The following is a 144,179-nucleotide window of genomic DNA, read 5'->3' as shown; positions in this document are numbered from 1 at the left end:
CATTTCTCCTCTAGCGTTTCTAGAATCGACGCCGTGGTCGCCAATTGCCTGTTCACCAGCCTGCCTTTTCCCCACTTTTGCATTGAAGTCACCCATTACTACTGTATACCGAGATTGCACTTTCCTCATCGCTAATTCAACATCTTCATAAAACTGACCTACTTCCTCATCGTCGTGTCTGGATGTTGGGGCGTAGGCTTGTATACTATCTTTAATCTATACCTCTTATTAAGTTTCATTATGACTACTGCTACCCTCTCACTAATGCTGTAGAATTCGTCAATGTTGCCCGCTATGTCCTTATAGATTAAATCCTACCCTGTATTGCTTCTTATCTGGGGGACCTCTATAGCATAGCAGAGGACATGGCCGTTATTCAGCAATGTATAAACTTCACCAGTTCTTGTAATCTCACTAAGGCCGATGATATCCCAAACAATGTCTGATAGTTCCTCAAAGAGTCCTGCTACGCTAGCCTCACTCGACAGAGTTCGGCTGTTAAAGGTTTTCAGGGTCAGTTTCCATTGGCGGTCTGACCAGACCTAGAGCTTCTTAGCACCCTCTGCTGCGTTGCAGGTCTGACCGCCGCCTTGGTCAGGTGCTCCGCAGCTGCTGGGGACTGAGGGCCATGGGTTTATTGATGGAATCATTTGGGAGTTAGGGTACGAATACTGCACCAAGGAGGCCAATTCCTGTTCTGGTGAGGGAGTGTCTTTGTTCAAGCTTAGTGGGCGTTCCTAATTTGGTTGTATCTGGATTAGTATAACCCCACTCGCTCTTGGCACCTTTTGCCGGTATCAGGCGTCACTCCAAGCCTGCAGATGTAGTGCACTGGAGGAGGTTCAGCCTTTCTGCAGCTTTGGACAGCAGTTATACTAGAGCTAATGAGAAGGAGAAAATGGGGGGGGGGGAATAACTGACCCCGTAGTTTTTCTGGGAATGCTGCGGGCCTAAACGCTATAGGGAGTTGGGAATTGTATGCCTCACTTAACCTACAGTAGGGCCTTCTTCGATCAGTCAGACGTGGTTTGAACATTTCGTGCTTGTAATAAATTAACGGATTTGCTACCGCCGCGGTCGCAATACAATTCTCGAGAGTACAAACGAAAATAAGCACCAAAGAATAACTGCAGATGAAGACGAAAGGAATTGACGCATATACGATCGTTCTGAAGTGCTGAAAATCTGCGTGTTAACTTTACAGCTAGGTGTTGTTGCTACTTGCTTTCCCTTATTCTTTGCGTGAATACTGTGAACAAAAACCTTCCCGTCATTTTTCTCTGTTCCCTTTGTGCGGAAATTTCACATCCTCAAAGAAAGCCCGTATTGGCAGCGCGTCTCGTAAGTTGCTGTGGATAAGTTCTTGAACAATTGTAGTGTTATGAAGTATGTATAGTACCAACATGCATTCGCGTATTAGGTATTATTATTATTAATTATCTATTAGCGTATTATTAAGAGCGGGTCAGTGTGCGAGTAACGAGAAGACAGGAGTTGAAAGAATGACTTGAGTACCGTACTAGCGTAACAGCAATACGTCGGGTAATTTTGAAGGAGTTAAGATGGCGACGTGGAGTCTGGGGGCAATGGATAGGCTGCGGATTGGTCTTTGAAGGAACGTTCTCCTCAGTAGTTCGGCGTAGGAATCGCCGCGGTGGCATATAGAAGTGGCGCGATCCTGTGTGGTCGAGGTGCCGAAAAAGGTATCCTGGCGTCAAGTACTTTGGAATGTGTCGGTGTGGGTCTTTATAAGAAAAAAAAAACTAAAAAAAATTACCAGGAGGAAAGGAAAAAAAATCATGAGACATTTCACTCTGTGAAGGAGGATGACCCGCGAAGCTGCTTAGTATACGACACGGAGGTGACAGAATTTTGAACACAGGCACGGACTCATTTAGCGTGATCTTTATATACATTCGCGTGGCCGACGGGACCGCTGCTCCGAGGGGCCGGAGGAAACTAGACTCGCGGGAAGTTTCGACGGGACCGTCACCACGGGAGAGCAGAAGGAAACGAGATGCGCAAGCGCTTGGAACGCCGACAAAGAGAGGGCGGTACGAACATAAACATGGCCGACACGGGTGAAAGTGCAGCATCTGTTCTTATCTGTTTAATATCTGATACGGGTTGTATTTGGGCCCCAGATGTTAAACTTATTTTCTTATTAAAATTATGTAATTCTTTCTCCTCAGAACCTAAATAAAGTTCGCAATTACTCACTTTTGCAAGTTGGCGGTGTGCTTGAAGCCTGCTTCACCTACTCCGCGAGTCGGCCCGGTATTGCGCTATCTTCGGGATCGGCCCACGGTTTTTGGTCAAGAGGCATCGATCCGCTGGAAACTAGGCATATACAGCTTCGCTGTTAATAAAAAGAACCAAAAAAAAAACCAGGAAGAACAAATAGGAGGGTGGCAGCAGAAAAACGGGAGGGGGAAGGCGTACATGGGAAAGGGGTCGTATGGTTGATATATGCGTAAAAGCGTGGAAGAGAATAATTGAGTGTTAGGGAAGAGGCAGGGAAGAACTGGAAATGGAGGAAAGGGTGAGATTGATAATCGAGGTTAGCTGGTGGCATAACGTGTTTTGTGCCTTTGTTAATGATATGAGAGTTTTCGGTTCAAGTTACAGCTTTTAGCGATTCTAAGTTGCCACTGGCCAAATTGATCCCCGTCGGCTGCAGGCATTTAAACTTGTGCATGAGGTATATGATCCTGTATATTTCCTCTCGCAAGGTGAACGGAAATTTGTTTTTAGTATATAGAACCTTGCTTTATAGAATATATGGTCTTGTTCATTGAAGTGGCTGGATCGACTGCTTTAGGTAAGTTGTGTTTTGTGTCTGCGCGATGGCCGTTGAGTCTTGTATGAATTTGTTGTCCAGTCTCACCTTTGTGTTGTTTGTTACAAGCGGCACATTCTAGACAGTAAACTATGTTGCTTGATGTGCAGGTAAAACTCGAAGTTACCTTGTGAAGGTAATTCGACGCTGTACTTTTTACTGTAGTAGTAGATTGAATATGTTTGCATGTAGAGAACCTGGGGCGGCCACAGGGACCGGATGTTGTATTCGTCTTTGTCTTTAGCTTGGCATGTACAAGAATGTCCTTGAAGTTATTGTTTCATCTGTAGGCTGCTCTGGACGGGTCGTGAAAGATCTTATTATGTTTCTGGTTGCTGGTGAGAATTGGGTAGTATTTACTGAGGATGTTGTTTACGTTTGAGAGTGCGTTTGAGAATTTAGCAGTAAGCAGAGGTGTTGTTTTTGCGATCTTAGGGCGAGGTTTGAGGACCTCGGCTTGATCAAGTTTAGTTACATCGGTGCAGGTTTTTTGAAGGGCAGTGTTTGGGTGGTTCCTGTTTGATAGGGTTCCTTTAAAATGATCGAGCCTCTCTGTGTAGTCATGGTTTTCAACGCAAATGCGACGTAGTCGTGTGGGTTGACCTTTAAAGATGCCTTGTTTGCAATGTCTTGGATGGTGACTTGATTATTCAAGGTGTTATTGTTTATCAAAAGGTTTCCTATAGAACGTTGTCTTTAGTGTACCATTGTCAAATATACAGGGTGTTCAAAACTAAGCTTTATGGTTTTCTTAAATTTAGGCACTGGGAAGCACGCGAAGACCACCTGTGCAAATAAGTTATGTAGCAAGGGGGACGCAAAGTGAGATGATAATTATCGCTGTCGGCAGCCCAATTAACTTAATTTGTATAATTAACTTTTTGTTGACTGCAGTAAGTGATTATTTTGTATTGAAAGGTTAGAGGCAATCGTGTTTCTACACAATATCAGTTGGAAGAATTCTTCTAGCGTGTCTGTGCTCCGAGATATCCGACTCCAAATTTTAATAGTCGTTCGCATGATTATACGCATGCAAGAAAGTTAGGATCGGCGCAAAGCTCCTCCCTGACGTGGTTCGGCTGTTGCGTGCGGCGTTTAGTCTGACAACGGGGCGGAGGCATTGGCAAAGATGATAACTGTCCGCCTTCCCCTCTCGGCTGGCGAAATAAAAAATCGAATAACCCGGAACCACTGTCGTAACACGCGACCAACGCAGCGTGTAACGATGGCCGCAGCTGCCATGCCGAGATAATGGCACGAGCGGAGAAGCCGGAGGGCAATGCGCGTGCGTAATGGTGACTAGACGAGCGGGCATGGTCCTTGGCTGGGCAACGCAAATAAAGTGACTGCTGATTTCCAAGTATTGTAACTTTTATTGAAATCAAGAGCAACAACTGCACGGCACACCGCGCTGTCATATCTTGATTTCACCAGCCGAGAAGGGAAGGGGGACAGTTATCATCTTTGCCTATGCCTCCGCCCTGTTGTCAGACTGAACGCCGCACGCGACAGCCGCGTCACATCAGGTAGGAGCTTTGCGCCGATCCTCACTCTCTTGCATGCGTAATCATGCGAATGACAATTAAAATTTGGAGTCGGATATCTCAGAGCACAGACAGGCCAGACGAATTCTTCCAACTGATACGTAGAAACACGACTGTCTCTAACTTTTCAATACAAACGTACCCACTTACTGCAGTCAACAAAAAGGTAATTATTCAATTTTAGTTAATTGGGCTGCTTACAGCGATAATTATCATCTCACTTTGTGTCCCCTGGGCCACGTAAACTATTTGCACAGGTGGTCTTCGCGTGCCTCCCAGTGCCTAATTTTAGGAACACCATAAAGCTTAGTTTTGAGCACCCGGTAAATTGTTGCGTACAGAAAGTTTATGCGCTAGATTCCGACGTGAATTTTATTGTTGGGTGATAATAATTTAGGAATGTTGCTGATTTATCTAGACTTTCCTGACCATGTCCCCATATTATAAATATGTCGTCTATGTATCGTAGGTATTTGTGGGGCTTGTCTGTGCAGTGATATAGGAAACTTGTTTCTAGAGTCTCCATAAATATGTTAGCGTATGTTGGCGGAAAAGGTGTACCCATGCTTGTCCCATGTATTTGTAGGTAGTAATTTTCCTCAAATTCGAAGTAATTATATGTTAGAACTAATTCAAGAAGAGACAAGTAGACTTAAATAGAGTGTTGTGCATTGTGCTTAAACAGCGTTTCTTTTATCGCAGATATCAGTGATCGGAATGTAGGGCCATTACGTCTAGTGTTGCGAGAAGTGTGTTTTGCGGTAGTATGCCTTTAGTATTAACGTCCTCCATAATTCTCAGTAAAGGGGGGGGGGGGGGTATCTTGTACAAATAACGGAAGTGTTTTGGAAAAGTCACCAAGGAAGGGGTTAAGAAATGTAGAGGCTCTCTGTCGGGGTGGTGTTGTTTGATACTGTCGGACGCCCTGGGATATTAGCGGTGTATAGTTCAGTGAGTGGTGTGTTTTGCTGGGCCATTTGGTGCATGGTGAACGTATAAGGGGTTCCAGCAAGTACGGACGCGAGCACAAGTAAGAACAAGCGGACAGGACAGCTCTGGGCAGGATAACAGCGTTGTCCCGTCCCGCGTTATTCATTGGCTCGTTTCACATTTCGCTGCCTGTGTTCCTGAGGTGACTGTTGCAGTTGCTTTTTCGGGATGACACGGTCAGAAGAGTCGGCGGATGTGGTGTCTGAAGTATATTTAACGAGTGTTTTTTTCTATATTTGTCCTTAATAAAGCATTTGATATATTGGGAAACTAGCTGTATCCCTCTACGGTTTACGTGGAAGCCGTCATAAGCTAGGTGCTCGTGCGGTGCTTCGTGTATTTCTGCGTGGTGCATGGTGTCAACGTTCTTGTAGAAGTGCCATAAGTCGAAGATTAACGAGTTGAGCTTGTTGGTCTCCTCATTGTGTTTTATGAGTGCGTTAGTTTGGTAAATTAGGAGGCGGTGTTTGTTTTGTAAGCAGCTTGTATTGTGCGTATTACGTCGTTATAGACTCGATCGTTTCCGTGACGTTCTGTGTGTTGAGGTTGTTAGTGTCTAGATTAATAATGAAGTGGTGTGGTGGGTCCACTGGCGTATCACAAACTAGTGGGAGAATATCTGATGTTTGCTTCCCGCTCATACGTCTTATTTACGGCAGGTGTGGGCCTGGTGGGAAGTGTTCCTTCAGGTGCCTGTACTGGCATCCTCCAAGGATTGGTACATGGGCAAATGATAACAAGGAACAGTAATATGTAAAAGTGCAAGTTCTTTTGCTTGCCGTTTCGCAGTGGCCTCAAGTAATTTTGCATGCTCTGTGCTTCTCCCAACGTAGTAATTTGTAAATGCGGGTGCCCTGGAGCTCACTGTCAACAGATATGTACAGTCAGTATTGACCTGGAGCACTGGTGGTTCGCATTGGCCCACGCAGAAAAAAAAAATAAACGACGATATATACGTGATATTTCAAGAGAGAGCTGCTGCGAAGAGTTGTAAAGACTGACAATAAAATAGATTCCTTCTTTTCGTGGCGCAGTGATGACTCTGAGACAACGGACCTCTATATTTTCACTCTTCACATGAATCTCCCACATCTCATTATTTTTTTTATTCGGGGTACTAGCTCGATTTAACTCATCCCGGTAACACCACCACTGGCAGCGAGTACAATCACCGCATGACTCAAGGTGCAAGGTTGCTTACCATTCCTGGACATGTACATTAAACGTATAGCGACTGTTCGCTCTGCTTATTTTCGCAAAAGCCAGTCCTCAGATATAGCTAGGTCTAATTCGGGATTGTCAAAAGGAAAATAACTTCGAACTGCCTTCTAGCTGGCGTGCAAATATCCTGCGAGCAACAGCTAACCTGCAGTGTGAAACACTAAGTTAATCGACTGCGCAGCGCCAGGTTCCCAGTAAAAGCAATATTGGCTGTTGCTGAGATCGTCATTAGATAGCGAAACACCACCACCAAGACAACACCAGGTGCGCCCTGTGTCTCTACCTTGCACGCACAGCTTGTCCCACCGCCTCAAGAAGGCAGCTGAAAAGTGTGGCATTTGTACATTTTCTTTCAGTGCTGCAAAAGCTATTAATAATGTGCAACATGGGTGACGATGTGCAAGGACTAAAGTCTGCGAAAGAAAATGCGCGCTGTGCGTTTTGTTGATTCTCATGTGGCTATAATTTGATTCCACTGTCATCTACACCGGCCTAATGGGCCGCTTTTTGGATGATCGTTTGAGAGAACACCAGGCAGCACGCAGTGCTTTAGCGGCTGTTAGCCGTCTCTTTTATCACGCACGCATGCACGTGGTACGTTGTGCCAATGATTTCGCTTTTCATCAGCAAGTGCGGGTGGGCATGCACACCAGTAGGCTGGTGCGCAGACATTTGCTTCATGCATAACGTTTGCTTTTGTTTAAATGTGCGTCTGGCTCATGTGCAAGCTTCGCTGCGAGTACTCAACGCTTCTTCTGTCTTGTGGTCGTCCATGCTACACTTTCTAGATTGCAAAGGGCGGGCTGTTTGTCCGCGTGCAATTCTTAACGAAATTCAAAGCGCTAAACTTCGATACACGACAATATATCCGTGTTATATTCTGCCTAGACCTGAAACTTCACATTACGCACGTAGCATCGAAGTAAACAGAGACGTACATTAAGGAAACTGTATGCATTAAGGCACTCAGCGTTTATTGCCGGACCACTCAAGATGGCGACTCGATTCTGAACGTCTAATCTTCGAGAGTCTTTTGACCAAGGGCCCATCAAGAGTTAGTCTAATCCCGGCTCAGGTTAACATGTAAAATTAAATGGGAGAAAGTTTCGATTTCTATGACGTTCATTGGCAATATTGGCTGTTCATTCCCTCGTATTCGAGTAAATTTGTCCCTGTCAATCTAGCTTCTCTGCGTCAGAAGCAGTAGCGTGGTAAAGCTAACTTTTCCGTACACGGAACACGACAAAAGCCGTTGTTTTGTTTCTGAGTTTCTCGAAGTAAATGTTTCTATCTAAAGCAACGAGTTTAACGTGTTCATTTGTTGTGAGCACACTTTCTCAGTATCTGTCTCAGCACATGAATGTTTCACACATGTGCATTCATTGCAGTTATTATGATGTTTGTGGAAGTTCAAAGCATGGAAAGGGATAGTTATCTAACGCTTTCCACTCAAAAAGTACAAGCCAAATTCTCAATCAATGTAAAACCATTTTCATGGGTGGCGTCAAAATAATTTTCGGGTATCTTGCAAAGAAGTTAAGAAAGTCCCCTTTATTATTTTGTGACGAGGTTTTCTTTAGTTTTTTTTCTGCTCCTCCTCTTCCTCTTGCCTTCTTCTTCTTCTTCCCGTTCAGATAGCCGCAACATTTGAACATCGAAAACAAAAGTTCCTTGAATATGAGCATTGCAGAAAACTGTTACCATGACCGTTCCCATGTGTGCAGCATGGGGATACAAGGTGTGCTGGGAAGCCCTATACATATAGCAGAATATGTGGTCTAAAGCATAACCTGTTCCGAAATAATGGATGTATTTAACTGCGCTTCATATGCTTAAAAGTTAAGCCTAGGCTATCTCATTATATTTGCGACATAAGCCAGTGTCACCTCAACTACTGGGCCTACGCTAAGTTTACTGCACACTGCCAGGGTGACGCGTATTTGTACACCGCCGCCTTCTGATATGTGCTCGCTCCGTAGCGCGCCGGTAGCAACGTCGTTGCTTGCGGGCCTATACACAGCTTGACTTGATTTGCTCAGCGCGCCGACAGGACTGTCCCTACCGACGAAACAAAACTTGCGGTGCCGCAGTTGCAGGATCCGCGGAGTGCCGCGTGCAAGCTGAGAAAGGGGGGCGGGCAGCATATGAGGCGCGCGCGGCCGCACGGAGCTGTTCTCGGCGCGTGTCTGCCTCACTCGATCGATTGTCGGCAGTCCGACTGCTGTGCATATTCTCCGAGTTGCGCACAGTATTTTTAGTGGCAAGGAGCTAAGCGTGCGCCGCGTCAAAGCAAGAGTTTGCCTCCTTGCAAGAAGAGCGGCCGTCAAAGGCGCCGCCAATCGCCGGGCCGCCCGCGGGGCCACGCACTTCGGTGGCGCCGCCACTTGGCGAAAAGGCGCCGGCTAGCCCTAGATAGTGCGAGAGATGCCAGCTCTGCCACGGTCGGGCATGGAAGCGAGCCGAGGAGGCGTTGGCTCCGCGTAAGCGAGCGGAAGTCAATATGACGCCGACGTGATAGCTGCTCGAAATAAGCTGCAGCCGGCGCTCGAAGAATGGCCAGCGTCCAGCGAGATCACTGGTCTTTCGTCGTGCTTCAGTTTCTGCTGCTATCGCTGCTCATTTGCAGGCACGGGGCCTTCGCGGACCGGAACAAGTACTGTGAGTAGCACGCTCGGTTATGGAACCCCTTCTTGCGCCTAGTCCTGTGTGTCCGCGCGCGCGCTCTCTCTTGCCGCCGTGAAGCGCGCCGCCGGGACAATGCATGCGTGCGCACGATACGTGAATGGTATACGAGCGATGGGCGTGCACGCCGTGTCTCTTGGCCGCGGACGCCGCCGACGCGGCGCGCTGCGAGTCACCCCCAACGCAGCCCTAAATAAGGGGGACGCGGGCTGCACGGGAAAGAGGGAGTTCCGTGCCCTGCCCGTGCCGGCTCGTGCGTGCACCGCACGGCGCGACCCGTACAAGTATACGCGGACATTTCAGCCCCTTGCGAGGCGAGAATCGAGGTTCGCTCGCGGGTGAGCACGATCCGAACTCTCGCCCCGCAGCTAACTGGGCGTGGGATGAATCCCAAGAAAGCAGGCCTTATAGGTACACGCACTGCGTTCAGTTGACGTTCCCTGTATTTGTTCGCAGTACAGCCAGCCACAGAAGTCTTCGTGGTGTACGCTTACGGGTGTTGGTTTTCCTTTGGTGTGAATTGAGCACCGACAATTGGCCACAAACGTCAAATAAAACGAGGATTGCGTATTCAAACGCACGCGAGGCATTGTAATATGTGGTGCGCTTGAGAAGGCAAGGACGTTCGTGCAAAGTGTGTGCGTAAGAAGCGCATTTACGTTTATCGCGTGTATGTGTATATATGCATGTACGTGACACGAATATGCATCCTTACTTATTTCATTTGCGCTGAATCTTAAACAAAGATATTGTGCAGACAATTACTTCAACCATGCATGCCGAAGAAAAGTTATTTTACGTGGCGACTTTGTGAACATATATATATATATATATATATATATATATATATATATATATACACACACACACACACAAGCTCTAAGCGAAATGATAATTTAGACAGTTTCAATGAACTATAGCTACTTAATTTTCTCGAGTCTTTTCCTGGAATTGATTGTGAGCTCAAACATCAATTATCAGTGTGAAGGAAATTCACAGGAGTGTTCTAAGGTTACAATGGAGAGACCTCTTTAAAGTATAAGTTCCATCGCCTGCAAAAGAAGCATGTGCTGGCTATATTTTTCTGCATTATCGAAAGGAAGTAGAATTTTCCTGAATATTTACCTGCATGAATTTAATCCTGGATCCTATTTCTTGCCATTCGCAGTTCACATCTCATCATTGTGCATGGGAGAGCGACACTACCCTCAGTACAAGAAGATTGACGGCGCTGTGCTGACATCTGAAAGCGAAAACAACCTGGAGTGCGCCGTCACCTTCCAGACTGATTCAATCTTGCAACGCTTCATGCTTCGCTTTGAAAGGCTGGCCTTGGACTGCCACGATCATCTAGTCATTTTTGATGGTGCCCATGCTATAGGAAATCACAAGGTGCTAATAATAATGTGCACTTACAGGTATTGTAATCTGAACTGCTGCGCCAAGAACCAATATCAGAAACCGCAGGAAACACTCCGTTTTGCCATCTCCACGTGACGCGCACTACTGGTGTGGCATCTATGAGCAGTGTGTGTGTGTGTGTGTGTGTAAATGTAACACAGGGTGTCATATGCAAACACCATGTTGCTCTTTGAACTACATGACCATCTTCCCGCAAAAAGAAATATAGACAGAATGTCTTCGTCTGATACGTCAGAACAGAAAATCAGTGTCCTTGCCACTTCTCTTAGATAATTTTCGGTCCGCAGAGGAATTATTACTGCGTAAGCAATAATAATTTTAAGAAAGCCCAATATACCAAAGGCCATTGTTTGCAAGCTGGCTTCACTGCAATATGAGAATAGTTGCAGTGAAGCCGGACCAAACATGTTTAAAATATTAAATTATGGGGTTTTACGTACCAAAACCACGATTTGATTATGAGGCACGCAATATTGGGGGACTCCAGAATAATTTGGACCACCTGGGGTTCTTCATCATGCACCTAAACCTAAGTACATAGGTGTTTTCGCCCCCATCGAAATGCGGCCGCCGTGGCCGGGATTCTATTCCGTGACCTCATGCTTAGCAACCCAACACTGAAGCCATCAAGCAACCACGGCGGGGCAGACCGAACATGTGAGGAAGCATAAAAAAAAGACAATGTTAAAAGTAGGTGCTGCATCAAGAAAATGATGAGATGCTTACATTCTTAATTTTCAATTGCAGGCATCGAATCACAATGTCCTATTGTGCTGTAAATATCCAACTTTTAGAGAATTACTATTAGCTGGTTAAATGCTTAATTATACACTAATTGTCTAGTGCTTATATATAATCACTTTTTGCTCGTGACACCTATGCCTGAACTGTGCAGTCAATTAAACATTGACATTCTACTGCTACAAGGTGGTCAATACATAAATAAAGAAGATGAAGGAAAGGACAACACATGATAAAATTTCTCCCTATAGCTGTTCAATATGTCAGCCTACTTTAGGCAACTTAGTATGTGCTAATTATTTAACTCTACTTTTGGATCTTGTTATTAAATGAGTCTTGAGCACCGCTGCATCCAATTCAAGAAATGGAAGGTTTATTATAGTTGAAAAACAAAACCTTTCATTATGTTAGCTACTCTAAAGAATATAATCCAGCTGTATCTTGTGTAAATTGGTGCTGTATGGTCAATATCCTAAATTAGATATCTTGCATTCAATATATTTTGAATGAGCTGAAAAACTATGGATGGCTAAGACTTTTCCTTACAAAAACATGTAAAATACAAAAACATCTCTGTATGTCATGTTAAGGACACAGTCTAATGCATGAGGTGAAGTAATAAGAATTGCTCAATTACCATGATTACAATAAGCCAGGTATGATAGCATTTAAGAGCTCATTTCTGTTGCACACTCACTCATGATTCTTGATGGAACAACACATGCAAAACATTCAATAACCTTTAGCCAAAAACAATTGAGATTACTGAATACTTGAATATTGAATTGTCTGTGCTGAGCTTTCTCGTGACTTCTTTTTCTTTTTCTTTTGAACTCATGTGCACTGCTTTACTTTCATTGAAGCACTTGAAGAAGACTTTCACTTTTAAAAAGAAGTAACTTATTTCATGTTATTGCTCTCCACGACATAGAGCACACTAACTCCACACTGAATTTCTATTTGCCAGAAGTTCAGTTGAAGATAAGGCTGTTCTATCACAACAGTGTGATAAAGCTTTTTGTCTACAACACAACTAGAAGGAGGGGAAAAGTGCTGTTTTTCACTGAGCTGGTAATATTTATGCTTCGCCCCTGATATCCTTCGTGGCCGCAGGTGGATCTTTCATGTCGGAGCACACGCTCGGATGTGGGAACAATCTTCACTCAGGGGAACTACGTGACCCTCAAATATACCACAGACAGCTGGAGCCCACAAGGAAATGGCTTCAAGCTAATAATCACTGCCTACAAGGACAGCTCACTTCCTGGTGAGACATTATAGAATAGGACAGGCAGCAGTGCTTTAAAGAAGTAGGATTTATAGGTGTATTGACAAGTTCTTAGTGAAGTAAAATGAAATGTTTTTCACCATGCAATGTAATAACCTCTTATTGTTCCACTGACTGACACTTAAAACACTACAATGTGCTTGCATGTAATGCAGTGCTTCAATGGAACAGCACTTCAACACTTCAATGCAGCATCTAGTGTTCATGAAAGCCCCATTATGTATCATAATTGGTTGATTCCAAGTAATTTTAGACAGCGGATATTTTTAGTTTCAGATATGGGGCAAGTGGGATTCTTATAATGTGCGAAAAAAATGCTTCTAACATGTAATATCATGACGTTCACCCAGAATTGCTGCCTAGACATTGAAAAACCATGTGTTATCTCAAATTTTATTCTTGCTCATACAATGACATGTCACTTTTTATGCACTTATATAAATCATTATGATGCCCTTAAAATAGCATTTTCAATAGTTCTCATTATTTGCATTTCAGATCTCAAGCATGACCTGAAGTGCCGGGATTTTGAGTGCCGCAACACTTTTTGCATCTCAAGCAACTTGACATGTGATGGTGTAAACCACTGTGGAGACAACAGTGATGAGACAAGCCATGCTTTATGCATAGGTGAGAAAGGTTCAAGCTGGTGCTCTGCAAAACTGGGTCATTTTAGTCGAGTATTTATGTATGCCGAGTTTAACAATATTTAAAAACAATCACTAATGCACTCACTGTATACGATGAGATCAGCCTCGGTATATCCAAGATAAAACTATGCAGCTTGTACACACAGCTCGAATGTTGGGGCTGGCAAAAAATTACACAAAACCAGGGATTGTATTAATGGCTTTTTTTACCCGTCTAAGTCCTGTTCGACATATTTTGGGTCTACGTTAGTACTGACTTGTTACATGCGATACTTTAAGCTTACCATTCGCATTTTAGAAATAGCAGTTTGATTAATTCACATGTCCTCATTAAAAAACACCAACATTAACCTGGGTGCAAGCTCATGATCATGTAACTTGGAAACTTTATTCAGGTTTGAGAAATCTTCCTTTACGGAGCCTTTAATAGTAGTTGTGAGACATGCGGATAGGTAACACTGGTTGCGAAGTACCATACTGGCAGATGGACATTCATTACAGAACCACTTCTCCAAAGCATAACCATTGCCAAATCTGGCATATTGTAATCCTGAATTCCTGCTTTCTATATGCTACACTAAAGATTGGGCGCAGAAAACTTATCTTTGATGTACCAAATTACTGGCTTGCAGTATAGTTATCTTTAGTCTTTTGTTTCAACATGGAGTCCTAATCCTTGTCGTTTAGTGCTGTTATCAAATTTCAGAGTAATATACTCATGGTCTCAATATTCCACACTGGTCCAGTGCAATATGTCATTTCTATACTAAAAGTTGCAAGCCTGCCAAAGGGATACACATATATAGTTAGTCTTACATTTTAGAAATGAGGAGCAAGGCTGCTGAAACAAAATTCAACAGTGAGAGCTAAAATCAGTACCACAGAGGACTGTATTCTGATGGACAACAAATTTAATCTATGAAGACAAGAGCATACACATTAAATGGCAAGTATAGAGAGAAATAGAAGGGAGGAGGAAAGGCAGGGAGGGTAGCCAGACTTTGTCCAGTTTACTAGCCTACACTTGATGAGGGGATGGTGGAGTGAAAGAAAGATAGAAAGAAGACGCAAGTCTTGATCGCTTTGTCACATGCCCTAAGCCAGGCGCAGCATATCTAAAGTCAGGCACTCAAGTCTGTCACCTTCAGGTACTGTAGACGAACTCGAATGGCTTTCCGGGCTGATGAGCTATGAGGTCAGGCTTACCTTTGATTCTGTAAATGGTCTATCGTCCAGTCTCAAGGCACAAACGGCAAGTAGAAGAGTATGTTTATAATACCGTGATGCCACTCTGTATATTTATCAGACAGACAGCTATTCCCAGTCAAAAAAGTAACATTGAGTGCAGTTGTATTTTTGAATGGGACCCAACTGGTTCCAATCGGACATCATATAGGAGGGCCACATTCCAATTGGGCTCCATGCAAAGTTCAGTTGGTCCAAATTGGCCATCATGAGAAGTCTAGTTGGTTCCAGATGGACATCACTGGAGCTTGGTATGCCATTTGGTCCTAGCTGGACCCAATTGGAAATCATGAGTAACCTCGTGAAACAACAAAATAGTTGATAATAATAATAGCAGAATTATAATGTTAGTTTTCAAGCAAAAGGTCTTTGTATATTGGTGCGATCAGTGGAGAGAAGCATTTAGCTTTCTGTCAAATTAAATATTTATCTCGAAATGTTACCAATTTCTCATGAACCACTGGTACCGCTTGGTCAACCAAATAATGCTTATATGTATATATAGCATCTGACACCTATCTCTCATGTAGTGAGGTGGTGAATTTTGGTTATGTCAGTGAAGAGAATTGCTGTAGTGTGTTCATGGATGAGTATGCTTTTTGAAACGAGTTCCAAGTATATCGGTGTCATGCTAAGTAAGGTGAGGGCCCATCTGTTTTTTCCCTTTCTTTTGTTTTTCATGTTGGTACCAACGAGTCTGATTCAGAGACCAATTGGGTCCAATTGTGCTCAAAAATCCAGTTGGACGTGTTGATTTTTCCAATGGCTGTCCCAAAACACAATTGGAAATATCCAATTGGTTCCAACCAAAAATTTCGAATTGGTTTGAGCATTTTTTTACTGCGTTTCCTGGGCAGGGTTATGGGCTCTGAAGACACATATTCTTATGGAATTACTTGCGACCATATCTTTTTACATGAAATACATTGCCACCAAATTTTTTGGCAGGAAAACTTAGTCAAATATTGCAGTTTACATAGAAACAATTTTTCCATCTACATCAAGGCTTTAGTGAGCTTTTCTTTCTTTTGTTCATAAAAAGTTTACATGGTTTGTGTGCTATGAAGTGCGTACGCATGGTGCACTATCCATTGACTGCTGCGCATAATTGTCTTATAGGCAGACCATACTGTCTAGAAAACAGGCTGCATTAATGCATTTCCTTGCAGACGATATGGCCAGCAGCCAGATTCTGGGCCTTGGCGTGAGTGTTTTTGTGACACTGGCCCTGGTGGTGATAGTGGTGTGCCTGGTGCTGTGCGTGGGTGCCCTGTGCCTGTGCCAGCGGCTGCAGCAGCAACAGCAGCAGCGCCAAGCAGCCGCCGGAGCGATGACTCTGCCAGGGAGCCATCCCACTGCCCTGCAGGCCAACCACAGCGCCTTCCCCAGTAAGCGTGTAATGACGCTTTCCTGGCTTCCCCCCTGTCTGCTCTGCTGCACTGCCCTGCCTGCTTGTCGGAGAGGATGCATCTGCTCCCAGTGGTCATGCACTGCTCTGCACTAAGCTGTGCCTCTGCCCGGCCCAGAGGCCCAGTTTGTGCACAGCATACGTTAACACTGATGCTGACAGGACCAATAAGCTAGTGCCTTGCTGTATGCCTATTTGTGCTCTTACTTGTTTAAGCAGACATACAAAGGTGAGAGTATGCATAATCAAAGCATATTTTTTAGCCAGAAAAACAAAGGTGCTAGTGAAAAATTTGACAAGGCTCTGGCACCTCGTCACATTTCATAAGAATTGATGCAATGGCAGTGCTTTGCAGTACAGTGATTCAGTGTGCCCTTATCAGACTAGTTAAAAGAACACTAATAAAGTAGCAATGCACGACTCTTTCTGCAAGCTTGTTGCATGTTCTTTTTGCATGGATAAAAGAAAGCATGTCAGATGCATCCTTGGTCCCACTCCTTTGTCTCCTGTCTGTTTCTGAAAACTGCACTGACGGCAGCATGTTGTGCCTAACATTATTACTGCGCACTGAAGGAATACAAATGTAGTCCTTGCTTTCTACACCTCTCAACAGTGTAAATATATGTGCACTTGCCCCATAACTTGGCACATCGATATATACCCACAAATAACATTTCAACACAAGGGCTCCAAGAGTGCTTGATGGCTTAGGGGGAGTCAAGGTGCAATAGACACTTTCCTACCAATGTACTGTTGAACTATGATGTTTGCATCTGCAAACATTCTCGAGTATGGAAGAAAAACCATGGCCTCCTGCTCCACTACATTTGATGCAACTGTTTCAGAAGCAACTCTGTAGTGCTTCAGGAATAAAGTTTAACTAGAAGTATGCTAATAACAATTTTTGAAATAGAATAAAGTACGAATTGAATAATGACGATGCCAAATTTAATATGAACTTAATAATGATGATACTGTGTCAAATACAAACTGAGCAGTGATAGCACTGAATTGAATACAAATTAGTTTCTGAATAATTCAGAAAAAGTTACTCAAAACAATCCAGACCATTTAATTAGTATTATAACTTATCTGGCTACCATTATATGTCTAGTACAATAATTTGCAACTTGGGAAGTTATTAAAAAATTGAAATTTTGATAATGAATATCTTTATTCAAGCACTCAATCAAACACTAGCAGCTATTCAATTTAAGTGCCAAATCAGCAAGACTTTCGGCTCGCTGCTTGAAATTTTTTTAAAGCTCACACCCACCTTCTAATAATATTTGACAAAGAAAAAATGGGAGTCATAGATATTGAGGTGGTGAAATGCTTTTGTACTGAAAAGATGAGCTTTTTAGGCATTTTACAGAAGTAGAATGACTATGCAACTGCACAATGCAAAAATTTTTTATGGCACACAGGCAAAGTATCAGCTTCTCTTTTCTCTAGTGATTGACTGTGAGCCAAACTTCACAGGTAATTTCATGGTGATAGTTGAAACCTGGCAGAACAATAAAATAAGAATGCATAATATTTAGCCATTAGGTAAAGTCAGAATTATGTGCATATTCAGGAATTACCACAGTAGCTGGTTATGTGATTTATAGTACTATAGCTCCTTTTAAGTCATAATTGTAAGATCAGAAATCACTAGTGCTTTTCCATTAAATTAACTTGAAATTCTTTAGGAATTAAGGGTCAATGCAAATCATTGTCCTTGTTAGAAATGTCCTGTTTCAGCAAAGGGTATCTTTTGTGTGAGGACTGTTTGTGATGTCTTCAAAGGACATCACACAGCTTTCAACAATATTGAATTAGCTCTGTCTTTGAAAAGCACATCTTTTCTTTTCACATTTTGGACCAGCTTTTGAGGGTACATGCATTATATTGGGACGTAGATAAAGATTAGGCAAAATGTTACGCTGCTGATGCTGCTCATATTTATTCAGTGCAGTTTTTATGTCTTGGATTCACATCCTGAGGCATACATTAATTGAGCCAGATTAACGTGCACATTTTAATTCAATTAGGTGGGGTTTATTGGTTCTTTTCAGGGTTAAATTTCTATAAAAGGCTATTTTATTCTATGCTTTTTCATGACAGCTTGTCACACACACAGTAGAGAACATTAGAGAACTCTTAAGCTAATCTTAGTTAGGCTCAACAAAAGATTCGTTAAACAAATATATGATACTTATTAGGGAATTATACTACTAAAAAATAATAAACCAACCTCATCAACAACAGCCCTTGGAAACAATTTTTTTCTCTTTATCGGGCAAGCACAGATTTGCTGGTGGGAAAGAGCAATGGTAGAAGCTCGGAAGTGCAGCATGAGAATGGGTATGCAGATTAATGTCCCCACATAAAACCATGAAATATGCATTGCTTAATGGAGCTTATTCTGATGAAAGCTTCCAACCCACAGGGTACCTGTCTGAGGATAGCTTGTCTCTGCACAGTGCCACCGGAGCGATAGGGCAAGCCTTGTTCTATCTTGCATGCAGTGCACTTGCTTCACAAGCCCTCACGGGACCTTTGAAACAAGTTCAGTGCTTCAAAAGACTCTTTGGGCATTGTGGCGCTGGGCAGAGACAAGCCTTTGGGCGGGGGGTTTGCTAAGGGCATTGACCCCCGAGGGGTGGTGTGTGTGACCCAGGTCACCAGCCTGGAAGCGGAGGTGTTTACGGGGGCACTGCCGAACGCCTTTGCGAGAAGCCTCCCCCATATCCTGGAAACAGCTACCCCCCAGCGGCCGGCATCACATTTCACGTTCCCCAGGAGAGCCTCTACTACCCAGCCACAAAGTGACCAGGCCCGCAACGGCTCCAACTGGCTCGTCTGAGCAGGGCCTCCAGCGCAACCTGTCCGCGTGTCGAGAGCAGTTCTCCTCGCCGAGGCCACTGGATGCTGTTCCTCCTGTTTCTCCGGGCGGTGTCTCCCCAACTAGCATGTTTCGCCAGGGGTCCCTGTCATCACAGCCTGACCTGTTGGCTGTCACACGTGGGGGTGAGGCCCCACAACACACCTGGGCCAACACGCTGCCCAGGGGTCGGCCTGATGTACTGGGCCCCAGCTTTGCCATCGAGCATGTTGAGACACCTCCTCTGCCATGGGACATGCATAATGGCACACTTTCCATGCTACGAGGAAAAGGCTCCGAGCTTCCTCCAGACTCTGTGCAAGTACGGCACCACAGTGTTGTCTCCGCTCAGCCCACTGGCTGGGAACAAACTTGGCTTTGAGCCAAGGTGCTAGTTGTAACTAAGAAGGGTGAGTGACACTTTCATCACCCCCACAATGAGAAAATTTGTTCCTGAGCAGATGGCCAATAGGGATAATGTCAAATTTGCATGGATTGAGGCAGCTGTAGTTTATATTCAGTTTACATGAGTAGATGCTTCGTTGCACTCATTGTGCAGAATGTGGTAACTTGCATTATTGGTAATGGTAATACGTGCTCTGAAAGCTGTCTTCTGAGGAGCAAGTAAGTGAACTTGGAAAAGTAAAAAGAAATGAAGTGATTTAGGAGTCACTATTCTTTTTTCATCTTTAATTGTGCCATTAAGAGATCTTGGAGAAACAACCTTAACTAATTATAGGTTTACAGTAAATTACAATAAATATTTACTTTGCATTACCAATCATTATTTATTATTTTTTATTTATATTTTGTGCAAATATATATTTATTTCATAAATGCATATTTATATTATGTAAAAATGTATAAACGAAGCTTGAAGAACATGATAGCTTCTGTATACTTTTTTTAAAGCTGTGGCATCTTCTGTTACAATAGCTGTTAGCTAAACAGTATGTCATTATGTGTAAATATGTGCTGCTTGATATGAACCAAAGTGATGGATTGTATTACAGCGTATTGTGATGTAACAGCCACCAGAGTCTTGTTTATGGAACACTCTGGTAGGATACAAGTGTCCTCTAGTGATGCAAATGTATCAGCATGGTAGTATTTCATTGCAGTTGTTGAGAAGTTTGACATCGGAATGGCAACAGAAACATGCCACCTCTGGTGCTGTTGATGGTCAGCTGCCAGCAGCTTACCCAACTTATGTGAAAATTTCTGGAAAAAAACATGTAGTTAATTACAAAATACATGTCCCGTGAACCTCAGTGGTACAGCTACAGCTAGGCAGCATAATATTCAAGGATGGAGCCTACTTTTATAGTTGCAGCTGATGGTTAAGGAAAAAAATTTTTACAAAGCTTGAAAACGCTGTGTGTTCTGGGTTCCATGAAATGTCTGCAAGGCAACCAGTCATAAAAGCTTACGCCAGGTGCCAACTCATAAGACATGGTAGCAAACAATTTTAACAAGGTCAGCATTACTAACCACGAAGTACAGGCTGTCATGCTAGCATGATAGATCATTAAGCAAGTGTTTACAGTTTTTAACATTCCAAGTAAAAAAAAAGTAATAATAAAGAATTGAAATATTTTTTCAGGGAGACAAAGCTGGACTTACAGCATTTGTCCAAAGCCTTCCCTTGTCCAACTGGTTCCAATTGGAAATCTTTGTACACCCAGCTGGTATTAAGACAGTTTCAACCGGACACCATTATGGTACTAATTGGCATTAAGACAGTCCCAATTGTACATCACTATGGGTCTAGATGGTGTCAAGACAGCTCCAATAGGGCATTCATTGGGTGTCATTACATAATTTTAGCCAAAGGGTCCAAGTTCCAAGTTCATCAATTAGTTCACTATCCATGTTCAAGGCTCAAGAACTAAGTTCATGGATATCTCATTCAAGTGTTCAGAGGCACCAATTGGAATCTGTGAATACCAATTGGTCTTAATGGGAGTCTGAATGCCATTTGGTTTGATTACATTCTAATGCATGTTTATATTGAAGTTTTGTTTAAAGGATCCCTGAACCACCCCTCGGGCTTGGTGAAATAACATAGTCTGCGGGTAGCATATGCTGCTGGGAACATTTCAGCCAAGTTTTGCTGTCATATGCGGTGCGTGGAGCTCGCAAGCGGATTGCGAAGTCTCCATTCTCTCAAACGCTCTTTTCAACAGAAGGCCCTGTCCTTACTCTCTTCTGGATGCTTTATTTCGTCGATTTAGTTCGTCATTTCCTTAGGCAGCTCCTACTGGCTGATAGCTGACATCAAGCTGCGTTGACTACATGGTGTAGATACCGCGGCTGCCATGGGGTGCCGCCACGAGTCCATTGGCTAAGCGCACTGCGACTCGCTGAGGATAACCGCATTTGGCTTATGTTTAGCGTGTCGTCGGCACCAAAGGCGGAAGTCATGGCGTCTATGTTAACATCCAAAATAAAATTTGAACTGCGCGCCACGGTGACATTTAGAAGGCGGAGCATTGTGGGCACGCCCCACTGTGCCCTAGCAGTGCAAGGCATTGAAGAAGGAGCGGGAGCACAGCGGAGGCCGTGCTTGATTGCCAGTAATTTCGGTTCTGCTGAACGTATTGAAGTACTTCTTGCTGCAAAGTATTTCTGAAATAGCCTATTTTCACTTCAAATGCCTTTCTCCACATTGATAAAAACTGGTTCAGGGCCCCTTTAAAGCTCATTATTTATATTAAATTAAATTTGTAAAAGAAAGTAATGAAATGAAGTTTAGCTGTTGCAGTGATACCATAAACCAATACATTTTACTCAGTTTTAGGAAGATAACTGTGCTAGTTTATCAGTTTTACTAGCATATAGAAATACACACAGGATCAGTTTAATTTTCTAAGTTTAGGCTTCACAAGCATTGTTTAAAAGGAAAAGCACTGCATTCAAGTTTTGAATAAGGCAATGGTTAAAAATAAAGGAGACACAGCACAATTGTTTCTTCTTTCGTTCTTTAATTTGTACAATGAGAACACAGCTCACTTGTATTTCATAGCAAACACCTCAAGTTTTTATTCCTGGCAGCTGGCTATCTGAGGCCACTGAAGAACAATGAGTACAATTTAGTCTGAGCTTCAATAACTCTGCATCACTAGTATTGGTGGAAAAAGCATTGGCTGTGTATATATATAATGTATGTGTGCATGCTTGTGTAAAACTGATCCTAACGTAGATCTGTACTGATATATACATATTTTATTAACACATATAATTTTCCTGTCGCAAACTTGAGTCATTTTTTTTACGAAAAAAAAAAGCTGAACATTTCAATTAGGCCAACGTGTTTTATGCTGCATGCCAGTATATTGTAGGCACACATATATTAAAAAAGAGCGAACTGCTCGTCAGTTGCATGCATGTGCGTGACAGTTGTTCACAAATAAAATTACACTGTGGGAGCGCACATACCTGATCTCATATAATGGTGCCAGGGGATCATAGTGCCAGCTCATGGACGTGCGTGTCAACTCTATCTGTTACAACACTTCATTCTCACTTTGGAGGCTTCATGTTAAATGGAGTCATCTCTATGGGAATCAAGCTTTTGAAGATTAGATTACTTGCATGCATTTTTGAGAATTTTCATATCTGAGTATCTTGAGGAATTTGGCCAGCATAAGGGGGTGTGTTTTTACCACTGTTTTTGGACTGTTTCTGACAATGTTTTTTTACAACTTTGTCTAGCCTTAGAACACTTTTTATATGTGATGTGAACTCTTGATAAGAAGAACAGCCTGTTTTTTGGCAGTGAAATGCCATTAGGCTGTCATGTATGATGGAGGCAAGAGTCAGAGAAAGGTCTCGGACAATGCTTTTTTTATGATGCTGAAGCACTCTTACGCACTTACTTTGTGGTACGAGATGTGCTGGTGTTTTTTATTTTTGCCACTGCGTATGGATGATTTCTTTTACAAGAGCTGCACAGGAAAAGGTGATCGTATTATTCACATTTTGCAAAGCCTAATGTGCATATGTTGGCTAATGTTTTTGTTAACATTTCCATTTTCTATACAGTTGCTTGCATTTCTTGCTCTTTTTCATCATTAATGCAAATGTCTAATTATGTGTGCAGTCCTGTTCTCTTTAAATCATCCATGGCACTCAAATTTCACTTCCACACTTTGCCCAGCTAATTTATTAATGACATATCACAGCCCATTTGCGATACAGTGACGTTTGGCAATATGTAATGTCATTATTACATAGAACAGCAATATAGTACTTTATGTAGACAGCTTGATGTGCAATGCTGTGATGAACTTGTTTTTGTTTTTTCATTTTTGCATGGCCTGATATATATGATGCACATAGTGAGTGTACAAGGCCGTGCAGTTAGCATACCCACGTAGCCTTATTACTGATAAGAAAAATGAGCCATTGTCATTAGGTCAAGTTATCAACATCTATCACTAAAAAGAGAACAATTATGTCTATTATGAACGCTAAAAATGAAAAGAGGATCACTGAAGGATTGTGGCATGTCAGTTCCACATGAAAGGAACTACCTGATCAAGAAGAGTACTCTTAAGCTGAATTATTTTAATTGCTGACACCTTGATACAAGACCTAGATAAAAGTGAGCCAGTTGAGGCTGCAACAGAAGGGTTAAATGAACTATCTATTAACAACAGCTAAAAAATTGCAGTAAGTTGGGTTAGACAATTAATCTACTTGAACACAGTGCACAAATGTGTGAATGAAACGGAGTTAGTATCACTATAAAGAGAGCATATTGGTGTGCTTCTGGGGTACCAAGTTAATGGTTGAATGGCATCATGAAAATTTATTTGCATTTTAATGAAATGAAGAGAATGGTCAAGACAAATAAATTAATGTTGTTTAGCATGAAGCCTACAATGTTTCATCTCTTAAATGTAAAACAGGTGTGTCATAAGTGTGGGTCAATGCTTAATTCCCAAAAGACATTGTTTTGTGTTGAAATGTTCTTTGGCCTTTATAATGCTGTGTTTTTCAGCAAAAATCAAACTGACCTTGCTATTTAACAAGTTTACTGATTGGTGACAGCAATCAACCATCATGATAGGAAAATTATACTGCTTCCAAACTTTCTGGAATGTTGGTAGCTCATTCTTGGGTAATCAGGCTCAACTGTATGAGGGTGTATTTATTTTCTTGAAATGCGGTACCCTGAAGACTGCTAGCTTCCCTTCATTTTGGAGACATTAGTTTTATATTATGCTAATAACACCTGGCCTATCATATACAGACTTTGGTTATGCAGTCACCTTTATTGCACAACCATGATGTGACTGACATTTGACACTTGAGTTTCCACGGACCAAGCTAGTATGCGCAAAAACACTGCAGGCATGATGGCCAGCATGCACACTGAAATTGACCTCCTGGGAAGCTTTGTGCATATCATGTTGTTTTTTTATGAGAGTTGTTTCGTGTGCCTGCGTGGGGCCTTGTGTGCACACTGTAGAACTGTCGTGTTATGTCGGTTGAAAGAATCAGGGCTCTAAAAGAATAAAATGACCAATTGGAAGTTGACTGTGATCTCACAACTTCATTCAGATTCAACATTGTTCATTTGTTCTGAACTACAGATGAAAATGACACCATTCCTGCTCTACATAACTACAAGCAGAGAGAGAGTGATTGAAAAGTTGGAGTCTACAAACATCACATTCATCTGCAGTATTGGAACAATGTACTGCTTTTGCACAGAAAAGTAATAGTGCAGACACGTGGAGTTTTTTTTTCTATCTTGACTACTGCAAACTTCTTTTTATTCCTATGGATCCAGTTATCTCCACTTGATAGAATAATTTAGAAGTTATATGTGTAACGACAGCCAATCCAGAATTCTATATGTTAAATAATAAATCATGGTTTGCATGCAGCTTATCAAGAATGGTAGAGTGTTTGCATTCTATGCAGGTACACAAAGACAGAATATAGAACAGTCATGATGCCTATGTCTGTCAAACCAGATGTGGCCTTTGTCACTGTATGTATAATAGTTAACGGACGCAGCTGATGGAAAGCAGAAATAGAAAATAAACCATCCCAACTACAGAAGTCAGCAATCACAGGTACGGTAAATCTGCAGCTGTGTGCTGCTGTAAAAAATTTTCTTACCGGCTGCTGTTAGCTATACAACATAAAATTTGTATATTCACTCTTCACAGCCATATCCTTAATTTAAACCACTACCTTCGAGAACAGCTATGACAGTTAGTGAAACCTACTAAATTCATATGGTTTGCCTGCCCTTGCTATGCATTATTTGAAAAAAAAAAGGGGGGGGGGATCTTCCACTCTGTCAATTGATACTGATGAGGTATGCTACCAGCGGAAATACTTTTGTTTGCTCGCTCAAAGAGTGTATTCGTTGCTGTAGTAAACCTGAAAACAGAGCAAATGCAGCTGAACTCTAGCACACCTACCGTGAAAGGAACAGGCAACAAAAGAATGCAGTACCAAATGAAAGCTATGAGTCAAAGAGAAAAAGGAGAAAATATTGATCCCATGAAACAGGCTTCTGGATAATTCTGTGTGTTAGCAGACAGTAAACTTTTTCAATTGAATGTTCTGTCATTCATGCAAAAAGTTTAATCAGTGATCTTTAATTGCTGTTTTTTACAACTTCACCTACACTATGTCAAGTAAGCTTAACGGAAGTTATGTGACTTAAGTTGTCCATGTCTGGGGCATACATGAATGAGAAATGTAGGTTCAGTGACGCCCATCGGAAGAGGAGAGGTTCTCCTCTCAGTCAGATTTTTGAGACCTCAGTGCAGCCCTAGTGGGGCCACTCGCACAGGTACGGCTTTGACGGCGGCTTCCTGAGACAGCGTCCGATCTTCTCACATCCAGGAGGCGCCCAGTGCTGAAAGGGGCATGCGAGAACGGGTGAGCTCGCTTGTCTGCTGCAGAAATAAGTGCGAATAATTGAAAAAAAAAATTATATATACAATTGAGAAAATAATATAAACGGGAGAGTGGGATCATCGAGCAAGTAAAGCCCTGTTTCGAGAGACGGCAGCGTTAACGGCGTGTGTTTTCTAGAACATGATTGGAGCCGCCGGCCATTTATCGGCCATTTACACCGAGTTAGTATAACTAGTTAGTTATGCTAACTCTATGTATACGAATGAGCCATCCGAAGCACATACCTCGCTACTTGTACTCGTTCCGATTCCCTACACAGTGTCCCTACACAGCAAGTGGTCTGCACACTCTGTCATTGACCTGTTATGTTCCCAGCTCGTACAAATTTCAAGGCAAGGAACAGTAGATCTTTTCCCATTAGCCGAAGCACTCTCAACTCACAAATGACGAGAGTTATCGCGTTCACGCGCTCTTTCAATTTTAAACGCAAAAAAATAAGATACAAAAAGGTCGCGCACTCTGTACATAGATAGGCACGATCGCGCTTGTCGATTTGCAGAGTCCTGATGATGCCGTTACGCATCAGCTAACCGCAATTTCTCGAGCCTGCAGGTGTGCTCGCCAATAATCCGCATTTTCACCGAAAAGGTGGCTTCACTGCACGCAGATACAATATGATGGAAAGCTTCAGATGTTGCGACTGTGGAGTTGTAGTAACTCGACTGAAAACTCTGCATAAGAAATGTGATTTGGACCGCAGCTTCAAGATGTTGCAGGGATCCCGGGTTTTTACAGTAACCCAAAGCAGATTTTTCTTATTTATTTTTCTCATCGAACGTAGCGAAGGCAATGTTATGCCAAGGTTTAGAAAATGTTCCTCGACAAATTTTATTTTCGCACACAAAATCCTAAGCGGAATTACAAAAGAATGAACTCTTCATGTACCGCTCTTCTTATCAGCTAACTTCTCCTCTTAATCTTAAAGCGTTGTGCCGTCCATTGCAGCCAATATGGAGTATTACGTCCTAAAGCTTGTGGGGATGCGCGACTCTCACGCGTCTCCTGATATGTTTTCTCGCATAGCTCCCGTCTCCTGTAATCCGGCTTCACCGCGTGACTTTGCTGCGGCGGTCGGTATGCTTGCAAGGTAGTACGAAAGATGGCGCGAGTGTTGCTCTGCTAACGGCGGGGTTACTTGGGCGCCATAAAGGAGAAGGCTCTTCCTCTTTGGCTCGGGCTCGGAAAGCGGCGCGGACGCTCTGCGCGTGCGTCGATTCATGCTTCTGCGAGACCGTCTCGCGAGGCCTACCCCGGAATGGACGAACACGATCGTTCGAACGCGTCACCGTTCGCGTGAACGTACGCGCGAATGACCAGGCATTGGTGTCCAGCATGGGGCGAACATATTCGCTCGTTATCCAGTCGCGGTGAGTCGGACTTCCGCGATTTGTCGGGCGCCCATCGGCATGTTTTGTGGATAGCGATTCGGCTATCAGACATTAGTCTATGAGAGGAGCAATAAATGCCCTTGTGATTGTTTGCACTACTGTGTTGTCGTTCCTTTGTCCCAAGAGCACGGGTGAGAACCCCACAAGCTGCACAATAGAATACGATGAACTCTATAATAATGGAGGGCTTGACTAGTGAAAGCTTGTCTGCGTGGGGTTCTGTGACTCGTAGTTAAATACAAATACACGCGTGTCTTTTTATTTATTTTTTTTTTGCATTCCAACTCCACGCTGCCGCCGAAGAAAATCTAACCTCGCGCTCAGCCGGCGAACGCAAAAAAAAAGAAGGAAGAAAAGAAAGCACTTGCGATAATTCATTTATTGATTTATTCCGTTTTTGCTCCTGTAATAATAGCGATTTATAGTAAATGAAATAGGCAGGCACGTTGGACTGATTGAGAATATCTTCGGCGCCATTCACAGAAGGCCGAGATGACCACCCACCGTTATATGGAGTAGAGATAATGCCGTCATTCATGCAGTCATGCGGTGCAACCTGTGTGCAGGGAAAAAAGAGTGAAACTGAAAAAAAGAATGCGGGGGAATTAAGGACTGGAGGCAAAGTCTACTGCGAGAAATGCGCAACTCTGTTCTCGCAACTTGCCATGCAGGCCTGTACGAGTACATCCGTGAAATCACGTGCCGGTGCCCATGTTGCCTTTCACGCTAGCAATCCAAGACGGTGGGTTGTTCCATATGGTGGATGGTTGCCTCAGCATGCTGTGGAAAGCGGTGAAGACATGTGTCAAACGCGGTGACGTCCAATTGAGCGTATAGTGACATCGTAGTAGGAGCAGCGCATCCGCCCTGTTATCTCGGTGGATATATAGCAGTTGCGCTGCTAACCAGGGGGTCCCAGGTTCAGTTCCTGGCCGGGGTGGCCGCATTTTCGATGCCACCAGTTATATGCAAAAACGCTCGTGTATTCTGACAACCCCAGGTAGTCAGAATTAATGCAGAATTAATTAAAGTGGATTAACCAGTTGGACTTGTTGGTTGCGTGTGTGTACTGTGTGTGCCTCCTTTGTCTCCGTCGGTTCCCGCGCTGTAGCCTTCTATTATTTAAAGCTCGTAGTTTCCTGGGTGTATTTTCGTCACGTGCCAGAGTCTACTGGTAAGAGGCAGTCTACTTCCGATCATGCGCCATAAACGGGCAGGCCACTTCTACTCGCGCTCGTCGCAACGCAACGAAGACGGCCGCTGCACGTGGATCAAGCGCGATGATGCTGGCACCGGGACGACCTCCAATAGCAGGGGGAGTGCCACAAAGCGAGAGGCGCGAGTAGCTGCGGCTTTACCAATGCAGCAGCGCATGCTGAGAGCTTATGTGATCTAGAATATACTTCGAACCAGCTTATCTCTTGTAAAATGGCGAAAACGCTCTCCGGAGATCCGTGCTCCAGACAAGTGTGGCCGAGGCTGTAAAAATTTAAGGGTTTGCGACTTGTCCATCGAGCATTGTTTGTTTCACTGACTTCCGCGTTTCAGCTTACTCACCATGACAGCAGCGTCGCACCAGTCTAGCTGCGGTTTGCCAGGAACCAACGATGCTTTGTGCTCGTAGTAAATGCTGAGAATGGATGCCATGCTTTCGCGATATTCAGTGCTTTTCGGCCTGCAACAGCAAGTAAAACCACGACAGTCGTTTTAATGCGTCAATTTTTTTTTTTTTTTGTCTGGGTTGCCACGCGGTATAACGCCGGAACGAAATTAAATTTAACGTGAAGGGTCCGTTTCGTGCAGATACTGTAACAGCGATTTACTAAATGTATTGTCTACAGGTATGAGCCATCCTTCAGGTTGGCCACTCCTCAAATTCACACCCGTAAGTATACTATCGCGGACTCTATTTGTCTCGGGACACATCCAAAGTAGATGGTGGGCGTCTGCTTCCGACGCAGAAGCGGAACACTTTGGACATCGTCTTCATGCGGTTGGCCCCAGGTGCAAGTGATGGTTGGTGTAATATTTGTTATAAATAGATTTTTTTCTCTTTCGTTCAGCGCCTCTGATTTAAAGGATCAATGTCCACACCCGCCACCATAGTCTCATTACGTATACACGCCGTCGGCCACGAAACACACCTGTAATTTAACTGACCCAGCGTGACCATAACTGATGTGGGTAGCTATGGCAGTGTCGTATTTATGGCGTTACCCTCCTTTAAGTGTTACAACATCTTCACAAAGTTTTTAGTTCGCTACGGCCACTATTGCATGGGGGATACACACATTTGTACAAAAATCTATAAGGCAAAGGCCGGGTCATCCACCCTCGTGGCTCAACGATGGTTGCCAACTGGCCGGTCTTGCACAGGCACAGTCATTCTTTCTCTCGTGATGCCGACGCCGTTTGCCGGTTTTTCAGTTATCGCTAAATGGGCACATTATTGGGGGTGATAATTTTAAAGTTTTACAGAATTAAAAAAAAAACATGATATGCTGCGGATAACATAACCCTAGTCCTTGAATTGGATTATTCAGTGAGGCGGACATTACTTGCACGAGAAATAGAAACACATATTCAACTAATTAACGAAATGACGCTAATTATCTTTTGAACTAATTGCTTTAGGACAAATATTGCAACTTACGAATTGTAGCAGGTGACTTTGCAAGGCGTATCCACTTCGAATGAATTTCCAGAATGATACCAGTTTGGAGACATGCATGCGTCATCAAACTCGACGTAAAAATGCACTGTTGCATTTACATTTTTAACGAAACACTCTTTGATGCATTAAAGCACAAAAGTAACTGGAACGCCCATGTATTTTGTCCCACACTTTGGGAAATAATATCTCAAAGTGGTGCCATCCTGGAAATTCATTTCAAGTGAACACATCTTGCAAACTCACCGGCTACATGTATTTCGTAAACTGCAACATGTACGTGCCGTAAAGTGATTAATTGAGGAGGTAATTTGTGAATATCTGATAATTAGTTGACTATCTGTTTCGATTTCTCGTGCTAGTAATGTTTGATTATTCGAATAATACAGCTCAGTGACAAGAATAATGGTATCCGCCATCGGCGATTTTTTTAAAAATCCGTAAAACTACAAAGTGATCGTCCCGTATAAGTCGCATCGCAAGCGATTTTGCGAGCGTTCATAAGGAGCAGACAAATGAATGACTGCCCTATAGCGGAGTCATTCCTAACTTCTTAAATTTTTCAGCGTCGTGTTATCTGAGGTTGGCTACCCGCCGTGGTTGCTCAGTGGATATGATGTGCTGCAAAGCACAAGGTCGCGGGATCAAATCCCGGCCACGGCGGCCGCACTTCGGTGGGGGCGAAATGCGAAAACACCCGTGTACTTAGATTTAAGTGCACGTTAAAGAACCCCAGGTGGTCGAAATTTCTGGAGTCCTCCACTACGGCTTGCCTCATAATCAGAAAGTGGAATTGGCGCGTAAAACCCCGTAATTTTAAATTATCTGAGGTTGACTGAACTGTCCATCCTTTGGCTTTATATTTTTTTCTTCATGAACTTTCTCATTAAGTCCAAACGCGTCTTTTGCTTCTCTGCAATTAGTTCCATCTTACTGCGCTTGCGTAGGGAAACTGCTACTAGAACAAGGACGGACACAGAGGAACGAGACTAAACAGGTGAAGCACTCGGACGTTTATTTAAAAACAAATGACGAAAGAAAAGCGAAAACGAAGGGAAAAAAAAGTCATAAACGTGGACCACGTGCCTTCAATTGCCGCTCAGAAGATCCATTTCGTGCCTTGTCAAGCTGGTCGAATTGCTTGAATGCTGGCGCACTCGCGTGCTGTTCCAGATAACATGGCGTACGCTTCCAAAACGTCTATGTTTTTATCCACGACCTTGCTAGAATTGATGTGTCAGCGAAAATTGACTTGCACTTTCAACTGACTTGTACGCCCTTGCACGAGGCCGCATACGTACTATACAAGCGGGCTCGAGGAACGGTGGTTCTCACGTACAAATTGTAGCAGTTGTAGCGTGGCTTTTGTTTCAGAGCTGCTGGTGCCATCTCGATTTGTTACTTCTATAACAGCAGTTGTGAACTCGAAAGTTCGCCCATCGTGTTCGTGCGTGGGTAACGCTTTAGCTCAAACCGGCGTACACAACGAGCAGGAAGACCTTGAGATGGAACCAAATATCCTGCTACATCAGGTCTATATGGTTTTCACCACTACGCCACGGCCGCACTGTGTCGCTTGCTTGCAGGAAGCACACCTCGGAACACAAAACCGTGAGACCCCGTCAGAAAGAATGGCGCACAGCAAAGACCGCCGATGTACACAACCCACCCGCGGTGTGATCCATTGTCGTATACCTAGGACGATGACGGCTATAGTGCACGCACACTTGTCGTGCAATTCCATGCTCAGGTTGTCCTTGAATGCCAACCAGCAAGCCAGCTGTGCTATCCAAACAATAAATCGGGAGAGTTTTGCGTACCGACTCTAAATATAGGCTCCCATTCAGTAACCATCTATGTATTGGACAAAATATAGTGTATGTAGTCGTTAGCGCTCAGCTGCATCCTAGTTTATCTTAGCATGAAAAGAGATGGCAATTAATTATTATCATTTGTTACTGGTGTGTGTAGCTCTTTCGATGCAAAAAAAATGCATTCATATCATCCGTCTGATTATTCCAGGGGAATCGGATAAATTTATTAGGTCATTCAGGTAAGTCAGAAACAAAAGTGGACGTATCGATCTTTGCGGAACACCTTGCGCTAGCATTACTTCGGATGATGATGTTCCATTACTTGCCCATTTATTTAAAAAAAGAAAAGAAAAACCCCATTCACGACACTTATGGGGCGTCCATCTGAAATCAGTAGATCTCCAACAGATTTCCAACAGATCTCCTGTTCGCCACCGTAGTTTTGTAGTGATGTTTAGGCGATTTAAGTATGTGCCGCGGATGAAGTGTTTTCACATGGTATCCCTCCGCATACGCACTTGATTGGGTACTTCTCTCCGGGATCCCTTCCGAGGTGGAAGAGAACCGGCGACGCCGTGTGGTTGAGCTGCTCGTGGGAGGTCACCTCGTCGACCACCACCCCGGGGCAGAAGTCGATGCCCTGCACGTAACGGGCCGGCGTGCGCCGCGCGTTATTCGGCACGCGTATCGTGATGTGCAGCGGTGCGAACGCTGTGAACACCGTGCGGGCACTTTATGTTCCACACGTCGTCCTCCAGTCGGACAAGGTGACGAAGATGAGAGGAGAATGCCAAACTATACACTCGCCATGTTACAGAAGCCTTAGAAACTCTTAGAATTAGCGTACGCCAAGCGCCCCTAAGCGTTTCCATAAACCTAAACTCCCCTTGGAGTGTTTTCTACTTTCCCGTTCCTTTGCACGCGCAGTCAATAGCGTCCCCTAACTTCGAGTACCCTGTATCGAAAGCTCCCCATTGACAACGTGATAAGCTCCCGCCGCAGCTCTCCCTGGCTTCGGTCTTCCTACGTGTTTCTTTGTTTCTATGCGTGGACAAAAGACCTGTATGGCCTTACGAAGGCACAAACGCGCGCACACAATTCTGAAATCGGTTTATCGTACTGCCACTGCTTCCAAACTTTCCATACAAACAACCGTCCTCAAGGCTCTAATAAAATGTTAGTTAATGAATTTTCGTTAATTTGTCTTTAGAAACTCAGGTTATTAGAGGCAAAGTATGTCCGCCTCACCGACGAAAGCCTCTGCAAGGATGCCACTTTCGCTACGCTCGTAGTTCCTTTATAAAAAAATCCGTATAACTTAACAAAAAAACGCACTATGTTAATTGCACTATGTATAAGTAAGTTTACGTCATTCATTACACTACATTTGCCATTTGTATGTATTGACAGTCTTTTTTTATGCACTATAGGCTTGTATACAGACAATTCGGTTTCGTTAATTTTATTTTTCTGTGTTGTATTTTCGTGATTGTGTTTGTTTCTTCTAGTTAGCTTACTCTTCTTTAATACATCCCCGCATTGTTATTATTAACCGAGGGCCCCGTTGCAGTCTTTGACTTTGGGACCCTCGTCTGTATATTGTCTCTTACCAATTCATTGTATTTAAAGAATAATAAACTGAAACTGACTTCACAGACGTCAAGTATTTTCCTTGTTCGTACAAAAATTAATTCTAATTTGTTTGCAAATAATTCATTAGCGGCTGGAAATCGCACCAAAACATCAAATTTTGCCGCCGAGCATCAATAAGAATAATGCACAACATCCCACGTGATGCCTATCATCATTATTTTTTTTTGTGAGCCAATTAAAAAGCTCTTCTCTCTCTCTCTCTCTCTCTCTCTCTCTCTCTCTCTCGCGCGCGCGCGCGCGCGCGGATCGTGGGGTGCAAGGTGGGTTGCATGTGACTGTGTGCAGCCTGCTGAGTCCTTTTTATGCCACTCTTACAAATTGAATTTACGACACGTTACACATGATTACATATGCTCACAAATTCCCGCGTAGCGAGCGCCCGGAATTGTTTTGAGCGCGGCATCAATAATTCGCGTAGCTCTTCGACCGCGAACACTGAAATGTCGCACATAACTGGGATCCCTTGCACGGGTGACAGCGTGTTATCTATGTGCTCACGAGTGATCCTGCACTCGTCGCGTTCATTGCGTACCTACCTGCTTGAACTCCTCCAAAGAATTAGTCCAGGTCCAGAAGTGCGCCTTGTAGAGGCCGTTGCGCACCGCCATCAGCTCGTTGCCGCGGTAGTAAAACACTGGTCTGCGTGAGGGCTACAATTACACGCTGTGGAGAAGGTGCCCTTTGCAACGGTGTAATCGTATAAGAATTTCAAAATTTGAAACCGTGCGAAACAAAAAATCACACGACGGTTACGCGTGTTTACCACGAATGTTTAAGCGTTAGCTGTTGTGCGGGCTATAGGCGTTTTCGGTCCCGATCTCGAGCTCGTCGAATCGCTCGGTGGTCTGGAGGTCCTGCTTCCCCCAGTGTAAATTTCCTCCAGCGAAATTTCAGTGCAAATGTCTCATAGCGTTCCGGTTTAACCTCCTGCGCTCCTCTCCGAAACTCGAGTGCTCGCCGCCTGTCCAAGCATGCGCTATTGCAGCCGGACGCGCAGCAGCATGCCGAGCGAGCCACCACCGTCGGCGCTCTCGCCAAAAGATAAAGACGGAGTGATGTTAAGCACCACATGGCTAACGTGACGCGACGGCAAGCGCCCGCACCGCCACCGACTCGCGAAGGGAAAGGCGAGTGATTTGCGCCACGTGATCAATCTCTCCTCTCTCACTGGTGAGGTCGCATGCAGCATCGCATGCGCATCCACTAATAGGAACACCTGGCGCGATGCCAAGTTCTGCGCTGCGGACGGTGCGGCGACACGAAACCGCTGAATGAGCTAAGCTAACGCTTTAAAATAATGTGGTCACCTTAGCGTGATGTCCTCTTCGCAAGCCGGTTGTAACGCATCATTTGAAGGAGCACCTATGGCCAAGAAATGTGTATTCAACATATTTGCAACCTGCTAAGCCAATAAGTCGTCTCTTCAAAAGAAGTTTTTTTTTTGTGAACAATTCTTGTTGACTATCTTATGACAGTAGCCATATCAAACGAAGCTTTCCCATTACGGTAAAAACTTTTGCATATAACACGTACCCTTGTTTTGTCTATTTCATTTGTTATGCACTTCTTAAGCAATATAACAATGCTTTAATTTTCGCACTTTAAAAAGGTTCGGAAAAGCTCATTGAAAATTTAATATTTTCGTGTCAATCAAAATGTAAGCATTAGCGGAAGCACACGCGCCACCACGTGCGCTTCCACCAATGAGAGAGGAGGGTGGAGGCCTGAGAGGTGAGAGAGCAGGTCTGCGGACAATGGCAACAACACGAAACTGAGGAACGAGCTAAGGAAAGCGAATGCTTTAAAATAGTTGGACCTTAGGAAAGGTAGCATTTCTAGTATCACGTGTGGCGATCACAAACCAGTTATATCGCATGTGGTAGAATACGTACAAGCAGCTTGTTTCATTGCATATTTTTTTAATTTAATTTAGAAATTGGCATTATCGCCCGAAAGGCGAAGTACTGGCAGCGATAGCAAGGTATTAGACAAATTCACGAAGTGAGGTTCGTAGTTTTATCGGCCGTATAAAGTGCAGTAAACTTTTACTTATTAATTAGATTAAGCATGGTATCGCGCGTACACATGCATGCATGAACACATCGCACTTGAACACTCGCTGTCACAATGCTGGCGTCATGAAGAGCCCCGGCAGCGAATAGGGAACGCTTCGTGTTGCCTCTCGCTTCAACGTGTCTCCGAAACTTAAAACTACGTGACCTCCAACTCTGGGCGCGCGGCAAGACAGCGCGCGTGAAGCAACTAGCCATCTCGGCTCTCTCACTATTTGCAACCGCCGCAGATAAGATAGTGTGCGCGGACAGTCATGCGTAGCAACGGCTGGGTTAGAGGAGGAGACGCGCGCCCTACCGCCCCCATCCTCTAGCGCGCGCTTGGTCACATTGCCGCTCGCTCAACTCACCCCCTTCCCCCTTGCACATGTTTTAAAACGTGACGTTCAACATGGGCGCGCGGTATGACAGCGCGTATCAAGCGGCCATCCCTCTCGCCTCACCCTGGCACACTTCCCCACGCACCCATAACATGCGGCGCCCGAGGCGTGAGCTTATCGAACTTGCACTTTACGCGAAACCTCACGGCGACGACGACGGCTAAAATTCGCTTGGAGTGTCCATATAATAACTATCACAATAAAAAAGGTAGCGCAGAGGCTCCGAGGCTGCGCAGGGGGTGACGGCTAAGTTTGAAGTTCTGGATTCATTTTGATCCACCAGGCGCCGGGTGCTTAAACGCGCGCCAACATTTCAATGCACCAGCGGTTTTTTTCATTCTGCATGCAGCCACCACGCCGTACAGTGCATTGCTCAGCAGCGTAACGTCATATCCGTTGCTGCAGACGGAGCCAATATATTTTCCGATATCCTAACGCTCAAGCGTGTCGGCCTCCGCGACAGCCATATGGGCGCTTTAACGCACGCGCCAGACATGTTCAGTCGGAGACCTCCTTGTGTAGAGCGCGGAAAAGGCAGCCGCCAGTGCGCTCCGCAGCCAGCCAGCGACGTCTAACGGTAGTGGCTGGGCCCGAGATTATATGCGTCGGCCGCGAGTGCCCCGGCACTTCTTATCTCGAGCCCAGCAGCTATCGTTAGACGTCGCTGGCTGCCTCCGGAGAGGCTCGGCGGCCGCCGTTCCCGCGCTCTACACAAAGGTGACGCCGACTGTACTTGCAGGGAACATGCAGCTTCAGTTCGCTCGTGCCTTCATCTACATAGTGCACTATGGGCACTATGGGATGTATTGTATATACCTGTTGGGCTGAAAGTGCGTGCCATCCAACGACGATTCCGCGAGCAGCAGGTGTGTCAGGCTGGAGCCGTCTAGGACCAGAGACGGGGGCAACGCCACACCGGCAAGCTCACACAGCGTCGGCAGAACGTCAAGCACTGTGGCCGCTACTCCGCTGACCTGCTGCAGGTCACATCATGGACTTACCGCTGTCGTCGACTGTACCCGAAGTGGCACAGCGGGTTGCTTTCCCAACTTTGCACCTTCGGATAGATCTGACTTGTACAACTGCCATACAGTGCCGTGTGAAAAGCGTAGTCAACGAAACCTCATGACATCAGATTTACGGCACGCAACAAGCCATTATTGTTCAGCAGTGTAACTAAGTAAGGAAGTGTCTAGGTAAAAGCATGAAGCATTGTCAGTATACGGTGTTACTTCTTTAAATTCAAACACTTTTACAGCGAAGCTGTATATGGCTAGGTTTCCGTGAATTTTTGTTCTCCGTGAACAAAAACTGTCATCATCAATGGCTCATACCCCTGTAAGCATTCATACTCCCGTAAGCGAGCAAAAAATGCAATGACTCATAGCCCCGTAAGGCAGAGGCTACACGCGTACAGCAGAGTGATGCGAGCAGTGCTTAAATTCTTTCTAATCACGCGTACAACATACAGAGTAGCATGTCGACAACTATCATCATCAATGGCTTATACACCCGTGAGCAATGGCCCATATCCCCGTAAGCAAGAAAAAAAATGCACTGACTCATAGACCCGTAAGGTTCGCGACTACTCACTTTGTGTGAATTAGCTGCGATGACACTACCCCTGTTGTCATTGTCGGTGATTTCAATGTGGATGTATCGGCACCAGACGTGTCAGGCCGATTTCTCTAACCTCCTGCGTCGGCAAGGTCATGGAGCGGCAAGGTCATGGACCTCAACAAGCTCAACGGGGACCTCGAAGACAACGTGATTTACTCGTACAACATGATCGGCTTCCGCGCCGGACTCTCGACGCAGGATGCCATGAAACTAATCAAGCATCAGATCGTGGATGGCCGTTCCAGAGACGTCAAGACTCTGCTCGGTCTGAACCTCGAGAAGCTTTCGACAACGTGCTCCACACCTTCATCGTCAAGACCATTTCAGACCTGGGTCTCGGTTACAGATTCCACAGCTACGTCAGCTCTTTTCTAACGAACAGGAAGGCCAAGCTTCGCATTGGATACATCCGCTCCGAAGATGTGCCCCTCGGAAGGCGGGGCACTCCTCAGGGCGCCGTCATCTCCCACACACTGTTTAACATCCGTATGATTGGTCTTTCCGAGAGGTTGGCACGCGTTGAGGACGTCAAGCGCACCATCTACGCCGACGACATCACCATCTGGTGCTCCGGCGGCTGCAAGGGCAGAGTCGAAGAAGCCATGCAGGAGGCGATCAACGCGATCGAGGAGTATCTCTGCCCCACCGGGCTTCGATGCTCCCCCGCAAAGTCGGAGCTTCTGCTTTACAGAAAAGAGAAGGGAGGCAGACCCAAAGAGTGGAAGCCAGTCTCCGAAAGCAGCATCAGTTTTCGCACTTGTGACGGCCCGGGGGGGGTGAGGGGGGGTGATACCAAGGGTCGACGTTATTCGGGTCCTGGGCATGTTTGTCGAATTCAACGGCGGGAACGGAAGAGCTCTCCGCAAGATAATCGCAAAGACGGGCAACGGTTTCCGCCTCGTTCGCAGAATCGTAAGCCGGCACCGAGGTATGAAAGAAAACAATCTTCTTAGGCTGATCAATGCCTTCGTACTATGCCACTTCACGTATACGATTTCTATGTACAACTGGCTCAGAGCGGAGCGAGACAAGCTCAACGCTTTCATCCGCAAAGTAGTCAAGAGGGCTCTCGGGCTACCCATCGGGACCCATACCGAGGATCTCCTCAAGCTGGGGGGGGGGGGGGCATAACACCGCCGACGAGATTGCCGAAGCCCAAGAACGCGCGAAACTCTCTCGCCTGACCACCACAGCGGCAGGTAAACGCATTCTCGAAGAGCTGGGTTACAACCCTGCGGAATTCCCGATGGTCAGTACCCCGATCCCTAGGTGCATTCGAGACAAGTTCGTAGTGGCCCATGTGCCCCGAAACGTCTATCCCGTCCACAACGAGGGCAGACGCAAGGCCAGAGCAGCAGCCATCCTCAAACAGATCAAGCAACAAGACATTAGAGCAAGCTTCGTCGACGCCGCGGAGTACAGCGATTGGAAGACCTTTGTTATCGTTGTGGTCGACTCCAGCGGCAAGATTTCCTATAGCGCCTCAATTCGCACTTCAAACCCCGGAGTCGCCGAGCAAGCCGCCATCACCCTCGCCCTGCTAGATGGTTGTGGGTCCGCGATCTATAGCGATTCCAAAACGGCAGTTAGGGCTTTTCGGAAGGGTTGCATCGCCAAGCAAGCTGCTCGTCGTCTTAGCGGCTCGAGTCCATATGCTCTCACGCATCATTCGATTCACTGGTTTCCCGCTCACGTAGAGCCGGTCGAGGGTGCTCCCCCGAACCTCAATGAGTCTGCTCACGACGCTGCGCGTGACCTCACCAACCACGCTTCCTCTATAAGGAGCGCCGACTCCCCTCATCCCTACGACCACAGGGACGCTCCTGCTCGTCACAACGAGGTTATGAGATTCTTCTACATTTCTAGAAGGGTCTTTCCACCCCAAGTTGAATAGGGCGAAAGCCGTTTCGCTTAGACTTCTACAGACCGGCACTTAACCGTGTCTGTCCGTTCTCCACGAGGCTTACACCGACGTATGTCGCGACGACGCCTGCCCGTCCTGCGGACAGACCTCCACTCTAGCACACATGCTCTGGGAGTGCGGGTCGAGATACCTCAAGTTCATAAAAAAAAAAGTGGGACTCGCTTCTGCGTAGCCCCGCTCTAGACAAGCACATTTTGGCTGTCCGGCGCGCCCACAACCGGGTCAGTGGGCTTGACCTGCCGGTCCTGACGTGGGATTAGTCGGGTGCGCGACGAGTTCGCGTCCTCGCCGGACCTGCAATAAAGTTTCTTCACTCACTCATTCGCTCGGTACAGATGGTTAACTAGCGAATCTTAAACGTGCGGCCCCGGTGTTTATCACTGGGTAAATCCCGACAGTTCATTAAAGTATTTCGCAGTTATTGGTTACGTCTTTGTGTTCCTTAATTAATTGATTAAGTGGCACGAGCGCGTTCGCGCGCTAGCGCCAAGGAGCTAGCTGGGGAAGAAAACTTCGCTGAAGCCAATGCTGATGCTTACAGTCTTTTTTTTTTTTTACACGCGGACATGATAGTGAGGAAAGTAGCCCTTAACAGCTTCGCTGTAATATGGGCTCGAATGTCAAATGTATTCCCTAAATTCCCACATAGCCACATCGCCGTATGGCGTTGTGCCCTTAATAATAATAATATATGGGGTTTTACGTGCCAAAACCACTTCCTGATTATGAGGCACGCCGTAGTGGAGGACTCCGGAAATTTAGACCACCTGGGGTTCTTTAACGTGCACCTAAATCTAAGTACACGGGTGTTTTCGCATTTCGCCTCCATCGAAATGCGGCCGCCGTGGCCGGGATTCGATCCCGCGAACTCGTGCTCAGCAGCCTAACACCATAGCCACTGAGCAACCACGGCGGGTGGCGTTTTGCCCTTGTCGAAAACTGCTATTCTGTGTACTGGATCTGGCCACAGTGTTGAAAAGCGCGATGTGCAATCATACAACAAGCTTCAACAAAATTGATGAACCAGATATTCATATAAACAAACAAAGAAAGAAAATACCGTAAGTTTGGCGTGAAAATTTATCCGTCGAAAACAGCCTTAGTGAAAGTTCTTCTAGAAAAATTAATCCACCGGAAAAAAATATAATTTACGGATTAAAGTAAATACCGAAAAAAAATACGTTGGAAAAGTACGTGCCCCCGAGTTCCGGGCAAATAAAAGTTGAAAGCGCTGAAGCCTAGGTATCAATCAATTTAAATGCTTACTTCAGTGCGACACCTGAGGCGCACTCAATTTCATTCGTCACCATGGGTTCAGGCAGTGCAGAGCCATCAGCAGGTCTTTCGCTGCACTTTTCACTGACTCGACGCGCCCATCCGCGAGCAGCAAGCAGAGAAGCTCACCTTTCCCGCCGGAATGGTGCCGGGCCACCAGGCGATAGCGGGCTCCCGCAGGCCCCCTTCGAAAGTTGTCTGCTTGCCGCACAGAAAAGGCCCGTTGCTGCCTCCTGCATGAAGAGAGAGGCCGTCCAGTGGGTGTCGACATTTAAGAGGCACACGCGATCATGAACGTCTTTATAGTCCTTGCGATTCAACAATCTGCTTGTAACCCTCTGAGAATATAGCGTCCGGCTTATTGAACCATTCTGCAGAAAGGTGTCGTTTTCTTCGAACGGCAAGTATACAGGGTGTCCCAGCTAACTTTAGCCAGGGTTTAAAGATATGCGAATGCTACGTAGCTGGACAGGACCAAAGTAATGCTGTTTGCCGTCGCTTGGAGATACTCATTTTTTTTCCTTCCGCCTAATTAGATAGTGAGTATTCATTGATTAAATAATCAACTTCTCAAATATTATAATGAGATTAGAAGTGTCAATGAGAAAATTCTACAGCGACATAAAACACTCCCGATACAACTTTCAGTTGCTCGATACGTGATACGTAAAAATTATTTTCCGAGCGTTGCACACAAAATTCCCGCGCGACTGGCCGCTCGAGGCACTTTGCATGTATTCGCCGGTTACTTTCACGCTTGGAAAATAAATGACGAGACTTAGTTTCGGAACGACCCTCGTAGAAACACCTTCAAGTCGATCTCAACATACAAAGTAGGCACTCGGATGATGAGACCTTTTCAAGCGGATAGGCTTTTAATTATCCTAAGGACATTTTTATTGAATTTTCCTTCCCTGCCATCAGATGAAAGCTGAAAAATAGGCAATAATTTTTTTTATGCTTGAGACTGCCTGTTAATGTCCAGGATGCTCTCTTTTGCAACTTCTTAGATTAAAATGTTTGTTGTGAATAATAAACTATTTCGTTAAGAGTGTGAACGCGCACGCAACAAAAAGCCTTAGTCAATTTCCCAGTATTCATTCAATGAAAATGTAGCACGGCTATACTGTCACGTTGTACTGACGTAACGAAAGAGTTACAAAAGAATGTGTCACAAATCGAACTCATTATTAGGTGAGCTTGCGCTGGAAAAGAAGCAACACTCAAAACACAACGATGGCTGCGCGCCAAGTCGTCCGTCGTCGGAGTCTCATCTACGGGTCATTTGGCATCCGCCAATAAGACTTGAATCATCGTTAATTGCAGCGCACTCGCTGGCGCTCGCGTGTGATCGAGAATGTACGCCAGTATTCGCTCCACGCGTGCAATCTGATTAGATAACACTCTTTATTGAATCGGTAACAATAGTCTGGAAATTTCAAATACATGCAGGCGCGTCTTGAGCCAAGCTATAGCTTTGTAACCGTGGTTAACGCTAAAGATAGCTTTAAAAAAAAAGAAGGAAAACGAACTGTCGTACAGTCGCTTTAAATATTAGCTGAAACATGGTGGCGCGTGGTAGAGGGGACCCCCAAGACTGGCACAGTGGCGATGACATGCCAAGAAATTGAAGAGCTAAACACTTTCAGATTACTGGTATTTATTAAATCAGTATTTCGTGTGTCAATGTAGCCGTGCAGTCTAGGGGCCGTTTCCACCACGGGCTCTATGTCGGAGCTCATAATTCACATGACTGCACTTGTTTCAGCATTAAGTGTCACAAAATCGTGGTACTTTCTTTCGTTGGGCCTTAATATTATACAGCCAAAATATATGCCCCGAAGCACCCATTCTAAAATTTCAGTACTTTTCGTTCGAACGCGCATGTCCGCGCTGCCCCACCTGTAACAAAGTACTGAAAGATGTACCCAATGCTTTCCTCCAGGCAGCTGCTTTCATTCCTGATGACGCAAGGAAACCGATCCTGATGCCATCAACGCTCAGAAAACAAATCGGGGGCGAGCAAAATGTTCTCGCACACCTTGTGTGATATACAGTATAGCACAGAGGTGTTTTTTGTATAATGCAAGAGAGTCCATTGTAAAGGCCTAAGTGCACGGATAGGCACATGCGTTAAAGTTTGTGAACTTCATTTGCCTCAACAAAACGCGTCCAAGCGTTCGCACCTGCTTCATGAGAAGGGTATTGCACCATGAATATTCCTGTTTGCGTTCTTAACAGTGTGAAATTAAGAAAAACAGACCGACGTAAATCTTACTCACATTTTTGTTATCATTCGAGTGTTCAGGTGGTAACCTGTGGAAACTGAGTAAGTTGAGAAGTGTGCTTGTTTAACGAAGCAAAGTTAATTAACTTTTAAATAGTTGATTTTGGTTGGCTAAAGCAAATGAGTAGTTTGGAGCACATCCTCAAAATGATCTAGCTGAGCAAGGAAATTTTTGTTAACCATGCTCCTGGAAGAGTCATGCAAAGAAATATTGTGCAGTTAAACGCACACCGCTGGGAAAGAAAACTCCACTCAACCTTGACAATAAAAGTATCTCTCTCTCTCTCTCTCTCTCTCTCTCTCTCTGAAAGCGTGACTGACGCGGAAAAATATTGTCGGTAACGTCGATCTGACCGCGGCCAGCCTTTTCTCATATTGTCCTCAATGGCATGGTTCTGTGAGCATGTTCCTTGCGGCCAGTCCGCTTTCAATTGTCATTCACGTTTTTTTTTTTTTTTTAAAGCAAGCAGTTTAAAGTTGTAATGTCAATATAGCAGCAAACGTAAGTCTCCGAAACCTCGATTGGCCGTATACATATAGAAGCGATGCACGGCACAATGATGGTGCAGATTTAGCGCGTCACTGGCCGCAAGATAGATAGAACAACTTTATTGAAGAATAAAACGCTCAATGGTTGGAGCCCCTAGACAAGGGCCCCACTGGCTTCCGCACGCCGTTTCGCTTGTCGGATGATGGCCCTTTGGACCTCTTCCTGTGAGCTGGACAGCGCCGCCTCCCATTGTGTATGATCCGTAATTTCTGTGTTTGTCTTTTGTGTATATGCCGTGCATGCCCATGAGATGTGGTCTAAGGTTGGCGTGGCTCCGCACCATGGGCATGTGTCCGCATATCTTTCAGGGTGAATTTTATGGAGAATGTGCAGGTTGTTATATGTATACGTTTGCAGCTTTCTCCATATAACCTGTTCTTCCTTACTGAGGTTTTTGTCTGGGGGTGGTAGTTTCATTCTATTTCCTCTGTGGTAGTTTAAAATTGCAGAGTAGTTCTGGTCAATCGGGATCAGGTCTTCAGAGGTGTCCTGTGAGCACCCGTGGTGTGTAGCATGCGCACGAGCTACTCTGTCAGCCTCTTCGTTTCCCTTGATTCCCTCATGACTGGGTACCCATATAAGGTGAAATCTGGCTCGGGGTTTTATATCTCGTAGAATCCTATAGGCTGCGGTGCATACTCGTCCCCTGAGGTAGCTTCTGCATGCCGCTTGAGAGTCTGATAGGATGGTTATTTGTTGTTGGTTTGGTTCCGTCGCTTTGATAGCAAGGGCTATTGCGATTTCTTCTGCTTCCACGATAGTGGTGTTGCGAGTGGAGGCGCTAATGATTTCTCTGCCCAAATAGTCAGTGACAGCAGCTACCGTTCTTTTCTGCCTCCCTGGGTATCTTGCCGCGTCCACGAAGCGGGAGTTTGGTTTGTCGCCGTGCGTTTTCTCAATGTATGCAGCTCTGGCTTCTCTTCTGCCTGCATGTAGAGTTGGGTCCATATTTCTGGGTATTGGCGCCACTTTGATGCTGTTTCTGATTATTGTGGGGATGGGTTTAGCTTGGTTGTGTTTTTCTAGGAACTCGTGATACCCGAGTCTGCCAAGGAGTTTCCTACCCGTGGTCGTTTGTGCGAGTCTGTTTCTTTGAGTTATCAGTTGAGCTTCTGCCAGTTCTTCGAATGTATTATGAATTCCAAGAGACATGAGTTTTTCGGTTGAGGCGCATTGCGGAATTTGTAGGGCGATCTTGTATGCTTTCCGTAAGCACGAATTGATCGCATCCCTCTCTGTTTTCGTTAGCTCGTAATACGGCAAGCTGTAAATGAAGCGGCTAACCACCAGACTTCTGATTAGGTGAAGGGTGTCTGATTCCTTCATCCCCGTCCTTTTAGTGGCTACCCGCTTTATCATTCTTGAGACTTGTTGTGTTGCCGTCTTGATGAGGTTAAGCCCGTGTTGGCAGTGTTGATTTGATTGTAGCCACATGCCCAGTACCCGGATTGTGGTCTTCTCAGGTATTGCATCATTGCCAAGTCTGATTTCCAGTTTAAGGGCAGGGTCCGTCGGGACGTTACGATTCCCTTTCCCTCTCCAGACTCGTATAATCTCAGATTTCTCTGACGCGCATTGCAGCCCTCTGGCTCGCACGTATGTCTCGATTTCACAGGCAGCTGCTTGTAATCGTTCTTCTTTTTCACGTAGCGACCCGGTGACACACCAGACTGTAATATCATCCGCATATAGGGCGTGCTGGATACCCGGGATGGCTTGTAGTTTCCTTGCAAGGCCTATCATCGCCACGTTAAATAGCGTTGGCGAGATCACTGCGCCATGGGGAGTGCCCTTGTTGGGTGCCTTGAAGGTCTTCATTTCTACTGCGCCAAATTTAATCTCAGCGGTTCGTTGGTTCAAAAAGCTGCGAACATAGTTGTATATCCGCTCTCCGCAGTTTGTTTCAGCCAGGCCATCGAGTATTCCTTGATGGCTTACGTTATCAAAAGCGCCCTTTATGTCGATGGCAATGACAACGTGTTCGCTTGATCTTGGTATATTTGTTAGGACTTCTTCCTTCAACTGTAGGAGGATGTCTTGAGTTGAGAGCTTGGGTCTGAATCCAAACATAGTGTCTGGAATGATTTCATTGTCCTCCAAGTAGTTTTGTAATCTAGAATTCACAATTCTTTCAAATAGTTTCCCCAGGCAGGAAGTTAGGGAGATTGGTCGAAGGTTACTAATTGCTAATTTCTTGCCAGGCTTGGGAATTAAAACTATTTGAGCGTGCTTCCACTCCCTTGGAATAGTACCCTGTTGCCAATGTTCATTAATAAAGGTAGTATATGCCTGTAAAGCCTCATCGCTTAGGTTTCTAATCATGGAGTTAGTTATCCGGTCTTTGCCTGCCGCTGTGTTTCGGGTCATTTTCGCCATGGCAGCTCTAACTTCTTCGATGGAGATGGGTTCATCGAGTTCAGGGTGAGGCGCTCCCCCGTATTTCCTCTCACAGGGTGCGGGAGATGGGTCTGTTCCGAAGCACTTGTTATATAATTCTTCTTTGAGTTCTTGTTCCGTCCCTGGGTACGTATGGATTAGCCGTTCCACCGCTTTACAGCCCTCGTTCTTGGTTTTGGTTGGTTCCATAATTGCTCTTAGTATGCGCCAAGTTTTTGCGGTACTCAGTGTGCCATTAAGGGAGTCACAGAAGCGTTTCCAATTGGACGTAGCTAGTTGCGTTGCGTACTCCTCCGCTTTGCGGGTGATTTCTGCAATGCGTACTTTTAGCTTCCGGTTCTGTGACTGTCGCTTCATTCTTTTTGTTAGTCCTCTGCGTGCCTCCCAGAGATGCAGTAAGTGAGGGTCTATCTCAGGTATATCACATGTGCGGGCTAGTTTTTTTGTGACTTTATCCTTTTGTGTTCTTAAATTTTCACACCATTTACTTAAATCATCGATTGTGTTGCTTTGTTGGCTTTGCATCCGGCGGTATTTCACCCAGTCGGTAATTTTGGCTATTCCTATGTGTCGTTTGATTTTCCCAGTCCGAATTGTGGTGCTGATGATGTAATGGTCGCTGCCTAAATCGTGTAGGGTGTTTATCCATTGCGCATCTTCACAATTCTGCACTATCGTGAGGTCAGGGCTGGTGTCCATGCTCACACTGTTGCCCTGTCTAGTGGGCACTGCAGGATCCGTTATAATTGTCATGTCGAGTTGTTCCGTTTGTTCTAGAATGTTTCTGCCCTTAGCGTCCTGTTTTGGGTATCCCCAACTAGGATCTTTGGCGTTGAAATCACCTACTATTACGAGTGGTCTTCCCTGTACCAGGCGGGCAGTTTCCTGGAGGAGGCTGTCAAACTTTGTATTTCTCTGGCTTGGTGGACTGTAAATGTTTAGTATAAAGGCACTCTTTTTGTTCAGGCCTTTATATATGATTTCTATTAATAAATGCTTAATATCCGTGTCAGTAAAAGGATCATGTTTGATTGCGGTGATCGATTTCGCTATCAAAGTAGCTATTGCTTTCTCCGAATCCGGGTGTGTGTACACCTCGTATCCCTGAAGGTTTGGAGGGGATCCGACTTCCTGAAGGGCTATGACAGCTGGTGGCTCACTCTGTGAGCTTACCAGCTGTGTCAAAAGTCCCCTTTTCCGTCGGTATCCACGACAGTTCCACTGCCAGATTTCGGAATATTCCGTAATAGTTGGTTGATGTTTAGGCATGGTTGCTTTCCTGTGCAATGGCTACTAGCCCTGGTCTGGCGTATGGCTTCTCGGCTCTCGCTCTAATGTTAGCTCCGGTAATTTGCTTACGCACCGTTTTCATGATTTCAATTTGCAGAGCCTGGAGTTTTTTGTCGGACTTCACTTCAAACTCAGACATTTGTTGCGTTAGTTGTTGTGTTATTTGGGCTGACACCTGTTGGGTTATCTGTTCTGCGAATGATGGTAACAGTTGTTGGAAAGTCTCTTGGATTCGTGTCTGGAGTGTTTCGACCGACTGTAATCTAGGGCGCTTTTGGGGTGCTGGTACAGCTTGCCCCGAAGCTTGCTCTGACTGGTCCGGTTTAGCCTGTGTGTTCTGTTGCTGCGACTGCATTTGCTTTAGTATCGCATTCTCACGCTCTAGGTCGCCTAAGCGAACTCTCATGAGTTCTAGCTCTCGTTCTAGGCGCGTTATCTGTGCAGTTGTTTGAGGTGTGGGTTGGGAGGCTATTGCTGACCAGCTCACCTTGTTTTTGTCGCCTTCATTCTTCGGACATTGTTTCTTGTTCTTCTGATGGTTGGTGCTTTGCTTCTCCTCTTGTTTTCTGCCCTGAGAGTTGGATCGGCCTCGGGAGGTCGACCTGGTACGCGAGCGGGATCTCTCCCGCGAGTCAGAGTTCTCTCGATCCGAACTGAGCCACCTCTTCTTGGGGGTCCCTGTCACGTGGGTACGTTGTCTCATGCGCTGTCTTCCCCTTTGCGGGACGCGCTTCAGTTTTTTGGTGCACTCTTGTGCCGCTGTAGGATGAGCTCCCCCGCACAGGGCACACTTGGGTTCACACTCATGGTCCGCTGGTGGGTCGCGGAGGCCACATTTCGCACAAGCCTTGACAGTTGGTGTTGGACAGACATCAGTCCTATGTCCTTGATTTTGGCATATCTTGCAGTATTGTCGAGTGGGTTGGTAGGGTATACATGGCGTCTCGCCACCGTAGTAATATACGTAGCGAGGCACGATGGGGCCATCGAACGTCAGCACTGCCGTCCTCGATTTGCCAAGCATACGGGCGTAGAGTATTCGTACCCCTTGCGTCCGCACTCTTAGGTTGTGTATGAGTTCGTCTTCTGTAGTGCCAGGCTCCAGTGCCAGCAAGATTAACTGCAGAGCTGCATCTCACGGGGCCATGCTAGTCGTGATAGTGCCATCGTGACGAAATCCATGGCGGCGATGACGTCACAGGCGCTTCTTTTTCGTGTGTGTGCGTGCGCGTCGGTTTCGCTTTCAGGAAGAGATAATGCTATAAATACAGTGTCATTTATTATTGTCTCGTGGATTCAAATGTTGGTTCGAATAAAGTCTACATCCCGTTTATCTCCGAGAGTAGGTGCAAGCAGGGAAATGCTATTCGCACAAACACACGCATACACACACACGCACACTCACGCACACACATGCATGCATGCCTGAAACACCCACAGAAACGTTCGCGCACGTACACATTCACACGCACGCACACAAACGCACAAGAGCTGCACATAAATTCACACACGCATGCACTCATACACTAACATGCACGTACGCACGCACACGCACGTAAATGCATGCATGCAAACACGAACCCGGGCTCACACACGTACGCACGCTCAAGACGTGCACGCGCACATACACTCCCTCTCCCTCCCTGCTGCCTCTCAAAGACCTGTGCGTGTGAACAGACTAGTGCTTCTACGCCAGCTGTAAGAAATATATATCTTACAGTTGGCGTAGGAAAGCTAGTGTAAGAGTGGGTGTCTATCAGGCTGGACGAAAGACTGCTTTAACGCAGCACCAATGTTCCGACTAAGTGCCGTAAATGCATATGCTGCCAGTTGGAACTTGTTGATACTGGGCCGACATTTCGAAATATAATTTTCTAAAAAAATTTGCCCATTCACTTAACGCTTGTGCATTGCCGTGAAGTTCCACAGAATGGCGAAGGGGCAATGTCCAGAATTCGTGCGTATGTACATGTACCACGTCGCTGCCGATGCGCAATGACGGAAAGTGGTTTATAGCTAATGTATACTGCTAGTATGGACGCAACGTCTTCATACCCTGGACGCCCACTCTTCGTGCTACTCGATGTGCGCGCAGTGTAATAATAGCAGGCGATGTAGATTCTGCGCGCTGCGTATTTTATTTAACTGATACTCGCCTTGTGTTTTGCTGACCAACGCCGCTCCGTTGTCAGAGGTGAAGAAGACAAAAGTGTTGTTTACTGCCCCTGTGCGACGAAGAGCGTCCAATATGACGCCCACACCATGGTCGAGCTCCATCACGGCGTCTCCGTAGCTGTGATCGAAAAAGATAAAAGAAAGGAAAAATAAACAAATGAATAAAAGAAAAATGAAGTGTTAGTAGAACTCGTCTCACGATTACTCTCGATTAATGCGATTAGCAATCAAGCAATGTAGCCATCCGCTATATAATGATAAAGACACATCTTGGTGGACGACACTCTGACAACTTTATCGACTTGAGGATTCCGTCTCCCCATGCATCGCTTCGGTACTGTCCCCTATATGGCGCATAGTAGGGAACGGTGTGCCGAGAAATAGGACACGTCCTACTTCTCTTGAATCTTTGAGAGGTCTGATGCACACCATAGACATTCGCAGACACTACATGAAGCACCAAACTCGTCGTCAATGAAGTTGTCCGTCGCTGTGTAAAGCGCTGGGCTTGGCGGGTTGCGACCCGTCGTTCATTCTGTGCTCGGCTCTCCTGTCGAAGAGATTCGCGTATTGCGCTAAGCATTGACGCTCTGTTTCGCTCTTGTGCTGGAGGACGGCTTCGCGGTTTGCAGCGCCGCGTGGGCGCTCAACCTGCCGCATTTGGTGTAATCACCTCCTCTGTTGAGCGGCTTATCGACGATGAGCTGCCGCGGCACGACGCAATTTCCTCTCTTCGACCTCTAGAGACGTTCTTTCCTAGGTGGAATTGCATTTTAAAGGATCTGTGCCGGGCAGGTGGAAAACAAAGTCCCTCAGAAAGAAGTGTCAAGGTACTTGGAAACGTCAACCTACCTGAAGATGTTGGCCGTTTGCTAGAAAAAGGCCCAAAGTTTTTTGTCCCTTCCCGTGTCCCTGCTCATGAATTGGTTGCAATGAATACATGGGTGACTGCTAAAGCGAAGCAAGAAGACCGCGAACGTTGCCTACTTGAAGGCGTGGAGTGCTTGGAAAAGACTGCACCCAAAGGAACTGACCGCCGAGTGCATGACCGTGTTCGTAATGCGGTGTCTTTTTTGAAGGTCAATAATTTGTGCCTTTTGCAGGCTGATAAGGAAGGTGGGTTTATAGTGGTTGAAAAGGGCGTTTTTAATGAAAAAGCGCTGCAGGCGGTGTCAAAGAATTTTGTTCCCGTTAAGAAACGCAAGGTCATAGTAAAAATTAAGTTTATATAATTTTGCAACAAACTGAAACTGACGTCGCTCCCTAAAGCTATAGAAAAAAGTAGAGGCAAATGTTTTACACCATTTTTTTTACTGCAAAGACGCATAAACCGGATATACCTTTCAGAACCATTATCAGTGAGCCTGGTTGCTGGCAGCATCATCGTAAGCTATTTTTTTTTTCAGAAGAAATTAAAATTGCTAGCGATGAATGACCCTTTCCGGACTAAGAAATCGGATGAAGTGGTGCAGTTTCTCCATGAGAATGAAGATGTTGGTTATGCTTTTTCGGTTGATATAGAATATTTATTGTATTCAGTGCCACAGCGTGAACTTTTGTCTTCTGTTACTTCTTGCATTGAGGGAAACGGTGCGATTGCGTTCCAGAATGATGTGGGACTGTCAGTGAGAAATTTCTTAGGTCTTTTGGGATATTACCTCACGGTAACGTTTATTGTTTTTAATGACCAACCTTTTTTACAAAGCAAAAATTAATGGCATTTGTGTTGGGGTCATGTGTTGCTCCAGTTCTCTGTGTTATTTTTTAGCTAGTTTAGAACGGTCTTAAGACTACGTTTTTAACGAGAGGTCTATTTTAAGAGTTTTTAGGTATGGTGATGATTTTTAGTCTTTTTAATGCATGACTCATCCTACCGGGATACGGTTAATAAGGTCTTAACTGATTTGAAGCAACACGGACAAGGACTTGTTTTTACTCACGAGCTACCTCATAATAATATTTTGCAGTTTTTGGACCTTAGGCTCGAGGTATGTGATAGACATGTGTGTCGAGCTTACCAACCACGTGCACAAAATGAGTTCTTGGCGTTGAAGTCGGCTCATTCCAAAGTTTTAAAACGAGGAATTGCGTCCTCTTGTATGGAATCGGCTCTCAAAAAATCGTGTGCGCATAAAATGCAGCATAGCTTCGATGATCAGGTGCGCCGACTTTTGGCAGCAGGTTACGTCGCTCCTGACTGCAGTTCCCGAGGCCCTGATTCGAAAAAAAAAAAAAAACGAAAAGACGACGAGCGTTTAACGTGAAACGTTCAGACCTGTGGTGGTGCCTTATCTTCATAAGGTCACTCATCAACTCAAGAGAGTTGCTAGCAGGCATGGTGTCCCCCTGGCGTTTTCTGCGCCGAACAAGCTTGCTAAGTTGTGCTCCCGTACTTGCGGTGAAAGCGACCTAGGTTGCCAAATCAAGCACGGGATATCCTACGTCCCATGTTCCACCGGTGTGGTTTATGCTTTCGCGCTCTCGTGTGGAAAGACTTACATCGGGCAGACAGGGCGGTGTATCAATGAGCGACTTAGGGAACATGAGCAAAAAATAAATAATAATGCAGACAAAGGGGCACACCTTGTTGCCCCTCTTAATTCTTGCTGCAATTGTATACCGCGATTTGATGAGACGTCGATTCTCGGCAGAAGCACAAATGAACATGCGCGGCTGGCCTTGGAGGCTTTCCACATAAAGGAAAAAGCAGACGACTGTATCAGTCATACCTCCCTGTCTCTGCACTCAGCCAAATATAATTTCCCGGGCGCACGTCTTTGGTAACTGGCTTTAGTGTGTCATGAATTTCTGTGTCCTTCGTTGTGCACGCATGCGTGGTCGAGTGGTGTAGGGTATCTATGTGCGTTGTCGTAAAGAAGAATAAATCAGTTGTTAGTCAGCGCCAGTGCTTGTCTCGTCTCTTCTTTGTGGGTTATCCTGGGTCTTGTGCTGAATTTTTCACCTTCGAAATACCATGTACCAACTAGCCCCAACCGAAGTTTTATTGTAGGTGGCGCAATGCCACTAGTGTAAGCTGTTTTATATAATGGTGAGCGAGGTCGTTTAGAGCATAACGTGCTGCACGGGGATTGGTTCGCAGCGCGCGTGCGTGTGTGGAATTGGGGTTTAGCATTTTTTCAGTTATTTTTCGGGCCTTTTTTTATTGTCAGCTAGAAGAACGCGGTGTTCTCACTTTTATCAGTGAATTGACGGCACGCGGCTTGACTGGCGTACCAAGCATCTCAAAGCGTTGCTTGCACTATTAAAAATTATGGGGTTTTACGTGCCAAAACTACTTTCTGATTATGAGGCACTCCTTAGTGGGGGACTCCGGAAATTTCGACCACCTGGGGTTCCTTAAGGTGCACCTAAATCTAAGTACACGGGTGTTTTCGCCCCCATCGAAATGCGGCCGCCGTGGCCGGGATTCGATCCCGCGACCTCGTGCTCAGCAGCCTAACACCATAGCCACTGAGCAACCACGGCAGGTACTTGCACTATTGAAGCTTGGCGTTGTGCATGGAACATCCAGGCGGGCATCCATAGTCCAACTGGTAGAGCATTGCGCTGCTGTGCTGAGGAAACCGGGTTCGAAATCAACCGTCAGAGTTGTGTTTTTAAGTCATGCGATAGCGGTTAGATAGCAGCACACCAAAGTGGGGTTAGTAGGCTAAGAATGCTAATCGTATTAATATTATAGAGTAGTCCCGCGCCACGCGCGTGGTCATTGGAAGCGCTCGTCAGGAGCTAGTCTGGATAAAGTATTTCTTGTCGGGCTGTAGTTGGTGAAACAGCGCTCAGAAGAGGGGCACAAATTGACATATCATACACACAGAGAAGAACGGACGAGCGCCATAGATTATAGAAGGGAGACTCAAATTGCCACATAATTACACGGAGAAGGACAGACAATATGACCGAGCCTGGATATATTATATACGTATATACTTGAAGCGGCTACCGATCTGCTTTGCTGCACTGTATCGTGTAATGGCGCTTATTATCCCCGAGATCTTTGAGTGGCTCCCTCTCGCGTGTGACGTCAGTGGGGAACTCCGCGCGTGCGTTAGCTATACATGGTTCGCTACATGAACGCAACGCGTTCTACTCCGGGCGGCCGCGCGCGCCCTGCCCGGCCGCTGTGTCTTGCGTGAAAGCCATCTGCGACGGCAACAGAGTCCGCGCTGCGCTGTGTTTTTGCGGCCTGTTCATGCGAGAGGCAGCACCGCGGTGAATTCGCTCGCTGCTGCTGCCGCGTTTCTCCACTGCAGCGCTTTGACGGCTAGGTTTCGCGGTCATTGAGTGAGATGCGTTCATCTTTGCTTGTGTGCGCGTGAAGCCATGCTTGTTAATTTAGTTAGTATTCCTATGTTTACATGTTTGTATGGCCGATAAAACTACTATTGTTAATTCGTACAGCTTTCCACTATTTTGTTATCGCAATTGATGCTTCGCCTTTCGGGCGAAACTGCGATTTTTGTTTGTTTGTTTGTTTACGATAAACTGCAGCACTTGGCCTTCAGCTACTGTGCATGCGCTGTAACACTGTGTTTGGCTGCGCAGCGCGTGCTGTGTGCTCGGCCGCCTGCTCCGTTGGCCGCAGACATTCCCATTTTGTTGCTGCCCGGCGTGTCAAGCACATCACGCAAGACTTTCGATGTCATTCTGAGGAAACTACGTGGTCACTGCGGAGCGTCAGCTCATATGCGCTGCTTTAGCGGCATTGGAACGAAATGCGACCTGGAACGTCTGATACAAGGGCGGACAAAATTACTTGGGGAAAACAAAGTAATGCAGTCAAAGAAATAAATTATGGGGTATTACGTGTCAGAAATCTGATTATGAGGCACACAGTAGTAGGGGAATTCCGGTTCGATCTTGACCACCTGGAGTTCTTTAACGTGCACATAAATCTAAGTACACGGGCGGTTTTGTATATTACCCCCGTTTAAACGCGGCCGCCGTGGCCGGGATTAGATCCCGCGACCTCGTGCTTAGCAGCCCAACACCATAGCCACTATAAGCAACCACGGCGGGTTTATGTAGTCTTGCGCTGCAGTGCCGACCTCCGCAAGATAATTTTGTTTAAACTTGGTTACTTCCGCCGTTACAAAGTTCGCGTCTGCATGTTTGTCGGCTCAGGGTAGCCCTTTCTTTCTTTGCTCCTGCCACGGGTAGCGAGCACATTTCACGGGTGTTGATGAGAATTAGTGCTATTGCGTAACAAAAACAAGCGGCGACCTTTGCTTAGACCACCGTTTTCAAAGTATTTTGTTATATATAAACGCGTCATACGTATTTAGAACCAGCACAAGAAAATTAGCAAGCTTAGGTTTGCTGGTACTTGGCCGAACAAGTAGCTGGAGCGCTAAACAAACACCACATTAACACACACTAAACACACACGCCAAGGCACAATTAAATGTTCACAGGCTTTGCGGTGTTTTGTTTCTCTTTATAACATAATAGTTTTATAACGCTGATAAAGTTATGCTTTAGGAGTCGTTGTCGGTAGTCTGAAAGTGCGTTGAACAGAAATAGTCTTATGCTAACCTAAACAAACAATCTTTTTGCGCCAGAAAGTCGTCGATTTATTCGCAAAAAAAAAAAATGAAGGATTGTGTAAAGCATGCTTGACGATTGCGAAACATGATAGACAGTGGTGCATTTAATGTTCGGGATAAACCGCTCGTAAGTAAAATTATGATATTTTTCTTGTAAGAAAAAGTTCGGTGTCTGCAACACCAAGTGACTAGAATTTTGTGCGAAATCTAAAATTTGCATTTAATGCCGCTTAAACGACGCGAAACTTTGCGAATGAGTCCGGGCTTCAATTTTTCAAATGTGCATATAGGCTCTCATTTACTCCCTCGGTGTGTTTTATGACTGAGTCACGAATTTTCTGACTGTATACCTGCCCGCGCGGGCTGTGGTTATATGAAAAAAAAAGTAATAGAAAAGTTAAATTCTGCGATTTTATGCAACGAAACCACCGTATAATTATTATACTATTATTATTATAGTATTATTAGGCGCGCCGTAGTGTAGAACTGCGGATTAATTTCGACCACCTGGGTTTCTTTACCGTGCATGTAAATCTAACTATACACGAACGCTTTTTCGCATTTCGCCCCCATTGAAATGCGGCCAGGGTCGAACCAGCGACCTCGAACTTGGCAGCACAATGACATAGTCACTGAATTGACACAACGGATGGTTACATAAAATATACATTAAACATATAACGTTTATTGTCCTCCTAAGGTTGGCATTTATAAATCTAACACTAGCAAAAAAAAAAGAAAAAGAAAATGCAGATAGTAATAGGAGAGCGCCGTGCTAAGCGAGCACGCACTCAGAGCGCGAGCAAACGCGTTAAAATGAAGCTATTTTAGCGGGACGACAAAGGCGACTAGTTCTGTCGCGTTTGCTTTCGATTACTGTTCTCGTCTTCTTCGCGCTGCTTCGAGTTTTAATTATTTAGTAGTCAGTGGGACACCACCGTGCGCGCATCCAACAAAAACTGCACGATGCGCGCGGTCCACTCGATCTTCTTTAATGTATCCCTGCAACAAGGAAAACGATGGCGAATATTTGCAAACAACTGAACGAATTAAACGCCCTGCGAGCGGCTTCCGGCTGCACGAAATCTTAAGCCGACTTAAGAGGACATTAGCGAAAGAAGTGCCTAATACACAACCGTCGTTTAAGCTTGCCTATTTTGCTTCCTTGTACCACGCGGAAAAGTCTTTCAGAGTGCCTCGGCGGTGTGAGCGGGTGAAAGTACAGAGGGACAAATAATCCGGCATGTGATTCTCATTTCATTTCTATGGTGTCACCGTTTCTAGTGAGTCTCTTCCACTCATCCCTGTAGGCATCCACTCCTTCTTCACCTTTCTTGGCTCATATGGTTTCAACGCCACACCGGCGCGACCATTCTCCTTTCTTTCTTTCCTTCAACACTTACGGTCCTCTCTGACTGCGCCCTCTGAACTCCTCGGACGAGTAGACGGGCGCGTGAGTAGCGTCGGGCGCCCAGTACAGGAAGAAGGGCTGGCGCTGCGCTGCCTGCTTCTCGATGAACTGCACCGCCTCCTGCGGAGAAAGCATAAATGCTTACGGCGCAGATGCCTCGTGAGTGATCAAAAAACGGGAAACTCTTTTTTTTTCCTTTTCATAGAAATAATAATAATAATAATAATAATAATAATAATAATAATAGAAAGGTTAACATACTTCCGCCGAGCTAGGTAACCACACTTTTCCTTCCTCTGGTAACCTCTTCCACATTCCAGATCCCATCCGCGGGATGTTTTGCGGCTTCCGCCAGAGGAAAAGCAGCAGAGAACACTTGCCTCAGCAGAATGCATTGACCGACTATAGTTTGTGTGTATTCATAATAAACCGTACAGGATGGCCCAAGAAAGAGGCAGAAGAAGGCACTACTCTCAACTGACCAACTGATCAGCACTCATTTCAATTTCGGGAAAATTACGTCTCGAGTAGGGAGCCCATTCAGAGAGAAAATGCCTACCTTGATGTACAACTGGGTCAGGTTCGACGTAAGTGTTGTCAGGTTTATCGCCAAGTCCTCATAGTACCTGCAGTAGAATGAAGGACGACAAAAAATGTCGGTAACCGCGAAAGTCGCAGGCGCGCAACGTATTTTGACGAGGTGGGCATTATTGCGTTTCTAGGGAATTCTCTGGCATTTTTTCAAGACATCCTTTGCTCGATAAATCGCCGAGTGCAAATAGTAGGGGCCTCAAACTTGTGGCAGGTATCGCGCTTCATACAATGATACAAACCTTCCTCGCTAAGTTGTACAGTGGCGTGACAAGGGGTTGGAGGAGGAGTCGGTAAAGTTTCACGAAGATTGACAAGCAAGTGGCGTAGATACAGGTGGTGGTCAAAACCAAAGGCCAGGGGCCGAATTCACAAAGCTTTTCGTTCGTAAGTGCTCCTATGCCATTGGCCGGCCGCCTTCGTTAATAATATGTCTGGCATCAGGATTGGCTGGTTTTTTTCTCTGACCATCAGTTTTAGCCGCGAGGCGCATGTTTGAGGCCCTCACGTATAGTGCTGTGGTGGTCGCAGCTTCGCGGTCACTCCCGCAGGTTTCACCCGCGGCAAGGGCTTCAGGTAGTGTGCGTTCAGCATGCGTGCTCTGGCTAGTGCCACCGGCCACTATTCTAAGCCATTCCTTGGAATAGAAAAGAACCCAGCTATGCAGATCCCAGAATTAAGGTACGACGGCTGCCACTTACTGCGCGTTTCCTCGTGCCGCTGAACGATCAAAGCACACTCACTGTGCGTCATGTACTTAAGTGCATATAAGCTTTTTTTTTTCTTTTTTTTTTTGAGCGATCTTTAATGAAAGTGAATAACCGCACTCATAATAATGCGTCGTGTAGCAGCAAGATTTCCATAAAAGGAGCAAGCAATGCAAAAGTCAATTGATAAAGTATACGCACCCTCGCAATATGTAGTTTCTCGTCGTACTAACACAGCCAGAAAAAAGCAGCATAGTTCCAGGCGGCCATAAGGTGAAAATCACTTCGAACGCCTTCGGAAGGCATGCACTGCTTGGGGGAATTGGTCTTTTCTTTCTCTTCCTATCGCATACGCAAAGAAGGCAGCTGACTTCCATGCGAATGTAACTCGAAATCGAGTTTAGTTCATTTCATGCTCCGATTTCGCCAAGAAAGTGACGAAATTTAGCGTCAGTGTTATGGGCAAGCCACTTACACGCCCTTATGTACGGACCTTGTCACCTTCAGTATCTATCTATCTATCTATCTATCTATCTATCTATCTATCTATCTATCTATCTATCTATCTATCTATCTATCTATCTATCTATCTATCTATCTATCTATCTATCTATCTATCTATCTATCTATCTATCTATCTATCTGTCTGTCTGTCTGTCTGTCTGTCTGTCTGTCTATCTATCTATCTATCTATCTATCTATCTATCTATCTATCTATCTATCTATCTATCTATCTATCTATCTATCTATCTATCTATCTTTTCGGTTGTACCCATCATAAGGTGTCGCACCTTTCTTCATTCACATTTTTCTCTATCTGTAATGACAAACTGAATACGTGCCAATCAGCGACAACTATGAGCAATAACCAGCAATGCAGTCGCCACTGATTTCATTCACAACCATAACCGTTGAGTACCAAGACTGCATGTACATACCTGCCGATCATGTGATCATTGCGGAAAAAGGCGATGTTCGGCCTGTGGACGTTGTCGTATGGGCCGAAGTGGCAGTTTGACGAACCAATCCACTCGTGGAAGCCGTGTCTCAGGGGTAGATACTGCTCCTGGTGGCCAAGGTGCCTGCGTGGATGGGTGCGTGCGACACTGGAAGGTCTCCCAGGCATCGGCGCTTTGCATTGCAGCATTTACATGACATCACGCCTGCGCAACTCGAGCGTTGTCTACCATATATGAAAAAAAGACATGGTTGAGTTCGGAGCAGAAGGCACTGAAACTACCAAGTTGCTAGTATTATTTCTTCTTCAGCACGAGCCGGTCATCCTAAGACAGATGACCTGTTGCCAGGTCTATACAGTGTGTATGCATATTTTCACGTGTATTTGTTTATCTTTTCCCTCTGTGACCGCTTTTTACCAGCTAACGAGTGGTAAACGTTATTGCTTGGCGCAGGGCGCCTGCGTGTATCGCAGCATTCCCGATTCTTGTAGCCGACTTTACCTGTTGTCTTCGTTGTCATCGAACCATTTGTAATCAGATCCCTTGTGTGACGCAAATAGTGTTGCGCATTCTAGAACTTGTGCCCGCACCAGCGATTACGCTGGAACCGTCCATCAGTCAAGCATAAATAGCCAACGCGCCTGACCCGTAAATCAGATTCCGACGATCGACGAGCGTGCTCGCCGCTACCATTGTTCTGAGTGTTACTTGTTTTGCTGGGCACAACTTGCGGTGTGCTACTGTGGTTGTTCACCGTCACTACAACGTGACTTTATACAGGGTGTTTCAGCGAACACTTTCAAAATTTTTTAAAGATTGCCTGTGGCAGATAGCTCAATTTTAGTTTATGAGCCGGTCTACTCGAAGCGGCGGACACTAATTGTGCAAAAATTGAAATGTAAAATCAACGAATTAACAAGAATTCACTAATTAATTTTATGGCTAATTACCTTGTGACCCTTATTGCAATTTACAAATTATAGCTGTGGACTTGGCAAGGCGGATCCACTTGGAACGAATTCTCAGGACGACACCAGTTTCGAGATATAAATTCCCGAAGTTTGCAGAGAAATGCATTGGCGTTCCAGTTATTTGTATGCTTCAGTGCATGAGACGACGTTTTGTTAACAAATTAACTGGAGCGCCAATGCATTTCTCCGCAAAGTTCGGGAATTTATATCTCGAAATTGGTGTCACCTTGAAAATTCGTTCCGAATGGATTCGCCTTGCGAACCCCACGGCTAGAATTTGTAAATTGCGATATGGGCCATAATGTAATTAGTTAAAACGTAATAAGTGATTTTTTATCAGTTAATCGGTTTTGCGTTTCAATTTTTTGTGCAAGTAGTGTCCGCCGCTTCGAGTAAACCGGCTCATGAACTAGAACTGTGATGTCTGCCACAGGCAACTTTTGAAGATTTTTGAAAGTGTTCGCTGAAACACCCTGTGTATGTATGTATGTATGTATGTATGTATGTATGTATATATATATATATATATATATATATATATAAACATCGACTTAAGTGTTCGTGGTTGCTTTTACACGTGAGCCAGTGCTTCATCCGACTTTACTAATAAATTCCGGTTTCAAAGTTACTTAATATGTACATATTACTTCGAACACTTTTTTAAGCCTACAGAATGTACTGGTAATTAAGTCACTGCAGATGTATTCTTTTGCACGAAAATGTCTCGCACGAATATTTTGCGAGAAAACGCAGCAATTCATTCACTCATTAAACTAATTGCAACAATTAATTTGTGAATTATAAGTTTTACGGCACATGTTAATATATCCGATGTTGAAGGCAATCATAAAATAAAATTCCGTGTTTCTATGCAGTTCAAGACGATCCATTTGGTTGGTGAATAACTGCCGTTAAATTATTCGTTCAAGTGAATTCACCACGCACGAGGGACCGCGAAGCCCGGCTTGCGGTCCAACCCCCATCCCCTCCCCTGGCGCAGTAGGATGGAGTAAAACGATGCTACGTCATACGGCGCGATAAAGTGGCTCACCTTGGCCCTTCTGCTGAAGCGGATATGTGGATTGTCATACGGGAGCGGCGCAAATTGTCAATCGGCATCACGTCGTGGAAAGAGCTGGAAGTGCGATGGCAGCTTCATGTTATACGCCACCCTTCTACGTCATGGGAGGTTGAACCGCGAACGTGCGTGCGTGATCAGGCGAACTGAACGAATAATTTCACAGCAGTTATTTCGATTAACATGGTCATTTTGAAATGCAGAAACGCGGAGCTATACTTTTATGATGATTATCCCTTCAGTTTTCCAATATAAACATGCACCATAAAGTTCGCAAAATAAAAAAGTTACTTGATGTTATTAGTTCCAAGAAGGGAGATTGAATTGCATTGGTTTCTCTTGAAATTGATGTCCGCCTGTGTAGGTAATTGCTCCGCTATGATGCAATTTGACTAAATTGTGTAGGCTTTTTTTTTCTTTAACGTACGAAGAAAAAAGGAAAAGATTGCAGATCCCACGCACTGTGGGAATCGACGTCATGCGATCTTGCAGGCACCAGGCTATTCAACATTGTTTAGGGTTCCGCAAAGCGGCCAACTAATGTGTTTGCGCAAATCGAGCGGTTGTGTGTGCGTGTGGGCTGCGAGCGTGCGCGTACGGGACGACAGCAGCACGCCGGGACGGCGACCACGTCGAAGGCGATCCTATATGGCAGGGAGGGCATTGCTACGCCGGCTGTTCAGTGCGAGCTTGCGACACGACGATTGTTGGGCTCCACATGCGTAGTGGACGAGCGGAATCGAGAGAAACACCGATTGTGACGTCATCAGGAACTATGTGTTATACGATCGTACGTACTTATGGCGATGTCATGTGGTGGATGTTAAAACGGCAATGACATGAGAACTCCGGCGAAGAAATGTTAAAACATGATTAACTTGGGCGATCGTGAAGTTTGTACAACGTAGTAATTTCTACGTAGCGTAAACTGCTACGAGGGAAGTTATGGGGAAGGTGGGGGCCGGTCCTGGAGATAGTGCAGTCTAACACGGCTCCTCGAAGCGCGAGCTACGTAAAAGTGTTTTACTGAACATTACCTTATTTCAGTCCAGCTACGTGGCATATGAATATTTGTAATGTTTGGCTCAAGTTACGTGGGACACCCTTTATATTTGCTCATCTGTGAGAAAAGGGTTCCCACTTTCACCCCCTAATTAATTCGCTCTTTAACCTTTGAGTCTCAGCGTCATTTCGCAGAATACGGTGACGGGCTTTGACTAGGGCACTTCATCAGTCAAAGTCCTAGCTTACGCGGACGATGCCGCGTTTGTATGTTCAAATAAGGAAAGTGTAGAAGAAGTAATGTGCCTAACTCAACCGCATTGTTCAGCCACTAGTACCAAGTATGATAAGTCCCGAGGATTCTGTTTTGGTCAGTGGGCAGTAACTCCGTCACAGTTAGTGCTATTTGCTTGAATACTGATGCTGTGTGTTACCTTGGTGTACCCCTTGATCAATGTCGTAACAGTCCCTCGCATTGGCATAAGTGCGGTACAAAACTTCGGCATGCAGCTGAGGCCTGCGGTGGAAAAGAATTGCCCATTTTGCACGATTAACAGTCTGCATTACGTTTTTTTTTTTTTTTTGCTACCAAATTGATTTATGTGCTTCAGGTCCTCCGCTGTGCGCGAAAGAATATTCAACTATTCCACAGGATCTTCGCCTGCTGTGTCTTGCGCTGTGGATGGGAGCCAATACGACGCGATAACTAGTTTATTCCGCTTGAAAGGGGTGGTGTTGGCCTTGCACATTTGTTTATATGGCAGTTAGTCTCGCGTTTTTTTTTTTTTTAAACTTCCGCGATGTTACACATCCATTTCAGCGCGAGACACTCCAGCGCCGTATCTCACTTCATTTGCCTTCTCTTGTTTTGTACTATAGATACTTTGTAAAAAATTGTTCTCTGTATGGTTTCCCAAAGGAAATAGTTGATGCTGTTTTATTTTTTAAGACTAGATTTTCAACAGCCTGTTTATTTAGCTCAAGTCGTAAGACGTTGATTAGGGATGGTATTGGCGCGTACTTTCCCATACCAGTATACCGTTCTACGATTGGTGATCATCAATTGTCTGATGTGTCGAATCGCATTAAGAAAAATGTGTCTTTCTCCGGAAGTAAAGTCTTTTTTTTTTTTTTAGACTTCATACGTCGACGCTTCCTGTGAAGGCATGGCAGAAGACTACGGAATTCGTTGTTCTCTGGGACACGAATTGTAGATTGTTTAAAAGGGCAGAAACCATTAATCATTGCTTCATTGATTGTTGTGACGCGGTATGTTTGAGGGATGTTCTACAGCAAACGTTGAAGACAGAAGTTAATCCTATCGCTATCAGATACCTTGATTTGACGAAAAACAAAACTTTGAATTTGATCTAATTTTTCTTACTAGATTGCATCGCCTCTGGAAAGCAATAATGATAGAGAGACATGCCGAGCCACCTCGAGCAACAAAGAACATCATCCATGAAAAAAATAATTAAAGTACAAGGCATATACGAGCGTTCTAGTGAATCTCTTGACTCGTTTCACCTCGTTGATTTGTGTTTAAATTTGCCTAACTCTTGACTTGTGGTGTGTTCAGTGTAAGTGCAACAGTTTTGTTTCCCTGTAATAAAGAAAAAGGTGCGCTCGTAGTCTAGTAGGTAGGGCACCAGGCTGCTGTGCACTACGGCAGAGGTTCGATTCCACCGTCAGACACATTATTTTCTATTTGTTAAAGCGAGGCGAGACAGGAACCTACCTACCGCGAAGTGTCGAGAATTGAGGCAAAGACTGATTCGCGTTAAAACGTACTGCAGAGGTCTTACACCTTTGGTTCTCAGAACCGCACGAAATCGCCGTCTAAGCGCGAGTAACGTATCGCCTGGTGTGCCTCCCAATAGCGGACTTGAGGACACGCACCTCCAACCCACCGCACCCCAAATAATTAGTTGGAAAAGTCCAAAATGGCATTTTTTTTCTCGGCAGTCCCCTCAGTGTTGCCTTGAACCCGAGCACAACGGAAAAGCGGCGAGGACTATACTGACAACATTGCGCCTTCAAAGCAGGGGGCCGAATTCACAAAGCTGTACGTTCGTAAGTGTTGTTTGCCATTCGGCCTTCATTATTAGTATGTCCGGAAAGAGGATTCGCTGGAAGCTGTTCGTACGAACAGTTTTAGTGCAATAACTTTTTTTCGTTAATAACGTCCCAGATGAGCATGAGCTCTGAACGTGGTGAGACACAGTTTTCGAATCATTCATGGGCGTTAGAGCACCCTTGCCTGCATGGTGCATCATTGTGCACCAGTCACCGGTACATGTGAGTCCTTGCTTAAGCGCCTCTTTGTCGAAAACCTTCGGCAGGAGATAGGTCCACTATTCGGAACGTCGGCAGTCTTGTCTGCGGCACGTGAACTATGGTCGCGACCACGGTGTGTGCATGTATGTGTGTGCACGTGCGTGCACGGCTATGCGTTCGTGTACGGCAACGCACGCGGCCATCCTCCGCAAGGGACTCGCACCATTTGCCGACGATCTTGTTGCGGTAGCCGGCCTCGGCCAAGAGCTCGGGGATAAGCACTTCGTTGTCCTGGATGCCGCCCATGATTTCCTGGGGCGTGTAGCCTGCGTACGCACACGGGGGAATTCGCGCATCAGCATGCGTGCGCGTTTCACCTTCGCCGCATGTCCGTACCGTTTCTTGAGTGGTTGTTGGTCGTGTAGAAGCCGTTCCTGATGGGCAGTCGGCCCGTGAGCAGCGCCGCCCGGGCTGCACGAGAAAAAAAAAAAAATCGGCAGAGACACTTAAGACTGCTTACGTTCGGGAATGCGAAAGCATCATAGTCCTTCTAGGGATTTTTTCGTTTGTTTGTTTTTGTCTGCGCATGCCTTGTCCGCGCAAGCTGACGCTCGCCCGCGTTTTAATTGCGCCTCGGTAACGCCAAATTAAAACGCGCCAAACGTCACAACGCGCTCACTTGCCCGCGAGGAGTCCATAATTTAAAGGCTGGCTCGGCGGCGTTCACTTGCATATCAATTGTTTTTATTTTGTACATTCATTTTATACAATCATGACGTGGCGTCTCATCCTAACCATTGGTTGTGCCGCCACGTGCCCAACGACGCACACACCGCACGTTTATAGTCAGCCAGGTGTCTGTGACGCGGCGTGCGCAATGACGCATGCACTATAGACACACATTTAGTCAACCAGAACGGTGGAGGCGCCGTGGCGTAGGGTAAGCGTGCTAGTCTTTCGCACCGGGCGCACGGGTTCGATAACCACCCCGACCGAAGTTTGCCTAATATTATTTTTAAAGGCATTAGTTTAATTTGTTTACAGGAACCTCCCTGAGAAATTTGACCCCAGTCCGAGTACTTGTTTATGTCTTTTTCACGAGATCGCGGGATCGAATCCCGGCCACGGCGGCCGCATTTCGATGGGGGCGAAATGCGAAAACACCCGTGTACTTAGATATTTAGGTGCACGTTAAAGAACACCAGGTGGTCGAAATTTCCAGAGTCCTCCACTACGGCGTGCCTCATAATCAGAAAGTGTTTTTGGCACGTAAAACCATATAATTTGATTTATTTTCTTTTTACTCTTTGCCGTCGGTCATTTTTGGTACCATCATTCAGTCACGCCGCCGACTGGGGGATATAATGCTTTCGCATTAAAAAGCGTCGTTAACGTGTCGACGTCGTGTGCTCAAGCGTTCCCACTGGCAGACGAACGTCATTGCTAACGCGTTCAGACGAGTAGGAAAATCGCCCGTTTGCCTCTATAGGCGCTGCGAGTTTGTCGGAATAAGAACGAATAAAAGGATCTGGCATGGCATGGACCACGTCCTTTTTTTTCGTGAATTATTAAGCCCTCACGTAACGTAATCATTTCTACGCATATAGTGCAAGCCATATCACTAAATACAAGCATTTATGTTCCGACGTACCATTGCGTTTTATGACTTTGCTGTTTCTTGAGTACGGTGTCCATAACGTTACTTGTGACATCGTGTGTGCGATGAGCGGTGTCACGTGGCTTTTCAACGTCTGGGCAATTGTTATCCTCCCTGACACACGATATCTCAGGATATTCTTAAGAAAGATAATGCTACCCAAGGACAAAAATACTTTCATGTTGTACGTTTCCTGCCGTCACAGCATGCCGGATATGTGTTTTGAAGCCTCGCACTCGGGAGATAAAGCCTTACCAAATTTTATCTGCTGGGGCATATATCTATGCCTCAAAATACGTAATAGTTCTGCGTCGCAGATGGTTAGCGCCAAAGGCACTTTCGAGAGAATGTGCGGCGCCGCTAAAGATGCGCCCCACTATCGCAGTGGAGGCAATACCTAGCTTTAGGTAAGTGGTTCTTTGTCGTCGATATAGTCACGTGACGCATTCATTCGGCTTGACATCTTGATGTCATTATTCTGCCACTGTGCCAGCGTTACAATCTAGGTGCGGGTACTGAAGTTTACATTAGACTATTCTACCTTTGTTGCAATTTTAAGTGACAGCAGCAATAAAGCAATGTATTCTGTTCTTATTATTATTTGAATTGTAGCTGTGGGAAAACTACGTTATTAACAAGAACTCAAAACTTGCACATTCATTTGTATGGGTCTGGTTTCTGTCTATCTTATTTTTCTCCGCTTTCGTGCCGCAGCGTTGTTTCCAGGGTACTAATAAAACATTCCACAATTTAAAACACATAAATAAAGGTGACGTGCGTTACTTATGACGACAGTGTATACCACTGACAGGGCGAGCACAGTGGATTGGCCGTGTAGAAGTCAGTCAGCAGCGCCCCTTCGGTCGCCATCTTGTCCAGGTTGGGAGTCTCTTTTGCCGGGTTGCCTAAGATGCCGAGATCTCCCCAGCCCATCTAAGGGGAGAGAGATAATGGCGGAAGCTGGAGAGGTTAGTCTGGTCGCAAGTTGCTCCAGACAAGAAATTAATCACGTGTGTCACACAACACCACAAGCGCCTTCGTCGAGCGCCCATGGACGAGCGGGCCGAATACATCCCGCCGCTCATGCAGGGCGGGCATCACGACACATTTTTGCAGAAACCTGCGCAGTCTGCCTGTGATTTCCCGTCAGTGTTGTGGACACATGGTTCATGGTGTCGGTGGCGAACGTGGTGCATGTCTACCTGAACCCATGCTGCTGCGAGCACACTAGGGAGTACGAGCACAAGTACGAGCAACGGGTTATTGAAGTCAGGCGGCCGTGCTTACGGAACCAAACCTGTGACACCATATATATAGCTATGGTAGGAGAGTATTCGAAATTTTGAATACGAATCGAATAACATGTGCTATTTTATTCGTATTCGATTCGAGTAGTCACTATTAGAAGTTGTAGAATATTGGTTCGGGTCGAATACTGTAAGGCACAACAACAGTTATTGCAGTCCGCCGGGAGTAATACTGATGCGAGTGGAGACTCTTCCGAATGCTGCTCCTGCAGGAGGACCGCTATTCGTCCATGCAGTTACTGAGCAAGTACGCGAGGGAGATCATTCATGCACAATACTTTACAGTCATTTAATAAGCATGGCTCGTCTATAGGCAGCCCGTTTTCTTGATTTAGGCAAGCAAGTTATTTAGTCAATCTCACATTTGCATTCCTTTAAAACGACGTGCGGTGCTACATAGTATTGCGTTTAGCTCCTTCAACAAGCACTACACTTTACTACCTGCATCTCATGACGTTACACTAAGTTTTTGCTTCATTACAATCATTGTCATCATGACCCTGGATACGATAACAGTTTTCGTTTCTATCTCATTTACAAGCTTCTCAGTTGAACTGACATTCAATTATAAACGGCATTATATCTATCAAATACCGTAAATAAGCCTTTTGTTGCTGAACAGACCCACGCACCAAGCCTTTATAATATTTCATTCGATACGATACTCGAAGGTCCTTTCTGTCTAGGATTCGCCCAGTCGATTCGATTAAAAAATTTCGCTTTTCGAACACCCCTATTTAAAACATTTAGGCGCGCATCTGCCATAAACCAAACTGTAAGACGCGTTAAAGGCCCACGGATTTTCATTAACTCATTATGTTTGTTTGTTTTTTAATCGCCTGCCCATATAAGTCTGGAGACGCGTGTATAGCGCAGCACAAGCAGCGCGCACCACTGACACCCATCACGGTGAGAAGTAACTCACGCACGGTGACTCGTCTCAGCTTTTCCCCGTCGTGGCTACGGAGTAGCGTGTGTCTCTCAATTACTCTGTTTTATACGTAATCTCATTTCTGTCCAAATTACTCTTCCACGTTTTTCTGTTGTTGTTTTTTCTTATTCCAGAATGGACCGAATCTGTTACAGCTCGGCCAGCGCAGGGTCTTGTTCCGTAACTCTCAACTATATATATATATATATATATATATATATATATAGAGAGAGAGAGAGAGAGAGAGAGAGACATACGCACACTCAACCATGCCCTTGCGCAAAACACGTTAAAATGCAACAAACGCCCCTCTGGGGCTATTATAGCTTTGGCCACTGCAAAGTGCGCGCTGAACAACACACGAACACGTGTTACTTCCCTCGAGCAAGTACGCAATGCAACTCGCCGTGTCTATCATATATTGGAGGCCAATAACAGTAGATTTATTACGAAACTGACTCACGTCGTCCATGAGCATTATAATGAAGTTGGGCCTCGCAGCAGCGTCCACATGGGAGAAAGCAGTTGCCGCAAACAGCGTTGCACAAACCACAAAATGTGCCAACATCGCGCTCGCTGTTGTGCTTAATCAAGCAGCGCGTTGCATTCAAATGTCCGCTGTCCGTCGCCAACACGTCGTCGGGAGCCCGCGCGGCACTCGGTCGATTGACTTCTGCTCGCGAGACTCGAGTGCCTTGGAGGAGTCCGCCGATCGGTCCTATCTCGCAGCTCGCTAGACTGATTAGCAATCTATGCTCTTGGCGTGCGCGTAAGAGTTTCTAGCCACGCTCATTTCACCTGCGACAGAAGGACGTTGGCATGCTATACGTAGGCTTTCTTTTTATCGGGAGGAATAGCTGCAAGGCATATGTAGTAAAAAAACATAAAATAAACGCATGCAGCCTTTTATGATGTAGGTGCTGCATCAGTGAGTTAGCGCATTTTATTGTCCTTTATCCAGCGGGTAAAGTATTCTGGAACATTCGGCTTTAGTTCAGCCTCCCTGGGCATCTTGTGCTAATATCCTTAGTACGAGGGCACAGCCACGAAAGGTAGCGAATGTCCGCCGCAGACACAGGTATACCGGGCTCAATTTGGACAAGTTGCACGGTTGTCACTTGCAGATCTTCCGGCGCAGGCGACAGCAGGTGTCGGGCCACCCCAGCCCGAAGCCTCCAAGGACAAACTTTCTCCACCCGGGAGAGATTGCGGGTAAGGAAGCAGACACACGGTGATATAAGTGCACGTGTATGACCCTCGCAAGAGGCCGAGCACCAGGCCATGGGGGCATCTCTACTCATTAAAAAAAAAAAACGGTGAGATTCCGGCGGCACCGGGATTTGAACTCAGTACCTATGCGTATGTGGCGGATCTTGTACCGTAGGCCACCACTGCGTTTTTTTTTTTTTTTTATTCAGCGCAATCAGCACATGAATCACGTTTCTGGAACTACTGGCACCATCTCGCTACAGCTTTGTGAGAGAAACAGAACCTTGTGCCGTCTCATACGCTGACTGAAGTGGCGGGTATACAAGCAAACGTGAAACACGCAGGCAAACAAACTTACAAACAACTAAATAAATAAGTGCCTATCGCCATTAATGAAGGGTGTTCGAATGCTGAAATTTATTAAGTGAAGACGAATATTGGGGGGAGAAAGTACGATCTTCTAATATCGAATGGAATAAAAAATATTTTCGAACTTCTAAAGAAAGTGAAATATAAAGTTTCCACGTCGCCCGTTTGGTTAAAAAGATATATTTAGACTTTTTGATACATGCACGTAATGCCGTTCTCAAAAGGACGTCCGTTCAGCCGACATTGGTCCTCCTCCATCGAGGCTCCAATAAGTGCGCTTTTCCCTGATATTCAAACGGAAACGAATATTCAACAATTTCGAGAAGTCAATGCTCGAATCGAATTCGAATAGAACAGCCAGGGCTGTGGGAAATTTCGTATTCGAAATTTCGCGCCTGTACCCCGGCATCAGTATGTCAGTGGATTGGAAGCCCCCTTTCAGCCACGTGCTAGGGAACCTCCTTCTGAATAAATACCCTAGGCTCGTCTTTATTTACGAGTAAATAAAGATTGTGATAAAAATAAAAGTGTCACGCCACAAATTTCAAACTATTTTTTTTTTCCTATACGGTCGTTATGGCTCAGTAAACGTTCTGGAAACTCTTCACTCTTCGGCTCCTTTTAAAGCACGCTGCAGTCCATCTTTACCGATAAAAAGATCAATTAACTAGCGCGCGCAGACACTGTCAAAATCAGTGACGTCACGGCGAGCTGGTGCGGGAACCTCAAGACGGTGTGGCCACTCGTCTTTCGTTTTTAATGGGAATAGCATTGTTGGCATTTCCAGAGCTGTTTTCTTCGCGGCTGTCTGCCAATCCCCGCCAAAAATGCGGGCCGCTCGCGTGGCCATGTGCCACTTCGCACGTGCCGGTGTCCAGTGAACTTCTCTGACGCCAACTCGCCTCACTACGGACGATTTTAACCGATTGCCGAGAAGCGACCTTGGGCCACGGCGTGTGCACAGGCTTCCTGGTGGCGTCGGCAGGAGGCGCCGCGTGTCCAGAGAGAACCGCGAGAGAGGAGAGCGGCCGCGTTGCACGCCTCATCGATGACGCGTTTCAGGAATTCGCATGCTTGGATTGTCATCGTGGATGAGTTCTAGTCGAATTTTCCCGCCTTTTCTGGCTCGCTAGCCCTCCTATCGCCGCAAGAGTGGCCTTTCCTGTTTGTAGAAGGCTGGTCTAATAATAGAGCTCAAATTATTTTGCCTTTGGTGCCCCTTTAACCAGGAAATAATAATTTAATCTGCCTCACTCGAGATAACAAATACGTACGTGCCAAAAAGTGAGATATTCTTATTGAATTGCCGGAAATCACTCAGTTGAAGTTACCTGCCTAGGGTGTTGGCTCATGATCTGGTGCCAGTGAGGCACAAGAGTGGCCCTCCTGCAGAAGAAGCGTTAGGAGCAGTCCACTCGAATCGGTCCTTTTTCCCTGAGGCTACATTAAGCATTTTTATCCGTGATGTTCGAACAGAAGCGAATATTCGACAATTTCGAGCAGTGAATGCTCGAATCGAAGGCGAATCGAATAGCCAAGACTATTCGATTCGTATTCCAAATTTCAAATATTCGCATACCTTACCATAATTAAATAAGTGAATTAGCATTAGAGAAACAGCGAAGAACGTCGACGGCGGGCAAAAGAAGTAAGCTAACCAAGTCGCCATCTGATATGTTTTCTCTCGCTTAATTTTCTTATATTACTATATCGTTGAATACTGCGTATACTGAAGGGAAATAACAGAAAACTATGTAGTGATCCATTTCGTACACACACACACACACACACACACACACACACACACACACGTATGTATGTATGTATGTATGTATGTATGTATGTATGTATGTATGTATGTATGTATTGTAAGCATTATTCATACGCTTCATCATCTCATCTGTACATACTCATCATCGCTGTTTTGGGCCTGTGTCTGTGTCGTGGGGTTCGCGCTCAACAGAATAAAGAGTCTGACAGCCTAAACGTTGTCTCACGCCATATATATATATATATATATATATATATATATATATATATATATATATATATATATATATATATATATATATATATATATATATATTGTCATTTAACAGCTAAATGTATACAACAATCTCAGAGACTATGCTGTATATAGTAGTCGCATTTTGCTTCTGTTCGACCACTAATATCGAGCTATGTTCATTTGAAAGTAGAGCAGCAATTGGGGCCAGTTGGTTATACAATTTCTTGGAAAAACGTACCTGTTATGCATAGGAACAGAATTGGACCAAACACACACCTGAGAGGGCTCTGTGTGGTGTGTGCTTTGTCCTGCTCAAGAAAACGTTCGTTCACGCTCAGGTAAGAACAAACAACCAGTTAAGAGAGAGGGATGTAGCCGTCCTTTCCCGCTTTCTTTTTATTCGGGTCTCCGGACACCTCCTCACGGGAGAGCACATAGTCAGTACAGCCACGAGCAGCGATACGGTCTCGATCGTGGCACTGGCAGGCACCGGTCGATCTTCTCGCAGCCAGGAGGAGCCCACTGCTGCAGAGAGAAAACGCGGGGAGGAGCAGACGATGTGGGCGGGTAGAGGGCTACACGCGAGCTCGGGAGCCGAGCACGCACCTACCATGGCAGCATCGTCGCACCAGTCCAGCTGCGGCTTGCCCGGGACCAAGCTGCGCCTGTGCTTGTGATAGATCGCAAGTATAGGCCCGATTTTCTCGCCGTACTCTGACGAATGGGGGCTGGAAAGAAAGGAGAAAAGCGCCCCTGAAACATGCGCGTCGCGGCCGCCAGTACACACGTCATTGGGGATGACTGCGCAATAATTATGGCTGGCGCCATGGCTCTCTCTTTTATTTGTCTCTCTCGTCCATGGAGGAAGGAAAACGACTAGGAGGGAGCATGACGCCAGGCAACTAGCCTCGGCAAATCAACACCCTCTGACGCCGCCCGTCCTCTCAAGGCTCTCAAAGGTTGCCGAACCTTTGCTTGGTTCTTGGTACACCTTTTATTGACGCCCTCGTCGCGATCTGCGTACTTCAACCGCTCTCCGCTTTGCTCTCCCAATCGCGAGCTTGGCGGCTAGAAACTGCCGCTTGCCTAGCACGTGGCGGTGGTCTATATCACATGAGCCTTTCTTTCATAAATATTTTTTTATAATGACTAGGCTTCAAAATTATCGTCTTTCTTCCTCCATGTTATCGTTAGGGTAGATTAACATTATACTTAGGACATCTTGGACAGATTCATAGCGCTCCGGCTGAGCTACGCAGTCGCGAAAGCAGTATATATACGAGCGGTAGTGACAAAATACGCGCGTTCCGGTAGCGATAATCATTATACTTAGTTTTGTTTTGCGTCCCGCTCAGCCTCTTAACAAAGCATTACTATTGCCTCGCACAAGTGAAGAGCTGCCGGAACTTAGTCGACCAGTCGAATATACCTCAAGACGACACGAGGCATTTGCAGTCAGGCGTGGCGCGTCCGGCAAGTCGACCGACGGAAATGGCGACAAACGAGCAGCGGCGCCCAGCCCGGCGTTCGCGCTTTCGTCGCGTCCTGCTCGGCCATGGGAACGCCGAACCACCTGCGCACCGTCATGGCTGAGAGCGCAAACATGCCGCGCGTTGTCTACACAGGCGGTGATACAGCGGGCCAGATTCAGCACATGCGACGTCCGCCACACCTCGCCTTTCCGCATCTTTTCGGATACACCTGCGGCGACTCGAGACAACGTGCCCGCGGGGAATTTCATCCTCGTGGACGCTGTTGCGCGCATCTTGGCGCAAATGCGCGCACGAAAGATTATCGGCAAGCGAGGTGACAAAGAGCGAGATCTCCGGCGCCCAATCGCAGTGGCCGGGTGGACGCCGCGCACCACCTCCGTGTGGCCGACAAGGGGCCAATCGATCGCCGTCGCGTTCCGTGGCTGCGGCCAGGCCCGGCAGACTGCGGGAGACCGCGGGGGCGATGGAAGTGGGGGAGGGGGGGGGGGACTGCTGATTCCAGCGTTCTGCGAGTGTGCGCCGATTCGAAACGAGGCAAATTGCCGCGTGCACTGCTTAACAGAAGCGACATTACTCGAGCCACGGCGTGGTGCACACCTTCAAAAAATGTGCGAATCGATCTGAAATTGACCCGCTCATCAGTGGCAGTCATTCATCCCTGTTTTAAAGGAACAATAAGTGCGAACGCTAAATGACTTTTCCACCGACAGGACACTTGCTTTATGGGATGTTGCGAGCAGCTGCAGAAGGCTGGTCCCTTGCAGTATAGCGCTTTTGAGAATGCTCCCGCATGCTCGCAGCATTCCAACGCAGAATGTTTTGATGACCAGGCGGTTACCATGAAGAAGGTCTGTAGATATTTTCTTTGACTCTATCAATGAAACCTGACTTACCGTTGTGTTAAGCACTCGGACACTTGTGTGTAGTAGGCCGCAAGACTTGGTGTCCTCGAATACCTATGTTCAAGCCCTATTGCAACGGCCGACAGCGCTTCTTGCGACACATGTCGCACACCATCGCAATAGTATTTCTAATGCTGAATCAGTATAACACGCTCTCATTCTAAGCGTACGTACCCCATTGTAAGCGTGCACGGTGGAAAGCGCCGAAGTGGCCATGACTCTTCCTTAATGTGCACCGAACTAAGATGTTTGCAGCGCAAGTAGCACACAGAGACGAAGAAAGAGTAGCTTTCCCATGCGCTACGAACATCTTCTCAGTATAATGGCATACCGACAAGCTCAAATGATCACGGTGGTGCGCCGAAATTTCTGAACACAGTCCGCCCCCATTGGAATGCGACCTCTGCGGCCGCGGGAATACCCAACCAGTGGCACGAGTATCTCGACTTAGCGTTGTCTTCTCTGTGAAACTAAAGACTAAGCGCCCACTGCCCCCGACCCGCAGCTGTGCACGTACGGTATGGGGAACTTCTCTCCCGGGTCCAAGCCTAGGTGGAAGAGCACCGGCTGCTGCGTGTAATTCAGCTGCTCGTGGCTCGTCACGCCGTCCACACTCTGTCCCGGGCAAAAGTCGAGGCCCTGAAATGCCGACATATGGGTGGCGCTATATATGTATATATATATATATATATATATATATATATATATATATATATATATATATATATATATATATATATATAGTCTGTGCCCTCGTTAAATGTCTGTGCCCTCGTGCACGAGGAGCCAGACATTTGTGCGCAATCGTACTACTAATTAATACTGTGCATCGACGAGCCAAATAAGGAATCAGCGTAATTGTAAAAGCAGAGCTCGGTAAAATCGGTTATGCCGGGTGCTAACTCGCGGAAAACATGGCATCGGGAGTAAATCGCCACTGCCAGAAGAGAACCTACCCGCTGAAATTCCTCCCGGAATTCTGTCCAGCACCAAAAGTGCGCCTTGTACAGGCCGCTCCGAATCGCCATCAACTCGTTGCCACGGTAGTAGAAGATGGGCCTGCGCACACATAGCGGGTGCAACCTCATTTCGGGAAGAAGTGCGAATCCTATTCGTTTGTGGAAGTTGCACCTCCCGGTGGTTGTTGTAGCCTGTCTCACGTGTGGCTCTCCTACCCACGACCGCGGATTGGCCAAAAAATGGGTGGATTATTCCAAATTATTATGGAGCATAAATTTCCGAATATCTATGGAATTAGCATTGAATAGCGTAGAATTACCTGTTAAAATAACATCAGGAAAGTCATATGGAATGAGTAATAATTAATTTAAAAGTACAAAAGAAACTGAATTTATCAGGGCATTCGTTTAGATTCCCGGTGGTGATCAGTGGAAGGACTCGGCTTTTTCTTCCTCTTCTGTATACCTATCCAGATTTAGTCACTGGTCTGTGCTAAAGCAACCCTTTAGCTTCGTACTGCTGTATTCGTTCGGCTTTTTCTCAAACTTACATTTTGCCTACCCCATTAACAGGCACCTCCGCTATCTTTATTTTTTAATTTTTTTGAAGCAAACAAGACGACGTCAGTGCCACCCAGTAAAACAAGCCGAGCGCTATATGAAGACGGAACAGACGCTCTCAGTCATTGTCATCACAGGTAGAAGATGAAAACTTAATTGAGGATCGCCTCCTTAACCGGGAAGGCGACGTGCTGGAACACGAAGAATGACACGCCAGTTCTATCCAGTACACAGATGTTGAGCGAGCGTTAGCCAATCACGACAGCTGCTGGCGCGATCACGCCCTCCAGGATCAGTACTCTCCACTGGTGTATCATCGGCAGTGCGGCTGAGATGCAGAATCCTGGACAGCCAATCTGATGGTCGTAAACGCGAATCCTCGCGGCACAATGATAACCGTTCCTTCTTTTTAATTCTCTCGCATATTTTCTCGCAAGGGAATTTCGAGCCACAAATCATTTTCTTTCAATTTCATTTTAGCTTTAGAGCTCTTCGCTCACGCCCTTTCATGACTAAGTAGAGTTGACATCCGTAGCATCGGCAAGGATTAGCGTATCCTGCCCTTCAATTCGAGCGCGTTCAAAAGTCATCAAATGTGCCAATAAAATTATGCAAAAAAAAATCCCTTGTGTCGAACTTGAATTACCCGCACAGAATAATTTTAACTAGGGAGAATCGCCGGCAGTTCTATACTTTAAAGGACCTACCACTGCAGGCTCTCCTTCCCTTCTCTTCTTTCCTGATTTCTTTTTCTTTCTTTTTTTCCCACCCGCGTTCCTCCTCAATACTCTCTTTGACCACGAGACACTTCAGCTACTAGTACGAGAGCGGTAGTTACGAAACAGCGACTATACCCATGCCCACCTTTATTATACGAGGTGTTCTATTTTATGGGTAACACAATTTTTACAGGTCGCCCGTGACAGGTAGCACAATTCTAATTCTTGAGCTAGATTACTCCCAGAGACATTATTTACGGGAAAAAAGTGAATGTCTGACTAATCAACGAAGCTTTGTCAATTAACTTTTAAACTAATTGCTTCGCGCCACGTACTGTTATTTACTAATTGTAGCAAGTAACATTTAAAGTCATATCCTATTGAAACGAATTCTGAAGATGACGCAAGTTTCGAGATATGCGTTCTCAAAGTTTCCGACGGAATGCATAGGTGTTCCAGTAACTTTCGAGCTTCCATATGCATTAAAGACGTTTTGTTAAAAAAGAAAACTAAATGGAACAACAAAAGTTAAATTATGAGGTTTTACGTGCCAAAACCACTTTCTCATTATGAGGCACGCCGTAGTAGGGGACTCCGGAAATTTGGACCACCTGGGGTTTCTTTAACGTGCACCTAAATCTAAGTACACGGCTGTTTTCGCATTTCCCCCCATCGAAATGCGGCCGCCGTGGCCGGGATTTCATCCCACGACCTCCATTCTTAGCAGCCCAGCACCATAGCCACTAAGCAAGTAAGTGGAACAACACTGCTCTTTTGCGGAAAATTTGACTGCACTTAACTCAAAACTGGTGCTAGTTTCGAAATTCGTTCTATGTGAATGCGCCTTGCGAAATCACTGGCTCCAAGACGTGTATTGCATTGTGCGCGCTATGTATTAGCTTAAAAGCTAAATAGTGAACGTTTATTAATTAGTAAATAATGCGTATTGATTTCCAGTGTAAGTAATCTACACTGAAAATTAATACGCATTCGAGCGTTCCAGCTCAATGAATAGATTTGTGCTAAGTTCCACAGGCAATTTTTTAAAATTCTGTTAACGTTAAAATAGAACACCCGGTATGTCTTTCATACTGACCCCACTGAGAAAACTTGACTTGTGTGCGCCTGCTTCCTTCCTTCCATGTCCTTGTCTGTTTAGTGCTTTACTTACATATTTTCAAAGCGCTCCGTCCGTGGGATACCCAAATGAAGCCTCAATATTTTTCATTCTCTTTATTTCACCACATCAGCATACAGCCGGATGTCCCAGCTAACTTTAGCCAGAGTTTAAAATTATTCGAATGCCACGCAGCTGGACAGAACCAAAGTACTGTTGTTTGCCGTCGCTTGTAGATACTCAGATTATTCTTTTCATTCCACGTAATTAGATAATTAGTCTTGATTAATTCATCAACTTCTCCAATCTTATAATTAGATGATAACTGTCGATGAGAAAATTGTAGAGCGAAATGAAAGACTCCCGATGCAGCTTTCTGTTGCTCAATACGTGCTACATAAGAGTGCTTTTTTGAGCGTGAAAAAAGGCCGTGAATGCACGCAAAATAGCCGCACGACTGGCCGCGCGAGGCATTTTGCGTGCGTTCGCGGGCTTCTTTCACGCTCGGAAAAAGCCCTCTTAGGTAGCACGTATTGAGCAACAGAAAGCTGCATCGCGAGTCTTTCATTTCGCTCTACAATTTTCTCATCGACAGTTATCATCTAATTATAAGATTGGAGAAGTTGATGAATTAATAAAGACTAATTATCTAATTACGTGGAATGAAAAGAATAATCTGAGTATCTACAAGCGACGGCAAACAACAGTACTTTGCGTGGCCCTGGAATAAATTTATCTTCTATATGATCCGTTATGCGAAAGATGGGATCAATCGTTAAATTTGTTAAAGTGCGTATGTGGTGACTATATTGAAATATGTCGGATATAAATCCTGTTAACAGGTGGCACACATCAAGAATGTCCGTTTTTATAGCTTCAAGTTTAATAAATGTTTTGGATGTGTGCGCATTGTATGGTAGAATTGAACGCGACACATTTTTTGTAATGCGACCAATTTGTTCGATGGCCTCTTAGTGCCAGTAGTGCAAAACAAGAAGCCGTAATGCGACTGAGGGGAGGAAGCAGCATCGTACAGTGCGTAGGCTTTCGCGGCTATATGGTAGTATATGCGCTGACCCTCCCGCTTCAGATACTGACTGAGATACGTATAAGCGTTCTCACTGCGATTATGTTGTGTTATTATCCCTACCTGAATTTATTTTGCCGCACACACAATGAAAAAGCTCGCTCTAGAGGCTCGGAGTTTTAGTTTCCAGACGAGGCAAATGTGGTTCGAATTATGACTGAACGTCATCACGTCTTCTGCTTGCGTCTTTTATCATTCCTTGGGTATTTTCCGACAATAATGAATTAAACTTTGATTCATCGCTACAGGCGTCTGAGGATGAAAAAAAAAAAGGTAAAGGAATATCCCGATGCACATTATTTGCGCGCAAATATGTTAAACATAAAGAATGAATTGACCTTTCCACGTGACGTCATTTGTTGGCTTTTCGCCCGCTATACTGACGTCAAAAAGACGAGAAATTGCATCCATCACACAAGCGACCGCCGCAAATGCACAATATCCGCCGTTGGCGTCATAAATACGGCTGATGTTCATGGTATTTTTGTTACGTGCCTGCCTTCACGCACATAACATTATTCGGCGATTTGCTACACGCAGAACGACTAGCACAGTGTCATGGACAAATTGTTTTGCACTTCCTACGGACATGTATACTCCTGAAATGCGCATCCAAATGGATATAATTCTGATCGGGCTCATTACTTATATCGTACGGAAAATAATCAAATAATTTCAAAATCATAATCGCACACCGCGCCATGGGATGTAAGTGCGTTATTGAATCTGTATTGTCGTGCCCACACCGCTTTCTTTTATTTTTTTAGTAGGGTTACATTTAACGAAATATTTACAATCGAAGTGCCAATATATTCGGGCTCGAGTAACACGCTTCCTCGAGCTACGAGAGCGTTGAGCCTGCATTGAAAGCGCACTTCTGCCCGCGAAGTCACCTGTGTGCCAAGATAGGCTTATTCGCGGCCTGCCGGACGTTTTTTTTTTTGGGGCCCACTTCGCAAAGGAGCGACTCGACGTAGAGTAAAAAAAAATTCTGGCGGCCCGGGCACGGCGCCAGGACCGCGGGCCCGCGGGGCGTTCACCTCTCGCTCGGCGGCTCGTCGCGGCCTAGCACGCGGCCCAGCAGACTGTGCCCGTCCAGCACGAGGCCCGGCGGGAGCGTGGCGCCGGCCAGCTCGGCGATGGTGGGGAGCACGTCCATGTTGGAGGCCGGCCGCCGGCTCACCTGCAGCGGGACCGGCAAGCTTCTGAGTGCGCGTTATGTGCGCTTGTAATGGCAGAGTAGAAAAAATGTGCTCTCTGGACTCTTACAAACAGGTTGCAGAGTTGACCCTGCCACTTTCATCGAGATTTCGAGAGCGCATACATAGTAGTCCAGCGAGGCAACTGGCGCTGGTCAGAAGGCACAGCTGTGCCTGACGCTTGCAGTGTCCTGAGGGTTGCCGTTCTGGACCTTCCAGGTCATGTCCTCGGTTCCACCAAGTCTTACTGTACTGTCCAATTCGTTACCTTCTCTGCTCCGTTTGGCTCAAACGGGTGGCTAGGTTTCCTCTGGTTGGCTATGAAAAAGCAAACATGGCTGAATTTGACAGAGTCTATAGGAAATCACTTCTGCTCGAGCAGTACAACCGACGCCAGTCACTTGGGCGTCCACGAAAAGAAACAAACAAATGACACTATTCTAAACAACGAGATACATACGGCTTTTTCGCCAGGGTGGAAGAACAGGCACCTTGGTAATGTTGCATCTTTGATTAGCAGCGCGACGACCGAGGTAGAAGTGATAGAAGGGTTTTTTCCTGTTCCTTCTCTCACTTCCTGTACACGTCGGTCGTCGCGCTGCTAACCAAAGATGCCTTTTCACCGATACTTATTAAATCACACAAACGCAAAAAATTTGCCATCTCTAGAGAGCGAAGTGAACCAATTCAAAGAACGGTTGGCTTTGCAAGAACGATTACCTGCACAACTGACGGTCTAAAATTGGCTAAGCTTTCGAATTAGCTAATTTGTTATTATCCTTGCCCACATAACGTTTGCTTCCTCCTATATATTCCATTTCACTTCTGTTCAATATATATATATTCCATATATTCCATTTCACTTCATTCAATGCCGCACCAGAACCTGTAACGAATCATTTATTCCTAGCACCTCTCAGCAATAGAACCACCTTCCCGGCGCAGTTGTCGCAATCAAAGACAACTCAAAGTTTCGTTCGGCCTTATCAGACATCATCACTCCCGGATACAATTCACTAATCAATTTTGCTGTAGTAACTAACCATTTCTTGCTGCTTTGTTATTTACCTGTGTATGTTTTTTACCCACTCCCCTCTGTAATACTTCGGTCTTGACGGTACAACAAAATTTAAAAAATATAGGCCACGACACTATAAGCAATCAAAATTATTTGAAATAAAATAAATTAACAAGAACACTGATGCACACGTGAAGAATGAAAAATAAGCAAACAGTATAGGACTCTGTCTATCCTTCAATAACTGGAGAAGGCCATAGTCCGAGTATAGTCTTAAAGAGAGCGTACACGACTCCCTCGCATTTTGGCATAAAGCTCACAAGTTAACAACACATATCATGCCCTCGTCATGATTATCATGATGAGTATTAAGGGCACCCGATTTTAGGGCACCCGATAGGACCGTGTTTGTCTCCTCCTCTTTCTGGTCCTGTCGTCTAGCGCTGTTTGAATTTTATTGTTACCATGGAACACCAACTCGCCCAATCCGCTGCCTTTCTTTATGTAGAGATAGTATGAAAATAAAAAACCGCGATAAAGTGGCAATGGACCGGTGAGCGCCGCCACGATTTATCATAGTCTGCAAGTGAATGACATACTTAAAGCGTAAACTGACAGCCTCAAATATAATGTGTTTCTAATAGCACAGTAGTACTACGGCTATTTGTCTCTCACCAACTTTCTGTTAAACATCTGGGCCGGTGTTCACGAAAAGCTCTTGCGCTAAAATCATTCATAAGAGCAAATGCTAGCCAATCCTTATGCTGGACATACTATTAGTGAAGGCCATCGGCCAGGCCGAATTCACAAAGCTGTTCGGTCGTAAGCGCTCTTTGATATTGGCCGACGGCCTTCACTAATAATATCTGCAACATGGTGATTAGCTGAAATATACAGTTTTAGCGTAAGAACATTTTTGTGAATCAGGGTCCTGCAAAGGACCCGTATTCACAAAAACGACGTCACCTCTGACATATAATATACGACCCCGTATTCACAATACAGTTTGTGTGCTATGAGTAAATCATCCGAATGCGTCGGCCAATCGCAATAGCGATCATATTATGTATTCGCAAGACGGCCAGCTAATAGTCCCTACGAACAAAAGACATTGTTAACTTGGCCTTTGAGTCAGTGAGGAAAACTTAAAAGAAAAACGGCGCACCAAAGGTTGTCTACCAGTAGTCATGTGCCGATTCCTGTGTCACTAGTACGCTCACCAGGAGAAATCTGGTACTGCTCACCTAAACTTAGGTTTTGCAATCAAATCGTTATAAGTTATTGCCAAACCACTAGCACCTGGGTCCGCAGTCACACGGTTCCAGCCCACTTTCCTCCAACACATCTGCCGGTTGGCGAGGCACGCCGCGCGTCGTATACGTATTCGAGCCGGTGACGTATACGTGCGCAGATGTGAGACCAAATAAGTTGACCGCAATTTCGTCACATAGAGTCGACTTAGTTATCCCGCATAGTAATTCCGCCGAGCTGTCGAGCACAGGCGGACAGCGCTTCACTTACCATACCGGCAGGAATAGTTCCGGGCCACCAGGCGATGGCCGGTTCCCGGACGCCTCCCTCGAAAGTGGTCTGCTTTCCGCACAGCAGAGGACCGTTGCTGCCGCCTGCGACGCCGGCACCAGCTCACGCGAAGCGAATCGAGAACGCTCACTATGGGGAATCGCGCTCAAGTCGTCGGATACCACAGCTGATAATCCTGTGCGTGTCCGTGCTCACCAAGGCCTAATCTGCAGCCAAACTTCGAGAAAGAAGACTGTGCGCATCGTATTCCTTCGGGTACCATACGAATTTTCCTTTATCTTTCAACTTTTCATTTTTTTTCTTTTAATGAAAGTCCTGCACCTCCAAAAGAGTTGCATTTCATTGATATATTTTCTAGGGTTGGAAGGTCTAGGACCTTCACGTACTGAATGCAAAAAAAAAGCCGGAAATGATCGTGTGCAATACTCGTTTAAGGAGAAACTTGTTGCAGCAGTAAATAGGACCATCGCTCACAGGCCAAAACGATGAGACGTCGCGTGTTTGCCTTTGTTTCGAAAAAAAAAAAACTTAAAGAACTCTGAGAATAGTCGGTCGACTGGCTAGTCGAGAAAGCACCATATGCCTTTCGTTGAACGTGGTGCCGCGCTGGCCTTAATTGAGTCCTTTTTTGCAACATACGTCTAATGATACGAGCGGCGCGCCAGAAGCAAGGCTCAACCGCGCTAAAAGCGCGATAGTGAGCTTGCTTCCTGAGCCAGGAACAACATGATTTTTACATGGCCTACCTTACAAAAAAGAAATCAAATGCGTGGCTATAGTCTCATCATCTTTCGCTTTCTCTGGCAAGGAGGACCAGGTAAAGTTAAACGACTAAAAGATCCGAGGACACCTAGGCACTTCTTATCAGTTGTGAATGCGAAGGCATTAATGTCTAATTGAACGCCGCTGAGCGGTCCTTCCAGTTACGAACTCCTCGCTGGTAAGCGAGCGCGTTCAGACGCTTGGTCAACGCTTTCTAGATAGCACAAGGCTGGTGAACTTAGATCAGTGACGTCATGCTGCCTTGCCCGACTGGTAGCGTCCCTGTTAGATATAATCTAATAGGGACGCTCCCGAGCAAGCCTCGGTAATTTTGACGTCGCCGCTTTCGTCACGTCGGGCTTGGAAAGGGAAATGTCGGTCCAAGTATCACGATGTCATAAAGCAGAGTGCACAGGCCTGTTATCTAGGAGGCGCTGGTTTAGCCCAATGGGTAAGCCACTGGGCTTCTGAGCGTGGGGTCGTAGGCTCGCAATTCACTACAGTCAAAGTTCTTCCTCTGGAATTTATTCTGTTTTATAGATTAATTTCTTTATAGCGATTACCGAGGCGAAGTTGGAACGCCGGCGAGAGCTTGCGCGGACAGGGAGAAGTGATTCTAAAGCGAAGGGGGAAAGGCTGGCGCTATCTTCTGCAGCCCTAGCCCGACTCAGCGCCAGACAGGCAACGCCCGGGTGACACAGGCTTCCGAGGGCGCAGGTGACGTGGCTTAGCGGCGATGCTCCCTCCCCTCACGTAACCCCTCGCGCGCCATCGCGGCAGTAGATGTTTCCTTTCGTTCGCTCTGCTCCGCCAAGGCGCGCACGTGACGTGTCATCGCAGCCAATGGGAATTTAGGTGCCGTTTCGCTGCTACAGACGCCGGCTTTTTCGCTCACTGTGTCATTTGATGTTTTCACATCAATAGTAAAACTCCCACGATTTCTAGGAAGCCTAGGTGTTTTCGACTTTAATGCATAGGTACAAGCCTCACATACCAAGTGGACACAAATAGCCCCAGACTCAAGCTTTCAGTTAACAAAGACTCCGGCTTCGTGTTTCTCAGTACGAGAGTAGTTTCTTTTACAGGTACCCCATTTTCACATTCCGTACCCCGCTCAGAGTTCCCCTCCCCGTTTTACAAAGAAGGCGCGAACGTACTGTGTAGGCTAAAAGAAACCATCCCAAATTTAGATTTAAGAAACACTGCTCTCAAATTTCTTGTTGAGCACTTGTACCCGAAGTTTACGAAACACTTGGAGCAATACAACAGACCAGCTGAAAACCGAGCCGGCATTTGATTTTGGCAGACTTTCTTGATGCTAGAAGAGCATCATCCATATGGCGTTTCACAAGAAGATGTCTGCCAATAAGAACTTAGAGAGCCTTTGTATCTGCTCAGGCAGGTCTGAACGAAAAATTCCCCTGTTCGAAAAATGTCCTCTGCCACAAATCAAACACCACCTTCACCCTCGTTGCGTTGGAGACCTTGCTTGCGGTTGTACGAATTATAATGGTCGGCTGAGATTTGAAATCTCTTTAGGGGACAGAACTTTATGAGCTGTCCTCTTTTCCATCTGGCAAAGCAAGGCGCCCCAGTTGGAAAACCCATTCATTCAGTTTGAGAGAGAACTCACCATCAACCTTGGCGTAGGTAGCCGCCCCATTGTCTGATGTGAAGAACACGAATGTGTTCTCTGCGACACCCGTGGACCTCAAAGCAGCCAGGATAGCGCCCACGCCTCGGTCCAGCTCGACCACCGCGTCGCCGTAACTGCATACGTCCGCGAGACACGCGTCATATAACCATTCACTACACGTATAAATATTAATATCTTGTTATGAGCCATAACACATAATGCGAAACGCGCGTCTGTAGAAGCGTGAACGTTCTGAGTGTCAGGTTTTTACTGTTCGTCAAGCCGTCGTGTTTAACGCTTAACGTCGGTATTGTTTGTAATAGTAAAATTCAGGTTTATCGAGTGCGTGAATTTGCATTGCTTCTAATGAAAATCTATGGTTATCATCCCCATTTTCGCAACGTCACGCCTTTCACGGCTTCGTGACAGCACATGCCTCATTCATCTCACCTGTCAATAAAGCAACATCGTCATCTAAAGAAGACAAGGCAGCCGTGACAATGTGGCTAGCGGCGATGTAGAGCAATGATTGACTGGTGCCCGAAACCGCGGGTAACCGGATGCCGGACGCTTTCCCTTTGGTCCCCATGCTTATGAGTTGCTGCTGCGCTTCATACGCGTCGCAAGTAGAGGATAACTTCTGAATTGTCTTTCCATTTACACTGGGCTAATAAATATGCTCCTTGAAGGTGGTACTCTCTGGTTAATCCTTGCTTTAACAACCGAGAGAATGACAATAACCTTCTACAAGGCCAGCATTACGGCGTGCCCCTTCTGACATAATGGAGCACTCATTACACTCATAACCAAGGAAGCAACTCTCGTCAAGAAAGTACGGATGATGACGTGAGTGTACATGTGACGCCCCGGTAGCGTAGGGCCAGCTACCCGTTTCGAGACGCACCAGTGACGTAGGCTAGAGCGTGGCCCTATGTGTTGCGCCCGACTCCGAGACCACGAAACCCAAACCCCGAAGGCACAGTTAAGAGCGACGAGGCGACAGAAACGCCTTCTGTCAACTTCCCACGCTCCTGTGTCCTCTCAAGCAGTTTTTGGCACGAAATTGACATCGTATGTCAAGCTACGTCGCATGATATATAAAGCACAAGGTGCAAGCTCCTGTAAGCTATTCAGCCGAGCATTCTGTCCAGTCGCTAGAATCAAAGTGAACTCGGTTGGCGTCGGATGAGGAAGTCGGCCGCACAAATTTGCCGCAAATCCTTTTGACGAACCCCTTTCCGGGTTTGTAATCACTGCAGTAATTTATTTATTTGCATATGTTTTCGTTCCAATGCTGTCAAGTACTCTCACTTCACAGTATATAAGTTCGGCGTTGTAGTGTGTTGGAGAAACGCTATACAAAAGAGATCACCAATTTGAATTTAAACGCACACAACAAAGACACTTCAAAATAAAGAAGGCGAGAAGAACGTTTATTTAATTAAGACTGTATTAATGTGTGCACGCATGCATTCTTTTATATACATAAATGAAATGAAGTAGCAAAAGCCGCTGTGATAATAATATCCATATATGTATACGGGGTGATCATTTTTAAGGTTTACCGGAATTTTTAAAAATCTGCTGTGGCAGATAGCAGAATTCTTGCCTTTGATATGACTTATTCGAAGAGGCGGATATTACTAGCACGAGAAATAGAAACACATATTCAACTAATTAAACAAATGTTCACTAGTTATCTTCTTAATTAGTTAGCTTTTAAGAATTGTAGCCGGTGAGGTCGTAAGACGTATCCACCCGAAATTAATCTCCAGGATGGCTCCAGTTTTCAAATATTATTTCCCAGAGTGTGGTACTAAATACGTGGGCATTTCGGTTACTTATGTACTTCAATGCATCAAAGAGCGTTCTTTTAATAAAGTAAGTAGAACAACAGCGTATTTTTACGGCGAGTTTGATGGCGCATATCTCCTGGTGTCATTCTGTAAATTCATTCAGTCATTCTGGAGTCAACTGGTGTCATTCTGGAAATTCATTCCAAGTGGATACGCCTTGTAAACTCACTGGTTTGCAATATTGGCGTAAAGTGAGTAATTACGAAGTTATTAGTGATTTTTTGTTAATTAGTTGAATGTGTGCTTCGATTTCTAGTGCGAGTAATGACCGCCTCTCCGAATAATCCAGCTCAAGGACTAAAATTATATGTTATCTGCAACAGGCGATTCCGGGAAAGCCTAAAAATGATCGCCCCGTACGATATCCCCACCCGAGGAAGGCATCGGCTCACGCTCCACGGACGCTTTGGCCCCTGACCGCCTCGGAAGAGTAGACGGGCAAGTGCGTGGAGTCCGGCGCCCAGTACAGGAAGAAAGGCTGGCGGCGAGCCGCTTGCCGCCTGATGAACGACACGGCCTCCTGTACACGGGCGAGACGCTCAGCGTGCGGGTTCTCCTTGCCGCTCAGGCGGGGCATACGAGTCAGGGAAGAAGAATAAGTGCTCCCATCAAATTAAAACAAAACTCTGTTCCTCGCATTGCGTACTTGTTAAAGAGAAAGCGCCAGACACCAACGGCGACCTGCGGGTCTTGTGACCAGGAACCAATTCGACCAAAGTTGATACTTCGAAATTGAATTGTACCGTGTTACAGGAATGTTCACCGTATACGTACCTCGGTGTACAGCACTGTAATGTTGGACGTCGCCGTCTTCACGTTAATTTCGAAGTCCTCGTAATACCTGAAAGGGTTATCGATCTGCTTCAATTTGCAATGGCACGCGGAGCTGAGCATATATAGACATGGCAGCGGACCACACATTCAGGGAATGGCACATCGATCAATAAATAGCCAAACAAATTCTGCGGATATCTGCCGCGCATGGATTTCCCCACAAGTCAGTTGTACGTTCCACTGTTTTGACTGCCCTTAGCTTAGCGATGTCAATATGATTGATTGATTGATTGATTGATTGATTGATTGATTGATTGATTGATTGATTGATTGATTGATTGATTTCAACGTCCCAACGCGAAACAGAAACAATGGTTATGATTGCAGTGGACGGCGACGGGTTAACAACATCGGTTTCGTAAGCATGCGCCCAAAGCACCGTCGACGAGATTTTCTGCATCCCATCCCCGTCGTAATGTGGCCGCAGCGGCCGACAATCGGGCGGGTCGTTGACAATCAAGTATTTCGGCATGCTGCTCCAGATCTGAACGGCTGCCCCGATCTGGCCGTGGTTCAGGGATATCGGGGTCATGAGGAATGTTATATTTCTTGACCACGAGAACTTCGTTTCTGATTAACCCCCATGTGTATTTCCTTTTGAGCAGCCTGCTACAGTTTTGTCAATGGTATAAACTTAATTCGCACTTCGACTGGCATCACCGCGTTATAGCAGACTCCACTACTTAGGATCGGCACGAAACATAAAATGCGCCAGGAAAGTGTAAGGAATGCAACAACAAACTCATTCACTCACTGTGCAGTTTGCACAGTGAGTTTGAGGAGAGATAAAAAGAAATGCCACGTTATGTAGTAATGTTTATTTACTGCATATTCCTTGAAATCGGCTATCGTGGCTGCGATATATTGATACTAGAGTCTTAACATGTTCGAATCAACTGCCAGTTGGCAGGGTTGTGCGCTGTGCTATAAAATGGCAAACTGAATGACTATTCTGAAGGAAAGAGTGTCCAAGTAAACTCTCTGCTTTGAAGCGTCAGTTAATTACTATTCTCTTTCTTCTTGGTGGCACGGGCATCGAGTGACACTCTTGTTCCTTGCGCAGCACTTCCGGTTCACCTCCTGAGACGACCGAGGACTAAATTCAGAATAAACCAGAAAAAATAGAAAAAAAATAGTGCAGTACAAAATTCATGGGTTTGACTATAAATATGATAACAGACCATAGGTTTAATTACAAGTTGAGTTACTGAAATGTCTGGAATAATTAGAGTTAATTAGAAATCACTGACTACCGCACACCGAAGCACAGAATCGTAGTCTTTAGAGACCCGCCACGTGAGCACGACTTTGGCGCAATTCCTGGAAACACGGAAGTAGAAAGCGGAAGCAATGGCTCCACTAATGACGTCATACACAAGGTGGCATGATATTTAACCGCATAATTAATGGAAAGCAGCCGCCTCCGAGTTCGGTTCATGCGTTGGATTCGCCTAAAGTTAACCCAAAGAACACCAACACCGAGGTGCGAGTGCCACTAAGAGACACCTAAGTCAAATATTAGGGCACGTCGCCTACCATGTTTCTTATTTGCACTTAAATGTGATTTCAAGAGTTTCAGTGCAGGTGGTGATATCAATAAACTCCATTGGGGTATAGCCAAACGCTGGTGCACAGCGATTAATGCACCAAACTGCTACTAGCAGAGCCGTGGCGCAACTTGAGGGCGTGCTTGTTTTGTTATATGGTCTCTAGTAGAGACGTATGTTCTTTTCACAACTTTTCACCCATTGTTCTGTAGTTGTTTATAGGTGAAGATAAGGCTTTATTTTTAGAATAAATTCTTACCCATTGTGAACGACGGTTTTGTCGTCACAAAACATACGCACTCCAGCTATATCCAACGGTTCCACAGGCCCAGAAATTTTGGACATTGACCCTCCGGAAATCTGTTGAGCTTCACCGCAATACATCAGAGTAACTCAATGGGCAGCATTTTCAAAAACTTATATTTAAAAAAGTATCAATCAGCGATGTGGAGAGGGTGCTTCCTTGCAACGCATTCACGGCACCTAGTCGGCACCGCGTCGGCACTTAACTAGTGCTGCGTTAAAGCGGTGTTTCAATGCGAGATCATTACTCATTGGCTCACTGAGTGACGTTGCTGACATCAGAAAACCGTGGCAGAAAAACGGCACACAAATTACGTCCATCTTCATCTAACAACAACAACAAAAAAGCCACCACGGTGAGGAGTCAATCTTCTGCCCCACCTCCTCTGCTACCGTTCCGTAATCGATCGCGCTAACCACTGCGCCACCGCTACATTGGGCCACCGTTGCGACAGGCGACAGTGATGAATAGCTTCGAGGCTGTGAGCGCGGTTTGGCGCTCCCTGGCGGGCGATTCACTAGCTGGCGCATGTCTTAAATGGACGCTAAGGTCCCAGTGACCTTAACGAACGCGGCAGCGTTCGTGCCTTCGGCTCCACGCTGCGGCACATCCATGCTCGTCGTAGGAGCCTTCATTCAGGATGTAAGTACATTCAACGCCAACGTTCATCGGCGCGATGCGTGCCGATCTCAAACCGTTTCGCGAGCCACCGGAATCGACTGAGCGTTCGAGAACATGCCACGCACACTGCGTCGACTACTCTGATCACAAGACGCCGTCGCCGGAGCCCATGAACGACGACGAATAAGATGCAAGGCGCTTCGTGTGCCCGTCGGACGGCGACTGCGACATCCCCCCAGAGTACGAGGTGAGCCTACGAACCCGATGACGAAATCTATAGTGTCAACACCATGGTGCCGCTTGGAAAAGTACTGTCATCGTTCGGCAAAGTGGTGTCATCGTGCTGGAAAGTGGTGTCCTCGAGAAAGAACACTCAGTGCAATGTGCGTGAAACACTACCTTAATGAAAACTTCTCAAATAAAACTCAGCTGAGAGATCGCAATATGGTCGGCTTGTCGTCTTGCGTTGTTGTGACCTCACAAGTAGCTCGGCAATATTTCGCCGCAACATTAAACTCAGCGACATAACTCAGCGACACACCAAGCGACAAGTAATGCTCTCTATCATGCTTGTCGGCCAAGAGCTTGCATCGAATAGCCTCGCTGCGTACACCCACGACGAGCTGGTCTCTGAGCGCCTCAGTTAAAAACATTCCAAACGAGCAGTTCGTTGCCAACCGCTTCAATTCCACGATGAAGTCGTCAACTGCCTCCGGAGGTCCCTGTGTGCTCTTATGGAAGTTGTAACGCTCCGTGACTATCGACCGCTTTGGCGCGTAATGGTTCAGAAGCGCCTGTTTTATCTCTTGACACGTCTTTTCAGGAGCCTCCGGAAACATCAAGTTCCGCAATGCGACGTGCGCGCTGTCACCCACTGATGAGAACGTCCGTATTGTTTTGTTCGTCCAGCTTATTCACTCTCGAAAAAGCCTCGAACCGCTCGAAGTAGATAACCATGTTACCTGTCGTGGTACAGAATTCCGTCAGGCGCCCGACGAACGGCTGGTGGCTAGAAGACGGTGGCAGATCATTGTCCATGATGTCTGCTGCTGCTTGCTGCTCGAATCAGGGCCAGCGGTTCATCCCACCCTCGTCGCCATTATTAAAGAGACGACAGTTGCGCAAGAGGTTTATTGACGACGACTGGCCGGTACAACACATAATAACGCAAGACACGCCCCCCTGCTTGGGTAGGCTATTTATACTGTAATGGCGGCGCTGGGGAGTGCCCACAAGCGTGGCCCCCTACTGGTTACAAGATACGACACTCTCGCATTTACAAATCATGAGAATTTCTTATAGGTGCCTCCATACCCTTACAAAAATTTTTAGTAACATTTTATAAACAGTCTTTAGACAAATGTTACTAGAACCTATCGACATTCTATAAACCGTCTTTAGACACCGTAACAACTTCCTAGTAACCTCCTACCGACTATTGGCCACCGATATTGAATTGAAAGTATAGATATAAAATGTCGATAGAATTCTTACCGACTGCTTATTATCTTATGTCGATAGAAAGTGTCAACTGTGAAGCGACTATTTATTGACTACCTTTATACATCCTAACAACATGCTAGTAACATCCTGTCGACTATTCGCCACAGGCAAATAGTTGACAGGATGTTAATAGGAAGTCGTTAGGATGTATAAAGGTGGTTAATAGAAAGTCGCTTCACAGTTTTTAGGAAGTACATACAAATTTTATTCAGAGGTAATTACTTTTGCAATTATATATTGCAAAAATAAGCTTTAATTATCTCTGAATAAAATCTTTATTTGCTTCCTAAAAACTGTGCAGTGACTATTTATTAACCACCTTTATATATCCTAACGACTTGCTAGTAACATCCTGTCAACTATATGTCTGTGGCGAATAGTGATTGCCAAGTGGCTAGGTGTGACATGCAACAGAAGAAGACAGGTTTACATTTATGCTTGAACACATCCATTTAATATCTCCGGGCTAGTAATGAGGACGAGTTCTCCAGCTGCCCTAGAAGTAGGCTGAAATGTTGCGTTGTGTAGTCTAGAAAAGAGAAGAAAAAAGGCAATATATTAGTTTTGCTACAGTGACATTGCAACACACCATGCATCTGTTTCTTAAAAAGGAAGTGCACAAGACACAAGTTTTCAACCCTGTGAGCTCTAAACATATCCACCTGTTTTTTGCAAAGTCCTAAAATGCATGAAATGACTGAATTAGTGCATTAGAGCTGGGAGCGTGATGAATGTGCGTAACACCAACAGATGCATGACACATAAGCTCTATCATACCAATTGTCATCTACAAACCAAAGCTGTAAATCAACTTCAGGTTAATGAACTTCGATATTCGTATGGTGACCAGTACATGGAAGTTTCATGTGTGAATTATCTTAGGAAAGGCAAGGTGCCAGTCAGAACTGTGCTGCAGCTTTGCTTGGGCACAGGTACATAGAAGAGTTGACTTTTGTGTTGCACTTAAGAACCACGAAATGATACAAGCAACATGTAAGCAGTTGAACAGGCATTATGGACATTCTACAGCAAGATTAGAAAGTGCCTTTGCTGTGCAGGCAGACATTGTCAAAGCGAGCTTGTTACTAAACATGTTAGCTTTCCACAAGACAGGATATTATATTATCAGTGCATTCATATGACCAGGGCCTCTATCACAAAAATACATATGCCAACAGTAATGACAATTTTCGAGTTATGGTGGCAAAGCTTGCATTATAATATGCTATTTTAGCTGGAAAGAAATGAGTATACCCTAAGATAGCACTGAAATTGCCATGAAAGGAGTTTTGTTGAAAACTCCACAAAGAATATTAAGATGCTTCTTTGTGACACACATACCTAGTATGGTGTTGACCTTCTTGGAATCCAACGGATCCTTCTGTGGAAGGCATTTGACAGCCGCCCAAAGAAGGACCGCCCTTCAACGTCTTCTATCGAAAAAGAGGCTTTAAGGAGGCCCTCCGCGAAGTGAAAGCCTGAGTTGTTAGCATCCAGGCACAGCCTCTTCAGCAGGCCCTTTTCAACATATCCACCGCCACCGATGTCTACCTGTGAAACAATACAAGCACAGATTCATTTTATACACGTATGATCAAGGAATGGTTAGGAAAGAGGGTAAGGTTTGCAAAAACAGAAGTAGCTGCTCTTGTTGATTCGGGTTAAAGAACAAAGCAGCCTTACGTATACCATACATGCATTGTACTGAGCTGTGTACTTTTACGTAAGACTAGAAAGTATTGGGAACTTCAATGCGAAAGAAAGACATGCATCTGCCTAGAACTAAGCAAATGTGTGCCACCCCTTGACACAGAGTGAGATCTGGTGCTGTTTTAGTGATTAGCAGACATTGAAAGCTTCAAGCCTCATCGAGTAATGGGCCAAGCTGTGCTCGATTAGTGACACAAAAGTGCTCGAGAACTATCAAACAAGATGCAATTGTCTTCAAATACAATTCTGACTTCCCCTTGCAGACATGCAGTTTTCAATTTACTGACTGCACTTGAGTGTAAAGATTTTGTCTGACAGACTGAATAAACCACATACACAAGCAGCATTTTCATAGTTAGCATAGTCTTTAATAGGTACTGATACCTTCAATTTAGAAAGCCCTGTATACTGGGCCTAATCAAACTAATTTCATAAAAGGTTTGTCAAGGTAGAAGCATAGAACTTTATAGTCATTAGAAGACAGGTGAAAGGAGTTAATTATTGCAATTATTACTGAAAATTAAATTTTAGACAGCTCATCCCAATGAGAAATTGATGCAAGCCGTTTGTACATGACATGTCACATAAGCATTTAGATATCAAAAATAGGGATTAGAGAAAACCTTCCCTTGGAGGTTCATTAGTGCAAGCAGCCATGCCCTCGAGGAGACATAACTTCTTTTTCTGTAGGCAGAAAGAGGCTCGAGTATTTTATTGACACATATATGTGCCCATGCATATATGTTATCTCTGTTGTAAACCTTTTTTTCATGTACATGCAAGATGTGTTTATAATATCTCATTGTGCACAAAATTTGCGTAATAATTTAAAGACCGCGATTTTGTAGCGATGCTATTCCTTTTCGCTATTCGTTAGTAGTCTGACCGACGCCCCGGCCCGTGCTACGTACTGCAACTGCCGGCCGTTAGCGGTGGGCGAGAAGAGTGATATAGAACTGAGGGGTAAGTAACGCTACAAAATCGCAGTCTTTTAAATTATTACGCACTGCCGTAACCTACGATTGCAAGAGCTGACATCTCGTTATTAAGATTTGGTTGGTCTGTGTTTCTTAAAGGCCGGCGTCTGATTGAAATGGCTAGATTAAAAATAAACCTCGTTATTGTAATATCGGCCTATATACGCTCTGTAACATAGAAGACAAATACGCGAAGACACTCAAGAACATAAACAATACACACAGGTTCTCGCGACGCGGACCTCCAAACCGAACTGTATACATACAAAAACCTTCATACAAGCTTGTATCTGCTTAAGCGTCAAACATAGCAATCGTGTGTCAACGCGCGAAGCCCATGATACATCGACGTATACATTACACATGTACTGTACTTGCGGGAATGCCTATATAGCGAATAACTTCTTGCCAGGAAACTACCGAACGAACACCAACTTTCAATGTGTTTTCATAATTGTGTGCCCATTCAGGCATAGCAATCAAGGCGGGTAGCAGAATGGAAGTACGCTGTAACATCAGAGGAAGCTTTCGTGAAATTGCTTGCTAAATGTGCACAGCAACATGGCTAACATATGATAGGAAAGCGCTTTGCTCTAGCTAGTTACACAACGCTCATTACGCAAATCATAAGCTTCAAGAATGCGCGCAAGCGCCAAACTTGCTTACCTTTCAAGACTTGGCAAACGCTCCTTCGTCTAACAGGTACAGAGGCACCGACGTTTCTCTGGCGCAAGCACTGTAGAACTTCCGATGAACTCCAGCTCCACAAAAGCACAACCTTCAACAGTCTTCCATACACTACGATTCGAAGCACCAGTACCAGACTTTTTCACGAGAGCGCGGGCAGGCAGCTCGCAGAACAAAGGCAGCTCGGACGGGCGCTGTACTAGGGCACTCACTGTCGACACTGGTGGATCGCTCGAAACACACGGCGAACTAATGGCGTTACACGAGTCCGGAGGGTTCGAGATGGTTACTGCACACGACAAGGAGCACATTTTGTCTAGGCACTTCTAAAATATAACTCAAATACCCCCTAAATGCAAGGAGCACTCACTACAATCAACGTGGTGTGTCCACAGAACACCTATACAAACTTAGAGAAGGGAAACTGTACCTTCCACAGTGCTACGGAAATAAGCGTAGCGGTGGCGTCGTGAACTAAAGTATGCGACCACAGGTGGCGCTGTGCAACAGGAAACGGAAACGGGGTTTTGCACAGTATGGCCGTTGGCTTTATCAGGTGTTCTGTGGCTTTACTGGGTTTCTGGCTGCTGCGCCTCGATCGTGCACCCGCCAGTTTAGTTGCTGTGTGGCAGACGTAGCGCCTACATATATATGTAGGCGCTACGTTTGCCACACAGCAACCAAACTGGCGGTAGCACGATCGAGGCGCAGCAGAATACATGTAGCGCTGAGTCATATCGAGTTGAGGCACACTCTGAACTGACTTTTAAGGGCATCCCGAGCGGGTTTTCGTTTATTACGCCGCCGTTACCCCGAGTTGTGCCACCGCGCTCCAGCTGTTGCATTTCGTGTAGGGCTACTGACAGAATGCGGTTTCCAGGTGGCACGATGGCCTCGACTGGAATAAACGCACACGACACCAAAGATTGAGTAAGCCTGAAAATATTTTATTTGCATTTTACAAGTACAACAAAGAGCACACGTCTACGCATCCACACAAACGCGGTTACATAGTCAAGAACATAGTCAAGAAATGGCTCATTAATAAGGGTAGCACAAGCGCACAAGAAAGAAGACCTAAGCTACAAAACGTACGGTCGGCTGCTAAATATAATAATTTCCCTGTCACCGCGTGTCACTTTTGTACAGCATCTTTACAGCACTACCAGGCCGGGTAGTTTGGCGGAAAGAAAGCAACAGCTTACGGCCGTCAGCTGCCTCTTCCTTACGGGTGTCATAATTATCCTAATCTCCGCATCAACGTCGCGCAAGTCCGCAAACAGGCATCTGTATCTGAACCATATGTGCCAGCTTAATGCATGTGTAGTAAAATTATGATAACCACTGCGTCTTATCAAACGTATTGGTTTTGCAAATGCGCATTACAGCTGACGGAACGACATACTGTAAGTGAAGCACAAGAGAACAAGGACAAAAGGAGGGTACAACACTTGAAGAAGAAATGAAGAATTAGTAGGCGTACAGCAAACAAGCGATGACGGAGAACACACAATGATGCATCGGGTGTTCTGCGACATCGGTTTGCGTACTTACGGTGTTATGGAGATCAACGGCATAAAAACGTACCTTCAAATGTACTCCCTCAACCTCCGCCGCATTCATTATGATAATCAACGCCCAAAACAAAATGAGGCACTATTTTTTGCCAAGAGTAGACCTCTTTACAGCAAGTCTATGTAATAACTCGCAGACGAAACCAGCATGCTTTCGAAAATGTTTTACCGCCGTAGTATTCGAACGCCAACGGCCAGGAAACACATCGATACCAATAGGCTGTCGGCTGTCGGTGGTTAATCAAGTACAATAACCTTGACGCTATGACTAAAAAGCAGTTTCAACGATCGAATTTTAAAAAAAATTAACTGCCTATTTGTCTGAGGTAACAAAAAATCCTTAGACACCTCGATTGTTAATGTCGATGGTTTGGGTAAAGTAAAAAATCCGGCATATTCAGCGCCCCTAGCAGAGAAAGCACAAATTAAAGTATTCGACCAAATTACAGTAGCTACACTTGCGCGCTTACGCTGAAACGCGCCTCGATTGACTTTTCGCCCTCTGTGGCCATTTGTTGAACTTGAGAGTGTGCGGGGCCTGGTGTGTCGACCAAACAAATACTACCGTAGCGCCACTCTGCGGTTTTTAGAAAAAATGTATCTTAAATGAAAAAATTGCGTGTTTTTTCCTAATAACATTTCGTAGGGTCCTTTAATAGATTTTTTGGGTCCAAAAGTGTGTATATTGTACTATGTGATTCGAAGTTTAAGGAAATGTATATATAATAAAAACGAAGCAGATGTTGCCTTCAAGATTCGCAATTGCTTCAGGTGCATGCAGCTTGCAAAAGCACGGCCTTCGAGATCGGACTTTGTCACTCAAAGGAAGCCGTAGCTGGGAGGCGGACAGGCATTTAGGCCCCGATCGTTGGGTTTACAGTGTCTAGGTAGGCTTCCTTATTTATAAAGAATATACAGGGACTTAAGCCGAACCATGAGCGAGCTATACAGACCCACGAGGTGCGATTCGGTGTCCGATCCGACGTGCGGCGCTGCATGCTCCGGCGATTCGGGGGTGGGGGGGGGGGCACACGGTGCGTGCACATGTGATATGTGCACATGGCGTGCATCCGAAAGACTGAGTGGCGCGTAAGCTCCGCCCACATCCAGCTCCCCAGCTTGAGTTCATATCCACGTCGAGAACCGCAATATAAACAGCTCTGCACAACACTGCTTCGCTTTACGCGAACACTGTCGATAAAATTATCCCCCTGCGAGTGACAGAACACTTCACGACGGCGCGTTGTCCACTGGCGGCTCCACTAAAGCCAGCTATAGGGCCGGTAGGCATAGCTAGGCGGACGCTGCGGCCGACGGCGCTTGCGATCCAGCCCGAGCTCGTCGAAGAGTGCTTATTTTTGCCAAAACAATTAACACTGTACACATTAGGTCGCTCGTAATTAAATACAATTGGTTTACTCGACGCAGTCGTTGCGAAGGGCAAACGTGCAAGCGAAGCGAGCGGCCTCGCTCAGACGGTCGGTGTGTGATGTCTGCCCGCGAAATGTCCTCGCGTCGCGGCTCCCGATCTCGCCAGTCGTCCGATCCGGCGCTTCGGCACGGCAAAACACCTCGATTCGGGCTGCCGTTTCGGCGCGTCGGACGCCAGGTCGGACACCGAATTGGACCGTGTGTCTCCCGCTTTGGTTGGCGAACACGAGCCGATCAGCGCGCCGTCCGTGCAGCTCCGTCTGCTTGCAATGGTGCATGTCCTACGGACGTCTTTGACACCTACTGAGCACGAATTCGTGATCACCGCTCATATGCACGCTTCCCATGGCGCTAGCTGTTGTGTTTTCGAGAATACGTGCCCTCATGTTGAATTGGTGCGACCATATTTCCTCTTAGCGTCCGGTATTAGAAGCACTTTTTTTCTATGAACATTCTACTATCATCTGTTACTAGGAAGTTGATTAAGAATTAGGAAAACAGTTACTGTGCAAAAAAGCATTTTTTTAAAGCAGCCAGTCTTTGTATATTCATTTATAGTTGAGATTATGTTATCTGTTCATTTCTCACTAAATCATTTTTAACAACTTTCTAGTAACCAGTGTTACTAGAAAGTTGATTGAAAATTGAGGAAATTTACACCTGTGTATGAAACAAGACTGTCTTGCACCAGCCATGTTCACTGAATAATTATAACCTTATTTAATAATATTCATGCATGTGTTGTAACTTGGGTTATGTACTTTAAGAACATAATTATGTTTATTGACTTCCTATTGAATGGTGTTTCTAAAAAGTTAAAATAGTGTGTCTTAACTTTCTAGTAACTTTCTTTTTACATACTGAAGTTAGAAAAGAAGCAACCAACTTTCTTTTGACAAACGTTACTAAAAAGTAAAAGTCAATAGGATGTTACTAAAGTTGATAGGAAGTTGATAAAAGTTCTAAAGAAAGTAAGGAAGCATTTTTGTATGGGTATATTTTGTCAGGAACTAAATATATCCGAAGAAGTACCGTAAATGCGCATGTTATTGGAATCAATTACCCTCCCAATGTCGCTAAACTATAGTCGTTGAATCACAGCAAATAAAATTATTGAAAATGCCACCCAAAGAACGAGTTATGCTGGCGTATCGGAGGGGCAATGTACAAAACTGTTGGGCATGGGGACGCCACTAGCAGAGCAGGGGAGCCACTGACACGATAGAGCATACAGAAGTGCGGTGTTATATACCAGTCTATTCTGCTCATCAAGAAGCGTTGGTTGTGCACAGGCGAGGACTCGCCGATGAGTTTCGGACCTAAAAGTGTTAAGAAACGTTTTCGTCTCTTTCTATGCACTTTCCAAGTTACGCTTTAGCAATGCTCAAACAGCTTTTAGCGCATCTCTGCAAAATGAAAAGGCCAGCAATTCTGGGAATCACGAGCAGGTTATTTCCTTCTTATTTCAAGCACTTCGTTGTTTGCATGCTCGGCTGCGTAAGCGACGTGGTGTTCTATCTCTCACGACTTGCCTGCCAATCATGTGGTCGTCCCTGAAGACGGGAATATTTGGCTCCGTCACATCGTCGAATGGGCCCGGATGTGTTGACGGTGAGCCGAAGAACTCGTGGAAGCCGTGACGTAGGGGCAGGAACGCCGGCTCGTGGCCCAGGTGCCTGCGCGCCCAGCCCCCGACTTTAGGTAAACACATCCGTCGCGATGCAGCCTGTTCGCTCTACACATTAACGCCACGCGGCTACAACACCGAAGCTATGGCGGAAAGCGTTCAAGATATGAACCTCACACTTCAAAGGCAGCTCTGAGGACCAAGTGCGAGCCTTCGCCATTCCAGTGGTGCGATGGGAGAGGATTTTATTTAACTTTTAGCGTCTTTATTTGACACACTAAATTGCCTCGAGTACCCTAAACATTAGAGGACGGGACTTAAATCTGCTGTATTTAATGGCTTGTTTGGTACTTAATGTTCTCAAAATGCTCACTTAAATTTTGCTCAGAAACATTTTACAGCTAACGTGTTATTGCAACTGGATGCAGTGGAGAACGTGCACGCGAAACGGCCACTCAATGGTGTCCATAAAAAATGTCGACAGGAATTCGATGAAAGAAGCAAAGATGGTAGCGCAACGAAGCTTGCAGATGTTGGTGTTCATGAACGGCTACACAAGTTGATACGTATGCGGGATGATCAGGGCCGTCGTATAGGGATTACCAACGTCCCGTGAATTGGGCTTTGGAGTTTTACGGGGTCTCAACAGTGCTAGGGTTAAGAACTATACCGGTCGCATCAAGATCAAACAGGAGCAATCCTTTTTGTCTTGGGAGAACCACGGCGGAGAAATTTCGAAGTTGCATACATGGGTCTCTTGCGGGCGAAGTAGGAAATTATCAAATGTGTGCTAATTGCGATACTTCCGTGCTTGCCGAGACACTGAAACGTTTTTCGTTTGCAAAATCTGGGGTGCATCAAGATGAAGCATGTGAATAAAGGTGCGCTTGTACATCCACTGACATTCGGCAGCATGGCGTCAAGCGTTGTCGTAGGTTTCTTTCCGCTTTAGCCCCGTCACCTGCGTTAATTTTCAAGGTTGCGGATGCTTTCGCGGAGCCATGTGGAAAATTCCCAAAGTACTTCCCAAAGCGCTCATTCGAGCTGTAATATAAAATTTCAAATTGCTTCTATAAGCAAATGACAAAAAAATTAACGCTTGAACTATTTTGCGCGTATACCAGGGCGCTATAATGTAAAACTATTCCAAACTTTTCTATTCCAATTCTGTAATCAGCCCTCTGCGATTGGTCAAAAAACTTTATTGGACCACCCCCACTTCACCTTTCTGTCACGCGACGTCATGAAAACCGCGATAGCTTTCGGGCTGCACCCACTTCACCTGCCTGTCACGCGACGTCACAAAACCATAAAAACTCGTAGCGTCAAAGTGACGTGTACGCATTAAAGACGCATTGATATGCCGAATAAAACTGAATTTTCTTCTGAATAGCCGCAGGCTGCCCCGTTCCGAAAGGAATAAAATATGGCTGCCGCCGATCGCTCAGGCGCTGGCTACTCACACCTACATGCCGGAGAGCATGGGTTTACTTGTGGATAATAAAAGTTTTTGCGTGGCCGTGTAACGTTTTCGAGCACTTTCGGCACTTTACGCCCTCGTTCTGCCAACTATTATTTGCTGAGGATCCGTTTTAGCGTCACTTTTAAGCTTCCGTTGCATGCCGCCGCGATTGTCGACCAGCCACCGCAAGCTAAGTAAGAGAAAGCGGACCAATCGCAGACGTCGGCACCACCCTCTTCCTCCGGTTATCAATTTTCAGTGCAGTGGCTGGGCCCCTTCGAATCCCTCTCCACTTGAGCGTGCTCCTCGCCTCTTGTCAGCCAATTAGGTAAGACAAGCCACTCAGTGTAGGCAATGTTATTCGTTTTTCAAGCAAACAAAAGTGACCTCCTATGAACGAGGAGAGCGTTTGATTGGCCTCTTCGGACAACCCTGCGGGTGACCGCCCGATGCTTGCGTCGGCGGTTACGCAAATTTGACGTCAGGAGATTTGAATAAAAACATATTGGAATAGTTTTACGTTATAGGACCCCCGGGTACTCTCTTCGCTACAAGCCAAACAAGCCTACAAGTCCACATCCCACCGAAGCAGTTTTATGACGCAAAGGGGCCGCAGCATCCGTCGCATCCATAACTATAGCACACGGTAATCATTCTAGTAGGCACAACATATACCAGGAGACTTCATTTATGCGGAACACTTTACTTTAAAAGGAACTGTCATATCTAGATCCCTGCCATCTTTACAGATATAAAGTCTACATGGCAGGCAGACATAACCAGCAAGAAAATTTTCGACGATAATTCACTAATTACCTAAAACTTGATAATTAACCTTCTTTATTACTTTACGGCACATGTTTAATTGCGAAATTGAAGCAGGAATCGTAAAATCACGTCTGCTTAGTAGACTTTCGAAATGTACGACCTTAAAATGTGCTACAAAATACATTGCCCCCCCCCCCTATTTTTTTTTCGAGTGTGATAAGTTTCCCTAAAAGCATGTCACAGCTCGGGAGTATCTGGAACGCCGAGGCATCTTTGAGCACATTTTGGGGACAGATATCTCGAAAGTAGTGCAAGCCTTGAGATCTCTGCTAACCAGGCATGACTACACCAATCCTCTGCTTCAATTCCGCAATTACAACATGTGCCCTAAAATTACTAATGAAAAAGTTAATACGCATATTTCAGTTTATTAGCGAAACTATTGCTGAACACTTTCTTGCAGTTAATGTCCGCCTAGCCACGTAGGTTGTCTGCAACAACGGCAGAGGCCTATATATGAGCGTTTCATTTAAAAATAAATGTTCCGCTTAGGGGGAATCACCTGGCACATTATGTTATGACGGATACGCCGGCTGCTGTGGCTACTTTCCATTTAAACAAGGAAATGCCCGACGATTACGATACTCCCTAATGCGAAATTTTAGCGCAGCTTTATACGCGTTTTCATTTCGCGACACATTGAGGCAAAACAATGTCAGACCGAAATCAGCGACTGGCAGCGGGTCAGTGCCGACAGCGCCTTCGCCGAGGGAGGGGCAGTGTGGGAACGCTGCCATCATGAGCGGCATCAGAGCCAGCTGTGGAAGACGGCGACGACGAACGCGACAGCAGTGGCGCGAGCGCGGGGTTACGCCGACGCTCAACCCAGGAACGGGTGCCTAAATGCTGCGCTCTAAAAAGAAAAAGGAAGAAAACTAATTCGATGGTATTTTGTTGCTGTTTATGCAAGGTCGCATGAGTGTGCCAGTTTTTCTTTTTCTTGTTTTTTGTGTGTGTTTGTTTTTTCCTCAATCTTTGTTTTTGCAATGAGAAAGGGTGTCAGAGGTAGTGAAAAACTCAAACGGCCCCTGTTTATTTCGATTGCGCATTAGTTCCGGATAAGCCGCAAACTATTTCCATTCGTTTCCTTGATTTTTACGCGTAATTAAGCCTCCATTACTTATGACGACGAAGCCAGACTTGTCTGCGCAGTCGCTATATAGTGAAACATTGTGTCACCTCACTACGATCCCATGGATCTACGCAATAAGGATTGATCTCAACGAATTTTAAAAAGCCCATATCGTCTCTCGACTGTATACAGTGCATGTCTATAAAGTTATTGTTATATTCTTCGCTGCTAAAGTAAAACTGTAAAACTTCTCAAGAGCTAGCTTATCCTTTCACGCATTGTATTCATTGTATTGATTTTATCGTTATGACTATTTGACGTTTATTTGTTGTTACCTCATTGTTACCATTAGCGCTGCATTTTTCTCGTTATAGGTTGGTGGAGTATATTTTTTTCTTCTACTTTCTATTTTCTGACTTTCTCATGCACCCTCTCTTCATCTATCTTCTTCTAAATTCTTCGATTTGTTCTTGCTTTTCATTCTTGCATTTCTTTGGTTGATGTTGCCATGACGCTTGCATTTGCGACTTCCTGTTTATTAATTTTCTTTCGTTTATGCGTGCAATTGTAAACGTCCATCCGTCCCTTTAACCAATGTTCCTAATAAAGGGTGCAACATATTTTTTAATGAACGAACGAAATAAGTTTACTGTTTCTTTTTTCATTATTATAAGTATCCTATTATTATTATTATTATTATTATTATTATTATTATTATTATTATTATTATTATTATTATTATTATTATTATTATTATTATTATTATTATTATTATTATTATTATTATTATTATTATTATCTGCGTAAAATTCGTGTAGCATATGCTCTTCGGCATATGCCGCTTGCGCCTTATGAAGTCTATGTCATACAAACGTCGCCGCGCAGAGAAACCGGCGCGATTACTATTATAACAAGCATACCAGTACAAGTACCAATAATTTATCGACGGATATCGCGTACAGAAGGCACAAAAATATTAGCAGGCACGGCGTACCAACCATTTGCCGATGATCATGTTTCTGTAGCCGACCTCGCCAAGGATTTCTGGGATGAGCAGCTCTTCTTTCGGTATGCCGCCCGCAACACTCGGAGACACATACGCTGCGCCAGAAAAGTCCCGAATATAGGACGAAGAAAGAAAGAAAGAAACTGAGAGAGTATACAGGCGGCCTACACCGCGGAAGTAAACACTTCCTTCTTGGACACAGAACAATATCTGATGCTCGATTTCGTACAAAAAACTTGTTTTTCTGAATATTCGTATCTGATACAAATATTTCGCTAGTCGCACACCTTTAGTCACGATAGGTGCGACAATGGGTCGCAGAACATGCACACACTGAATCTGTCAACGTCCTCTGTATTCCGAACCTTGGCGCACATTCAATCTGAATTCTGCAGCCCAGAAGAAAAAAAAAGGATATCTGAATTGTGCAGATTAAAACGAGGATGACGTCCCGTCGCCCTTATTTAGAGAAACTATTAAAAAAAACAGACAAGCTCCCTTTTAGTCTTCAGAAAGAGCCACCACTGTGAATATCCTCCCTTTATTAGCCCGTCAATTATTAACGCTGACAGTAATTTGCCATTAAAACCATAGTTTTGCGTGTTCTATGTTCTGTCTGACAACCGTATGGGGCTGTCGAAGTCCTCACGCAGAAGAATCGCTCAAATCAGTACTCGCGCGTAACCGTGTACCATCACGCATGGAGGCACCGCTACTTCCAATTTCAAATTGCGCGAATGCACTATGCGCACCGTCTTAGGCGGCTGCAGCTGTATGCTGTGCATGCGTGTATACGTACCGTTCCTGGAGTGGTTGTTGGTCGTGTAGAACCCGTTCCGGATGGGCAGCCGACCCGTGAGCAGTGCCGCTCGGGCTGCAAGAGTCCTCAGTCATGTACCCACTATCTCCACTTGTAAGATAAGATTAACAAAACAAAAATAAAAAAAAACTATGGGGGCACCTTAAGCAATTCATAGGGTGTGTATATGCGAGGGCATTACTTGTCGCTGAGTGTGTCGCTGCATTATGTCGCGGAGTTTAGTGTTGCGGCGAAACGTTGCCGAGTTTAATGCTGCTGCGTAATGCTTTCGAGTTGCTGCCCAGGAGGTGGCAACGCAAGACGATAAACCGGCCGCATTGCGATCTCTCGGCTTAACGACATAACGAGCGATGACAGTACACTTTTCAGAGGAGCGCACCCTGGTGTATAGATTTCTTCATCGGGTTCGCAGGCGAACTCCACTTCATTCTCTTGGGGGATATCGTAGTCGTCGTCCGATGGGTACTTGAACCGCGTTGCTTCTTATTCGTCGTCGTCCATGGGCTCCGGCGACGACGTCTGCGGGCCCTCAACAACGCGGAATGCAGAGCGCGAGCGGCTGCAGCTCGCCGTGCTCGCTCCGGGGCCTTCCCCCTCCAGACTTTTCGGCGGGGAGGGCGGAGCCTCCCCTCCCCCCCCCTCGACCCACACACACACACATAAAGTGTCATTACTAGAGCTTCTGCACCCACATCATTTGAGGTTTCTTTTGATTTGCCTGGACCTTTTCACTTCAAATTTTGTTGTGGCTAATAGCTTACTGCATCATCGTTGGCGCGGACGTGCATGGCTTTTAATTCATACTTTCGCTTTATTTCTGCAAATCCTGACGATAGGAGGACAAGCGCATTAGAAGTGCCAGTGGCGGCTGCCTCCTTCATATTTTCTCACTTTAACATTGTTTTAAATTTCCACTGCTAACGCCGTGCGCATACACAATATATCTAAATATACACGCAGGACAAAGTTTGTTATATTTTTGAAAGAGCTGGAGGTAGCCAATTTAAAATTATTTCTAAAGGTATGGATAGCATATGCCTAGAGAATGAATATGTTGATGTATGTTCTCCACGCTTCAAATTGCTTTGCACGCTTTTTTGACCATTAAAAAAACCTATAGGCCTGAGTGACCCCTTCGGCAGAGTCTTTTATCAATGGCGTCTGAAATGCACGTGAATGTTGTGTGTCTCAGTATTGCTTCTCTTTCCAGTAAGCAATGTTAACGACTCTTAAAAAAAGATACCGATGGGCTAGTTGGTGAGCATTGATATTGAAGCAGAGCACTTACATCTGACTCGTACTCGTACACATAGAAAGGACATAGACAGGCGCGGTGTATAAGTCCTTTCTATGTGTACGCGTACGTGTCAGGTGTAAGTGCGCTGCTTCAATATCGCATAATATTTTGGGAAAAAACATTTCTAGTAAACTACAACATTTATTAGAGATAGAAACATCGTCACTTGCATGCAAAGGTCATAAATGTATACAGGGTGTCCTATCATGCACCAAGATTTTAAAAAAGAGCAATGTGTTACTCGAAGAAAACCCAGTGCATATTGTTTCCAGTACAGTGGAGTAGCTGCCAGTAATTTTTTCGTTACTGAGCTTTAATTAGGTAATTGTAATTAATTATCTAACTCAAGACGTACTATCCTAATTATCAAAGTGTTAGTGAGGCGTTTGTAGGCACAGACAAGGGACATCTAATTGCGGTATTTTCAACGACGTGCTAATACGTACTAATTTTTACGATTGATAAATAAACCCTGCGAAATATGGAGAATACCACGTGACTGCGTTCCCACCGGATCATAAAGCAGCGCCCTCGAACATGTTCCCTCTGAGTTAGCCAGGACAAATAAAGGAAATAAAGAAAAACATCGTGATCGAACTAGTGCCTTATCTGCCACGCCCCGGCCGCGGCAGATAAGGCACTAGTTCGTGTTGTCGAGCCTTTGCTCGACAACACGAAGCAAATATCTTGCCTTTGCTTCGTGTTGTCGACAAATTCGACTTCGCTCTGCCATCTGCTAGCCGCCTGGTTAGCTCAGATGGTAGAGTGGCTGCCCCGGAAAAAGCGGTTGTCCCGGGTTCGAGCCCCGGACCAGGACAATGTTTTTTCAACTCTGAGGCTTTTCTTTCGAGGAACCTGTATGGGTTTCCTTTGTAGGAATTGCTACAAATGGGTGGATGTCTGATTTTCCATTTAACAATTACTTCTCTCCACCTTGCGGGTTTCCACAGAACTACTACGTCGATATCCAGGATTCGAAGCCACCCAAAAACGTAACTGAGCTACGAAGCCTCCTAGGCTTGGCCAATCATTTGGGACGCTTCCTGCCACATTTAGCTGAGGTCACTGCTCTTACACGCGTTCTTTTGCACAAAGATAGAGACTGGCTTTGGGGCTGTGATCAGGAAAAGGCGTTCCAAAACCTCAAAGATCTCATTTGTTCAGCACAGTGTATGGCGATGTACGACGCTTCGCTACCAACAATTCTTTCTGCTGACGCCTCGTCTTTTGGTCTTGGAGCAGTTTTGTTACAAAACAAAAACATGGAGAACGCAGGCCAGTTGCGTTCGCGTCTCGTTCGCTAACTAAAACCGAGCAACGCTACTCCCAGATTGAGAAGGAAGCGTTTGCGCTAACATGGGCAGCGGAAAGGTTGGATGAGTATGTACGTGGTTTGGACTTTGTTTTCGAAACGCACCATAAACCTTTAGTATCATTGTTGGGTCACATGGCAATTGATGCTATGTCACCAAGAATTCAACGTTTTCGCTTACAGCTGATGCGATACAGTTTTTCTGTTGTATATGTTCCCGGAAAATCGCTCATCACTGCAGACACTCTCTCACGTTCTCCGTTAGCTCACACAAATCTGTAAAGCTACCTGACGGTCTCTGAAAAAACTACAGCCTACTCGAAAGCTTGTTTATTGGGCGTAGAAACACGAGATGATTTCCTGACAAGGGTGAGAGATGGTCAGGCGAGCGACGCAGTGTGTAGAAGCCTGCGAAAACTGTGCAGGTTGGGCGAAGAAACAAAATGTTCCTGGCTATCTTGCACCTTACTGGCAGAATCGAGCATGCATTACCTTAGTAAATGGGCTGTTGCTAAATGTAATGAGGTTAATCATTCCTCAATCTCTTCGAAAAGAAGCACTATGTAAGCTGCATGACGGTCACCAAGGCATCTCACGATGCCGTAGTAGAGCTAAAGGTTCCATCTGGTGGCCAGGACTTAGCACTGAAATAGCGTCTTTCGTGAAACAGTATGGTGTTTGCGCGATGCATGCCCCTGAGAAGATGGAACCAATGATGGCATCGCCAACACCCTCTTATCCGTGGGAAAGAATCGGTGCAGATCTGTGTCAAATTAACGGACAACCGTATCTTGTCGTAGTAGATTATCTTTCACGCTACCCAGAAGTAGCCATTCTTCCGTCTACACAGTCTGCCACTGTGATACACAGACTAAAAAGCATTTTCGCCAGACATGGTATTCCTGAATGTATGGTGATCGACAATGGTTCCCAGTTTGTGAGTACAGAGTTCGAGCAATTTGCCAAATCATATGGTTTCCGTCATGTTACCTCGAGTCCTAGGCACCCCCAGGGAAACGGAGAAGTGGAGCGTATGGTACAGACGGTTAAGCATCTCATTTTGAAATCGAATGACCCTTACTTGGCCTTACTAGCATATAGAGCAACGCCAGGTGTTTTAGGAGTCAGCCCAGCGGAGATCCTAATGAATAGAAGGCTCAGGACTGGAGTCCCAATACTGCCTCAGCACCGTACTCCGGGACAGTGCTCCCTGAAAAAGGCGGTGGATAATGATCGGAAGGTCAGGAAGAGGCAGAGCGGCTACTTTGACCGACGTCACCGATTTTAACATTTCCCTATGCTGGAAACAGGCGATGTGGTGCGGGTGACTGACCTCCGTAGAAAAGGTACCGTGCTCGGAGCAGTGCCACAACGCCATTCATACCGTATTCAGACGGAGAACGTGGTCGAAGTTAGACGAAATAGGCGGATGCTCAAGCGTCTCCCGAAAGATGAGATAAACAGTGGAAGTTACGAGTTTCCAGATAGTCAGGAACAGCCCAGCAGTGTTTCATTGAATACTAGGACAGGCGACAAAAGGGACGAATCCTGGGTGCCCCTGACTCAAAAGGAAACACACGCTAACGATTCCCAGATTAAGACTGTGACTATGGCCTGGTAGAGTAGACTATAGGTCCGGTAGAGCAGTTCGAAAACCCACCAAGCTTGGTGTAGACGAGTGATGTATGAAGTGATTTTGTTTTTGTGGTCCTTTGTTGGTGTGTATCCAACCTGCCGGCCCACATGTATAATTGTATAGATGCTTGAAAAGGGGGATGTCTTGGAATTATGTGTTCTGTTATGTACGCGCGACACCACATGAGAGAGGCGGCGCCAACAGCGTCTGTGTCTGCACGGTGGATCACGTGATGCGCGGAGCCTATATAAGAGGCGTTCGCTGAATAAAAGGGGCTCCTCGATCACCCGAAGGACAGCGTCCTGACTGCGTTCTTGGGACACGGGGTCTCATTGCGACACGGGACCCGAGACGAGCAGACGACAGCGCAAGCGCTGTCTTTCAACAACGTTTATTTAAACAAACACAGCTTCTTATACATTTGACCACACGTGTCACAGACACGTAATTGCACATCATGTGAAACACGCACTTTTTTTGCACTCAAGATTATGATTGTAGGCGCAAATATCAAGTTATTTTTGTTAGCAACAAAGACGGCGTGCTAACGCATTCATCACGAAGTCTGGCAATCTCGGCTGCCTCAATTATCTCCCGAACCAGCTGGTCATTGTGTTTTTTTAGCGCTTCACAGAGTCTGAATTCTGCAGCACAAGCTTTAGAGGGGCAATCCCTGACGTGGATTTATCGCGCCATTCAGCGCATTCAAAACTGGTGAAGAGAGCCTGCAGACCTTTGTTTAGCAAATGCGCTTAAAAATCGTGCATCCACGCGATGGAACAAAGTTTTCGTCGACAGGTTGACCGCCTTACCGGGGCTGGTACCCGTCGCACCTTCTTGTGTCCGTTACGGAACAAATTAGCAAGAACCTAAAACTCTAGCGTGTCAATGGCGAGCAAGGTGGCGAGAACACAAAAATGAAAGAAAAGCGAAGGAGCGTAGCCCTGCCATACGTGCACAACATATCTCACCGTTTGAAAAAGATAGGGTGCAAAGCTGGAGTTAATGTTGTGCTTACTGCCCCGGAAAATCTGAAAAGCCTCTGCCGACGCGTCAATGCAGAAGAGTCGATAAAGCAGCAAGGGTGCACGATAAATCACCAGGGCCATTTAGTGGATTGCACAGAAGCTGTGGTGTATTCTATACCTTTGAAATGTGGAAAAAAGTATATAGGGCAAACTTCAAGCTGTACAAATGAAAGACTAAAGGAACATAAACTTAGCGTCGAGCAGGCGAACAGAAATCTAGGTATCCACGTCAGGGATTGCCCCTCTAGAGCTTGTGCCGCAGAATTCAGACGCTGTTCATGAAGCGCTGAAAAAAACACAATGACCAGCTGGTTCGGGATATAACTGATGAAGCCGAGATTTCCAGACTTCGTGATCAATGCGTTAGCACGACGCGTCCTTGTTATTAACAAAAAAGAAAAAAAAAATAAATTATGGGGTTTTACGAGCCAAAACCACTTTCTGATCATGAGGCACGCCGTAGTGGAGGACTCCGGAAATATATATATATATATATATATATATATATATATATATATATATATATATATATATATATATATATATATATATAGAGAGAGAGAGAGAGAGAGAGAGAGAGAGAGAGAGAGAATGAACGCCAACAACGCGTAGACTTCATTGGAAGCTGAGCAGTTTCAGGAGGTCATGATCATGGCGCGAGAGGTATACAGAGAGTCTTGTAACGCCTCAGCATTATATTGCTTCTCTTACTCTGCGTGATCAACCGGGCATTACTTTTCGACGATAATAAGGAACATGAAAGTTTTTCGTTCACCTACATGGCGAGCAGACTGGGCTCGCGGCGTAGAAGTCGGTGAAAAGGATTCCCTCGGATGCCATCTCGTCCAGGTTGGGAGTCTCTCTGGCGGGCTGACCGAAGACACCGAGGTCTCCCCAGCCCATCTGAAGGAGAAGAAGAAACTTTCTGCGTGAGCAATTTTCACCCATCAAGAGAGGCTGAAGACGCAACGGTGAGCTCCGTCTTCAATAAATTTTTCCCGGCAAGACAATCGTAAGTTTTCTTTCAAACGATAGTTCCCCTTCAAAACGAAAGGTGTGGTATTTTCGATCTTTTCGCTCTAGAGTAAAAAAAAAAGTAAAGCCAGTTCCAAGCAGTGAAAGCTGTCAAAATTGCGTAGCTAGTGGTCATTTTCACAAGTTTGTACTCATGTTTAGCGCGATTCTCATGAAAGTCTTTTGTCTCGTCGTCATCGTTTTGCTAGGTTCGAGCTTCCGTTCCGGTTTGCGCACTCGTCAGTTGCATGAGGTTGTGATCAAGCCACAGTACCTCACGCACCTTGCATCTGTACGTGGCCAGACTCGCGGTCGAGGAATTCTCTCTTGAACCGTCCATCGGCACCCTCCGTAGGAGGAATCTCTCTGCGTCGACGTCTCTGCTCGGCCTCCTACTCTCGAAGTTGGGGGTTATTAGCTTGTCTTTGCTGGCGCTTAGCTTGGGTTGCCTTCTCTTGAAAGGGGGGGGGGCGAACGGTTGGCTTCGCTCCACCGGCATTTGGCTTGCGCTTCCCGTTCTCGTTCCTCGGAGGTAGCGGCTTCCCTCCGCTGGCGCTTTGCTTGCGCTTCTCGCTCTCAAAGCTCCGGATTTGTGCGACGTCGGCGCTGCCGCTCTTGTGCGAGCTCCCGCTGCCGCTCGCGCTGAGCGGAATCCATGGGGCGAAAGGGGTCGCGCCGGCGAAACACCGGCTCCTATACCCCTCTCCTCCCCCCCTACTCCGGCCCGCGCTCTGATTGGTTCGCTCGTCCCGGATGGATGGATGGATGGATGAATGGATGTTATGAACGTCCCCTTTGGAACGGGGTGGTGGGTTGCGCCACCAAGCTCTTGCTATTATAATGCCTAATGTCCTACCTAGGTTAAACAATAAAAAAGGAAAAAAAACGCTATGAACTACCACACCCAAATTTTCTGATCCCCTATTGCGAACTGTGCTTTTCTACGTCTCCGCTTTTTGTCGTTTCCATATTCTTCTACCACCAATCCTCCAATCGACTCTTACTAATGCCTATTGCGGACATGTTTATTTTCCCACTGCTCCCGCTAAACACAAGGGCTTCAAGGAGGCCAGTGGTGCCTAAATCGACAGCTGGGTAGACGTCTTCACAATCTAATACAACATGCTTCTTAGTTTCCCTAGCTTTACCGCAGCAAGCACATGCTTCCTCTTCCTTCTTATATCTCGGTTTATAGGTGCATGTTCTAAGGCATGCCGATTTCGCTTCGAAAAGTAATGAGCTTCCCTTTGAGTTATAATAAATTGTTTCTTTCCTGATTTCTTTTTTTCCTCTTGAGTAGTTACTCATGGCAGGTTTCTTTTCCATTGCCGGCCGCCCATGAGATTATTTCAGCCTCTCTGACTTTCCGCTTGACCTTCTTTGTTGCTGTGTTGCACACCCTACAGGCCGCATACTTGCTAATAAGCGTCCTAGTTCTTTTCCTCCACTGTGAATCAATGTTTTTCCTGCACAGATACCTGAACACTCTCCCAGCCCATTTACTTTCTTCCGTATTCCTCAGCCGTTCGTCATACTCAATTTTACTGCGAGCTTCCCTCACTTCAAAACTAGTCCAGCCCATATAACCCTGCACAGCTTCATTTGTAGTCTTCTCGTGAGCGCCCAATGCGAGGCGACCCACTGACCTTGGTTCCCATCGAGTCCTGACTGTACCCCTGATTTAACGCAAACAACTGCATTTCCAGAAGTAAGTCCTGGAACCATTACACCTTTCCACATACCTCGGAGGACCTCGTGCCTATTGTATCCCATAGCGCCCTGTGCTTCATTATGGCTGCATTTCTCTACCCCTTCACTGTTATTGTTTTTTCCTGTGTTTCCATATATCTATTGCCTTATTTTATCCATATACAAAGGTATTTATATTCTGTTACCCGACGTATTTCCTGGCCCTGTATTTCCACTGTCTGTTCACTGTTTTCATTGAATACCATAACACCTGATTTTCTAACACTAAATTTCAAACCTAAATTGTTGCCTTAATTCCTGCCCACAGATATTAGCCAGACGATGCAAATCACTTTGCTTATTAGCTAGCAATACAATGTCGTCCGCATAAAATAAACCTGGAAGCTGCTGCTCTATTTCTGTACCCGCATGTTTGTAGGAGAGTCTAACCCGATATTACTTCCTTCTAGCACCCTCTCCATCCTCACCATGTACATCATAAACAGCAGCGGGGATAAAGGGCACCCCTGCCTCAGTCCCTTGTTGATATGAACTTTCTCTTCGCTCCTCATCCCTTCCCATTCAACGCAAACGGTATTTTTAGGTAGGTAAATCTCTCTCAAAAGCTGTAGACAATCGTCGCCTAAGCCTTCCACTTCCAGAATATCCCACAAAATGATGCGGTCTACGTTGTCGTAGGCTCCTGTAATGTCTAAAAAGGCCACATATAACGGTCTGCTTTCTACTTTTGATATTTCAATACACTGAGTAAGAACAAATAAGTTATCATCTAAACGCCTACCTAGCTTCTGAAGCCATTCTGAAGTTCTCCCAAAATGCCATTATTCTCTGCCCATGCTTGAAGCTTTAATTTGATTGCCTGCATTGCTACCCTGTATATTACCCATGTAATGGTCAACGGCCTATAGGGGTGAATTCTATCTTTCTCCCCCTTACCTTTATAAATTAAATTCATTCTACTTTGGCGCCAACTGTCTGGTATTCGTCTATCTTTTAAAGTCTTTTTTCCACTGCGTTCACCAGAGCTTCTTTACTTTTTGGTCCTAGTTCATTAATCAGCCTAACGGAAACCTCATCTAGCCCCGTGGCTGTGCCCTTAGGAATTTTCTCTTCCGCTTTCTTCCAGTTGAAATTTGTCAGCACCAGCTCCTTTTTCACTTGGGTGTCTTTCATGCTCTTTTTTTCTTCAAGTACAACCTCGTAATTGGCTTGGGAAAATTCGGCTGTTATTTTTCGGATGTAATTTATTGCCGCTTCTCCTTCCAGTCTGTTTCCATCTTCGTCTAGGATATGTTGTTGTATTGTTGTTGACTTCCTGCCTAATAGTTTTAGGTGGTTCCAAAATATTCTAGGTGCGGCCTTCTTTTTGTCACATATTTCTGACAACCAACGTTCACTTTCACCTTTTAATTTTGCTTGCACCAGTATTTTTTACTGTAGACTTTTCTCTCGGTATGTTTTCCATTTACTGGTTACTTCATCCTGCAGCAACTGCGCCTCCTTTGCCTGCCTGCCTGCGCTCTCGAGATGCTTTCTGTCGTTCGGCGATCGCTTCTCGTATCTCCCTGTTCCACCAGCTTCTCGGTTTCTTTCTTCCTTTCCAACGAACATGTTGTTTCTCTTTCCGTATTTCTGTCGTTATTGCACTTAGGAGCTCACCATCTTCCCACTCTTTATTTGGCCATTTGCCAAGTTGTTCCTCGACTCTAGTGACTATATTTGCTATTTGTTCAACGTTCCAATTTGTGCTGGCCATTTTGTGCTCCTTGCTCTCTTTCCCAACTACATATCCCATTTTCAATATGATGCGTTTATGGTCACTCCCTATGCTGCTATGCCCTTCCTCATCAATGACCATTTCTCCCAACTTATCATGAATTCCTTCTGTCATCAGAGAGTAATCAATGGTTGATTGCCGGTTTCCCACTTCCCACGTGATCTGCCCTTCACACTTAGGCCTGTGTTCACGATAACGAGGTTATGTTGCTCACAAAGGTCTAGCATTGACTTCCCGTTGTTGTCGGTATAGCCATCTAAATCCTGTATGTGGGCATTCATGTCACCTAATAGGACAATTTCAGCACCATTCCCGTTTTCTATCACCACCTGCGGGGGGCTCCACCTCTCGTGAACAAACTCATCACGGCATCCACAATGCGTTATAATTCTGACAGCCTGTTGAGCATTAAACTCGCGTTATTCCGCAGCTATCTGTTGTTTCTGTGGACGAGGCATACGCGTAGAAGCCGTTCCCCTCTAGGCACACTTCCAACCCAATAACGCGGATCAAATTGATGCTGTATATGCAGGCGCCAGTTATATCATCTTCGGTGATTCCTTTGGCTAACGCAATTATGGCATTTCAGTAATGGCGAATTTTATTATTATCATCCACGAATATGTGACTTGCAATAAACGAGTGACTTTTTTTTCAGTAACAAGTATTCTATTCATGTACTTTTCGAAATTGAGAAATTACATAGTAGAACAGTTCCTCCTGCTAAAGTTAAATTATGGGGTTTTACGTGCCAAAACCACGATCTGATTATGAGGCACGCCGCAGTGAGGGACTCCGGAAATTTGGACCACCTGAAGTTCTTTAACGCGCACCTAAATGTAAGTACACGGGTGTTTTCGCATTTGGCCCCCATCGAAAGTTCCTCCTGCTGGTATAGCGGTGCACATAGAGCGTTTTTTTTCACGAACAGTAACATAGTGTTTAAAAATCGCCTGTGGCATATTCATATAGGAGATTGTGGGGCCAAGTACTGCACCAGGGTGGCCAATCCTGCTATCGTGAGGGAGTGCGTTACCGTTTCTGGTCACCGGGATCAGGCCGCACGTTCCAAGCCTGTTTATCAACACGCGTATTTCCTTTCTTATTTTTTTAAAATCCGGTGGAAAACTGCGCGCCACCGGGACTCGAACCACGGTCCTCTTGCACGCGAGGCGGATGCTCTACCTCTACGCCACCGCTGCGTTTAATTGGCATATACCGCTGTGGCATATAGCACAATTCTACTCATTGAGCTGTATTACTCGAAGTGGCGGACATGAGTTACGCTGTAAATCAAAATGCATAAGTGAATAATTAATAAAATTTTACTAATCAGCTTTCTAACTAATTACTTTGGACCACATCTTGCAATACATGATTCAAGCCGGTGATTTCACGAGACACGTTCATATGGAGCGAATTTTGAAACTATAGCACAGCCTTCGTAATAAGCGTTGTCAAACTTGCGGTAAAAAACGCATTGTTTCATTTACTTTTTCAACAAAATATATTTCTAAACAGTGAAGCTCAAGAATTACTGGTGCACGAATGCATTTTGTCACAAACTTTGGAAACGCATGTCTCGAAACTGGTGTCATGCTCAGAATTCGTTCCAAGTGGATATGAATTTCAACATCTTTGGCTACAACTAGCAAATTGCAATACAAGCCGTAAAGTGTTTAGGTTAAAAGTTAGTTAGCGAAACATTGTTAATTAGTAAAATATTGATTAGGTGTATCGTGCAGATAATGTCCGCCTCTGAGAGCGATCTAGCTCAAGGAGTAAAATTGCGCTAAATGCCGCAGGCGATATTTAAAAATTATGTTAACGATTAAAAAAACGTCCTGTTTCTAAGCACGCTAAACAGGCGTCGAATGACGCCGAGAAAGAAAAACAGCAAAAGGCTAACGAGTGGTTTTACTATACAGACATTTGTTTCCCGTTTTCGCTCAACTCGAGGGACTCGGCAGACGCGGCAAGTCGTTGTCACGTGATCGTATACCTGGAACGTCACGCCGACGGCAGCGCCGGTCTACCCACCGATGAGGCTCAAGTCGAGGCGTCCACCAAGCTGGCTTTGGAACATAAAGCATGGAGTAGTTCCGGGCACATCCAATGAAGAGTGTTAATTAAGGTTCCGCCGGCCTACCGATGCGTCATTTCCCTCTGATTCTCCCTATAAATATGCAAATTCGCACATACACGCGTAGTTTCTTTAGTCCTTTGCTATACATTTACCAGATAAAGACCGAGGATTAGCTGCAAATTTGTTAACCTTCACTCGTGACACCACCCGGTCCCCCTCAGAGCTGTTAATTGTGGCCGAAGGGACGAAGACGTGCTCCACCTCCTCCGATTACCACCGCAACACGGTTGTGCACAGCGCTGGATGAAAGAAAAATCAGCCAAGGATACCTAAGCACCTTTTAAAGATTAAATTATGGGGTTGTACGTGCTAAAACAACGATCTGATTATGAGGCACGCCGCAGTACGTGGGGGACTCCGGATTAATTTTGACCACCTGGTTTGCGTTAACGTGCACCTAAATCTAAGTACACATGGGTGTTTTTGCACTTCACCCCCATCGAAATGCGGTCGCCGGGATTCGATCCCGCTACCTCACGCTTAGCAGCGCAACATCAAAGCCACTAAGCAACCACATCGGGTTAAGCACTTCTCATGAGGTGTGAATGCGAAAGCATTAATGTCCAATTGAGCGCCGCTGAGCGGTCTTTCCAATTATGAACTTCTCGCGGGCAAGCGAGCGCGTTGAGACGCTTGGCCAACGCTTCTTATAGATAGAACAAGGCCGGTGCACTTCGATCCGTGAAGCCGTGCTTCCTTGCCCGACTGCCATAGAATCTAATGGGGACGCTCCCGAGTTACCCGCGGTGATTTTGACGCCACCGTTTTCGTCACGTCTGGCTTGGCAACGGAAATTTCCGTCCAAGTAGCATGACGCCATCGAGCAGACTGCACAGGCTTGCCATCTAGGAGGCGCTGCTTTAGCCCAGTGGGCAAGACACTCAGCCTCTCGTAGGCAAGGCCGCGGTGGGAAACTCCTCGGCTTCGGTGGCAGAGGTAATTGGCGCCATCTATGAGGTGGGCGAAGCCGAAAATCGGTTTCCCTTGCATGGCCTCGTAGATCGTCGCGCGCACGCGCGTCGATCCTGATGGCCGAGCCCCCCCCCTCCCCCCCAATTCCTCTCCCCTCGCCCTCCCTCGCCCTCCCTCGCAACTCCCTCACCTTCGACTGTCTCCGCTCGCACGCCGTGCGGCCCCGCCGGCCCGGCGCCAGCTTAGCCCGCTGCATGATGTTTCATGTTTCATTATCTGCTATTATCGGGAAGCGTGCGCTGCTGTGCGTTGACCGGCGTGGGTAGTTTCCTCAGTTTCGTGGTCATGGGTAGCTGTGTGCTTGTGCTCCGCGATGTTTCACCCGTTCCACGACTCGTAGCGCTCGTACATCGTGCAGTGGTGCACGAATACATCAAAAACAAGCCCTGCTAGGTTGTTCCGGTGTCTGAAGACAACAGGTGAGCTCGCAGACCCAAGGACATCAGAAGGCGCATGTACACGAACACAGCCCTGTCCATGTGTGTGCTCCATGAGCCTCCGGACGTCGTTGCGCTTTGATTGTGCTACACTTCCCTCTTGCCGGTAGAGAAAGCTGACAAACAGATGTTCCTCCTCATTGTCACCTGGTCTATGACGTGTTTTTCTTTGCCAAGTCGCATTCTGCAACTTCAGTAACTTGCCTAGCTTTCCATTCCGCCCTCAGTGCTTTTTCTGCGTGTCACGTTCTACAAACGTACTAACAGCTGAAAAATTACTCTTTGTGTATTATCTCAGTAATCGCCGATGGGAAAACCGCGCGAACAACCTTCATGTGTAGGCATGAAGGTTGTTTTCTTTTTTCTTCTGGAAAGCATGATCATTGCAAGTGTCCTACATGCAGGTTTTTGCAGTTCGTGTTTATTATACAAAGGAGTGAGTGCCCAGTAGGTACGACGTAGTGCCTTAAGTGACGTAATTTTACTGCTAAGCATTGCATTCGGGGCGAAAGAAAAGTCCTCTTGCTGGCTGATTTTACCTGGTCTTTGATTGAGGAATAGTCCTTTTTGCGAATGTTTTCTATGTGCTGCTGCAAAAGCCGACTATCTTGTTCCCCCTTGCCACCGTTACTCAAGTTGTGGCCAAGTGCAAAATAACGTGATAATGTGTATTTAAATGTTTACTACAATGTTATTTTTGTTCTGCCATGACTTCTTTATTTTGTTCAGTAGTAATAAACATGTCACGCATTTCATACACTTTCGTGCAGCTTTATAAGTTTTTTTTGTATGACTGTCAATCAAACAATGTTAGCATTTTATTCTATTTTTTAGGTATTTTGCGTGTCATTGTTTTTGCAATTACCAGTGAGTTTTCCCTTTCTAGAGTTGTCATGACTATGTCATACACGTCGTCCAGTTTTGTGCAATATCTTATAGTGCATGTATCAGAAGCTCGTCTACATTTCGGCCTTGAGGGCGTTATATAAAAATCTTTTTTTTTACATGTGTGTGTACATGAAATGGCCTTCGGGTTTTCTAGTGCTTTTTTTTTTGTTATTTCACCCTCTGTGAATTTTTGTGCTTAGTACTTTTGTATATGTCATGCACCTTTCACTTTTGCTCATTTTTTGAGCGTGTATCGCCACCACGTTATAAAAAAAAATTTTGTTTTCGGAAATGAAGTCAATAAAGCGAGACCAAGGATCTGTTGTGTTGGAAGTGGAATTTTTATATGTCCCGGCACGTGCTGGTATAATACAAGTATGGGCAAGACTGCGTGCGTGCCAACGCATAGCCCACGGTGCACGACGCGCCAGCTCGCAAGCAATGTCAATGCTCGGCGTAGCGCGCGCGTTGCTTGCGAGCTGGCGCGTGGTGCGCCGTAGCGCGCGCGTGCGCACGATAAAAAGAAACGCGCAGCGTACAGGTAAAAAAAAAAAACGTAAGCGGCGCGCGCGGCATGGGGGAAAGGGAGCGGAGAGGGTCGGCATAATAAAAACAAAAGGAAAAGAAAATCGTTTGGGAAAGGAGGCGCCGCGCGGCTGCTGTTCTTGTTGCCATGACAACGTAAACAATCGTGTGCTTCTGCGTTTGTTTTGCTTCTGCGTCGCCCTGCTGTTAGGGCCATAACTGAAGGGGACCTTGGCGCTAGCGTCGAAAGAGCGTCTGCTCGAAAATAGCCAATGGTAGTCATGTGGAGATTCACCCCTGTAGGCAAGGTCATAGGTTCGAAGCTCACTACCGCTAACGTTTCTTTTTCCTTTCGAGTTTAATCTGTTTTTATACATTAATTTGTTTATTGCGATTACCCAGGCGCCATTACAACGCAGGCGAGAGCTCACGCGGACAAGGAACGCGCGGATAACACAGGCTTCCGAGAGCGAGGGTGACGTCGCGTTGCGGCGATACCCTCTCCCCTCACGCAACACCTGGCACGCGATAGCGGCAGCAGGCGTCCCCTTTCGCCCGTCCTGTTCTGTCGGGGCGCGCTCGGGACATAGCTTCGCAGCCAATAGAGTGTTTTAGAATAGGGGCCCCAAAGAAATAGCGTCGAAGCCACTGCGCATGCGCAAGACGCAAACTCCGTTCGGGTTTTGCGTTGGGAACGCTATTTCACCGATTTAGCGGGAGCCCAAATAGCGGCCCCAAAAGCTTTGCGTCGGCAAACATGGCGGCACCCATCGAAGCGACGCTCTAGCCTAGCACAAAATTCGGTTCGATTCGCGGTAACGCGTGAAGTTCGCAAGCTAGGAGAAGTGTCTGCGGTTATCGCTTTCTCTCAACTAGCGTGTGTTATGAAGATTGACTCATTAGACGCCGCTGATTTTGAATTCGATTGTGGATTTTATGGCTCGTAGGCCTAACGCGGCTAAGCTTGGCTGGTGAAGGCTAGTAAAGTTGGTTTGCTCAAAACTAACCGCAACTATTTGTTTGCTGCTCACAGAATAACCTCTAAATTGTAATTAAACGCGAATACACGCAAGTCAAAATTATTATTCCTATGATAAAATGGTATATTTTATTTAGTTATTTCTAATAGCTTTCCTTTGACGCCGTATTGGCGCTGTCAGCGCAAAACGCTATCCGCAAACGTAAAACCTTATTCTAAAACTCTTCACTCCTACGTGCCCCAACGCTAACAGCCGAAAAGCTCTTTGGGGCCCCAAACTATTGGGGCCTCAATTCTAAAACTCCCTAATGGCAAATGAAGTGCCGTTGTCCAGACAACAGACGCCGGCTTTTTCGCTCAATGGGCCATTTGATGTCTTCGCATCGAAAATTCCGGCAGAACCCATCTAAGGACGAATGTCGATGTTAAAGCAGGGGACACATGGTGCGATTCTGCGTCCGATCCAGTATGCGGCATACGACGATACAGGTTACAAGGGACGTGCATTCGAACGAATGAGCGGCGCGTAAGCTCCGCCCAGATCCAGCGCCACAGCTTGTACGCTCGGAAGACCTCATATTCTCGTCGAGAAATACAAAATAAACAACTTTGCACAATGCTGCACTGTCAATAAGATCATGCCTTTGCCAGCGACAAAACCCTTCACAAAGGTGCGTTGTCCACTGACGGATCCGCTGACACCCAGAGAAAGGGCCGGTAAGCCTAGCTTGACGGACACCGCGGTCGACGGCGCTTGCGATCCAGTCTGGGCTCGTCGAAGGGCGCTTATTAGAGCACAGCTCTAGGTGCCCGTTCCTGCGGCGAGCGTCGGCGTAACCGAACGAAAGAGCACAGCGAAAGATGAAAGCGAACGCGGAGCGCAGCGGGAGATTTAAAAAAAGCGAGGAGGAAAGCAGAGGAGGAAGGTGCAGTGGAACCATGAGGCGGAAAGCGGAGGAGGGTATGGCGAAAGGGTGACAAGAAAAGCGTAGTGCGGTGACGATGGCTACGAGATGGTGCCAGAATCTGGGAGGTCTGTCGGCCGCGGCTGCTGCTGTGACTCGCGCCCACGCGTCGCGCACGTGCTGGCTCTCGCGATCCCAGATTGGCGAGGCAGTCGGGCCACACTTCGCTCAGTTTGCAACGTGTCCCGCGGCACGGGACAGGCTGTCCGCGCCAGCCACTATATCGCGAAATGAAAACACGTATAGAGCTGAGCTCAAGTTTCTCATTAAGGAGTACCGTAAGCATCGCTTTTTTTTGCCAACAGGATTAGCAGTGTACACTTATGTTGCCTGTAATTAAATTCGATTGGTTCACTCGATGCTGTCGATGCGAAGGGCAAACGTGCAAGCCAAGCAAACAGCCTCTCTCAGACAGTCGATGTGTGCTGTCGACACGCGAAATAACCTCGCATCGCGGCTCCCGGTGTACTAGGCGCCGCTTTGCAGAACAGGCACACGTTGGGGATAATATTCCTGAAATGGTAACTATTTCGTGTTAGAAACTAATTGTAGCCGGCAAAGAAAGGAAAAACGAAGCCGCGAGGAACCAGCCCGCCGGCGCCGCCTATGTTGTGGGAACGTCAGCGAACGTCACGCGCCAGCCGCGCTGTCATTGGCTGCAGCCAAACGACTGTGCGGTTGTCGGACGCATCGGATGATGAAAATCAAGTGGTGGCGAAGGCTGGGCCGAAAAGTGGTTTAGCGCGAATGCAGCACAACCAGAGGATGGGGGGCAAAACACTCACATAAAGAAATGATAAAGCTACAAAATTGGAATGTAATCTGCCAATAGAAAAGAAAAAATATATTAGCACCTTGTTTTATGAAAGAGGTAAGTCATTTTATTAAAACCTGGCAAATTTTGTATTTTTGCAACACTCTTGACCTGCCCCCTATTCATGAGTGTGCGGTGCATTACAGCGCGTCTTTGCAGGCCTTGTTTCGATACCCGGCTAACCTGGCCACAGTGGCGGGAGCTTACGAAGCGATTTCTTATCGCCAGCTGTCTGCGATGGCGCGCCTGGTAAAGCGTATAAATTTAGCTCGCCGGTCTCAAAATGCTCCTTTTGCGAAGTTTTCGTCGTCCTTGCACGTCGCTTCTTTGTCACCGTTCGGTAAGATTTGCAGCCCGCTGCACCGCTGCGGCAGTTTTCTCGGTTTTGTCGTTTCCTTCGGCGTGCGGCCAGTGCGAAGTCTTTTTCCGTCTTTGCACGCTTCGCGCTCTTTTGAAGCGCTTAGCGCTTCATTTCAAGATGAGCTTGCGGCATGTGAAGAAACGATGCTCCGTGGTACACTGCGACAGCCTGGATAGTACCATTGGTGTCACGCTACACCGATTCCCGCTGGACTTTTATCCGGCTATATTGTAGCGTACAGTACACTGATTACATGCTTTACTGCCCCGCGAATGTCCTTGCACTTCACTGTACGCTGTACTTCATGTGTACTTTTGTTGACGTAAAATTACTTCAAATTGATCCGGCTAACGACTAGAAGTACTCTGGAGATGGTACGCCGGCTCAATGTATGGTATTTGCTACTACGTTGAGCACGTTTTAGGGTGCTAAAGCTGGCTTTAACATTGCCTTGCAGATGTAAACGCACCTGCTATATTCTTTCAGCTGAAGAAATTAAATGTGAAGAATAATCCCAGTGTGCTCTATGGTCTGTTGATGCGCCTACTTATGTCATGTTATGTTTGCTTCAATTCAAGCTGTCGTAGCATTGTTTTCTATACTTTTCAATTTCCTAACTGACCACGTTCGTGGCACTTCAGGGCTTTTTCCTATCTGCACTGTGACTATTGAGATGATTAGCCAACTTAAACAATACTGCTTATGCTGCCTGTGACATGTATTTTTTGTTTGTGTGCCAAGGGTGTGCTTTGTGACTGTATTTGTTTGGTTGCTGCAATAAACAATGAATATGAAACTATGAAAACCATACTTGCCGTACACTCTATTGCGAACTCTGCACTTGAGCCAGTGCTTTGTGCATCATACCTTGCTGTACTCAAAAGCTCTCAAAAGTACTAGCACCAGTATTTGCACTACGAATCATGCATGCTTCGCCAGTGTCTGGAAGTGTTGCTGCCTTTCTATGCTGCCCCTCCTTTACCAGTCACTTTCATTGCGTTCCCAATTGCACATTAACAAGGCCATAACTAGCAGGAACTCGAGCACATTTGACTGGCAAAGGTTGGGGCGCGCTGAAAGGCAGCAACCTTCGAGAGGTACGGGCTCGAAAACGCGGATTCTACAGAAAGACCGCTTTATAATTCGCGCCAAAAGCATACGTATGCGTGACGTCATTCTACGTCACGTTTGCGTAGTTTGCCCCCCAAAATCCAGGGGGCGCTGGAGTGCCCACGAGCCGCCATTTTTTGGACCAATGGGCGTCTATGGAGCCTTCGCTACCAGTAAATCTGCCCAGATTGTCGCACGCCGGGCGTCCAATCCGGCGCTTCGACACGGCTAAACGCCTCGGTTCCGGCTGCCGTTCCGACGCGTCGAACGCCGTGTCGGACCGCGCGTCTCCCGCTCAATGCGATTAGAATTGAAGCAATGTGGCGACACACCGCATGCCATCGCCGAAACGCGTTATCTTTGAGAAGTGTGTGCAGCCGGGATCCTCTCCCGCGTTTACATCGGGACACTCTGCGCCATGTAGCGGTGCTGCCGCGAAGTCTGCGCGTGCGCGTGTGTGTATATTCATACAGACTTATCTGAATATATGTGAAGCGCGTTTGATTCCGCCTAGCGCCGTAGAATTCTTAAATGTTTTTTTTTTTGTTCGTTGAAGCATGTGACCCACGACAGCGTCAAAGCAGTTAATCGAAGGGCGGCACATACTGGAGTGCCACATACCCAGTGACCCTAGTTGGCGTCAAAGAGGATCATTGGAGAGCGGCATGCATACCCAGTGGCACATATTCAGTGAGCCACGTAGGCGTGAAACAGTTTCATTGTTGAAGAACGGCACATACCCAGTGAGCCAAGCTGGTAAGCCGGTCCGACGGTTGGTTTCGAACCCGGTTCCTCCAGCACAGCAGCCCGATGCTCTACCCATTAGATCATGGACTACCCAGAGACCCAAGTTGGCTGGGAAAACGGTTAGTTAGTTAATTAAATAGATAGATAGATAGATAGATAGATAGATAGATAGATAGATAGATAGATAGATAGATAGATAGATAGATAGATAGATAGATAGATAGATAGATAGATAGATATCTAAGTACCCTAAAATGCTAATCGCATTAAAATTATTCGCGCATATTCAGCGACTGCACCGCAGAAGCGAGTGAGTGAGTGAGTGAGTGAAGTAACTTTATTTCGGTCCAGAGAAGACGCAGGGAAGACCCCGCGCCACCCGGCTAGTCCCACGTAGGGACCGCCAAGCCGAGCTCGACGGCCCGATCGTGGGCACTCTGGACGGCCAGGGTTTGGTCGTTGAATTCTGGGCTGCCCAAGAGCGCCTATCCTCGCTGAAGGCTGAAGGCCTCAATCCATACCTCCATCAAAACCTCTATGGCGCGGCACTAGGACAACCCCGAACATCGGCAAGAGCGTCTTCAGAGACTTGACGCTGGTTTGTGATATCGGCTTCCACTTCGGTTGAAGAGGCCAGGAAACACCCATCCATCGTTTGCGGCTAGATGTGGCGTATACTCGCCGATACCTTCACAAGACTGGACGAGCACGGAACCCTGACTGTGGCGTCTATCACACACCCGAGACAATAGCTCACATACTTTGCGTGTGCCCTTAATATGCGTCCGAGCGAAGGACATCTAAGTCTAGTGTTGACTGCTTAAGCTTTCGCCTCTTTTCACAAGATTTTAGGCGCATGGAGAAGAGTTGACCAGGCCCAACGCACCATAAAATCACTCTTGAACTTTCTATGTAAGACTGGCTTAGACGGTCGTCTCTAGGATCTGTGAGACGTGAAGACAGAGCGAATAATGTGTTTGCAGGATAACGTTTTGTGTGGACAAGATTACTCCTGCGTGAAGTGTGATAAAGCACGCATCCGCCCGCGTATTGGACAACGCGTATATAGCTCATAAGGATGCCTTAGTGGGCTAGTTTTGAAAGCATCTTAAAGGGTTAACAGCGCACACAGACGAGAACAGAGTGAGGAACAACAGGACACAGCGCTATGTCCTGTTGTTCCTCACTCTGTTCCCGTCTGTGTTGCACTGTTAACCCTTTAAGGTTTATATAGTTCATTGTAACATATAATTCTCTCTTCCATTATCTATTCTCTCTTCTATTCTCTCCTCCATTATCGTCGAGAGTATATATATATACAGTACCAGTGGCACCCACGACGATAACAGAAGAGAGAATAGTCTAGAGGAATTTGAAATCCCACAAGTAACGCCGGAAGAAGTAAAGAAAGCCTTGGGAGCTATGCAAATGGGGAAGGCAGCTAGGGAGGATCAGGTAACACCGGATTTGTTGAAGGATGGTGGGCAGATTGCTCTAGAAAAACTGGCCACCCTGTATACGCAATGCCTCATGACTTCGAGCGCACCGGAATCTTGGAAAAACGCTAACATAATCCTAATCCATAAAAAAGGGGACGCCAAAGACTTGAAAAATTATAGACCGATCAGCTTACTGTCCGTTGCCTACAAAGTATTTACTAAGGTAATCGCAAATAGAATCAGGAACACCTTAGACTTCTGTCAACCAAAGGACCAGGCAGGATTCCGTAAAGGCTACTCAACAATAGACCATATTCACACTATCAATCAAGTGATAGAGAAATGTGCAGAATATAACCAACCCTTATATATAGCTTTCATTGATTACGAGAAAGCGTTTGATTCAGTCGAAACCTCAGCAGTCATGGAGGCATTACGGAATCAGGGTGTAGATGAGCCATATGTAAAGATACTGGAAGATATCTATAGCGGCTCCACAGCCACCGTAGTCCTCCATAAAGAAAGCAACAAAATCCCAATAAAGAAAGGCGTCAGGCAGGGAGATACGATCTCTCCAATGCTATTCACAGCGTGTTTACAGGAGGTATTCAGAGACGTGGATTGGGAAGAATTGGGGATAAAAGTTGATGGAGAGTACCTTAGCAACTTGCGATTCGCTGATCATATTGCCTTGCTTAGTAACTCAGGAGACCAATTGCAATGCATGCTCACTGACCTGGAGAGGCAAACTAGAAGGGTGGGTCTGAAAGTTAACCTGCAGAAAACTAAAGTAATGTTTAACAGTCTCGGAAGAGAACAGCAGTTTACGATAGGTAGCGAAGCACTGGAAGGAGTAAGGGACTACATCTACTTAGGGCAGGTAGTGACTGCGGATCCGGATCATGAGACTGAAATAATCAGAAGAATACGAATGGGCTGGGGTGCGTTTGGCAGGCATTCTCAGATTATGAAGAGCAGGTTGCCATTATCCCTCAAGAGAAAAGTGTATAACAGCTGTGTCTTACCAGTACTCACGTACGGGGCAGAAACCTGGAGGCTTACGAAAAGGGTTCTACTTAAATTGAGGATGACGCAACGAGCTATGGAAAGAAGAATGATAGGTGTAACGTTAAGGGATAAGAAAAGAGCACATTGGGTGAGGGAACAAACGCGAGTTAATGACGTCTTAGTTGGAATCAAGAAAAGGAAATGGGCATGGGCAGGCCATGTAATGAGGAGGGAAGATAACCGATGGTCATTAAGGGTTACGAAGTGGATTCCAAGGGAAGGGAAGCGTAGCAGGGGGCGGCAGAAAGTTAGGTGGGCGGATGAGATGAAGTTTGCAGGGACAACATGGCCACAATTAGTACATGACCGGGGTAGTTGGAGAAGTATGGGAGAGGCCTTTGCCCTGCAATGGGCGTAACCAGGCTGATGATGATGATGATGATGATGATTATGATTATGATGAACATATAATCACACGCCACCTACCTTTCCCTGTATCCCTCACTCACTCACTTTCCCTTAGCCCAGTGAGGAGTAGCAGGCTAGAGACATGCTCTCCAGGTCGACCTTTCCTTCTTTCTCTTCAATAAAACCTACTCCTCCTCTTCATATAAGCACTGCGTTTTAACTGCTATGATGTCCCTTACAAAACACATCTTTACCTTCTTCAGAACTCTTTCCAACGTTCTATTAACTTTATTAGCAACCTATGTAATTCTAACTTTTTATTAACACATGTTAGAAGAAAGTTGGTACGTTGTTCTTACTTTCGTTTAAAGGAAGCTTGTAAGTGCGAGCGTGTCGATGGCGTGAGAATATTTCCAGGTTTTTCAGCCTCGTAGATACAGTCAAATGCGTCGTTCTGCTGGGCGAGGTGAGAAGAATAAAGTATATCTTATCCTGTCGAGTGCTTTACTGAAGTCCCGCCATAATTGCACTGTCCGTTCTCACGCTTATCTTTGCCAAGACCGCAAGACACAGCGATAGCTTTTACAAGTCCACAAGGCGCCATTTAGGATTGCATATATCGTCCTACATGATAGCAACATGAGCACATAAAAAATGCGGCAATTACAAGATATAAGCAGGTTTGATTTCTGCCAAGGGCAGATGCATGGCGGCGTCACAAAGTGCTTTTCTGCTGTTTAGATGAACGTGCGCTTTTTGAAAGTGGCTTCAGATATCAGTTCTTTCTTCTTTTCTGTTTTTCTTTTGTGCAATGGAGGTGTACGTTTTTGAATGGTTTTTATATACAGGAGGAGGTCCCATAGCCTGAGACTAAGGAGATTTCGTTTGCTTGGACAAAGAGATGAAGGTCACTTACGTCGTCCATCACCATGACGACAAAGTTCGGTCTGGCTTCCCAGGAACACTGCGCCGTCTCCAAGAGCACGAGGCACAGGCATAATGCGCGAATAGCATTCTTCTCCGGTCGCATCGCCCACGGCACGAAGTCGTAGCCAGGCTACCCTCGAGCGTAAACCTTCCCCTAGAAGTACGTGGGACTCAGGCCTAACAAATAGCGTCCAGTCTCACATGCTAGGGAAGTCGTGTCTCCGAGGGCGAATATATCTGCGAAGTGAACCGCCATCCGGCTCATCTCCTTTCCTACAGCTGGTATCAGTCTAACACACGATAAGCTACCCATACACGCGCATTATTTTTTTTTCTTTTTCTCTCGACTTTTCTTGTCTCGCTTATTAGTGTGGTTCGGCAGGAAGCCAACCCAGATAGCACCAAAACGTTACAACAATGTTATCTTTCAAAGCGAAGCTTTCTTTGCGACCCCCCCCCCCCCCCCCCGCTTTGGGACTGCTGGCTGTTAGCTGCTTAACTTGAGGCAAAGTGCAAAAAAAAAAAAAAACACGAGTACAAGAGAACGAAACGAAGACACAGTGCTGTGTCTTCGTTTCCATCTCTTGTCCTCGTGTGCGTTTCTTTTTTTTTTTTTTGCGCTTTGGCCTCAAGTTATGCAGTACCAACTAGCCCACCAGTCTGCTCGCTTGTTAGCTGCTGTCTTGCTGATTATACAACTTGGCCCGCTGGGTATGTGCAACTGGGCATGTGCTGTTTGGTATGGAAACATTCCTTCAAAAGTCCCGACTCAGAGCCGAACGAATTATGCAAAAAGTTCAAAGGCACAGCAAAAGTTCGAGGGCGCAAGGAAGTCAAAGGAGGATAGCTACCCAGAGTTCTAGTACAAGGTGAAAGTCAGCCTTATCGAATGGTCATAGAGTTCTGAGTACCACGAAAGGAACTTTCCAGTCTCGCGAATTTCGTTACAGCAGTTCTACAAGCGCATTCCTGAGGATGCAGCGTCCGCAAGCGACTTTTATTCTCTACCTTCTCCCATACCGTAGCCAAGGAACCGCGTCACGTTTACGTCACAAGCCATGCACTCCGCAGTCGTCAGGCCGTCATTTCCATCGTCATCACACCATCGTCACGCTGTCATATCACCATCTACCGAAACACGACGATAGTTTGCGCCACCATCAAACTAAATAAAAATTCCGGCAGAATTCCAACCCACGATGACTGTCGACGTCGGCAGCCACACACTACGAGTTGATGCAGGCGAAACCTGAGCAAATACTTCCGACGCTCGCCCACGTACTACATATACTCGGGAACAAAGCCACGCCGTTGTTCGCTCTGCTGCAATACATGTGCACTGTCACATGCTCTTTTTTTCTAACTAACGCATGGATTCTCCGTAGAAAAAAATTATGCAGATCTCACGCACTGTGGGAATCGGTGTAAGCGAAGCTTTCCGTGCTGGGTGCTTTGATTGACGATAATTAGCGTTGATGTTGACGGCTAAAGCTTAATTTCTTCAACGTTTAGGCTAACACGAGAGTGGTGAGTTGATGTTAAATGTTGCCTTGCGTGCACCACTGCTGTTTGTCTGCGTAGTACACAGAACACACAGGGAGAAGTGTTTGCTTGAGGCGTTGTTGTGCTCCATGCTTCATAACCTCTGAGAGGATTGAGCGTAGTCATTGCATCACATGGCACATCGCATTGTGGCAGAAGTATTTAACTTGAATCGAATTATGGGGTTGTGCGTGTCAAAACCACATTTGGATTATGTGGCAAGCCGTAGTGGCGGACTCCGGATTAATTTTGACACCATATTCTTTAACGTGTCCCAAAATCTAAGTGCACGTGCGTTTTCGACTTCGCCACCGTCGAAATGCGGCTGCCGCGATTGGGATCAAATCCACGACCTCTAGCAATGTCATAGCCGCAAAACTAAAGCGGCGGCCACAGAAGTCCTGGTTTGACGGTCGACCGCTTCCGTGCGGTCGCCGTGCTTCCGTGCGGACCCTGCGGTGCGCTTTAATTATTGCGGCTCTGCTTCTGTACGCCCTGCGTAAGTTGCCCACTTGAAATATTTGCATGGCGTTTATTTTTCAGAAATAGCAGCTACGTACTGTACCTTACCTTAAACTTAAGCTTATCCTGTGTCCCCGCAACCGCTGTCGTATAGTAGTGGGGTTTCCTTGCCTTCTCACGTCACCTCCCCCCCTTCTTTGGCAACTGCCTCTCCTCATCCTCTCTCCTTCTCCTCTGTACAGTTCTATCTGCGTCCCCTCTGGCCTCGCACGTTCGTAGAAAGGGAAGCGCTGCGATTTCTGCAATACTTCTGAGGGGAGTCACGGATAATTACAGCTGTCAAGCGGTTAATGTGGCGACGGACAGGGAGCTCCAGAGGACATTGTGCACATTCGACGCTGACAGTGGAGACAGACAGTGGAGATACAGGGGAAGGAAATACCTCGGGTAACAGAATATGAATACCTTGATATATGGATAAACGAAGGCAATAGATATATGGAAACCCAGGAAAAAAACAATAACAGTGAAGGGGAAGAGAAATGGCAGCCATAATGAAGCAGAGATCGCTATGGGGATACAATAGGTACGAGGTCCTCCGATCTTGGAACCATTACACCTTTCCACATACCTCGAGGTATGTGGAAAGGTGTAATGGTTTTAAGACTTACTTTTGGAAATGCAGTTGTTTGCTTTAAATCAGGGGTACAATCAGGACTCGATGGGAACCAAAGGTCAGTGCGTCGCCTCGCATTGGGCGCTCACGGGAAGACTACAAATGAAGCTGTGCAGGGTGATATGGGCTGGACTAGTTTTGAAGTGAGGGAAGCTCGCAGTAAAATTGAGTATGAAGAACGGCTGAGGAATATGGAAGAAAGTAAATGGGCTGAGAGAGTGTTCAGGTATCTGCACAGGAAAAACATTGATTCACGGTGGAGGAAAAGAACTAGGAAGCTTACCAGCAAGTATGCGGCCTGTAGGGTGGGCAACACAGCAACAAAGAAGGTCAAGCGAAAAGTCAGAGAGGCTGAAATAATCTCATGGGCGGCCGGCAATGGAAAAGAAACCTGCGATGAGTAACTACTCAAGAGGAAAAAAAAGAAATCAGGAAAGAAACAATTTATTATAACTCAAAGGGAAGGTCATTACTTTTCGTAGCGAGATAGGGGTGCCTTAGAACACGCACCTATAAAGCGAGATATAAGAAGGAAAAAGATGCGTGTGCTTGCTGCGGTAAAGCTAGGGAAACTATGGAGCATGTTTTATTAGAATGTGAAGACGTCTACCCAGCGGTCGATTTAGGTACCAGTGGCCTCCTTGAAGTCCTTGGGTTCAGCGGGAGCAGTAAGAGGCATTAGTAAGAGGCGATTGGAGGATTGGTAGAAGAAAAGTAGGGAAACGACAAAAAACGGAGACGTACAAAAGCACAATTCGCAATAGGGGATCAGAAAATTTGGTTGTGGTAGTTCATAGTGTTGGTTTTCTTTTTCTTCTTTTTTTATTGTTTAACCTAGGTACGACATTAGGCAGTATAATAGCAAGAGCTTGGTGGCGCAACCCACCGCCCCGTTCCAAAGGGGACGCTCATAACATCCATCCATCCAGCGGTGGGGTGAAAACTAGTTCCTCCCGTCGCATTTCCTCTCTTACTCACGCCTGTCATGTATATACACGCTCCGAACCACGCCCCGACGCGGTGTGCGCGACAGCAGCAGCGGCAGTGGGAAAGTCGAAGGAAGAGGCAAAGAAAGCGTCGCTTTAAAACAAATAAAAGAAAACACCCGTCTACTTGAATTTAGGTGCATGTTAAAGAACCCCAGGTGGTCAAAATTTCCGGAGTCCTCCACTACGGCATGCCTCATAGTCAGAAAGTGGTTTTGGCACGCAAAACTCCATAATTTAAAATTTTCATTCAAATCAAGTCTACAGAACACAGCATCGGAAAATATTGTGCAGATCCTGCGCATTGCAGGAATCGAATTCATGCGAAGCATTTTGCAGGCAGCCTGCTATCCAACATCATTTGGGGTTCTTCAAAGAGTTACCTGATGGATGAAACGTGTTTGTGTAAAGCAGGCAATTGTCTGTGTCGCGCGGTCGTGCGACAGAAGTAAGACGAAAGCAGCATGACGGAGACGGCATGAGTTTTTAAAGCGAAGCTTTCTTTGCCTCTTCCTTCGGCTTTCCCACGACTGTCTTGCACGCCGCGTCGGGGGTGATGCTACCGGGCTTTAGACCACCCCCCACCGCCAGTGGCGTAGCCAGAAATTTCGTTCGCGTGGGGCTCACGTTGCAGCTCGGCCTCCTCCTCATAGAATTTGTCGAAGGATCAAATACATGAATAATAACTGCACCGCCATGGCCAAAGATGCTGCAAATGAATTTTTGAACGCTATATGCACTGTCAAGACAAGTAAAATACAGGTATATATATTTTCATAAAGGGATACACTCGTATGTCACCAAAATTGTGTCCGAAATAACTGATATGAATGCTTCATTGTTTTTGTCTATTTAATAAGTACAGAAAATATGACACAAACTTTAAACTATATCAGCTAGAAACCAGCAAATCAGTGCATGCCGCTGATATTAATAATGTAAAGTCCGTGAAATGAACAAGTTGAGGACAAATATTTTAATGAAACTTTCTCATTCAAGAACCTTGTTTACATTTCTGTACATATGCAACGGCCAGGGAAAAATCTCAATGACGCTGTCATTTGTTCCAATGTATTGCGCAGGAGCAGCTGTCACCGGTCGTATATTGTGAGTAATTGCACCGAAATTATAGTCGCAACAGAGAGCACATACAAAAAGCAAGAGTTCTACAAAATATACGAGGGCGAGTCAAATGAAAGTGGGCCAATGCGAATATATGACAAACGGGAAGTTTTATTCAAAAGTCTCCATGAGCATTTAGACATTTGTCCCGCTGTCTAACGAGTCACGTGATTCCCGTCTCATAAACATCCTTGTGTTGCTGCTTCAAAAAGTCTGTAACTGACTCTTTCACGTCATCGTCCGACACCAGTCTGGTTCTCTTGAGCTGTTTCAACTGCCCCAAATATGTTGTAGTCGCATATACGTATCTCTTTTGTGCTACCTGGGAAGGCGACAGGTCTGGGCTATATGGCGGATGTTGCAGCGTTTCCCACTATAACTTTGCCAGTTTAGTATTAACCATATAAACGACGTGGGCACGGGAATTGTCATGGAGCAAGGTGACCTTATTTTGTTCTTGTTCGCGACACCTAGCCCATCCGGTGTTTCACAATATCGGAAACGATTGATAGTATCTCCAGGTTTAGCAAATTCGATCAGTAATGGCTCCTGACGATCGAAAAAAAAAAGGTCAACAACACCTCTCCGGCGGAAATGACAGCCTTTGCATTCTTTGGGGGTGGTGAATTCGAATGTTTCCACTGTGAGCTTTGCCGTCCTATTTCAGGCTCGTAGTAGCGGCACCATGATTCGACCCGGGTCAGAATTGCAGACGAGAAGTCGCCACCGTCATTGTGATACCGGATCAGATGAGTCAGGGCAGTGCCGAACCTCTCCGTCTTCTGGCGGTGGTTCAAAATCTTGGGCAACCATTGCGCACACAAGAGCTGATAACCGAGACGTTAATGAATTATGGTGCGAAACGAACCGTGACTGATGTTCACACGCTGTGCCAGTTCGTCGATGCTTATCCTCCGTTATTGTCTAGTCAGCTCATCAACCTTTGCAATTGTGTTGGGGGTGATTGCACGGTGGCTTTGGCCCGGTCTTGGACCGTCTTCGCAACTTTCACGTCCTTCTTTGAACGGTCTGCTCCAACGCTTCACAGTGGCCAATGAAATACAATGTTCAACGTACACGGCAGCCATACGGCGACTAATTTCTTTTTGGGAAACGCCTTCAGCTGAGGAAAACCTCATGACACCACGCTGTTAAACTTTTGGAGCGTCCATTATGCCACGCAACCAAGTTCAGCCCAGTGTATGAGAGCATTAAAGAGCATTTATGCTCACACCTGCGTGTGACGTTTGTAAGTGAGAGATGCCTCTGTGCTACGCGCATGCCTCTCAGATAATGAACCGAACCATTATTGCGCGGGGTGGGTTGGCTCACTTTCATTTGACTCGCCCTCTTACAATGGAATATACAAATGCGAAGGCAAACCTTGATAAAGGGCAAGAAAAGCGTCACTGGAAACAAAGTTCTATGCACGTATATACAAAACCTCGCAACAATTAATTAACATATTTAAATACACGTATAAGTCTCCAATAAATGAACATATGTAAGAGAAAGCCACTGTATATAATGTGTCAAAAAAGGCAAATAAACATCTTGGGCAATCACAGATCACAGAATCCCAAGGCTCGCTCCCCCCCTCCACTCCCCCCTATGAATCGCGCGCCACGCAAGGCGGCGCGCTTCATCCCCGCTTTTCTCCCTTGCGCACACAAAACGGAGCCACCGGCGTCAGCTCACCCATGCACCCCCCCCCTCCCCCGCGCTTTCACTCGCACCTCTAGCATGCAGCGCGCGGTCACGAAGTTATCGCCCTTGCACTTTATGCGGAACATGAGGGCGACGGCAGGCTATTATTGAGGGCGACGGTTATCATGAGGGCGACGGCTATCATGAGGCTATCATTGAGGGCGACGGCTATCATGAGGGCGACGGCTATTATTATGATTGCTATCGCAATAATATAATAATAGTATCCGGCAAGTGAAGCATCCTGCGGCCCGTTATTTTCCGCAAAAGAAGTAACCAAACAGAACTTTAGCCATGCAGCAATTCGCTTCGCCGCAACGTCTTCTTTTTTTTTCTTTTTTTTTTTTTGTGGGGCAGGGGCAACGAAATAAAATACTCAAAGAAAAGCATGTTGGCCACAATCGAATGCCTACTGTGGGTACCTAACGTGGTTACCGAAGGAATATCGAGGAAAACGTGAGACGCTTGGGCCACAGAGAACCATACGCATACTGCTCGGTATCCTGCACCGGCGAGACAAGACTTTCCAGAGAGGTTGCGCTCAAGCGAACGCGTTGCAATCCGTAGAGTCCCCACAGTGATGGCGGCGAGCGACCATTGTTTATTTTACTCGGTTGCTATCCAGGAAGCGTTCAAAACTCTGCCAGGCGAAAATCCATTCGGCCAGACAAAAATAAAAGCGCACTGAGGGCGCCGCGCGGTGGTCGGGGCAACACGAGAAAAACGCATGCGCTCTGGCTGGCTTTGGCAGCCCGCGGGTAGTGTTACGGTTGGCATGTAACACCCCGGGCCAGGCACGTACCCAGGATTTTTTTTCGGGGGGGGGGGGGGGGCAACCCAAGGTAACTTTTCTTTGCAAATGAGGCGGGGGGGGGGGGGGGGCGTGTCTTTACTAGTACAAATGTGAATAACGCCCACCATTCGCCATAAAAAAGCGTAAACCCACAAAAGAGAAATGAAATAAGGTGTATTTTACAGGTACGCCTGAGCGATACGCCTCTCCTTTACTTGGCAAACAAAGAACCACGCCAAATGGACTCGCGCAGGAAAGAAGCGCAGGAAAAACACTGCCAAGAACAAGTAAAGAAGCGAAAGTGTAAAATAACGATTACTTTAGTTGAATAGAACTTTAAAAACAGTAGTTGGCAACAGAGGCACACGGACGGTGCGGAGCTGTTACTCCGCCAGCCAATGACAGAAGCAAACAAAATCGTCGTCATACGGCCTTTTCAAAATGGCGTCGTACTTGATACCTCCGGAGCGTCTGCTGTTCTTCAAAAGTCTTTTCATCGGCGGAAACAATGAGGTGTGCAACAGACATGGACAAAATGTATCGAGTCTTAGCATTTCACTCTTCAAAAGTATGCTGTGCAGCTCATTTCACTGCTGAAGCCGTTTCACTCATGAAACTTCACTGCCAACTGAAGCGAAAGTTCACAACAAATAGTTGTAGCGAAGCAAGCATGTTATTTCAGTTCAATATTGAACTAGGCATTCGCCATTCCACTATAATAGGCGAGGGGAAAGGTATAAAATTACGCGCTAATAATTTTATTTTTGTAGTTAGCGCCTTATTTGGGTAACAGAAGAGGTTTGAAGTACGAATTATTTGCAGCCTCGCGGAGGAACACTGGCTGGCGGTTATGAGGGCGTGGGCGGGGCTTCATTGCAGACTTAAGAGGAAGCTTTAGCTCGGGTGCTCCTGTCTAAATACATGTAAAAGGAGAGTTAGTTTTTCTCAGCAAAAACTGCACCAAATTTGACGAGGTTTGTTGCATTTAAAAGAAAAACTTAAACTCTAGTGACTGTTGGTTTCAAATTTTCGCTTCATACCAGAAATTTTTTTATTAAAAATTATAAAAAATCGAAAATTTTCAGAAAACGAGACTATCAAGTTTACAACCCTGTCTTTCGGGAACGAAAAATGATATCACAATTCTGTGAATTGCATGTAATAGTGCATTTAAAGTGGACAAAAGTGATATGTTACATATGAATCGCAAAAATTTTAGTAATATGGAAATACACCTTTTGCAGAACCCTTGTAAACAAAGTAACAAATTCACATAATATGTAAAATGATATATCGAATTTGTCCGATTTGAATGGTCTAATGGATGCCGTTTACAAAACCGCGACATCTGTTCTTGATGCAGAGCTATGAATTTGTAAACTGCGCGCTTCTATTTTTTTTAAAACTATCGGATATTTGAAAATCGTTTTAACAAAATTCAGGCACTAAATCGAAATTCCACTTCAAACAGTCACTAGAATTTAACTCTCCCTCAAATGCAACAAATGTCACTAAAATCGGTCCAGGAGTTATATCAGAAAAACGTCTTTGCGTTTTACGTGCATTTGAATAGGCCGCCTCGGAGTTGCGCCCGAGCTAAAGCTTCCTCTTATATTGTATCCCGCTATAGTAGCGTTTTTTGAATTATCTCTGGAAGAAATAGACAGAAATATATATTTGCAGAACAATCACAGTTCTTTTGGATCCCTCGTTTACTGCTCTAACAAGTGCCACAACCGACTCCTATTGTTATTTGAGAAGTTGCGTAACGATGCGTGGCCGCCAGTCGCGTACAACCGCGTATGGCGCAGGAAGCTGCGATCCTACACGTACTGCGCCCACCGCGGAAAGTTAGAAAAACACCTACATAAGCACAGCAGAAAAGTGGCAACGTTAGTCGGCTCGACTGATAACTGCAGAAGCGCCATTCAGAACACACGGAATTGTCCTCCACTCCCGGCGGCGTTTTCTCTACTTCCTTCTTAAATAAAAAGATGTTGATCCATGAATATTTTCATAAACAACGGTTACATTTGTTAATTTTCGCTTTTCCTTCATGTTTGGCTGTTGCCTTGGCTCTCTCCCTTAGTAGAAAGCTTAATTTCTCACATCCTTGCGACTCTTGTTTCCAGTTGGCAATTTTGCACGAAAAGAGCTGTACAATTAGGAAAAAAACAGACGAGCTAACGGGTGACAATCATATTGCCTATGAGTTTGAGGGTTATTGCAGGGTTTGATGATGGACGCTGTCTCGCATTATTATATTTTCCACCTTATCTAACCCATATCACGGCTATATGGTTCCGAGGATCTGTCAGCGTCGCGGCGAGCCGTCACTCGAGGAAATAATGAAACAAAAAGAAAAGTTAAACGCAATTGGCATTTTCTCTGGACGCAACTCGTTCCGCGTGCATACAGACCAGCTGACCACGAACTGAAACTCTTTCCTGGTCCCTGGATCAGTCTAAACGAAGAAGGTTGAACTTACGAAGCGACAACGATGAGCGTGACCGTTGAATAGACGGTAACAACTGAATGCATCTCGAGTTAATCGTACGGGCACTGTTAGGAATGGCCGTACGGGTGACAACGTGCCAGCTATTTCAGCCCGCTGCACGTGTTCCTATCCAACCGGACGGGGCGCACTTCAGAGAACTGCGAATAAACCGGCAGCCACGTGGCGCGGGGTCAGCTCAGGAATGTGGTACCCGGCCGCGCCACCCGGGACGAAGCAGAGTTCTACGAAGCCCCTCTGACGTCGGCTCCGGACCTTTACACCTGTGTGTGTGTGCGGCACTGAAACCTGTGCAATACGTGTTTGTGAGCCCTCCTCCAAAAAGGCGGGTCATCTACGGTGACGTCGAACGGTGATGTCGAACGATGACTGGACGAACGTTTCCGTCCACTGGGAATCAAGGGGGGACCAAGTGCTTATAAGCAGCGTTTGCCGGCTGCTAGAGCGTGCTCGTTGTCGTGCTCGAGATGTACTAGTGAGCTGAGTGCTCGTTGTCAGGCTCGAAATGTACTCGTAAGCTGTTTGCTGTATGTTAGTCTTGCGGGCTCCATATGGGAGTCACGCTAGACTGTCGATGTATGTCTTGTTCAAAATGTAAATTCAGGAAATAAATCCTGCTCTCCTAAGTCAAGCTCCTTCCTACAGCTACGACTGGCCAATCCTGACAGCACCGAATTGATGAGGAAACTGGCCATCACATCCCAGGAGACGCCGATAACTACCGCCATCCAAAAGTAGTGAAAAAGGTAGCAAAATGTTGACCGGCGAATAGTTGTCGAGTCTCAACATTGATTTGGCGGCGCTTTAGGAATGTGTGTGAGAAATGGTGGCCTGGGCGGGGAGTGGGGGGTATGCGTCTTAATTCCGGAGGGGAGGAGGCCTGGGCCCCCCCTTAGGTACGTGCCTGCCCCGGGCAGAAAGGATGCTCAAAGACCATGCCTAATCGAAACGGAGGATGGATCCCTATTTTGCTATGGTTGTCTCGAGCGGTTGCCGGTCTAGCAGGGGCCCCGCAGTGATTACAGGCCCCTTTGTGTGTGTGCGACTCTAGGGGAGAACCCTTTCCGCGAACTATCCGACTCCAGGGGAGACCCTTTCCGCGAACCAAACAGGGCCCACGGGTTGCCGTCAGATGAGGCAAGCACGTGCAACGTCGCCTAGGAGAAAGGATCAGCCGCCCATACCCGAACAGACTCAGTGCATGCCAAGTGAGGTTGACGTGAGCAAGATCCCGCCTACGATTTTAGCAGGCCTATTTAAGCGGCCCCGCAATGTACTTTTTAATTCTTTCATTTTCTTCTATATCCTTCACCAACCATTGAATAAACAGTGCAAGTTTCGCACTACAAATCCTCCCGTCCCTTTCTGGTCGCCATGGTCTACCGGACGCATGCAGCCAGCCGTAACGCCGGTCGAGGTTCGTGAAACTGGCGTCGCAACAGTAGCGAGAACAAGAAAATTGAGGAGGCTCAACGTGTCCTCGAATATGAAAGTTAAAGTAGAAAAATAAGTAAGAACGTAGTTACCTTTGCTGGCTTTAGTGTCCTTACATAGATCATTTGGCGCAGGTGAAACAAAATGTTGATTTTCTTTTCTGTGATATGACGGCACAAATGAACCACCACGACGCTTCGTCTCATCGGACTTCGCTGCGTGCTTAGTTAACTTGTATGATAGTGTGTTGATTTATCTTGTGTAGTTGTGTGGTTCGATGTGCGACTTTAGAAAAGTCAATGCACCTTTGGCGTCAAATGTTTATAACAACATTAAACCCGCAAGGTGTCAGGATTGAAATCCATGAGCTCCGTAGATTCAGCGGCCTCCGCGAGATGCCGCCACGAGCCCGCTCGCCATCGAAACGCCCTTGAAACTTTGGGCTCGGATGGGGCTCCTTGCGTTATGTGACTCCCGGTGCATGGGAGATGCCGCGAAATGCAGCCCTAGTTTGCAATGTTCGCGCTGAAATGTATTTTCGAGCGTGAAAACGACACTCTAGACAAAAGCGTGTTGACCGCTCCTGGAGCCATAGAGTTAATATAACCAACTATAGCAACTCTATGCCTGGAACACGCGACTGCCATCCCTGAAACGCTGCTTTCTGCAGCTGCCGGCAAACGGGACACAAGTTTATGCTTGCGCCGTCACGGCCGCAGCTCGCATCCCCATAAGTAGGCAAATTAGCACTTTTAGTGTTATACGAAACGACATGGAATCCAAAATGCGATCTTTCGGCAAAATTTGAAACAGTGCAGTGGTGAGCGCAAAACCTTTTTTTTTTTTTCGTACGTACAGGGTCCTGAATATTTGGCTGCTCGTGTTCAAAAAAAAAGATTTTGCGCTCACCGCTGCACTGCTCTTGCTCGAACTTTGCAGAAAGATCGCATTTTGGAGTCCATGTCATTTAGCATAACACTTGGCACGATTAGTCGCCTGTTTTTTAAGACAAAAATGCCAAACCGTTTTTGTCTATGGCAAAAATGCCGTCTGAAAAGCCGGCTTTGACACAGACTTGTGTCGCCACCTGCCGTCATCTGCAGAAAGCAGCATTTCAGGGAGGGCTGCCGCGTGTTGCCCGCTCCTGGAACCATAGAGTTAGAACCATGAAGTGAAAAACTCTATGGTTAGAACAGGCGACCGACCTCCCTGGAACGCTGCTTTCTGCAGACGACGACAGGTGGCGATACAAGTTTACGCTTGCTCTTATCAGTTTATACAAGTTTATGCTTGTTATCAGTTTCGCCCGAAGGGCGAAGCACTGATAACGATAGCAAAGTATAATGGACAACTTTTTTGTCCTTCGCATAACGGTATGGCGCAGCAAACAGAAAGATGCCATACCAACTAGCCCCAGTCGAAGCTTATTGAACTACACGAAAAAGGTTCGCAGTTTTATCGACCGTATAAATTGCAGTAAATATTAATTTGCTTACTAATCGAGCTAACAAGCATGCACGGTGTCACGTGTGCACGGGCAAACATGAACAGATCTCGCTCGATGACCGCGAACACTCGCTGTCACAACGCTGGCGTGAAAAGCGCCGGCCTCGGCCGAGCGAACATTCCTTCGCACTGCCTCTCGCTTCAGCGCATCTCCGCCACCTCCAGCACATAGGCGCGCGGGAGAGAGAGTAAAAAATCTTTATTAATAATATTTGAATGGCGAGAGCAGTGTGGGAGGAACCCTCAGTCCAGGGTCCCTAAGATGGTTCCGGCGATGTTTCGGGCCCGTTGTATCACAGCTCGGAGGACCTCGGGAGGTCCGTCGCGGAGGGCATCGTCCCACAGCTCTTTGTTGCGTAGGGGGTATAGGAGAGTTGCCAAGGGAGGAAAGAGGTTTGCAGTGCACTCAATCGTGACGTGAAAGATTGTGGGCGAGCTGCCACAGCCAGGGCAACGATCTGCATAACAGTGTGGGTAGAATTTATTGAGAGAGACAAGATTTGGAAAAGTTGCGGTTTGTAACTGGCGTAATGCCACTGCTTCGGGAAGACACCGCAGATGAAGCGATCACCAATTTCGGGTCTGCCAACTTTTACGCCCGCCGATTACCTCCAAGGTAGGGCACCGTGGTCGCGGACAGCCATGCCCAGCCACGGCAGGACGCGAGGAGACGCCGCCGCTCGCCTGCCTCCCTAGTGCGAGCTTAATTGGCTTAATCACGTTACCGCAAGCTCAACCCCCCGCCCCCCTCACTCGCCCAACCATCACCCACAGAATAGGGCAAACGGGTCGCGATAGAATCTCACCGCACTTGGACTTCATACGGTACCTCACGGCGACGACGGCGAAAATTCGCCTGTGGTGCCCATGATATTGTTATAGTAATAAACAAAAAAGTAAGTTTCGGCCGACAGGTGAAGCATTGATTACGATAGCAAATTATTAGACAGCTATACGAAGCATGGTTAGTCGATTTATAAGCCGCATAGACTGCTGGAAAGATTAGCTTACCAATTAACAAGCACGTTGTCACGCACGCACAGGCAACACATCTCACTCGATGACCGCGGACACCCACTTTCAGAAGGCCATCGTTATGTATACTCTTAAAACAAAATTACACCCTTTGGGTCGTATCTTGCCACACAATAAACGTCATCTGTCTTGTCCGCATTTCCTTTAACGCTGCGAGCCCGGTACTTCCCAGTAACGAACGGCATGCGCGTTATCAGCATGACATAGCATTCCCGACAGGGTGGACGTCAGACTCTGGAGTTTTGTAAGACGCGTAGCGCCACCTGCCGGTGCGAAGAGGCAGTGATTGAGTAGTGCGAAGCCCTGCTCCCTTGCTAAGTTGCCTATGCAGCTTGCGACTGCGAAACAACGATTTAACTAGATATTGATCCATATTGCGAGTGTTTTGCGCATTTAACACCCAGACAGAGAGCTATGAATTTCTACGCTAGTCGGGCCCGCCGTGGTTGCTCAGTGGCTATGGTGTTGGGCTGCTGAGCACGAGGTCGCGGGATCGAATCCCGGCCACGGCGGCCGCATATCTATGGGGGCGAAAAAACCCGTATATTTAGATTAAAGTGCACGTTAAAGAACCCCAGGAAGCCGAAATTTCCAGAGTCCCCTACTACGGCGTGCCTCATTATCAGAAAGTGGTTTTGGCACGTAAAACCCCATAATTTTTTTTTTATTTACTGCCATAAAGCGCTTACTGGCTCACTCTTCAGACTGATTGCGGAAACGACGGCAACGGCGATAGCTCCGCGCGCTACGAAGAAACGCCGCAATCGACGCTACTGTTGTCTTGTAAATTGCCATGAACGTGAAGGACGGAATAACAACGTTCAGTTTCCCCGAATTCCATCGCGATAGTGTGAAGGGGAAAGGCGAGAGCGCTGGATACGGGCCGTTCGACCTGTTGGGTAATGGAATTACTTGCATTTCCCACAACACAGCGGCTCGCATGAGAAAGTGCGACAATTTTGTTCTTCTGCAATTGTGTTGCGTAGCACCGACGGAGGACCGTGGTAACCAAGCGAAAACTCAATCTGCAGCTGCCACTTCGTTGGCAACAGAAAAAACAACGTTGCGAACCATCCTGCTTATGTGCCATCGATATCTCTACCTTTTAACAGACGTCCGCCTCCACTTGACTCAACAAGTGGAACGGAGAGATTTGGCAGGTCAGCTTAACCAAACATTTCGGTTCGTTTATGAATTCAAAATCCTGTTCTAGAGCATCGTTGTATCGCGCGCTAATTTCTATTTCGGTATTTTGTAAGTCCTGCGCCGATACAACAAGCACGCTTCGCAATGTGCTGAGCCTGCTCGACTGCGTTTTTCAAATGTGAGAAATAAAATTGCTGTAGGAGCACTGGATGAGTAATTGCGAAGTAACGCACGTGTGTAAAGAAATAATGTCGCGCTTATTTACATTTATTTGTGCGCGCTTGTAGCTCGAAGCGTCTGCGAAAAGTTCAAATTAAGGTACTGAGCGATGCTGTAGCTCCTGCGAGAAAGAAAGATGCAGCGCGTAGGCATCGTAGGAAGCTTAATTTCGTTATGATCGCACGCTGTTTGCTGCCCTGGAAAAGGCTATGAAAGGATTTACTCTCTGTAAATAATTGCGAGAAAAACATTACGATAAAATACATAAAAATATAGGAGATTCTTAAGTCTTGTGTTCACGACATATTCAATATGAACCAATTTGAAATGCTTAGATTTTTATGCCGATATGCCTATAGATAAACCTGATGCTACCTGTACTTGCGAGTTGCAGCACGCCGAAAGAACACTTGAGACTTTATTTTATATTGTACACGTACTTCGCCCTGCTGGGCTTCCTTTCCGAAGCGTGGATGGGCGGAAGAAGCTTTCGCAGGCCCTTGATTTTTAGGAAACCGCGCCTCAACACAAACGAAAGAGAAGGGTCCATTGTGGCCTATGCATCTTTGCTTGCGGACGGCTCTTCTTGCACTACTGAGTTCGCGCCAAGGCTCTATGCCAAGGCTGCGATGGGGGCGCTGGTGACGGGTTTTTCAGCAGCGCCGCCTGGGCAGAGTCTGAGGTCTATAGTAGCGGGCGCGGCGTTTTCAAGAAAGGAAGCGCAAGCAATGCAGATGACGATTATCGTTGTGTGGTAAATATACATCCCAAAGGGTGCACCTCTAAGAGTGTAGAGCGGCGGCTGCGACGTGCGAATTCCCCGTCGTGCCGCCTCTCGCTTCAACATGAACTAGCCACGCGAGAAAACAGCGCACACGAAGCTACCAGCTACGTCAGGTCAGCTAGCCTTCGAATCTAGCGCAGGTTGCTTCCAGGATAGGACACGCACTAACCTGCCCCCTTCCTACCGCCCACCTCATAGAGCGCGCGATATGGCGCGCACCCTGCCCACCATTGCCAGCGCGAGAAGACACCGCCGCATCAAGCCACCATCCTTCTCGGCTCGCCCTCGCAAGCGTTCGCTCACACCTACAGGATACGGCGCGCGGCCGCGATGTTATCGCACCTGCTTTTATACGGAACATCATGGCGGCGACGATCGCGGGAATTCGCCTGGAGTAACCATATAATTGCTATCGCAATAAAATAATTTGGCCACTTTAGTGTGACGTACTCTTTGCAAGGCGGCTGTAGCGCATCATTGGAAGTACCTGCAGTCAAGAAGTGTGCGTTAGACA

The 144,179-nt window shown here is 45.9% G+C and overlaps 3 protein-coding genes, 1 long non-coding RNA gene, 1 other non-coding gene and 1 pseudogene across 15 annotated transcripts; 3 read left to right on the top strand and 3 right to left on the bottom strand.

Moving 5' to 3' along the window:
- The first annotated feature begins 2,068 nt into the window (after nt 1-2,068).
- Nucleotides 2,069-2,311, top strand: LOC142568067 (U2 spliceosomal RNA; annotated as a pseudogene).
- Nucleotides 2,312-8,970: 6,659 nt separating this feature from the next.
- Nucleotides 8,971-24,443, top strand: LOC142592393 (uncharacterized). Of its 3 annotated transcripts, none has more exons than XM_075704001.1 (6): nt 8,971-9,252; nt 10,445-10,668; nt 12,553-12,706; nt 13,226-13,357; nt 15,792-16,010; nt 18,818-24,443. In XM_075704001.1, the coding sequence occupies exons 1-6, from the start codon at nt 9,147-9,149 to the stop codon at nt 19,279-19,281; spliced, it is 1,299 nt and encodes a 432-aa protein (XP_075560116.1). In that variant the 5' UTR covers nt 8,971-9,146; the 3' UTR covers nt 19,282-24,443. The 3 variants fall into 3 exon arrangements, with proteins under 3 accessions (XP_075560116.1, XP_075560117.1, XP_075560118.1); XM_075704002.1 differs by having other exon boundaries at nt 8,972-9,252; nt 15,792-16,018; nt 18,696-19,016; XM_075704003.1 differs by having other exon boundaries at nt 8,974-9,252; nt 18,696-18,973.
- A 1,050-nt stretch (nt 24,444-25,493) lies between these two features.
- LOC142592357 (N-acetylgalactosamine-6-sulfatase-like) lies at nt 25,494-68,501 on the bottom strand. Of its 3 annotated transcripts, XM_075704000.1 has the most exons (15): nt 68,262-68,501; nt 66,370-66,493; nt 64,300-64,374; nt 64,127-64,229; nt 58,555-58,698; nt 56,878-56,944; nt 56,311-56,438; nt 49,325-49,461; nt 40,774-40,877; nt 36,642-36,802; nt 33,910-34,012; nt 32,239-32,360; nt 28,793-28,910; nt 27,740-27,791; nt 25,494-25,785 (listed from the first exon to the last, which is right to left on the bottom strand). In XM_075704000.1, exons 1-15 carry the CDS (start codon nt 68,364-68,366, stop codon nt 25,763-25,765), a joined length of 1,566 nt encoding a protein of 521 aa, XP_075560115.1. In that variant the 5' UTR covers nt 68,367-68,501; the 3' UTR covers nt 25,494-25,762. The 3 variants fall into 3 exon arrangements, with proteins under 3 accessions (XP_075560115.1, XP_075560114.1, XP_075560113.1); XM_075703999.1 differs by lacking the exon at nt 27,740-27,791 and having other exon boundaries at nt 36,642-36,799; XM_075703998.1 differs by lacking the exon at nt 27,740-27,791 and having other exon boundaries at nt 68,262-68,500.
- Nucleotides 68,502-71,703: 3,202 nt separating this feature from the next.
- Nucleotides 71,704-127,998, bottom strand: LOC142592269 (N-acetylgalactosamine-6-sulfatase-like). Of its 7 annotated transcripts, none has more exons than XM_075703991.1 (13): nt 127,728-127,996; nt 110,291-110,414; nt 104,218-104,292; nt 103,411-103,513; nt 98,956-99,099; nt 86,628-86,755; nt 84,377-84,513; nt 81,961-82,064; nt 79,263-79,405; nt 74,736-74,838; nt 74,297-74,418; nt 71,995-72,112; nt 71,726-71,909 (listed from the first exon to the last, which is right to left on the bottom strand). In XM_075703991.1, the coding sequence occupies exons 1-13, from the start codon at nt 127,807-127,809 to the stop codon at nt 71,823-71,825; spliced, it is 1,470 nt and encodes a 489-aa protein (XP_075560106.1). In that variant the 5' UTR covers nt 127,810-127,996; the 3' UTR covers nt 71,726-71,822. The 7 variants fall into 7 exon arrangements, with proteins under 7 accessions (XP_075560109.1, XP_075560107.1, XP_075560112.1 ...); XM_075703993.1 differs by lacking the exon at nt 127,728-127,996 and adding an exon at nt 87,010-87,076; XM_075703994.1 differs by lacking the exon at nt 74,297-74,418 and having other exon boundaries at nt 71,704-71,909; nt 127,728-127,998.
- LOC142592346 (uncharacterized) lies at nt 91,486-94,575 on the bottom strand. Its single transcript, XR_012830713.1, has 3 exons — nt 94,398-94,575; nt 92,386-92,595; nt 91,486-91,573 (listed from the first exon to the last, which is right to left on the bottom strand). It is a non-coding gene; the product is annotated as an uncharacterized LOC142592346 (long non-coding RNA).
- Nucleotides 106,278-106,353, top strand: TRNAP-CGG (transfer RNA proline (anticodon CGG)). Its single transcript is given in 2 exon segments — nt 106,278-106,314; nt 106,318-106,353. It is a non-coding gene; the product is annotated as a tRNA-Pro (tRNA).
- Nucleotides 127,999-144,179: the final 16,181 nt, after the last annotated feature.

This window comes from Dermacentor variabilis, chromosome 1 (genome assembly GCF_050947875.1).
Source record: "Dermacentor variabilis isolate Ectoservices chromosome 1, ASM5094787v1, whole genome shotgun sequence".
Lineage (NCBI taxonomy): Eukaryota > Metazoa > Arthropoda > Arachnida > Ixodida > Ixodidae > Dermacentor > Dermacentor variabilis.
This window is presented reverse-complemented; position numbering and strand designations above follow the sequence as displayed.

What these genes read in the sequence shown, in the direction of transcription:
- LOC142592357 (XM_075703998.1), bottom strand. Translation starts at nt 68,366, where the DNA reads ATGTTGGCACATTTTGTGGTTTGTGCAACGCTGTTTGCGGCAACTGCT. An exon ending in GTTGGTCAGCAAAACACAAG is followed by an intron (nt 40,878 to 49,324) that starts GCGAGTATCAGT and finishes CTCTTCATGCAG; the next exon opens with GAGGCAGCAACGGGCCTTTT. An exon ending in GGTGCGACGCTGCTGTCATG is followed by an intron (nt 25,786 to 28,792) that starts GTGAGTAAGCTG and finishes TGCCCCTTTCAG; the next exon opens with CACTGGGCGCCTCCTGGATG.
- LOC142592269 (XM_075703992.1), bottom strand. Translation starts at nt 127,809, where the DNA reads ATGCCTGTGCCTCGTGCTCTTGGAGACGGCGCAGTGTTCCTGGGAAGC. An exon ending in AACATGATCATCGGCAAATG is followed by an intron (nt 99,100 to 103,410) that starts GTTGGTACGCCG and finishes CTGGGCGCGCAG; the next exon opens with GCACCTGGGCCACGAGCCGG. An exon ending in GACGAGCCGCCGAGCGAGAG is followed by an intron (nt 74,839 to 79,262) that starts GTGAACGCCCCG and finishes ATGTGTGCGCAG; the next exon opens with GCCCATCTTCTACTACCGTG.
- LOC142592393 (XM_075704001.1), top strand. Translation starts at nt 9,147, where the DNA reads ATGGCCAGCGTCCAGCGAGATCACTGGTCTTTCGTCGTGCTTCAGTTT. An exon ending in CGCGGACCGGAACAAGTACT is followed by an intron (nt 9,253 to 10,444) that starts GTGAGTAGCACG and finishes TGCCATTCGCAG; the next exon opens with TTCACATCTCATCATTGTGC. An exon ending in AAGCCATGCTTTATGCATAG is followed by an intron (nt 13,358 to 15,791) that starts GTGAGAAAGGTT and finishes ATTTCCTTGCAG; the next exon opens with ACGATATGGCCAGCAGCCAG.